General features: G+C 40.8%; 3 protein-coding genes across 4 annotated transcripts in view; all 3 read left to right on the top strand.

Annotated features, from left to right (window-relative positions):
* arhgap5 (Rho GTPase activating protein 5) overlaps positions 1-50,517 on the top strand; it is a 68,873-nt gene extending 18,356 nt beyond the window's left edge. The window contains exons 4-7 of the mRNA XM_033643597.2: positions 34,928-35,005; positions 40,503-40,634; positions 45,440-45,545; positions 49,361-50,517. Coding sequence (XP_033499488.1) covers positions 34,928-35,005; positions 40,503-40,634; positions 45,440-45,545; positions 49,361-49,679 — 635 coding nt within the window. The 3' untranslated portion in view covers positions 49,680-50,517. The remainder of the gene's footprint in view (positions 1-34,927; positions 35,006-40,502; positions 40,635-45,439; positions 45,546-49,360) is intronic.
* Positions 50,518-61,990: 11,473 nt separating this feature from the next.
* Positions 61,991-96,444, top strand: LOC117266597 (transmembrane protein 87A-like). The gene is made up of 20 exons (XM_078175265.1): positions 61,991-62,148; positions 64,462-64,519; positions 68,219-68,316; positions 70,204-70,320; positions 70,532-70,579; positions 70,739-70,780; positions 71,992-72,118; positions 72,268-72,329; positions 73,047-73,230; positions 73,336-73,435; positions 73,532-73,625; positions 78,037-78,110; positions 78,238-78,344; positions 79,854-79,912; positions 80,079-80,182; positions 87,526-87,602; positions 90,917-90,981; positions 91,082-91,134; positions 93,995-94,025; positions 94,180-96,444. Exons 1-20 carry the CDS (start codon positions 62,038-62,040, stop codon positions 94,219-94,221), a joined length of 1,653 nt encoding a protein of 550 aa, XP_078031391.1. The 5' UTR covers positions 61,991-62,037; the 3' UTR covers positions 94,222-96,444.
* Positions 96,445-99,626: 3,182 nt separating this feature from the next.
* Positions 99,627-142,202, top strand: vps39 (VPS39 subunit of HOPS complex). 2 transcript variants are annotated; one of them, XM_033643519.2, is made up of 24 exons: positions 99,627-99,847; positions 99,978-100,043; positions 100,151-100,215; positions 101,850-101,892; positions 102,065-102,159; positions 104,153-104,251; positions 104,374-104,466; positions 106,482-106,665; positions 110,643-110,763; positions 112,883-113,003; positions 113,314-113,440; positions 115,513-115,655; positions 115,841-115,981; positions 118,015-118,156; positions 123,623-123,709; positions 125,235-125,308; positions 125,514-125,730; positions 129,235-129,363; positions 129,777-129,879; positions 130,990-131,035; positions 133,293-133,442; positions 137,904-138,038; positions 141,497-141,588; positions 141,975-142,202. In XM_033643519.2, exons 1-24 carry the CDS (start codon positions 99,775-99,777, stop codon positions 142,054-142,056), a joined length of 2,628 nt encoding a protein of 875 aa, XP_033499410.1. In that variant the 5' UTR covers positions 99,627-99,774; the 3' UTR covers positions 142,057-142,202. The 2 variants fall into 2 exon arrangements, with proteins under 2 accessions (XP_033499410.1, XP_033499409.1); XM_033643518.2 differs by having other exon boundaries at positions 113,311-113,440.
* The last annotated feature ends 1,977 nt before the right edge of the window (positions 142,203-144,179 follow it).

Genomic DNA, 144,179 nt, shown 5'->3' with positions numbered 1-144,179 from the left:
GTGTGTGTGTGTGTGTGTGTGTGTGTGTGTGTGAGGCAGAGCGAGACTGTAAATGCGACTGAAAGTGTTGAGATGTGAAGCTGTGATTGTGTGTGTGACCTTTATTTGGTGGGTTTGTGAAAGTGATAAGACTGTGCCTTGTGGCTGGTGCGTCAGCTTCTTCCAACCTGCTGGATTTAATGCAGATCTTATATTTTTCTAAGGTTTTATGGGGAGAACGCAACATGACATTTTCCAGGAACGAGCTAATTAAGTGTACGTCTGTGTCAAGAGTTTTGTTTTAAGTGTGCAGCGTCAAAGAAGTGCTAAAGAACTCTGAGATAAAATGCCGCCATTAAATAAGGATGATGTTTGTTCTGAGCTCACTGCCTCTCTGTTTCCTGTTGGGAGAGATCTGCTTGTTATCATTTTTAGTGCGTTCCAGTCACCACATTCTAATTATAATACAACTAACAGGCTTCCCAAGGGCCGTACAAACCCTTAAAGTTTGTGGATTTTAAGAAAAAAGGAACCAAAGCCTTGAAGGTTTCTGAAAAAGAACGGGTGGCCTTGAAAACACTGTTTGAAATTAAAACTGAGCACCCAGATTTGTAAACACGCCTAAGCTGTGTGTCTGAGTGAGATAGGGATGCATTAACTGGGATACAAATCCATATTGTGTTATTGTCTTACCTCAGAAAATGCCAAACATATGCCTGCTTTGAATATCCGTATCCGATTCTTCTTCAGCTGACAGATAAGCTTTAAGGATCTTTTTATCCCTCCACATGTACTTGCCTTCCTCTTGTTATACTCATGGATAGGTGGTTAGATATAGAGGACACGGGAGCGTACAGGAACGCTGTAAGCACAAGCTCGGCTTATAACACATCCTTAAGTGTAAGCTGATGGAAGCAAACAAGTAACACCTAAGCTGAGGAAAGGCTGCTGAAGTAAAGTAAGGAAACATTATCTGGGCAGAAAAGGTGAATAGTCTTTAATCATTTCTAATTTCTTTCATCGTCACGTAGGCACAGATGTGTTTGGATGTTCCTGAACTTATCCAGGCATTTTTGTGATTAATTGATGCCATTTGGGCCTGGACGGTATGGCTTAAAAATAGTGGTCTGGATGGGCAGAGGGGTGTGTGTGAGAGGGACAAAACCAAAATGCAGAAGTGAGTCTAATGCTGCTGGCTAAAAAATCTACATATATTTATACTCGATGTTCGTGATATAGTCAATTTATACATTCGACAATTAACAAGCCATGATGAATCTGGTATGAGAAAATCAAGCCCGCCCCTAGTACCAGTAGTGTAAAGCCTGATCCATTCCAGATCCTTTGTTTGATCCAAGTACACAATCAATCATTTATTTGTCACGTGAAATCATTCAAGGTACAACTCCAGGGAAATGTAATCCTGCCAGCCTGTTTAACTGGTGCATTGTATTCAGTAGTTTTTTGCCTCCTCTGACATTTGTATGCTGCCACTTTATATTTATCCATGGCATTTGTCCATGTCTCAAGATGGTTCTGGTAATCCATGGTTTCTGGTTGTAAAATGATTTAACTGTAGTTTTGAATACAGTTGCTCCTGTACAGACAATAAGTTCACTGATGTCATTGCTGACGTCGACAGTGGTGTCTTGGGACGTGCTCCAGACTTTGATTAACTCTTTCTCTCGCGTCAAGGTGGGCATGTATCATGTAGTTTGTTTATATATCTTGACCTCAACTAGGTGGCCACTTGGTTGGCCTCCTGAACGTGGACAGCGACTGTGCTCTGCAGTTGCCTCTGAACGGTGTATAGCAGAATGTTTATTCCCCTTGTGGCACAGGGAGCAAGTCAGCACTTCACTTTCCCACTTTCACACCAGTTCCTCTTCACCATAAAGCACACTTCTCTTGCTAGAGTCTTCTGCTCTGTCAGATCAACATATAGAAAAAGGGTCACATGGTTGAATGGGGCAAAGTTTTAGTTTAAGAAAGGATATTACAGTTTCTGATATCCTGTTGAAAACTTGTGCACACATGGTGGTCGTCCAGTTTATTATCCAATGCTTGTGCAATATGGGGTTGGAAATTAGCACTAGCTACCAGCCAAATGCTGATAAAATATGCAAGTGGCTGCTAGCTTTGCTTCACTTACCAGCCAAAAAACAATGGTTTTCTATTACAAAACCCAAAACCAGTGAAGTTGGCACGTTGTGTAAACCGTAAATAAAAACAGAATACAATGATTTGCAAATCCTTTTCAACCTATATTCAATTGAATACACTGCAAAGACAAGATGTTTAATGTTCAAACAGGTAAACTTTGTAATTTTTTGCAAATATTAGCTCATTTGGAATTTGATGCCTGCAACATGTTTCAAAAAAGCTGGCACAAGTGGCAAAAAAGACTGAGAAAGTTGAGGAATGCTCATCAAACACTTATTTGGAACATCCCACAGGTGAACGGGCTAATTGGGAACAGGTGGGTGCCATGATTGGGTATAAAAGCAGCTTCCCTGAAATGCTCAGTCATTCACAAACAAGGATGGGGCGAGGGTCACCACTTAGTGAACAAATGCGTGAGCTGATTGTCGAACAGTTTAAGAACAACATTCCTCAACGAGCTATTGCAAGAAATTTAGGGATTTCATCATCTACGGTCCGTAATATCGTCTAAAGGTTCAGAGAATCTGGAGAAATCACTGCACGTAAGTGACAAGGCCGAAAACCAACATTGAATGCCCGTGACCTTCGATCTCTCAGGCGGTACTGCATCAAAAACCGACATCAGTGTGTAATGGACATCACCACATGGGCTCAGGAACACTTCAGAAAACCACTGTCAGTAACTACAGTTCGTCGCTACATCTGCAAGTGCAAGTTAAAACTCTACAATGCAAAGCGAAAGCCATTCATCAACAGCACCCAGAAACGCCGCCGGCTTCACTGGGCCCAAGCTCATCTAAGATGGACTGATGCAAAGTGGAAAAGTGTTCTGTGGTCTGACGAGTCCACATTTCAAATTGTTTTTGGAAACTGTGGATGTCGTGTCCTCCGGACCAAAGAGGAAAAGAACCATCCGGACTGTTATAGGCGCAAAGTTCAAAAGCCAGCATCTGTGATGGTATGGGGGTGTATTAGTGCCCAAGGCATGGGCAACTTACACATATGTGAAGGCACCATTAATGCTGAAAGGTACATACAGGTTTTGGAGCAACATATGTTGCCATCCAAGCAACGTCTTTTTCATGGACGCCCCTGCTTATTTCAGCAAGACAATGCCAAGCCACATTCTGCATGTGTTACAACAGCATGGCTCCATAGTAAAAGAGTGCGGGTACTAGACTGGCCTGCCTGTAGTCCAGACCTGTCTCCCATTGAAAATGTGTGGCGCATTATGAAGCGTAAAATACGACAACGGAGACCCCGGACTGTTGAACAACTTAAGCTGTACATCAAGCAAGAATGGGAAAGAGTTCCACCTGAAAAGCTTCAAAAATTTGTCTCCTCAGTTCCCAAACGTTTACTGAGTGTCGTTAAAAGGAAAGGCGATGTAACACAGTGGTAAAAAGGCCCCTGTGCCAACTTTTTTGCAATGTGTTGCTGCCTTTAAATTCTAAGTTAATGATTATTTGCAAAAAAAAAAAAAAAGTTTCTCAGTTTGAACATTAAACATCTTGTCTTTGCAGTGTATTCAATTGAATATAAGTTGAAAAGGATTTGCAAATCATTGTATTCTGTTTTTATCTACGATTTACATAACGTGCCAACTTCACTGGTTTTGGGTTTTGTAAATGGCTGGTATGTTTTGGAATCCACCGGCCACAGTGGCAGGTGTGCAGAGTTAATTTCCAACCTTGAATGGCTCGCAGGATGCTAGTTCAGCTGGTGCCCTTCTTCTCCATCTTTTTCTCAGTGTTTACTGAAGTTTACATTTAAAAACCTTGGCCTGGTTAGCTAGCAGAAGTTAGCAGGAAGAGAGTTTACAGACTGGGGAGTGGATTTCGTCATCTTGAAAAGTGACTTGTAGCCACATGCCACCGCTGTCCAACACCAACCATAAAAAAAAAGTACCTGAGCTGACAGAGAGTTGACTGGAAATTTCCACACCCTACATTTTAGGGAGAGCTGTCAGCTTTAGATTGGGATTCAATCAGGATGTTGCTCAGGAAAGTGTTGATGAGACAGTTAACTTGAACCACCTAAACTGACTTCCAAACATTTAAGTTGCTGTTGCATAATTTCAAGGTCAAGGTCTCTCTGCTGTCAAATGAACTAGGAAGTACAAAATCTGGAACTTTTACAGGTACATGCGTCAACTCAAATATCCAGACATTTTTGATAGATTGGTATGTAAAGCGCAATCTGTTCCCAATCCTTTGTCAGTTTTTTACAAGTACACCAGCTGTCAAAAACACCCCTTCGGATAGAGATGCAGTCAGGGGTAAAACACGATGAATAATCAGGATGTATCAAAGAGTTGAGTGACTAAAAATCATCAGCACACTGTCAGCCTCACATGCACACAAACATGCAATTACATTTGGTTTTCTCAGGGAAACATGAATGTTTGCGAGTGTAAATGACTATGTATGAGAGTCAAATTGATTGTATCTAATGGAGAATTTGTTTACTGGTCTCTAAAGGACTAAGTGTGCCTCTGCCTCGGATATCTCTTTGTGTGGCCTTTTCAGTGCAATGATAGGTCCTGACCTTACATTTCTGCAAAATGCAGCAGCCACGGGATCAGGCTTTTAGACGGCCACGGTTTTACCCGTCTATACAAGGTCAGGAGCGCAAATCTCTACTCTATATTTTCAGCATTAAGCCCTCGCTGTTATCCGGAGCGACGTACAGAGAGCTCAACGGCAGGAAAAACTTCAATTTCTACTAGCATCCAATATGAAGGAGGCAAAGGGTCAGAGCCGCAGAGACCTGATAATACTCCTGAGAGAGAAGTGCTGTGGAAAAGAAATGAAAGCTAAAGAAGAAGATTTTTACTCAAAGAGAGATGAGAATGAATAGTAAGTGTAGAGAAGGTGACACAAGGTACTTCTGAAAAGTTTCCTGCCCACGCACTCAGCAACCTCTCTCTGTGTGAAGAGTGAACTCTCAGCTATTCAGACAGCAGTTGTAGCTTTTGAAAAATGACTGCTTTAGTGGGGGGCAGGCGGGGTGTTGTTAGGTGTCCTCCGGCAGAGTCTCAGGTGGCGGAGCGGCTTAGTGGTTACAGGAGACGACCGTGTTAACAAAAAGTCACACCGTCCAACTGTCCTAGAGGGAGACACAGGGGACATCCTGCTTCGTCAAGTATTCGGTGAACTGCTCTCTTCAAGGGCTGTTAACCATAACATCATTTCAGCAGTCGGGTTTGAAAGGAGAGTTAAAGTATCTCCTGATGTTTCAGAGGCTGATGAGGGTAAAATGTAGGCAGAAAGACTGATTATCTTTAATTTTTTGGCATTAAAATGAGGTATAAAGATAGTTCCACCATTTAAACCTTTGATTTGAATAGTCGTCCCCAAACTATTTAATTAATATACAGCACAGGAGTGAATAATTAACTTTGAGTGCTCACCGATGCCGGGTGCTGATGCAAATTCTTCACATTTTATATGCCAGCCACGTTGCCTTTTTAACAGCACAGTAGCAGTGTTAAGTAACCACATCACTGCACAAGCCAGCTCTTTAAAAAACACTCTTTTTTTAAAGAAACAAATAAAACAACGTCTCATCGAATGGAAACAGTTATTCTCTTGCTCCATTTGTCATGATGGTAAAATGCTCCGTAAAATAGGTGAAAGGGGTTATGCAAAGCAGTGCAAGTGAGGCTCACTTGTTTTCTTCCAAAATGCTCTTTGTTCACCCAAAATTGCTGACAGCCTGGTATTTTAAAATGGCTAAAGCACACACGCCCCAGGCTCCAGTCTGCACCGGTTCAGGCTGCATATATTTTAATCTAGCATAAGTGAACCCCTGCTGAAATTTCACATTTATTATAACTTCCAGTGAATAAAATATCAGTAAAATGTAACTACCCAGCCCTCTGTGGATCCCCAGCAGTCTCTGAAACTTCATTTTTGGCTACCTCTGGGCCCGAAGCCAAAAGGTAAACAGCACAATAGGGTCGGCTTTTGTCAGGTCTGCTTACATAAAAGCTCTCGCAACATCAAGTCTGGTGTCTGAGAATAAAACCTTTTGACAAACCGGGGTCTCGGAGAAGAAGTAGAGTCTTTCAGATGACGAGCAGACGGCTGCGACTGCGCGAGCGAGGCCACACAGCTCCCTGCTGCCAAACTCGATTAGAGAAGTTTTATTAAATGTTTCCTCCTCCCCAGAGACATGAAATGGTATTTGGCACGAAGACTGGAGAAAGGAGAGGGAGAGAGAGGCAGAGCAATGATTAAATGGCTTTTTGATGTTGATGCATTTGGAAGTCCCATTGGTTGTTATCTTCCCCAGCACTTAGTATAATGTGAGGAGGGATGGATGGAGGGAGGAGAGCAGCGTTTCAAACGAACTTCCATCGGCTATTTGACTGGATAAAACTTGTCTTAAACAAAGTTTGCTTCTGGAAGATTCTTGTTTTATCATTTGGAATGCACTTTAATGTCAGTTTTTGTAATTCATCATTGCAGTTTTTAATTTTCTCAGCTTTTCTGGTTGTGTAATCATGTCTTATTCAAAAACTGCTGATAACAGAATTAAAACACACGGTAATCATACCAGCACAAAGCAAGTGTTTTACTTTAGAGATGCTTAACTGGCATTAAATGCTAAGCGAAAGACAGATTGATATGGATTAGACAGAAATGGTCCAATCAATTTCACATCCAAGATTTATGACCAATATTAATGTCTTTTTATAACGGATTTTTAGATGTTTTACTGCCAAAGAACAGATTGCTGAAACAAAGCAACAGCAGATTGAGAGACAGTTAGTAAAATGGTTCAATACATAACACATTTGCCAATGTAAGCCACGATTTGCATATTATCCATTTTTCTTTTTTAGTGCAATAATAGAATCTTAGTGCCCTTGTTAGGCCTAATGATATAAAGTGACATGTAGAGAATATGATTTAATATATTTCTTTGAAAAAATGACTTCCTTTAGTTTTAATGCTCAGTTCCTCGATCCAAAGTTAACACCTGCCATGCACCAAATGCAGATTTTCCTTTATACAGTAGAAGGCTATTTGTTGCCTACCAAAACAGTCATGTATTAAAATTCTATGCTGAGAGTCCTCACCACTTGTTGGTGATAGTTGCAGGCGTGCTACTTCTGTCCTGTGTAGGGATGTCAGTGTTGGTTAATTTTGCTTTCAAAAGGACGACACTCATTGATCAGTAACACATTGGTTAATAAAAAAGAAAAGAAAAGGATGTGAAATACAAGAAGCCTTTCCTTTTAGTTCAGCGCTCCACTGACTCGGTGAGCTTTACACCACATTTCAAAGCACTATCGATTTTGAGGTGGTAAAATGTTAATGTTTTGTGATGTCAATGTTTCGCCTTTTATTTTATTTTCTGTTGGCTATAACATAATGCCCACTGCCCAATCTCTGGTCTCCACTGGCTACTGCTGCCCTGCACTGCACACCACCTGGGTCAGGTGGGAGCTAGCTAGCAGCGCCACTCATTTTGCAGTTACCAGTGGTAACGCTGTCCCATTAGAGGCATGTTATTACTTTGAAAACACGGTGGCTAATTTCCAGTCTCCTTCTAGGCAGCCCCGGGGAGTGAAGCCTGATTTATAGTCCTGTGTTAAATCAATGACGTACCTATGTCGTAGGGTACGTGGCTACGCAGGAGGCCTCGCCGTAGCCCCTGGCGTAGCCTGACGTGCACCTCCCAAAGAATGTAACTACACGTCGAGGCGACGCAGACCCTGCGCAGACCGAGAGGGCTGTGATTGGTTTGCTTGGTAGCAACGCATTTCCGGTTCCGTATTTCCAGATTGCGCCATCCCTGCCATCTTTAAACATCTTCTGTTGCGATGTAGATGTTGCAGTATTAACATACTTTCTTCGACATCCAACAACTCCAACTCCAGCAAGATTCTCTCTCTCTCGGTTGCCATTGTTCACTGTGACCGGAAAAGCCGGAAGCTATACAAAGAATCAACTAGAGACGACGATAACCATTCAGGAAAGGAACACAGCCCCCTACCGCTCTGGCGGTGAAATGCACCGCACCGAAATGGAGTGACGGAGAAGTTCGAAGGGTTCACGACGGCGTCACGGCAACGACGTAGATACGTCGTAGGTACGCCGCAGGACCATAAATCAGGCTTAACATGCTTAATTTTGAGCAGCGAAACGTCTTTAGCATTGCTAAGTATGTTAGCGCAACTAGCCGTGCTGACACTGCTAACAGTGATAATATAGTTAACGATGCTAAGGGAAGGTTGTGGTTCAAGATGAGCAGTGTGGACATCAGCTACTCCGCTAACACATTACTTGCTGCTGGTCTGCTGCTAGCTATCATGTGGCTAATTAGCTATCATGTGGCTAATTAGCTAGTATGCAGCGATATTTACAGCCAAGGCTAAAATGAAAATTAATAGCACGAGGTCAGACTTAATGGACTGGTGCAAAGAAGAGGGTGATTGTGGTAGAGACCGAGGACTCTGATGAGGATGTTTAAGTTATAATTAAAATGATTTAATTTAATTTACTTAGATCCTGAAGTACATTTTAAAGCAAATACTTTAGTAGATCAAGACTTCTGGAGTTGTATTCAGGCTTGAATCGATTAACCGTTGATCAACATATTGAAAAGTCATTTTGTTTCAGCCTCTTCTTTAAGTTTGTGTTCAATATAATACACTACCGTCTCAATGAAATGTACTATAACAAATGTATGTGTGGCACAAAAAGACAATTTATAACTCTTTTTTTTTTCATCTTCCAGTCCTCTTGGCTGGTGAGTCAAAAAGTTAATTTTGGACACTAGTCAGTACTCACAGACACATTACTATCAGCCTGAATATCTAATTTCTTATGCCATGTGCTACGCTCACTCTGTTGTATCAGTGCCAGTTGCTGCCGATGCCCTGCTGGTGTGGCTCAGGGAAACCCCAGCGGACTGGTTTTTAACTTTCACTCTGAGCTCTGCTGGAGAATTATTCAGCAGCCATGTCAACCAGGCCTCATACAAAGCTGATTATTGGCTATTTTCAGCCTGCTTTGAAGTCAGATCACCACTCCTGACTTTGTAGAGGAATAGAGGGATTTTCACTGGAGTGAAATAGATTTTATAAAAATAATTCATAGGTTTTTGAGTATGTACTTGAAGGATATAGTCATTCAGTGGGCCCAGAGGTTGGACAGAGAGCTTTCAGAATGACATAAGGGCTATAAAAACACAACTGACAGGAGATAAGAAATAATCTTAATATACTGTGTTCTTCTACTCTTCCCTGTCAATCATCCTCTCCTCTTCTCTTTAATAGATCTCTGCCTCGAGCACTGTGCTCCAGTAGAAGAGAGTAGAAATCAGCCAAAGTGAAAGTTCAAGTTGGAAATTGATTGGCTGCTGGCGCGCTTCCCGTTCTCTCTGCACTCCCGTTTCTTTGAATGTGTGTTGTGATGTGATCGTGTGTGTGTGTGTGTTTGTTGTTTTCCTGCTGGCAGCTGCACTGACGTTATGTCCAATGGAAACACTCTAACTGAGCTTCCTGTTCAATGGTCGGAGCAGCCAGTGCTCCCAGCAGCCTGATGGGACTGGTCTGTCTGACCTGTGACCTTCTGGTTTTACTGCCTGTCTGGGAAGAAAAACAAGTCCCATTATTATCACTTTTTGTTCATGGACTTTGTAAGACAAACAATCCACTACAGTTGGGTTGATTTCCTGTTTTTCTGGTCCGGTCTGGTGTACGAGCTGAAACCGGTTTGATTTCATGCAAACCAGCTGAACCAGCATTTGTCATTATGACATGCTTTGGCAAATTAAAAAGTGGCCTACATCAGCAACCTGTGCTGATAGTGTCACAACCTTAAATCCAACTCAAATGGCATTAGTAATGAGTGATATGACAACGTGTTTTAATAATATTTTCTTTCTTTTTTTATGGAGCCACTAGTGTCTGACAGGCCTTGTGCAGTTTAGCACAGCAAGGAGATCAAATTTCAGTAGAATTGGGAAAGGGGGATGAGCAGTGCATGTTGTGTTTGTTTACTTTAAAGTTCATGTGTTTTTTGGGGTGACGAGAGGAGACATGGCAGAGTTATGCAGGCTTTATCCTTCTGCGTCAAATCGACGCCGTACCTAAGGCTAAGGCTCCGCGTCAATGTAGGGCCTACACCGTAGCCTGACGCACCTCCCCAGAAATGTAACTACACGTCGCAGCCACGCAGACCTCCTGTCTATTTTTGTAAGCTGAAACCATTTCCCTCAGTGGAAACAAAGCTTTTATTTATTTTAATTTCACAGAGAAGAAACAATAAATTATGAAGACAATAAAGCCTCCACAAAAATAGCATTTTAAGTCTTGTGTGTGATTTATCCTGGTTTCATATGAGCAGAGGAAAAGTCTGCTCGTTGCTAGGCTAATGCATACAATGTAAAATGCCATAGGCTGGCGCTAATAACGTTAGCATGTTGTATTTGTTTGGAAAACTTGTTTAGTATAAGACAGTTGTTTTGTCAGTGAACCTTGTGAGCTGTAATGGAGTCGAATTTTGTAACGTTACCTTTGTTAAATGTTGCTGTTGTCCCTGGCTTCATATGAGTAGAGGAAAAGTCAGCTAGCCACTAGGCTAATTTCTACAATGTAAAATGCCAGAGGCTCGTGCTAATAACATTAGCATGTTGTATTTGTGGGGAAAATGTGTCCAGATAAAGACAAGTGTTTGTCTGTGAGTTTAATGTGAGTTTAATGTGTGTTTTGGGTGTTATTGGAATCAACTAAACTTTACAGCACTTCACAGAAACCCCGCCGCAAACTAGTGTCATGGAGGTGTAACAGACAGACCACCGTACAAGTATAAATGCTCACAACGGCGTAGGCCATGTGTGTAGGCTAAGGCTATGGCATAGGGTCTGCCGCACAAGTATAAATCCCCCTTTAGTCTCTCAAGGAAACTAGAACTGCGCCAATATGGCAACATTTATTTAGATTTGAAGCCGACAAAAGAGGTGTCCTAACTGGCCACTAGTGACAGCTTGCGCTGTTTTGAGCAGAAATTTTGTCAGACGCCCTGTTTCTATTTCCCATCGCTCGCTTTGAAAACACTGCAATGGACAAGAAACAGCTGATTCGTGAAGTTAAAATGAGGAATTATCAATTTTACTACAAAAAACAAATAAGGTGGCAGCGGGCTGAAGGGAGATTGCTGAGAGCAGACCTTTGCTTCTAACAATCTACTTCCTGCTGCTAATTTTTTAGTATATATCACAATAAACGCGTTTTTAGTTTAAAAAGTACAAATATAGTAAGATAGCAAGTGCTCACCTATCTTTATGTGGTTATGTCTACAGTAGGATCTTGAGCTCACAGCTGATAGCTACGTGGTTTGTTCACATGACGTAACAGAAGTGCATATTTAACGGATTCAGTGTAGTGCTAGAGCCACAATGTTACGGGATGCGACAGGATAGTCGGACGCACGTTCTTATGTTCCACTCAGGAGCTGCTGAGTCAAGTGGGACACCTGGCAAAACACGCTTTACCGGTTTGGTCCGGTGTTTGGCCTGATATCAAACCTTAATATTTACTCTGGCCCAATCCTACAACCCACAACGAGTTTCAATCAGGCAAAAAACCAACAGACTACATTCTGACTCAGTCATTTGTATAATTTGTTTAGTAAAATTTCCAGCTGTATTTACACACTGATCATGGGCAAGTCAAACACTTTATTTCACCCATAAGTTATTTTTGTTGTGAAATTTCCGTCTTTACTTTCACACACACAAATTTCTCCACTGACCCAGGAAGTCACTGAGTATAAATCTTGACCTTCTACGATTACTTCCGGGTCAGTGGTGAATCTCATTCTCTCACATGACTGCGCTGAGTGAGACTCTGGGGGTTTGAGATATTTCAGCCCCAGCAGGTGTTTTCTACTGAACTGTTTATATGACACAAGCCTGTCCTCATTAACTGATTACCTTCCTCTGCTCGGCGGGGAAATAGCTCTTCTGATGAACCAGACTCTGAACATTTGACCTTTTTTACAGTAGTGGTGTAGTAACTTAAGCTGAGTCACAGCTGTAGCTGCGTTTCCTAAGACTTCCAGGTATCTATGAATCATCGGCTGGTGGTTGATTTTTCCCAGTTAGAGTGACGAACTGGAGGCTGTGGGGCTGCCGGTCGCTTGAGTCTTAACAACATGTGATAAACCACCAGCTGAGAGGTGACGGGAGCTACTTGTGCTGCCTGTGGTTTCTGAGCAGAGTCTATGAACGTATGTGTGATAGGATATGTTTGTGGTACGTGTGGTCTCGCAGAGGTGAGGCTGTATCTGGGTTGTTGCTAGCGGTTACAGAAGATGGTAGGGCTTAGACACATACACTGTGTATGCGTGTTTGTGTGTGACAACGTAAGTGCCTAATTTTAGGCTCTTGAGTGTCTCAGCTTGGTTAAGTTTTCAGTTCGGTTTTTGCTGCAAAATTTAAGCACGTACGCAGTTTTTAATTCACATTTCTTTTCCCTTTACACACACACACACACACACACACACGCACGTACACACATATTCAGCATTACATCCTGCTCCCTAGCCTGTAGTCTTAATCTCTTCCCTGTGGATTTCCTGGTCACCCGATTCAGACACCAAGAGATAGAAAAATGCGTGCATGTGTGTGTGTGGTGCCTGTGGCTGAATATTTGAGCTCCTCCATTACCCTCCTCCCCCCTCTCCCTCCCTCCCTCTCTCTGTCTCCCTCTCTTTTCCTGTGAATAGGTGAAGCAGGGACTCTAACCTCTTTCATCCCGCTGCCCCCCTCCCTACTTCTGGGCAAACTCTGCTCTTTCTGCCTCCCTCGCTGGCTCCCTCTGTATTTCTTTTGGTTTGTTTGTTCTCTCTGTGTGCTGATCATCCCCAGAGAGTGGAAAGTGGCCATGGTGCTGCCTTTGTAGTTTAGTTAATTGAATGTGATTGCCTGTTTTTTTGGCTTCAGCAATATCCTAACCACGACCTTTCCTCCGTGACTGTGTCCACAATAAGTCAGCACAGAGCCTCTGTCCACATGGTGGTTTTTTTATGAGCACAAGCATCTTTTTTCAGTTGTTTTACCAAGAAGGAAGGAGCATATGTGGCTGCCTAGGGAGAAAGCGTGAAAGCGTGGCACCCAACATCTTTTTTCAGAGAGCTTCAGCTTTTTTGTGCGTCTGTTTCAAGCTCTTGTAGCTGAATTTTTTTCAGAAAAGCACTGGTGTTATCACTGATGCTACTGTCTGAGCTGTAGGATAAGTTACTCAGAAACTATCACAACACAGACAGAGAAGCCTATTTGTGGGAGCAGATTGGCCAGACATTGAATGTTTCTGGTGAGTGTTGTGCTTTTATCACCATATATGTTGGAAGCGTATTGTAAATTATGTAGTCAAGTCTTTGTCAACATCACATTAGCTACATAGCTAATGCTACGTGGACACACACCATCTTTTTCTGTTCGATCTAAGCTTCTGTATTCCTCACCTAGAGGCTGAGCTTTTTGAAGATGGTCTATAGAATGGATGAATGTGAAAATGCTAGCCTCTTTTTGTGAGAAAATAGAGCTTAAAGGTTGACAGCTTTTTTCGTTAACCCATGTTAATGTTAAATTTGTCAGGCTAGGTCGTGACTATTAAAAAAAGATAGACTTATTGGATGTCACTATGCTGCAGCAAGAGTTTCCCATCGCCTGGTAGATGAGTGGAATCTTTGAGGCACGGTTCAGTCATTGTTTTATACTTGTTTAGTTGTCTGATGATGACAGAAGCAAAAAAAATAGTAACTTAAGTTGTATTTCGAATTAACCGACTCAGCGAGAAGTTGATCTACAGAAAATTAATCCACAAATGTTTTTGAAAATTATTTTAGAAAATAGTTAGTTAAACAAAAATGGCTGGAATTTTTGGTGGTTTTAGTTTCTTTGGGAAGAAATGCTCCTGATCGTTATATTTGATGAAAAATTCCCCCCTTTTTTGGGGTTTTGTCCTGTGCATGTCATTGTGATGGGCATTTTTCACTGCTGATAACTGTCACTTGCAGCTCTAGCTTAATTTGTGGTGTATCCACTCTCTACCATTTCCTCAAATGGGCATATTCTTGAAACTGTGAAGTTTAGTACATCTCCTGGTCAGTATTTTGCACATTCCTGCACAAAACAATACTGCTCACCACTTTAAAAATGTTTCTTTAAATGTATTTCTTATATTTTCACATATTTACTATCGTAAATTTTTATTAAATCTATTGTTTTTTTGCCGTGTTTACCGTTACGCTCCAAAACTTCAAGACAATCTCCTAAACCTAGTTAGCAAAGAAACTGTTCCTGTCTGTGTGGATGCACGACGTTTTCACATGTAGCTGGTATATTAGAGACATATATTAAGGTCTCTCTCTCCTTCCTCTCCTCTCTTTATATTGCTTAAAGTGAGAGGGCCAATGCAAGGATTAGGTTAGGGCGATTGGTTATGGCCCCTAGCGTGCGTTTGTGCAGCAGAGTATTAGGGGAGGACAGACGAGGCCAGTTTGAGCTGGGCCGGCGGCTACATCAGGCTCAGGATGGAGAGTGTGTGTGTGTGTGTGTGTGTGTGTGTGTGTGTGTGTGTGTGTGTGTGTGTGTGTGTGTGTGGTGTTAAGATGAGCTAGCATGCTACAAAATGTGTGTGTGTGTCTTGGGGGCAGGCTGTGCAGAGAGAAAAAGGAAAAAAGGGCGAGATAGAGGCTAGTGCTTTGCCACCTGGCTCCAAGGCAGTCATCTGGTCTAATGGGGCTTGTGTGTAAATGTGTGTGTGACAGGGAGAGTGTGTCCTGTGGCTGTATTTGAGCAGTCCAGTCGTCCATTAGTTTGCCTTGAAAAGCCCTTATGTTGCCCTTCTCCCTCTCTTTTTTTATCTCTCGCTCTCATGTTTTCTGCCATGATGCCGCCAGCAAACATGTGAGCGTGCGCTGAAAACAAACCAGCAGCAATGTGAATATCAAGCAGGCGACAGAGACAGTGACCACGTTTGCTTGCCTGGACTTCAATGTGAGCAATAAGAAGATAATATGTGAAGTGGAGCGTACAACAAAGCAGAGTGTCCTTCACTCTGCCAACCCCATTATTTCTTTTTAATTGGGACACCTTGGATTACATCATTGGCCATTTACCAAAGACAGCAAAAAATAAAAACTCATAATCTTGGCTGAGAGAATCTCACAGACAAACAAAAACAAATATGTTTTCAAAACTTAGCTCTAGTGGTGTCTTCTTTTGGGAATAGTTCTTATTTATAGAGATATTTATCTCTTAAGATTTCTATCTCCACTGCAGTACAAGGGGTGGAGTTTCTTGAACTGTTGATAGTACATATCTATCTCTATAAATGTCTATATGTGTAGATGTATGTATGTTTGTACAGTAGGTTGAAATGTGCGCATCAATAAAGAAAACCTACAAATTTAACTTTGCAGGCAACCTCTTGTTTTCAATTAAGAACCGAGCCTTCACCCATCAGTCAGCTGAAGGAACCGTACACATGCCGCATTTGTTGCGCCCTCGTAATCTATTGTTTTCAATGTCGTAAAGTGGCAGGCGTGCTAGAATGTCAGTGCGACGTCAGATGCGTAAGCGTCTATCTATCTATCTATCTATCTATCTAGTGACAATGAACAATCAGTCACAGCTGGCAGGTAACTTTCCCTTCTTCCATAAATATCACAAGGAAAATATAATTTATATTTTCCTTGAGATATCAGTCTGTGATAAACCTTAGCAACCTCAGACGCAACCTGCCTCCGTTCTCTCTCGGGGTTTTCCAGGCGGTTAAAGACGCAACATGTGTACAGCCCCTAAATCTTTAACATATTCCTAACGTAAAGTTTAGTGTTTCTGTGGTTAGTATCCATCTAATTTACACTCAGCTGGGCTACTGTGAGCACTGAGTTTGTGCATGTTTGTGGTGCTAGAGTGGAAAATTTGAAGGGTTACCTACCAGCCAAACAAAAACAAGTATTTTCCATAGCTTTTGAATAATTACAACATTTATCTAGATTCTAACATTCAGAACTCCGAATAAAAGATTACGATGGTGCTCTTAACCCAACTTTAGTAAATTATATTAATTTAAGAGAAGTATTTAATGTTCCAGTAATTCAAATGTGACTGCTAGTTAGATATTTGGTGTCATTTTGAACCAGTCAATCAGCCCGTCCAGGATGTTGCGACATTGCGATCACAATTAACACAATTCAGCCAATCCAGGGGAATTCTGCGCAACCTTGCAAGTTTGTCCAAGCATCTTAACTTAACCACAAATCTAAGTATTTAAAATGGATAAAATATAATTGCATTGTAAAGTTGCACATACCATATTGATTTGCACAGCTCATCCTTGCCCTGCTTTTCCTCTCTTTATCATGAGACTACTGCTGCAGAAGTGTATACTCTGCGAATGAGACAGAGTCACCCACACAGCGACAGGGCTAACGTTACCCAGCAGTCATTAACAGGTTTAATGATGGAGTGAAGTCAATTCAGCATTAAAGGCACAGTGTCGATGTTAACCGTTGCTGTGGGGCTCCTGCCCAAGCCGTGAAATATTACAAGTAGGAATGAGATCACATTGTGCTTAGTTAGCTCATGTTAACTGGGCAAAGAGAGCAAGAGGAGAGAAGGCCATGCAGATGGTTGTTCAGCTTGCGTCGAATGGCAATTAGCTGTTGCTGCCATCCCCCACCCACCCACTTTCCCATCATCACAAATAGATTCTAATTCTCATAAAAAGAGGCTCTTTTACTTTTTCTCTGTTACTATTTTTCTTGCCCCCGCAATTTTGAAATGTAAAAAAAGCCTACAACATTGCAGCCTGCATTGCAATTCTTCAAATAAGCTGCCTTGAAATCAGGCATTTCAAGCTGCGACAGTCTCAAAAACAGCCTGTGAAAGAGCAACCAACACATGCGTTACCATCTGAATACACCCCAGTTAATTTAATTGAATGACCCCAAACATAGTGCTCTGATGAGGGCAACATAAATGATTACCTGAAGCGACAGACCAGGTTTCAGAATGATGCTGTGACGCTGCAACATAAAGTTTAGGGCACAACTTTACATCACGTAAACACCAGTAAAACTTATTCAGTAAGTAAGAGTAAGAGCTGATATAATCTGATTTATAGTGAACCTTGTGACATGTTCAGTCCAGTCAGTGGAGTCTGTTTTGACAAAGTCAGAAAGTTTTTGGACAGGTAGATCTGCAGTCAAATTGATCCCTTTTCTGACATTCAGCTGAAATTGAAATATTAAAATAAACTGACAGCCTTTAACCCCGCACTTCCTCCGCTTCTCGCTGTTAACAAGACAGCAGTAAAAAATGTCCCGGCTCACTGGTATTGTCATCTTTGTCAGAGCCAATCAGGAGTGAAATGTCACCTTGTTTTCAGCTGGGACTGCACTTCTGGCTCATCAGTGTCATTTCAAATGCTTTGAATGAGCATTTTCCCCAAAAGTTTGGTCCAAATGGGATCAGCAGTGGGTGTTATCCTGTCTGGTGAATACGTCTTTATTTTTAGCTTTTTTACCTCAGCGTGACTGCAGTTTCTGCTCATTTACAGTTTTCTGTTGAGTGTTTCTAGCTTTTGTCGCATTGGGACACATGTGCTTTTTGTTTCACATGTTTGTAAATGGTTAGAGATAAACAATGTGTATGGCTTGTGGCTACAGCTGGCATCGTTTTTAACTGGGTTGTGATTTGGGCCTTACGTAACCACAGAAACATCCATAATTGGATGAATTTAAGAAATGTGATTGTCAGCTTTTTAGGCACAGTCACGGACTACTTCCAGAGCTAAATGAGACTGAGAGGAAAATACTGATTTAAAAACAGTCAGATTTGCCACGAAAGGGGCTCGAAATGTAAAAAAAAAAAAAAGTGGAATAGTCCTTTAACAGCTGGAGAGGAGCTGTAAATGGAAAAGTGTTGAGGGGATTTTTGAAGTCCTGCTGTTGCAGACATGTCAGTCTGTCGCCCTTCTGAGAGCCACTGACCTCACAGAGCACCTTGCTGCAGGCTGAACACGCACACACACACACACACTCAGCAGCAGCAGTTGTGTGTGTTTCTGATGATGCAGAGACTTTGATGAAGGTCTCAGGAGGGCGTTTAGTCGGCCATGTTGTTCAACACGAGGCACTGACTCTCTCTCCTGCCTCTCCTTCTCTTTGTCTCCTTTTTAATCTTTCCTCCTTTCTTTTTATCTTCCCCTTTCTTTCCTCCTCTTCCTCCTCCTCTCATCTTCTTCCTGTTATCCTCTCCGAGTCCTCTCTCCACTTAACTCTCCCTCCATCCTCTCCATCTTGTTATTATCTCCTCTCTCCATCCTCCTCTCCCACTTGCCATCACTTAGCCTTACCAAAAATAAATGCTCCGTGTGTGTGTGTGTGTGTGTGTGTGTGTGTGTGTGCGCACACACATAAGTCAGTGAAAAGTGCAGAGTGTTTAGTTTTCTGTGTTTATAACAGAATGTGACAGCGAAGAAGTGACTCATTAATGCTGGCATTGTTGAAACGTCTTGGCCCACCAGTGTAGTAGATTTTTGTGCTTGTAGTAAATCTGAGGTTTTTGTCGCTCTCCCCCTCATTACACCAAACTGTAAAGGAATATTCCACCATGTTGTATTGCTAAACATTCAGTTTGCTGTCATATCACAATTAAACACCATGCTTTTTCCACCATATATTTTCTAACCAAAGCAGCTGAGGTGGTTTCTGGCTTACCTGTGTCTAGAGATCTTTGATCATTAATTCATTGTCTATGACTTCTAGATCAAAAATACAAAGTATACAGAAAAACTGACACTTTTTTTTTTACAAAACACTATATTGGCTACATCAATTAACAAGGGAAAATGCAGCCATAAATACAAAAATGTAACATTACAACCCACTATTAGAGGATTATTTAACAAATACAATCTTTGATCTCGGCCCATTAGTATGTAAAACGGTTGAATCTCCATTTTTCAACACAAAGCAGCAAATTCTGCATCTTATTTTTCAAAGCAAAGTATACTCAAACATCTTTCATCTCTTAACATGCTGGTAATATTTCAGTTTGTGTCGTGGCTGGACAGACAAAGTGAATGATGCCATCTGTGGTCAAACCATAAACAATGGTCAGTATTTCCCCTAACATTATGATCTATTGGACCCCCTGCCCCGCCTGACAGATATACTTTCATATCAAACAAATATAGAGATATTCAGAAATAAGTTTGACATTAAAGCTTGAGATAATGTCCCTTAATCATATATAGTTCAAGTGTTGAGCGTCCAAGTTTTCATACATGTTTATCTTTCAAAAATAGCAGATTATTTGCTTCAGTTTTAGCGTGTAAAGTTGCTGCAAGACACACTTTTTTAAAGTTCTTTGAAATCAACAAACACCATCACCTTGATGGCTGAGGCAATGCAGAGACATCAGACGCTGCCTTTGCCGTTAAACCAGACATCACTTACATCTCTGTGATCAAACCAGTTGCTGATAAAGTTGGAGTGTCCCCGTATTCTGACCATTGTAGTAAATGCACTGAAACAGCCCAGGGTACATGTGACCATGAACACTTTTCAAACTGAAGTGATCACACAGAGTAAAATACATATATAGGATAAGATTGGTTATATTCACAGGAAGTATAAAACATGTTACCAGTGTTCCTTATAAATTACAAATAAGAAATGTCACTAAATGATGGGGGATATTACTTTATTCTTTGATTTTGAGTTGCTGGGAAAACATCTTGATGATGAAAGACATCTCTAACTTTGTACAGATTCAATATTAAGCATGATTTATCATTTGTGAGAAGTGTCAGAAATAAAGTCCCACATTTGTACCATGAAATAGCAACATTTATATAAACTTCAGATGTTGTTAACATTGCTAACTTCAGCTATATTCAAGGTAACACCAGCAACAGTAAAACAGCAAACAGAGAACAGGTTTTTACAGCTATGTAGCTAAGACGTAACTTTAGTCAAAAAACATCTTAATTTTTATCATTTTTATTTCCTAATATTAAATTAAAATATGTACTCCATCCATCGCAAGCCCCCTTCCAAGTCCCCACATCTCCCAAGGCAATTTATCTAGGTGAAACACTGATGGTAGTTTGTATCACGTCCTTGCAGAGGTGTGTGTTTGTGTTAAGATAAAATTTTTTAGGCCTCATTATCATTCATCACATTGTGCAGCAGGTTTGGAGAAATAATCAGAGAAAATGCTGAAATGAAAAAAGGACGAAACAGAAAGTGAACAAGTGTGTGTGACTGTGTGTGTGAGTAAATAGAGCAGTAGCTAGGTAGCTGCAGCTTGACGGCTCTATTTATAATACTGGCCCATCTGTCTCTGTTACATTAGAAATTAGTGTGTGTGACTGTGTGGGTGCGTTGTCGGCTGCTCCTGTCGCTTCCTGAAAGCTGGACATCTGTCCTACTGTCAACACACACACACACACTGAGATCACGTTGGCTCAGGTCAGTCAGTGTGTGCGGCTTGTTGTTGGTAGTTTTTTTATATTGTGACGTCTTCACAGCGGTAATTATTGAAAGTTTTGTTTTGTTTGTTTGGTAAAACACGAGGAGGAAACAGCTGTCTGAGATTAATACAGACTGTGTGTGTACAATAATAGATGTAAATTACAGGTGACGACAGACTGTCACACACTTCAAAGCATATGTGGATTGTTGTTTTTATCAGTCTGTTGTGTTTACATTTGTGTGTCGTGATGGTGGAGAAAAAGGTGGTGCACCAAAATAGGATTTGATATATTGTCTTAACTCTTGTATGTACTTAGGAGACGTTTATCCAACATTGTAGTCGCTGTAGTGATTTATCACCTTTTCAGATTTTAAAAAATTCTTTATCATGTAAGATAAGATAAGATAATCCTTTATTGTTCCCACAGCTGGGAGATTTGCAACATTACAGCAGCAGAGGGATAGTGCAAACAGGAAGCATCAGTAGAAAACAATACAAACCGAAAGAGCGGTATAAGAAGCAAACAGAATAAAAACACAAAGCAATATAAGGAAGTATCAGAAAGAAGCAGAATATAATAAAGAGACAGACTGAATGGCTGATCTCACGATATTGACCGATGGAAATATAGATGTTGCACAGTTTAACAATACTGATATTGCACCTGAGTGATTGATTGTAGACAGTAAAAAATAGAAGTATAACAGTAGTGGAGCGTTTATAGTTCAGATCATCAATCCAACTTCTTCTCTGTCAGCACAGGCTGTTCTCACGCACAGTTTTTCTACGAATTGTAATGCACCAAAATGCGTAGAAATCCTCAAAATCATGAGTCAGTAATTTGTGTATAATGCATCAATTTCGGAAGGCTGCGATCACATGACCAATGCATTGAAGGTTGTAATGAATATAGAAGGAAGCTGTCTGTAAGGAGGGAAGTTGGGGTGATGGATGACTCACAAAACATAGGTCTTATGCTCAGGACTTTATCCAGTAGACTAGTATTCAGAAATGTGTGAACTCTGAGTGAATTTGAGTTATGTAGGGTACATCGTCACCGTGTTTCTTTTCCTAAACCTAACCACAGTAACTTTACATTAAGTACGTGACTTAATGTTAAGTATGTAACGTCATTTGTGGGGCGCTAATTCATGGGATATGATGTGAATCACTGTGTGTGCATCCTCTGGTAGGAGGCCCCAGGGCAGACCCAGAACACACTGGAGGGATTACATATCTCATCTGGCCTGGGAACACCTTGGGGTTTTGATGACATACTGTACTTTGACCAACCCTCCCCTATGGTCATGAGCTCTGGGTAGTGTCTGAAAGAATGAGATCGCAGATACAAGCGGCTGAAATGAGTTTCCTCCGTGGGGTGGTTGGGCCTTCGAGACAGGGTAAGGAGCTCGAACATCCGGACGGAGCTTGGAGAAGAGCTGCTGCTCCCTAGCATCAAAATGGGTCAGTCGAGGTGCTTTGGGCATCTGATCAGGAGGCCCCGGAGCAGACCCAGAACACGCAGGAGGGATTATATATCTCATCTGGCTTGGGTTTGCCTTAGGATCCCCCAGGAGGAGCTGGAAAGTGTTGCTGGATAGAGGGATGTCTGGGGTGCTTTGCTCGGCCTGCTGCCCCCTCGACCTGGCCCTGGATAAGCAGATGAAGATGGATGGATGGATGTGTGTGCATTTTGTAGGATATAATATGAACTGTTGCATGAGGATATGTTGCCCAACACTATTTCCAGTACCTCACTTTGGAGGATTTGCTATGGTCTGATACCAGAGCTAGCTTTTTCGCCAAATTAAAAATCTGTATTCCAAACTGTATCAGAATTATTCTTAACAAAAGCACTAAATTAATGTCATGAGAACAAAATACTTGGCAGTGGTGGATTGGCAGGGTGAGAACAGAACTCGGCAAAAAGCTTTTAAATATGCTGCTCCTTTGTCCTGGAGTAATCTACAGAAGGATCTGAAACTGGCAGAGCTGATCACTGTGGGGGAATTCAAGTCGATTTTAAAGAATCGAGAAATAAGCTCTTTCAGTCAATGTGATTGTTCCTAAATCCTTTTAGAAAATGTACCCACATCAAATTTGTTCTTGTCCCGGACCTTGTATTTCATGTTTATCCTACATTTTAAATCTTACTCAAGTAAAAGTACATGAAGTATTAGTACTGAAATATGCAGAGTGGCCCATTTCAGAATAATGAATATATCACTGATACACTTGTGTTCAGAGAGGCACAGATATCCTGACTTTAAATCCCTTGTAATGGGCCAAGCTTCACAAATGCTGGATCCCACAATTCCCACAGTGCAACCCGATAGCTCCTCTTTCCTAGACCCACCCTGCCAGGTAAATATCTTTTAAACTCCCAGCTTTTAACACAGGCTCTCTGTTGTAATTTTGTCATCTCAGAGCCAAAATAACCCTAAAGACTCAACTCAGACTTGACAAGGCTCCTCCAGAGACACACGGGACATCATACAACTGTTTTCACATGCTGAGTGGTACTCTGTAGTACTCCTCACGACTAGTAAACTGATCTTGACGCGTACACTCGGGGGAGTTTCCCTTTCAGTTGCTCTTCCAACCTTGTCTCTGATGTCCTGAGGGTTGGTTGATATTTCCACTGCTGGTCTAAACGTCGAAGTGTTTGAGTTTGAGATGTCGTCTGCTGAAACTCCCCTCAGTAGCTGTGCTTGTCATGTTTTTAGATTTTTGTTTAGTTTACATGGAGACGACTGCAGAGAAACAAACAGTTGATGGAATTGTGATTTTGCAGTGGCGACCTCCGTACTGTAAAGATCTCAGCCTGAGAGCAGACTGCAGCTGCGGGCCCGTTGTCTGCTGAGAGTCAGTGCATGTATGTGTGTGGGTATGGATCTTGTTACCCAAGGTGCCCAGATATTAAATCATTCTTGCGCGCGCACACACACACACATACACACACTCTCATTGCAGTCTTTGTATTGATTTATATTGACCCGTGGTTGTGTGGAGGGCCAGTCATTAAATTAACACACCAACGGAGAAACTGATGACTCCACCAGACCACAACCCTGTGTATATATGTGTGTGTGTGTGAGGGGAAAAAACACAAAGAAAGTGCTCACCTTAGGTCATTAGTTCCGTACACATAAACCTGTACTCCTTCTCAGACACACACACACACACACACACACACACACACATGCACACACTGACTCTCTTGAGGAGAGTATCAGCAGCAGAATGACTTCCAGACCAGAAAGCTCAGCTCATTTCTCAGGCCGGGGATTGTGGGAAAAGCTGTGTTTGGTCTCCTCTGGGGAGACGCCAGTACTTCTACCTGCACATTCATCTTCCTCGTAGGAGTGAGTGCATGTTAGCATGTCATACCACATTTATAATGAGCGCAGGATAAGACCTTAATGTCCTGGATATGATGAAACTGGAACATGCGGGCTGGGATCTGCTGATACGAGGTGGAAGCCAGCAGATCCTGTTTACTGTCGGGTTTCACCAATACTGGTTTGTGTGTGTGTGTCTGTGCGTGTGTATGTGTGTGTGTTTCTGTGGGTTCAGGATAAACAAGCTAGCACGTTCGTAACAAACACAGAAACAGCAGACTGTCGCCATATGTACAGGTAGATAAAAAGCCTTTAAATTCAAATTTAGATTCAGATCCAAAACCTAGTCCAGGTTAAAATTTATGTTCAGAAAATTAAAGGGACAGTTCACTCAAAAGTTCAGAGACACAGTTGTTGCATGTAGTGAGCACGACCTCTCCTTTTAGATCTACAAATATAACTGCTGTTGTGCTGCTACTCAGTTCAGGACTTGAGTAGCAGCACAATTAACAGACAGTATTTACTGACAGTGAGCCTGCATATAGCTTTAACATGTTCTCTATCTGAGCCCAAGTTGTAATAGTCTGTGTCAACCACACAAAATACTGGCCCACTCAAATTCTGCCTACTCTTCAACTGATCAATTGGTCAGTGGGGAGAAAAAAATCTGCATGTTATTTCTAGATTAACTAAATCGGCCACACTGAGAACGCTCTACCTATGGGCGTTGTGTGTCCACCAAAGCAAATCTTTGGCATAGTGCTGCAGGGAGGATGTTTTTTTTGTAGGCCAACATAGAAGTTAGCTTGACCCTGGCGCCCTCAACTAAAAGCCATGTTGTATTTACCGACGTATTTAATGTTGTAGAACAAAACATGAAAGTCTCCTAAGCTTGTGTTAACCACAGGCCTTATATCAGTCATCTAACCAAAAACCCATTCAAAAAGAACTATTGACTTCAAGATGAGGGAACCAGGAGTGCTAAAATGCTAACTCATTTTCAAGTTTTAGGAATCATTCCTGCACCACTTTATGGGAGTGCCGCATATTTACACTATGCTACAAACACCAGCAGCGTGAGGAGGCGATTAGCACGGCACGTTGGGTTTTTTCTGGTTGCTGAGAGATGAAAACATAATTTGGGTAACATTAAAACATTAATTGTGGGTAAAATGCTGCGCTTGTCACTGTCACTTTTTATCCAGCTGTCTAATCACAGTGTAGAAGGAGTGTAACAAATACTATAAAGACCAACAGTCACATCCAACAAGTGCTAAACAACAGCAACAGTGGAGGAGAAATTAATACTGCTGGCTGCATAGACTGACAGGTCTGTCACCTCTCCCTACATGCTTCAGCCTTCCCTTCATTCAGAAGAAGTACTTTTACTGACATTTTTACTTCCGCTGATGGCGGTGAAGATTCTCAGTCATCCAGGTCATGCTTATCATAAGTGCTTTATTGTAGGCAGCTGGACTTCCTTGAGTTTCTTGAAGACGTTTCGCCTACAATTACAGTGCAGTCTGTGGATCCCTTCCCAGACGACTTAACACCCATTCCCACCTGGACCCATCTAACCCTATAGACACACAAGATGGCTGGGTGGGTCAGCAACTCAAATGTGACCTCAACGACTCTGTAAGGGTCGAAACACACCCACACAGAGTTTAAAGCCCGCGACTCCATACCAGTCCATTAGAATCGAAGTAGTCTTTTGGATGAGAGGCGAAACGTCTTCAGGAAACTCATGCAAGTCCAGTTACAAACACTCCAACCTGGGCGTTTTCAGAAGAACATCTGGCATTTTCAGCAAGGGAAAAACTTTGGTGGACACACGGCCTCTTGAATGTAACACCAGCAATTGTCCGACCAGTGAGAATTTGGTCAGACAACAGCCTATTGACCAACCAATCAAGCAGAGAGAGTTATCCCTACCGAGTTTTGGTTTCATGGCAATACTTTCTCCATGCGATAATGCTGATAATACATACTGTTTTGACCCTCTTTTCCACTTACGAAAAGACAGTTTTAGTCCGTCAACACCTCGTGACTTCCCTACTTTCTCAATCTTACTGGTTCCTGCTAATAATATCTCTAAAAACACCTCACAGGTATATAGTTTTATTTTTAAAAGGTCTCAGTAATTTCCTTTTATTCCTTTTTTCCTTTAATTTTTATCAAAGAAGAGGAAATAGTGCATTTGTAGGGAACCATTTTCAGCAGTGGATAAAGTGAGTGTTTCTGGCAGCAGGGTGGTGTCTGTGGGATTGATTCAAAATAAACTACAGTGTGTGTGTGTGTGTGTGTGTTTATAATGAAAGAACATGTCACCCAGTGGAACAGTGTGGCTCACTGATTTGTTTTTAATAGTTTTTGGACAACACTTGAGCCCTGTGGCACAGAGCAACAAGATATATCAGGCTTTGTATTAGTCAATACATTCATTGTTGGTTTTAGTGTTTCCACAAGTCGGTCTGGTTGTATTCAAAGAATACATTTTTGATACCCAACCCTAAATGTCACAATAGAAAATCCAGCACAAAACATCAAAGACTCAACACCACCACAATGTGGCCTCACAGAACAAGGACTAAATACAATGGCAGGTTAACATGTGATGTAGTGAATAAAATGTTCTTAGATCTCGTTGTGAATGGTTTCCTGTTCCTGTGTGGAGGTAGACGATTTGTTCCCAACAAAGACGCTGTGTTTACACGTTCAGCTACTTTATCTTTAATCTGATTATCTCAGCGGAGTCGAGCCTGTCATGTCAACACCTGACACTCATTATCTTAATGGGAATAACCTGTTTAACATTTTGTGCCCAGTTTGTCTGTTTACAGAGACACGTAAACACTTAGACAGGTCATTGTCTAATAGCTCAGGTCAGAGGTCACTATACACAGTAACACAAATGTTTCTTTGACAGTAAACAGACCTCTTTAAATGAATCCTTAAACAACAGCAGGGATTGTTAGGCTTTTTACAGAGTGTGTGTTTGGATCTCTTCCTCAGGGCGAGTTATCACACAGGCAGCCTCTGTGTTGAGCAATGTCAGAGTTATTTATTCCCCTTTTTGTTCCATTATTGAACGCATCAACTTTGCCACAGACAGAAAGTGTTGCTATTGATTTTACAGCACAGGGAAATAAATGTGATCACAACTCTTGTTAAAATACTCTAAATCATTGTGCATTTTGTAAAGTTAAGGCAGCTTTTATCTGCAGGTCGAGTTTAATATTGATGAGTTGTTTAATTTATCAGTGTCAGTGTTGACTTTCAAAAGAAGGGGATGAAAGAGAATAACACACACTCATGTTTGTGTGTGTGTGTCCCTGCCTGGTGAAGTAAGAGTTAAAAATAGACAATGATTGACTTTTGCTTATTGAACTGGCTTCCTGTCTCCTCCCACAGCAGATGGTTGTCACGGCAATAAAATAACGGTGGCAAGTGGCCAATGGGCAGACAGACAGACAGGTAGAGGGAGAGACAGTTAAACAGCTTCGAGATAAGATAGAGATAGAAAGATACGAGATGGAGAGTGATGAGAGAAACTGTGATACAGTGTGTGTGTGTGTGTGTGTGTGTGTGTGTGTATCAGGATATTAGATCATATCACAGCAGGACGAGTCTTATCAGATCCCAACATGCAAACATGAGCTCCACTGTTAGCTTCCTTCCCCTCAGGTCTGCTTTGTGTGTGCCTGTGTGAGTGTGTGTGTGTACTTTGTGTGCACATCCTGTTGAGAATCAAATGTCCTCACAAGCACTGAGAGATGTACAGGGTGGTGACATTTTATCAGGGGGCGTTGGCAGGTCATTGTAAGGTCAGAGGTACATGAGTGGTGCTGCATTCAGGGCAGGTGGTAGAATAGTAAAAATGAACTGCCTGTTTAAAGTTACTGTTAATCAACTGTACAGGAAATAGGATTAAATTGGTAAATAGAGAAAAATGATTGTGTAAATATATAAATAGTTTACTGATAGTTATCAGCTGCTGATATTCATCAATCAGTTAAGCTAAGTAAATGTTTTTACAGTAAGATTACTTCCTTAATTTGATGTATTTCCTATTGAAACAGGTCAGTAAGGGGGCAGTTTTGAACCTCGAACAATGGGAATTTAATTTGTTACAACAGGTGGAAATATACATTTGAAATGACTTCGACTTTTTAGTTAAGCCTACCAGTGCAGCGTGACATCACCGCTGGAAATGAGCCATTTTCCAAGAAGTAGAAATTTGGCAAGAAGCTGTGATCTTAGATAAAAGTCACATAAAAGATTTTTTTCCCAAGAATTCTTCATTAGACTAGATTAGATTGCTCTTCTTCTGTTTTCTGATACAAAGAAAACACAAGTACCACCCAGTATTACAGAGTTGCATTTCATTTCGTTTGACATTGACCTTCAGTGTCTGACACTCACGCACACTCAGACACACTGCCTTACAAAATATCTGATATTAGATGGTAACTGTAATCTTTAGCGTCTGTACTGCTGGTATAATGTGTGTCTGCACATACATTGTATTGATTATTTTAGTTTTAGGTTAGTATAAATAGAAATTCTGCTCCAGCCTTAGTAACAATTAAACCCTACCCACTGTATTGCATATATTGCACATATGCACCTACTCAATATTTATTTTTTTTGTACTTACTATATTGTTTTCAACTCACAGAAAAAACTTGACTTGCATATTGATTTTTTTTATGCTGTTGGTCATTGGTGCTTTATTCTTTACTTTCATTTGTCCAGCTTTGTAGCCCTTGTTCTTGTGTCTATTTCTGTTTCTATTTTAGAGTCAGATTCCTTGTATGTGTGCACTTGCTTGGTCAGTGATAGAGATGCACTGATCCAGCTTTTTTGGTTTCGATACCGATGCTGTGGCTTTGAGTATCAGCCGATACCCGATACTGATCCGATACCATCTTCGACCTAAAAAGCTATATACCTTTACATGTAGAACAGAAAAGACTAGAGGCATCAGGCATTGATGAATACACAATTCTTTCCTAAGATAAAATGAAACAAGATGAAACAGATTAATGCAATGATGAACTATTTATTTTTAACAAAAAAAAACCCAATTGTGCAACACCAGTTGAAATAGTGTGAAATACCTCCACACAGCAGATTCTCTCCTTCGCTCCATGACGTATGACATAGTTTGTGTCGCAATAGATTTAAAGGGAAAGGATCGCCTCAGGTATAGGTTGCATTTTCCGATACCCGATCCATCTCTTTTGATGATATTGGGGCCGATATTCGATCCAGATATCGGATCGGTGCATCCCTAGTCATTGAAGTGGATCCTAACTTGTAAATAATACAAAAAAAAATCGGTCCTGCTAAAATTTCAATTTGAGCCATTTTTAGTCAAGTTTTTGCCAACGTATGAAAGGTGTGTCCATCCACCTCTTTTGGTCCACATATTTAATTTGCGCATTAAAAAACATGAGTGGAAACGCCACCAATTAGAAAAGAAAAAACCTCGAAATATTGGAAAAAAAAGTTTTTAATGCTTCGGGGAAGTGGAAAAGTTAGTGTATCAATAAAACGTAAATGCAGATAAGTGCAATGGAAAGAGATTCAGCAAATAAATGATGACGTACAGTCATTGCATAAGCCACTCTTGGTAAATGGACTGCACTTGTGTAGCACCTCTCTAGTCTTCCAAACACTCAAAGTGTTTTTACACTACATGTCACATTCACCCATTCACAGACACATTCGACACATTCACACACTGGTGGCCGAGGCTACCATACAGGGTGCCATCTACTACTCAGTAACCATTCATATGCACTCACACACTGATGGAACAGCCATCGGGAGCAATTTGGGGTTCAGTATCTTGCCCAAGGATACTTTGACGGGGACTGGAGGAGCCAGGGATTGAACCACTAACCACCCGCTCTACCTCTGAGCCATGGCTGCCAGTTTTTGTATACCCACTGGGCTGTTACCAGAACTCTTCCTTGAGCACATAGCGGTAGTATTAAAAACTCTTAATTTCCACTGTCCAGCGTGCTCTCCGTTTTTATACATCTATTACTTTCCTCCGTTTGAGGGTTGAGTGGCGCTCTTGATTACATAATCTCTTTGAGCCCTCCTCTGCAGCGGCACCTGACTGAAGAATTAGCCCCACCTACTGCTCATCTCGATAAACACACTTCCAATATTCGCTCAACAGCATTGAATGGAAAAGCACATCAATTCGCATTTTGTGGTGGTGATGGTGAAAATTTCTCCTACGTTTGGATGGAAACTCAACTGGAGTGTTCAGTGTTTCTGTGAACATTAAAGTCTCTTTGCCAGGGGAATGTGTGAAGGAACAGATTAGGAACAACCAGAATCTGCAGAAAAGTTACATGTTGATGACTCGGAGGCTTTGAAAGATTCAAACGTTTGAACAAGGAGTTGCTCCAACATGTAATTATTCTGATATCAGTGTGTCACCAGGCTGAAGGTCGAAGCTTTGGGTTGCAAGTCAGTCCTCACAAATATAGCCATCTGAACACATTGAATGTAAAGCACCAGAACGTATTTAAGGCTTTCCACCCACTCTGATTTCTGAGCTTATGCGCTAACCGTATGAAGCACCGTGAGCACACACACGCACACGTACATACACTAACTGGGTCGAGTGGGTTGCTGATTAGACTAAGGTCATTTACCAGAAACACTGCTTTCCTCAGATTTCTTTTAACTTAAGAGCTTAGCTGCAGTATTCTGTCACACACACACACACACACACACACACACCTGTGTCAACACACACACACACACACACACACATACACACATGCGTTAAAAAAAGCACACAAAGGCACAAAAAGGCTCCGATAAACACCCAGATACCATTGAACACACGCACTCTCCCACACTTGCTCACACTTGACACGATTTACTTGAATCCATTAAAGCTGAATTTACATAATACTGTCTCTGCTTAACTGCCTCTGCAGGGACATGACACACACACACACACACACACACACACACACACAGGCATGTATACTGCAGTGTGGATGACCTTGCAGCAGCGACAGAGTAGAACTCCAACCTGTATGGATTGTGTGTGTATGTGTGGTGTGCTTATCCCCGCAGCCACATTATAGCTCTAATTAAGACACTCTGTCTCCATATGTGCTGGTCTGAGATCAGCTGTCAGGTGCCAGCTGGCTGCGAAACTTGCGATGGAAGACACTAACAAATGCTGCTCTCAGACCAGCTGAAGGCTCACACACACACACACACAAACAAACTAAATGGTTTATTCAGTGTTGATCTGTTGCAATTGTTGTTGCTCTCGACAACTGTTGCCGAATCTGTGGATATGAATGATCTCAACAACATGAATCGTGTGTTTTCTGTCACGGCGGCTCCAGGTTGACATTTCCTCCTGTAAATAAGTAATGATTGATATTGTTTCACGTCTTTTTCATGTTGAATTATAAATAAACCTGACCACACATGCTGGAGAAACATCAGCGCTGTCGAACCACCGCAGCTTCCTTTGACATGTATATCATTTTATGTGGGACAAAAATAATTGCATTCAATTGATTTTTTAATTCAGTACTTGGAAGCTAAAAACAGGAAGTGCCTACACAGACACAAAATTAGTGGATGTTAAAAAAAACACAGATTATAGCAGTGACTGAGAAGGTGTAGGATGAAGCTTAGAGAGTGTATTACGCCTACCTGACTGACAATACCACATTTATTAACAAGCTACAGAGTCCAGACACATAACCACATATAAAGATATAACTGAAAATATTTATAACTGGGTTTAAAATGGTCGCAGAAAGGCAGTACGATAAGTTATGTAAGAAACACAATGCAATATCAAAAGACGGATTTAAAACAAGTCAAATATGAAATAAAGATAACCTAAAATGGAGATAAACTGAAGAATAAAAATTAGTTACAGCACAATTGAGAAATGCGAATAACCCTGAATTGAACTTGATAAAATGCATCAGCAGATAAATGGCTTGAAATGATCAAAAGAGATCCATGAGATGGAAGACTTTAATACTGAGATGGTGAAATGATCCATGCGTTTAAAGATAAGTTCATTTGAATGACAATGGCAGCTGCTTTGTGTCCTCCATCTTTATCAGCTCGCCCAACTACTTTATGTTCTTCTCTTCTTCCTCTGCTGCATGCTTTACCTCTCGTGGGTCATTATGCGCTCATTATTTAGAGTTTCATGATGATTTGCTCCCAGCTTTCCTCACGTATTTAACGATTGTGTTGTTCATGTGTTGGTGCTCTGCAGCTATACTGTCCGTGTTAATCAGTAGCTTGACACACGGCCCAAGGCTAAGACGAGTAAGCATTATTAGTGTAATTTATGTTTGTGTATGAATTTATGTTTTTAATCACTGCTGCACATGGATCAGCTGGTGACCTGGAGCATGTACTACAAAGCAAATTCAACATACCCAAGATATCTTTAAGTTATCTGTCTTCGCTAACCCAAACAATGGTCATTTGGACAACCAGAGCATGTTCATGTGAAAGAGGCTGGATTGTTTAAGATATGCAATGCAGGATAGTCCTAAAAGACAATGTATAGGCTCATACAGAAGTAATCCCTCTCACTTATGATCCACTTAAAGTGTGTTGCAATGTGTTTATCTGCACCAACTCTGCCCTCCGTCTGCATTCTCTTTCTTCTCTTCTTCTCTCAGGATGTTTATGGGCGTGTACCCACACAGTAATCAGGTGAGGTCAGGGCTTTATAAAAAGGTAGACACCAGCTGCCAGACCATAATCAGTAGACATCCAAGAGAGGCAGTGCCGAAAAAATGCAATTGCAGCGAGGCAAAACACCAAATGAAAGTCTGTCTGGGGTTGTTTTTTACTTTCACTTTGGCTGGCGAGTGTGTTTACAAGCAGTAACGACAGTCCTGCGTAGTATACCTTTAATTACTCATCTTGATATGAAATGATATGAGATGAAACAGTGATCCTAATCCCCAGAGGGAATGTTCTGTTTTAGGGACAGTAAAAAGTTATATTTATCTCATTGAAATGTAAATGATAGTCTTTAATCTTACAACAGAGAAGAGTAGAAATAATTTCCAGATATTAACAAAGGGCCAAGGCTCAAAATAAGTTTAGGTATAATTATTATTGTTATATGTGAGAATGTTTTGCCACTCAGTTGGATGATGAAGAAACCACTATATGACTACGTCACATGAAAACACTTGAACGTGATGCCAGACAGTAGTAAACAGTGTAGTAAATAGTAGTAAAGAGTGTAAAAGAAGTTAATGACCGATGAGGTCTATCTGAAATATTGCACTCATAATTACAGGAACTGATTAACAGTGTGTGGATTATGTTTCTGTTAAAAGACTATCTTTCATTTTTATTCCCAGCTCTCATCACACAGGTGTCTCATGTTGTTCTGAGCTGCAGCAATTGAATCAGGGTGTAAAATCAGCCACACTATCAGCTCTCACTCCAGGGATACAATAAATGGTGCACAATTAAAAAGCAGCTAAAAACTTTATCATGTGTAGAAGTTCTGTTTTTAAAACCAGAGTGGAAATAGAAAGACTAATAAAATGGTTCTACTAATCTGTAAGAATAAATACAAGTGACCCAGCTGTGTAGCACTGAAAACCCAAGGTCAGCCCTAAAGTGACCTCACTAACCCCAAATCCTCCTTCGTATTACGGGCAGGGGTGTTGCGCTGCCAGAGTGCACAGTAACGACACTCGGCCACCTGTTTTCTTGGAGTAAGGAAACAAAATATTTGCAGTTCACATCATCTGGTTGAAACTCATGTAATGTTTTTAAGCACTTAACATCTAATCGTTACCAAAGCATATGTCATGCAAGAGAGGCGATGAAAACAAGTGGAATGGTCAAAGTTGACATATGGACATTTAAGGTGTTGTGGTGTGTATTGATTCATGATGTCAAAACATGAATTAAATATCATGCAAGAAAACATTCCACCTTTGCGGGTAGCTGCTGGGAATAGTGTTTGAGTGGCACATTGAATAGATTAAATTATTTGTCCTAATTCTATTTTAAGAACATCAACACGAGAAACACAAACAGCACAGACAAACAAAAACAGCATCATCTCTGCAGTGTTCATAACATACATGATTCTGAAGTCCATCAGCACAGCACCGAGCCTTATAAGAATCATCAGGTGACCTATTCTACACATCAAGTCTGGAAACAAACAAACAAACAAAAAAAGGTCCCTATGATGCGGCCAAAGCAAAACAAACAAAAGCCCACTCCCTTCATTCTAGCTCCTATGACATGTGTTGTCCTTTCATAAAAGACAAAAACTGATTCCAGACTTAACCCACTCTCTATATCCAGGTCTAACCTGACTTTTCCCGGTGTGAAGGATGAAGGATGACCCCAGCAGCTGACTACATAACTTTTACGACAAGCCACAACTTAACCTTGTGCACACATGCACATTCAGAGGTGCACTGCAGCACTTAAATAGCACTGAGTGCACGCCTCTGATCCATGTTCCTCAAAATTAACGTTGATTCAAACACAGCGTGAACATCTTTTAGTCATCCTTTCTCAGACTGCACATGCACAGGAAACTAGAAATTTTCTAGGAATTTAATGAGTAAAAGCCAAAATTAGTCACAATAAACAGTGAATACAATTTCACAGTCTGTTAAAACCTAGGAGGAGAAAGTTTTGAGAAACTTCTTGTGTTTCTGGAATTTATGGCGTAAGTTTTTAGTCTTAATCCAAAACAAATCTCAGCATGTGGTTACAGAAAACCACACTAGATGAAACCTATTCCACGGCTCCTGTTGGTCCATCTGTTTAAATTCAGCACTTTTTGTGCAATGCTGTGTAAATGAATGAAGTCTGTCGGAGCTGTTACTGACGGCGTCTAATGCTTGTGTCTGCAGGTCTGACGACAGAGGGTCTGTATCGCGTCAGTGGGAACAAGACGGACCAGGACAACATCCAGAAACAGTTTGATCAAGGTAAAACACTCACGCACACACCTGCGCAGACACACAGGACCTCGTAAATACATCTTCAGCTACCTAGAAACCCGAAGACGGAGCACATATGAAACCGGAGTTTCAAAGCACGGACGCCGATGGTTCTCATTATATTCACCAATCCTGATTTTAAATTATTTTCCCATGAACTCGGGAGTTCTTTGGAAAGCATGTTACCAATCGAGTAGCGCTTGTGTGATGTGTGCAATAAATCCAACCCGCAGAGAAAACCGATTCCAAACCTGACCACGCAGCAAAAGTGCTTAAGGAGAAACACATGCCCTGTGGAGCAGAGTGGAACCTGCACACGAGGGCTGGTCAGCTGCCAAACCCACTGTTAGAATAAATACAGTCACCACAGGCAGAAATCACCAGCACACTGTCGGCGGCGTCACTCATTTTACAGCCAGGCGGTGAAATATGGAGACTGGACTGAGATGTGGTTGTTTGTGTTGTTTTCATGATTATTGATTGCGTTATTCCATCTTTTTTCTTTTATTATAGTCAATCTGTTTGTGTCATCACTGTGCAAATAGATAGAGTCTCAGTTAGCTTAAACATGAAGAGTTTCCTCCGCGCCCTTTACGTGATATTGATATGTTTAAAATAATGGCAGTTATCACAATGGGTAGATAAGACATTAAAATGGTTTACAGCAGCAGTAAGTTAAGACAATTTGTGTCAAAACAGCAAGCAAACAAACAAAACGACACGACATTGATATTAACTAGGGCTGGGCGATATGGCCCTCAAAATAATATTACGATATTTCAGGGTATTTTTGCGATAATGATATTCTTGACATTATGACAATTTTGTTTATGTATTAATTTAAGAACGCAGAATACTCATTTCCCCTACTGAACGTGCTCAGCTGTAGCCATGCCAAGAGGAGTTAGCCTGATGTCAGATCAACAGTGTCAGCCAGTTTGCTTCCTCCTTTTATCTGTGGTAATGTTAAAGAGACTTGAAAGATCAAGGCTCACGGATCTTTGTTTATATTCACTCTAAGGCTACAAGCTGCCCTGAAGTAACTAACGTCACTTTCTGCAGTAACGAGAAACCAACATCAGGCCAACACCTTGGTCTGTATTCAGTTATAAATACATGAGAGTACTTAACTGATCTCCAGAAAAAGAAAAGGGGACACAAAGGGTCCAAAAGTAAAACCTGCCAAGAGCCGAGTGCAGGTAGATTTTGCATTTAGTGAGTGAATCTCCGAAGGCTGTAGTCATGTTATATGTTAAAACTATGGTGAAAGTCTCTACGGTGTTTTGGTGTCATGTACGGGTGCTCTGCTCTCTTGCTTCTCTGCTGTCAGTATCAGAGATTGACAGGCTCACACACACACACACTGCAGATCTCGTTTTACACAGGTTTAAATAGTGCCACAAAACTGACCGTCTCGAGCACTCCTAGTTTCAGCAGTGCAGGACATCAGCTACTCCACTAAACCATCACATGAAGGCAATAGAATTATAAAACAATGGTCGTGTAGTTTGAACCAAGACCGCAAACTCTTTACTGCCTCCCACTTTGTCAACGTGGCGCATGACAGCTTCACTTCTACCCTTTTTAATCAAGTAGTGGTGACATAAATGAACATTCACTTTATCAGCATGTTCCTTCATTATGGTTCTTATATCCCTCAACACACTCATGTTTATTCACACACAGATATGTGTTTTCATGTGTGCAGATGCTCAATTTCAAATGGGCCTTTTCCCTATAAGACTGCCCCATAATGTGTGTAGAGCCACTAAAATATCAAATTAAAGTACGGTTTTGTCGTGTGATGGTAGGACATGAAGTGAATCTGCGATGTGATGTACTATAAAGAACAAGTTTGTTGTGGGACCATAATGCGTCCTTAATCATAAAGCACATCACAAAGACTATTTATATGAACATGAACGTTTTATTAAAATGTTCTTCGTGATGTGCTGTATGATGATTGAGACCAAGGCCACAAGCCAAAGCACATTAGCCCCACATTCATGTTGTTTATTGCTGCAGTTTTGCCCCTGAAAGACCGTTCCCTTCATCGTGCATGACAGAAGCAGTTGTCTGACTTCTCTTCTTCTGCTGTAGCTCTGCCATATGGCTTTATATGCATGAGAAGAAAATGCCCATTCAGTCATTTAGTGCATTTTTCCTCCTCCTGTGCATCTTCAAATGTAGATAAATAAATATCCCCAAATGGAAAACCGTCCTAAAATACAAAATGCTGCTGTTAACTGTCAGAGATAATAGTTGCAGAGTGGCTTTACTTCACGCTGAGTCTGTGCAGTCGTCGTGTAAACCTACTCCTCTCAAACATCTTAAATAAACTCGACTTTGTCAGGTTGTATATTTCTGTTTGGGCTCTGCACACGCGTCCTGCGATCTGTGTGAAAAGCGCCATTACAGCCAATTAGCTCCTCTGTCAGTAAGAAAGGGTGGTGGTGGTGGTGGGCTGCTGGCCACTGGCTACTTCCTGCGTGTAAACTGGATCTATTTTTATGGAAATAGTTGGAGATTTAAATGATTTACTCTGGGAGCAGTGCTGTTACGATGTGGATTCTTTGGGGGATTCAGAGGTCGCTGTGGTTCGGCTTCATTAACAGTTTGGGCTGAAGCAGTGTTCTGTTGCTTGTTTATTAATGCACTTTTTTTCCTCGTCGTCTTGTCTCCCTTTCCTGCTCCTCTCCTCTTTCTGTCCCTCTTTCATTTAATATCTTCTTTCTTTCCTCATTTTGTCTCCTTCTTTGCTCCTCTGTCCCTTCCCTCCTTTTCTGTCCTCTTTTTATTCTCATGTGCATTTCCTGTTTATATCTCTCTCCTCGCTGCCTCCCCTCCCTCCTATCTTTTTATTTCCTTGAGAGTATTTCTGGTGAACTCAGTGTGTGTGACTGTGCGTGCATGTGTGTTGGCAGCCTTTCAGATTCAGTGTGACAGCTGTCGTGTTACCTCAGGGCTCTGTCCTCCTTCTCGCTCCCTTTCCTCCTCCCTCTTTCTCCTCCTTCCCGTCGTCATTTGGCCGTTGCAGGGTGTCAAAACAAAAAGTGATGTATGTTTCTTTTTCATCCTGTATCTCTGCTCGCAGGGAGATTTTTTCCCTTTCTGTTATAAGCCATCATTACACAGTACTTTTACTCGGGGTTAATGAGAAAGCTGACACCGGTTCGAAGAGATGCCCTGACCTGACAGAAAAACAGAAATATCAACTCAGAGTGATGGAGCTGGAGCTTCCCTCCTCTCTCTCTCTCGACAGGAATAACAGAGCAGTAAAATGGTTGTTTGAACTGGACGTGTATTCTGTCCCAGCCCTGCCGCTCCATCAGAGAGACACTCGGGCCTCTGTGCCTCCAGACAGACTGATGATAACCTCTGTTAGCTGTGATCAGAGAGGAGCTCTGTTCTGCTGCTCAGACACAAAGCTTAGCTGTGAGCCTCACAGCCACTCACCAGCTCTTTGATATCCTTTAAACTGAAGCATCGACCTAGGAAAGTCCTGTTTGACTCATATCTGAATGATTACCAGATCCATGTCTGAGACTAAATATTACATGGTCCTAAAAGGTGAGACGTCTGTGCAGGTTTTGGTCGTCTCCCTTTTTCAGCCAGTGAACACATTGTTCCTCAAGACAAAGATGGTTAAAATAATTGTACAAAATCACTGTACATAAATGAAATTAGATGAAGATATACGATGCAGGACGTGTTAGTTACTCATTATAAACAGTGTCATCAGTGAAGGTGCTTCGTCAGCTTTATGTTTCATCGCTATATTTTCTGGGGGGGGGGGGGGGGGGTGTTTTTAGCTTCCTCCTGGATGCCTGCTGCTTACGGTCTGGCACTTGACTGCTGCCTATTTATAAAGTCCTCACCTGCTCCCAGTAATGTCCCGAATACGTCAAAACACAGGAAAATAAGAAAATGCAGGCAGAGGGCAGAGTCTCTGGAGATAAATACACCACCATACACTTTCAGTGGGTCACAAGTGATGATTGAGAAAGTTTATTATTAAAATAAAGTGTAAAGAGATGCACTAAATGATCATGTCCTCTATGGTAGAGGTTCCCAACATGGGTTTGGTGTAGGGCTGTGACGGTATGAATTTTTTCTTACTGCAGTAAAAAAGCAACATATTGCCCTAGTTTGGCGATCAATTACCAAAAGTTGCAGTCTTAGTTTTTCTTTTATTGGAACCGCTGGCTCTTGGTGCTCTTTGCAAAGAGAGTAATACACATGTCAGTCATGAACTTATCTGTAAAATTCTTAGGTTTATCAGTGATGTGTAAGAACTACATGGTCGGTTGGGTTCTCTTCTCATAGTGACAGAGTGGCAGGATGACGGGTGACTCATATGAACGGTCCATGGTGGGTTGAATGCACATCGACAAGTCCGTGCTATGTACATCTGGTGTATGAAATGTCTGTATTACTATGATGAACTTGTGACATCTCAACCGTGTCCAGGCGCTGTTTTACTCCCTCTCATGCTGTTCTTCTACTTACACAACTGAGGTTTTATCCAAGGTCGTTTCCGCAACTTCAGTGTAGAGATGCTGACGTTTATTACAACTTCAGTCGTTTCTGGTGTCTTAAAATTCAACACACAGTTCTGAGTCAGCTCGCTCACCGGTGCACCTCCAGTCTGCATTCCTCTTTGCCCAGCAGAGGCACAACCATAGACTGTATAAATAATGGATGTTAAAATTACATCAGCCATCGGTTTGTGGACTGCCGTTTTGATGCCTAAAGTTTGGCATTTTGGCTGTTGCCATCTTGGTCTTTCCAAGCCAGAAGTGACCATATTTGGACGAGAGGTTGGTGGATGATGACCTCAGTGCAGTAGCATCATGTGACAGTGGTACTGCACTGATGTGGTCACCATCACAGTGCTAGTTTGGTGGCCCCTCGCTGCTCAACGATCACAAGAACTATCAAAAATTTAAAAAAGAATGAAATGTAATGTGGGCATTGGTGATGCATATTTTAAATCTAAGATGTTTTATTTATTTATTGTGCTGTTAACAACATGTATTGTGAATTGTTATGCAAAATTAGTCTGTTTCTTTGTCATGTGTCGCCTGTGTCTGTGTGCTGACACCTTTCATATTGTTTAAAAGTCATCTTTTTGGACAGAGATGGTTTACTATGCTGAAAAAAAGATGCTGAACGTGATATTCATCAACTTTAGAAACTCCACATCTTGGTTTAGTTTGGTTTGATTAATAAATGAAGACACCTGTGCCATATTTGATCTGATATGAGACAGACCACAGCATCAATCTGAGCATTGTGACAACACTGTAGTGATCACCCATATATTCTGACTGTCGGACTTACATCACTGCCCACCTGTCAACAGCTTATTCATGTCTCCCACAGTTACACTCTCTACTCTACTCACAACCTTCGAAGTTACCCGCACAAGCACCGCTGCATCATTATAGGAAAGACTTCAATTCTTTGTGTTCTCTCTCTGTAGATCACAGTATCGACTTCATGGCGATGGATGTGGCGGTGAACGCTGCAGCTGGAGCACTGAAGGCTTTCTTCGCCGACCTGCCCGACCCGCTGATCCCCTACTCCCTGCACCCGGAGCTGGTGGAGGCTGCAAGTAAGAATACACAGACAAACAAACAAACTGAACATCTGCAGGTCCGAGAAATGACCTGAGACATGATTTATTAAGAAAAAGAAAAATTATCCCGCTTGGAATTTTTACTCGACTGTTTTAAACTCCAAGATGTTAACTTTGTTCCAAACCTGATCATTATAACCGAGAAAAAATAAAAAACAGATACAGATAAATAAACACAGCGATGTACCCTCTTGTCTGTAAGTGCTTTCTCCAGCGCTGCAGAAGTTTAGTCAAGTTTACACTCACACAGCTTTCTGTCATGTCACACAATCTTAAGAGGCTTTTTTCAGCTGCAGGATGTCAGACATCTACACTCTGCTCTGCGTGTGTGTGTGTGGTCGTACATTAGTGATACTGAGTGCTGCTGAAACCACCAGGTTGACGACAGCAGATTAATGAGCCAAAAATATACACACTGCTGCTTCTTCTTCTCTGGAAAATGAGTCAAATATAGAAGAAACACCTCTTCTCCTTTCTTTATTGTCTTTTTCTCTTCAACGCAATGTTCTCGTCTCGCTCTCTGCTCCTCTCTCCACCTCCTCCTCCTCCTCCGCTTCCCTCCGATACCTCTACCTTTCGCTTTCTGACAATCACTTTCTTTTTCATTTTGTTGCCTTGCTTTCACTTTCTATTTCTGATGCATACATCCATCTTGTCTGTCTTTCCTGTCTTCTCCCCCTAATCCCACGGCCACAGTCAGGTTATGGTGACTGTTTGACCCTTGACTTCCTCATTGTCTGTCATTCTGAGCAGGTTTTTTTTTTCATGTAGAACAAGAGAAGGCTGCATTGTATGTAGGCCTGTCAAAATATCTACCTTTGTTGGATGATTTATTGTCCCAGAAATAATTGCAATGAAAGATATTATTCCCATTTTATGTCACCGACATAATGATAATATAACAGCATAACTTTAAAGAGCAATAAACTTTAAATTCTGAAGAATATTCAGACATTCAGAAAACATAAAAAAGTCATTAACACCTGAATTTGTTTGTATATAAAGAAGAAAGAATATATAAAATGATAGTATCTTTATAGGAGTAGCCCAAAATTGCTCAGTTTGAGATTAAACAAACTCATGCAACTTAAAATACGTGCCTAGCAAAGCTCCGGGAAAACTGCAGTAACCTCCATAATCTAGCCACTGTGCTGCAGTCGGCTCCCAGGGGTGGAAGATCTGGGAGCCAGGTGGTTAACTGGTGGATTTACGGAGTTGAGGATGAAGTTGTTGGAAGGTAAAACTACAAACAAGACTTTTTAACTCACTAACAATTATCCGGACTGTGCCTCTTGTTCTCTAAAAGTGCAGCTGAATGCTGCTGATGTGCTAACGTTACGCTGCGTCGTCTTTGAAATATTGTTGTGTTTTTCTTTGGACTCATGCAGGAGGGCAGGGTGGAAAGAAAAAAAAAGGGAGAATCACTGCACCCAAGTATTAAGCCCTTTTCTCCCAGAGATCAAGCTTTAGAGCTGCTAGGAAGTTCCTTCTTTACACCACCTTTGCATTTTTACACAGAACCAGACAATGGCGGTACCATCATGTGATGGGCATGACATGTAACACATGGGCATTGCTTATAAACAACATGGCAATAAAAATCATTTACTGTCCCTGTAGTTTGGCGGCTGATCTTGTCCTCTGCTGGGAGACTAAGGGGCTCCCAACTTTATTGTTCTCCCAATTTGCAGGCAATTTACGGCTTCTGTTCTTCCTCTTTGAGTTAGCCGCTAACTGCTACTAGCCACATTTTAAATCTCCGGCAGTGGGTCGCACACATAACATGCCATCAAAACGTCACACCTGTGCCTCCCATGGTCCCATCCTGCCGGTCATGTCCATATATCATATGATACTCTGTCGACACTGTAATGAGTGTAACGGGTCTAGTCATATGTACAAGAACATCATCAACATCAGTGGACATGCTGCTGAAATCTGCACTCAGATAACAATGATCCACACTCAGCACTGCTGTAACAACAGTCAGTGTGCGTTCATAAAGGAGCCTCAAATAAATAATGGATAAAGTCAAATGTAGTCTTCTCTTCACTCCGTCACATGGATTCTATTCAGTAGATTCTAATGTTGAACTGACTTTTAGTGACATTTGTTTTCCTGTTTTACTCCTAAGCCTCAAACACTGCCCTTTACATCATTCATTCATTTATTTATTCATTCACTCACTCACCCAGTGGTGTGACTGTGTTTCTATCCAGCATGTTTTCACTGAAGTTTTCAGCGGAGGATTGTTTTTATCTATATTTTATTTTCCTCCCTGGAACAAAGCTCACAGCAGCAGCAGCGGCCTCGTTTCCAGACGCAGGGTTCATTAAAGTTTCATGAAATTGTAACTAAAACTCACCATTTTCAGTTTTATCTCCTTACTGAACCCGTTGCATTGTGGGTACACGGTGCGGACATCATTTTTCAGCCCCATCAGACTGGTTCATATATAAATATAATTAAAGGGGATCAAATCGTTATATCCGTCCTATTAGTCCCCGTCTGTGATATTTCTAGGTAATGTTGAAATATAGCAGCGCAGATTGGCAACCTTTGATCTCTTACAGCCATTAGAGGGTCAAAGGCTGCCGTTGGCTCCTCGTTAAGATGATTGATGGTGCGCAGGGTGAATAAATCTGTGTGTTGTTACATGTGTGGTTGTAAATTTGTGTCTAAAAATATATGGAAGGGTTCCCGCTGCTCCTGGAATGTCTGGAATATTCTCCAGGATATTCCAGACACAGGGGGAAAGTCGGGGTTGTGTTAAAGAAGCTTTGTTGTGACAGTCCGAAGGTAAAAGCTCTTATATCACATCTGCTCTTTAAATATTTAATAAGTGAGCAGAGCGTTTCAGCTCCAACGAGCTTTCGCTGGCGGGAAAGTGATGGATTCTCAGGAGAGGATGAGGTGTATCGAGGAACTTCACAGACGGTTGACTCTTCAGGAATAGAGCAGGACAGGATTTCTTTTATGTTTATTTGTTATTGTTTTGTTTTACTGCCTCTCAGACTTCTGTACAGCTTTCCATTTTATTAGATCATATTATCTTTACAATTTTCTTATTTTTCTCAGACTAGATATTCTGTTGCTGTTGTAAAAGACTTTTCACACAGTCCAGAAATCCTTGGGGTGTACTGTCCCTTTAAGATAGATGAAATAAGAGAGAGAGAAGACTGTCTTACAGGATCCTTTTAATCTTATTGACAAGTTGACTTGTCAGTCAGTAAAAAATCAATCGGGCAGTTTTAGAGGGAATAACGTTATTGATGAAGTGATGGCGCCACGGTGGTGCAGTGGTTAGCATTGTCGCCTCACAGCAGAATTTCAGTGCAGAGTTTGCATGTTCGCCCCATGTCAGCATGGGTTTCCTCCAGGTACTCCAGCTTCCTCCCACAGTCCAAAGACACGCAGGTTAATTGGTGACTCTAAATTGTCCGTAGGTGTGAATGTGAGTGTGTACCCTGACTCTCGCCCAAGGTCAGCTGGGACAGGCTCCTCCAGCTCCCCCGCGTATGAATAAATGAATCAATGACAAGTTGAGTCGTCAGTCAGTAGAAAATCAATGTGGCAGTTTTGAGAGGTAATTACGTGATTGACAAAGTAAATTATAAATCCAGTTAAAGTACAGAGCACTTGCTTATTACATCTCTAGGCTCTTGGAGCTCCAAACACCTTTCATCGTCATTGTATCGTTAAAAAACACAATAAAATTAGGGGTGCTACTCCTGTAAGACGCCGACAGTTAAAACTGGAGCCTTCATATGTTCAACCGCATACATACTTAGCTTGACAGAACTCAATGAACAAAAACAGCACACACACAAAAAGGCATCAAACTGGAGAGCAGAGAGTCACTGCTCAAATGTGCTCTGCCATCTTGCTCCTGTCAGATTGGAGATTAAAACAGTAATCGACCAAACATCATCAACATATTTTACATAAAGCCACACATCAAAGCCCCCCGCCTGACTGTAAAGCACTTTGTCTCTCCAGTTTAGAAACATTTAAAACTACAACACTAAAACACATGGGCTCAGCTCAGCTGCAGCAGGGAGGATAAAAACAGCTTCAGTTTTTAGATCATTAACACTCTGTGATCAAGTCCCGCAAAGTACCTGAAAATAAGACACAATGTTTACCCCAAATTACAGATTGATTAGATAGACAGAATTCAGAGCCGCAGCGTCATCAAGTCAAAAAAACAACAGGCTGAGAGCCACTTTGTTGACAGGAGCACACAGACAATAACACCTCACATGTGTCTAATAGTCCTACAGTGCATAAGAATGCAGTTGCATGCTGCATTACAGGAGGAACATTAAAATATTGAACATTACAGACAGGAAAACCCTATAAAACTTTGTATATTAGCCCAAATAGAGGCTCAGTAGAAGTGTTTTATTTCCAGTGTGTAATTTAATAGTAACAGTTTGGTTATTAGTCAGCTGTTTGGTGCCGCTGTGGCTTTATTAAATCTGAACACAAATATGTTTCCTTACTCTGCAAAAACTGACCTGTTTTGTTTTTAACCAGTGCAGAGTCAGACGAGATGCAGGCCAGTATTGTTTCTGCCCACAGGGCTCAGTGCCGGTGTGTTAGTGTGTGTGTGTGTGTTTGTGTATGTGTGTGTGCGCACGGCGTGGGAGTTGCTCTTGGCAGCATCTCAGCCTTTTGTTTTCCAGAGTGTATAATTTCCGTTTCCCAAGAGAGAGTGTGTGTAAAATGTTAAACGCCTTCTGTCCTCTCTCCTGCGTGTGTGTGTGTGTGCTTGTCAGAAATCGTGGACCACATGGAGCGTCTGCAGGTGTTGCGGGAGATCGTGAAGAAGTTTCCCTCTGTCAACTACCAGGTCTTCAAATACATCATCACACACCTCAACAGGTAAGACACACACTCGCAGAAACAACCCCACTCACACACACACACTCTTAGCCCACATACAGGACACATACACACACTCACACACACTGCACAGTCAGTAGGATGTTGTTTATGACGGAGTTAAATCCTCAGTATGAAGCTCCAGCAGCAGCTAAACACCTTGATGCTCAAATGTACGTACATCTGCGATGACAGTGAACACATCACAGCAGGAAACTTCATTAAGACTTAAAATCTGCCGTCTGACACGTGGCACATTGTAAACGATGCAGTTTTGACATTAAGTTGAAACATTCTGAGTATTTGTGCCTTTATTTTTTGTACGTTTGCAGATGCCTCCGTATGCACTGCAGTGGTGATTGGATTTTGGATTATTTTTGAGAAAAATGTGTGTCATGAGGACATTTACGGTAAATTTAAGTTGCTATAAAACATCCAGCAGAAGATTAGATTGCTGACGTTGTGTCAGAGAAGGAGACTGAGCCAGTGGATGAAGGCGAGCTCACTTTATTCTGTCCTGTCTACAGTGATTATTTCTTAAACTGGTTATTTAGTCGTAGTTTCTACCTAAAGAATTGGTGGCCTAAACAGCTGCATTGATTCTGTCAGAGCTTTGAGTCTCATTGGGCCCACTGCAGGAACATTTTCACATTCTTATCTTAACACTTATTTTCTTTTTTGTTTGTGAGGTTTGTTTGTACAAGTGTTTCAGGTTGGATTCACTAAACTCTCCTAACTGGGCGAGTGCTTGTTTCAGCCTGATAAATACCACCTGTTCATGAGGACGAGCATGTCCATGAGATTTCATCATTAGCACAATCAATGCCCAGAAAATTGGCGTATCAAGCTGCCTGTGCTGCTCTGTATGTGTAGGCGGGCTTCATTCACAAAAAATGATACCAAAAAGACTTTCTCACTTCCTGCTGTCAGCAATCAGCTGACAGAAACATAACAAGTGCAGCAGCGTCAGGAGTCTTATTAGTGGACCTGAAAATAATAGCTGCCAACAACATGTCATCAGAGCAGCGCCATACTGTATGAGATGTAACAAGGGAATGCTTTAATGTGTAGTTAGATGCTGTACAACGTCTTTTAAAGCAAAGCGAAGCATGAGTAATACGAGAGGCGGTGAAGGTGGGGTGACATTTACTGACATATTAGACGAGTGAATATCACTTCATCAGCAGGTGATGTAGCTGTTGGTGCAACAGATGATGATACTGGACAGAAAGCTGCATTTAGACCCGGAGGCAGAGTGAGAACAAGTATTGAACTGAATAAGCTTTGAAATGTGCCACTATAAAATCTCTCACTAAATTGACAAAACATGAACATGATTTGATGAACAGAATTTTAATTTTGCATTACGTCTGCTGTTATTAAATATTTTATTTTAGTTGCTTTTGGTGTCATATTTGAACTCAAAATTGATTGATTGAAATTGATTTTCAACTGGATCTGTGTCACCGCACTGTGGAGTGTGTGCAGATGAACAGTGTTTGACTTCCCCCTCTTTTTTAAAAGATATTTTTGGGTCTTTTGAAAGGACAGTTATAGCATGAAGGGGGGATGACATGCAGCAAAGGGCTGTGAGTTAAAATTGAACTGACGGCCACTGCAGCAAGGACACAGCCTTTGTGTATGGGGCACCTGCTCTACCAGATGAGCAAGTGGGCACCCCGAATTCCCCATCTTGTCGCTCCCTGCTCGTGCTGTGAGCAAAAATCTTCCGGATGGCACAAAATGATGTGTTCTGCGTCACCTGGCAAATTGTGGCTGGCAAACTGTTGTGAGGCTCTGGGAGCTGGCAGCACAGGGGGCGCTTTCACATCATTTATCTGCACACACTCCCCACCCAGCACTGACACAGACCTGGTTGAAAATCAGCCAAGTATCCTTTTAAGGCATTACAACCCTTAAACCAAATGTCTGTACATGACTCCTACAGCAAGTCTAGATCACTCATAAATTTAAATAAATTTAATGAAATTTATAAATTCTCTTTAATTACTCTTACATGCCACCTAAAGACCAAACACTTCACCCACAAAATGACCATTTGTACATCGATTAGTCGTCCTGTGTTGAGTTAAATTTATGAAGAAAACGTTTCCTTGGTTCCTCCCTTCCTGGTGAACGAAGAATAAAAAAAATGGGAGAAAATTCTTGATAATTGGGATTAAAAGTGGTCGGCGTTTACAGAAAAACTAGTTTTAAAACATCCATTTACAAACTCTCACACACCTTGTGCAGTATAATCCAAGTCTCATTTACCCAGTTGTATGTTCAGTACTTCCCAGAAGTAGCCTGGAAATCCAGACCCAAATCTAGAAAGATTTACGGTCTGACCATGAGTAATGAAAATGGCCCAACTCGAGGGGCGGCACCAAGCATGCATTTGTAAATATCACTGCATGCAATTGGATAACACTACGACCAATCAGAATAATACACGGGGTGACGTATACACTTAGCTACCAGCGGAGCTAACTGGTAGATTAAACTCTTGCCGTATCCAGTCGGCAAAACAGTAAAAACGTCCTTCTTGCAAAGGAAAGACTCGAGCGCCGTCTTCTGTTCCTCTTTTAGAGAAAAAGCCAAGTCTAACTCGTTCATTGTTGTGGCCAAAGCCGTTTCAAACAACTGGTGTTCATCCGTAGCCATCTTGCAATGTTTACTGACTGATTCCAGACTTCGTCGTCGCAGCACTGTCGTCATCTGTTTAGCGATGTGATTGGTGCAGATCTGCTCCAGGGGCATAGGTAATGAGCATCATTACTGATTGCCAGAGTGACTCGCTGAGCAGTCAAATTGTGCTCTCGTGAGAATTCTGGATTTCCAGGGTATCCCAGACGTGCATTTTTGCTAAAACTTTACAATTTAAAACACTTCTGCACAGATGAGTAGCGTGCCTGGTTAAGCAGATGCCTACCCAGGTGCACTCTTTATACGTGGAAGTGTTTTAAATAGTAAGGTTTTAGTGAAAATGAATGTGTCTGAGAAGTACTGAGCATACGACAGGATAAATGAGACTTGGATTACACTGCACCAGCTGTGTGAGAGTTTGTAAGTGCCTTCAGTTCATCAGGAAATTTCTTAGTTTTTGGATTCTTCGTTCACTGTGGAGACATGCAAGAAAGAGAAGGTTTTCTTAATGAATTCAGCCTAACACCGGATGTGTAACTGATAATTAAATGGTCATGTTTTGGGTGGAATATTCCTTTAACAGTCCTGTCGTCTCCCTGCAGAAAGTTTCCCTTCATCCTGTTCAGCACAGCGGCCAACAGGCTGGACAGTGTTCAGTGACAGAGAAATGACAGCCGTCATTAATCAAATTACTCTTATGAAAATCTAATTACTCACCCCCCTAATCATTATGTCACACTTCATTAATTAATGACTTAATCAAAACATCAGTCCACTGATGCTCCAACAAGACGAAATCAGCTCATTTTCTTGTCGCAGCTGGTGGCTGTTTATTAAACCACATAACTGCACAACTTTAAATTAGCAGTGTGTAAAATTTAGAAAGTTTAGTGGCATTTAGCGGTGAGGACTGCTGATTGCAACCAGCTGAAACTTCTCTGAATTCCTTTTAACATGGGGGTCTACGGGGATTGACTCGTGCTTGGAGACGGCCTCAAGTGGCCATTAGAGGAACTGCAGTTTTAGGCACTTAACATGTTGGCTTTATTTTTCATCCAGAGGTTGAAGCTTTGTTTCAGCATTTTTAGCTGTGATGAAGAGTTTTGTGAATAGGCAGTTTGTGGATGAGTTTTTCGTAACAGTCTCTCTACACCTGTTTCTTCCCACAGGGTGAGCCAGCACAGCAAGACCACCCTGATGACGGCCGACAACCTGTCCATCTGCTTCTGGCCCACGCTGATGCGGCCCGACTTCGAGAACAAAGACACGCTGTCCACCACCAAGCTGAACCAAGCCGTCATCGAGTCCTTCATCCTGCAGAGCGACTACTTCTTCCACGGCGGCGAGGTGGCCGAGAGCTCCAGCAGCGAGGGCACGCCGCCGCCACACTGCCACAACATGGTGGAGGCTCTGCTCCCTCTGCAACTGCCTCCACCCTTGCAGCCACAGCAGATCCAGCACACCCTGCACCCCGACCCGCTCATCTAAACAGCCACCGGAGCATGCTGGGACATAAAGTCTGGGGGTTGTTTGTGTGCAGCTGCCAGCCGCTTTGGGCCATCAAATCGCCTGGAGGTCGTCTTCTGCTCTACAAAACGCTGCTCGGCTGTTAGAATAAAAAATAAAATGAACCCGGTTGGTGCAGCTGCTGTTTGTCATCGACTTTGAGGTGAATGAGCTTCGGGGGTTTTAGAGACACATCGACCGTTTGTTGGATTAAACCTAATCTGTGAGATCGGCTCATCCTGTGAGGTAAATCCTGGATTAGAGAATTACAATCGAACGTCACCTTTTTTGGAACTAATTTTTGGATCTGACTGCCCCTTTTATGATACGGAGACTGAAAACAGTTGATGATTGAACTGATTTGATTTGGCACATAGTGACAACACTAATCGTTTAGCAGGGTCTGACTACTTGGACTTAGGGGCAGACAAAAGATTTACCCTCCTCCTACTTTACCCTGATGAAATAGCACACTGGGGTCCTGAGCAGGTCCCCCTTAAACCCTGTCCCCCTTCTCCTGATCCAAGACAACAGAAAAGGGAATTTAAAACTTAGAGAGTCCCCACGACTGCAAATACAACACCTGATTTATGAGATATTTGACTGACATTTCGGCACAGGAAAACATTTCTTCTTCTTCTTTTGTCGCCCTTTGACCCAAAGTCGGTCGGTAAGAGGAGGCGAGGGGACGTAACCTCATGCAAGAACTTTTCCCTCCGACGCCACACTGCAAGCAAACGGTGGAATAAATTGTGGATTATTTTTAGTCTTGGGGAGTCTGGTTTTAAAAGACAAAATGAAATGATCCCTTCCCCGCCACGTGAACTTTGACCCCCTTAAAGGACAGCACATGCACGGTTTGCGTCAAAGGTCCCACACGCCAATTTCATGTCTGTTTGCGTCGTTTTTATCATTTGAACTCTTTATTTCTTCTTTCTTTTTTTTTAAAGTATGTTTTTGTAGCGTCTGATTTCTACCCAGTTTGTGTGTGATGACGATGATGATGTGTGTGTCTGTGTGAACTGACCTGTGGTCTGTGTTACAGCCAGTTTGAACCTTCTCCGCAGAGGGAAGGGGGGATTCAGGAGGGAATTAAAAAAACGCGGACTGACGGACTTGTAACAATCCGTACGAGAGAATCAGACTTTACGGACTTTACTGCAAACCTTCAGCCCAACTGTCTCGTCTCTTTAGAGCCTCTAACTCTTAATGCAACGACCGACGACCCCCTCGATGACGGCACATGCGCGAGGAAACCACTACGATGCATTCTGGATCTATCCGGTTTTGAGGAGGCGTCTTCCGTGTTCGGTGACTTCCTTCACTTCGTGGAGGACGCTCCTTCATTTCTACTTTTGTTCTCCTGTTCTGTTGGTTTGTTGGAAACTAAAATTTGCATGTCTCTGTTTTTTGCCACTTAGTGAAAAAAAAGAAGTTTAAAAAAATGAAATGAAACACTCTGAAACTCTAAAGGAGCTCTGAAGATCTGCATCGTTTTAACTGAACCTTGTTTTTGGTTAAAGGGGAACATTTCCACAGAAAAACTCTAAGAGGGGTTTAATTTTTTGCATTTGTTTCTTTTCCTTCATGCAAGAAATCAACTCTTAATATCATATTTTTGGTTATATGTCGAATAGTTTTCCCTAAATAGAGGAAAGAAGTATATATAAGTATATATATATATAAATTTATCAGCAGCAGAGGTTGCTGATTTAGTGAAATACCACGGGGTACTGGACTGTATAATCTGTCAGAAGCTATAATCATATTTCTTTGTGTTTCTGATGGTGTAACTGAAACCCATCTTTTTTTTCTGGTGGTGTGTGAGTGTGTGAATGTGTGTGTGTGCAGAGGGGTGGGTGATTGATAACAGATCTGTGGGTTTTAATCCTCTTTGGCTTGTCTGAAAGAGAAGAGAAAATCCCTCGCCACTTTCTTCATCGATGACACTTTGAGGTAGGACGAGGGCGGAGGAAAATCACTAAGGTCCAGATTAATTTAGTAACACCTGAAACTTGTGTTCAGCTGAGCCCTGAGTTTGTCTGTTTCGTTGGGTTGTATCCATGCTGAGTATCATCAGCAGCTGATAGCAAACACGAGATGACATTAAACATTTATCACGGTTTTCCAGGTATTTTCTTAATCTTCAAACACTCGTCTGTCCGTCTGGATAAAAGTATTCCACCTGCTGCATGAGAAAGATTTTTGTTTCCATGTTGGAACAAAGATGATGGTCAGAAACAACCTGGTCTCACTCCCAACTCATCAAATACTGACACTTGGACAGTAGCCCTCGGCATCAGACACAGACACAGACACACCAAGGCACCCTGAGGGGGTCATACACATGGCGTGTTTTTTGCACCCCCAAATTAATTGTTTTCAATGTGGATACATGGAAGGTGCACTCAAAACGCCAGAGTGACACCGTCGTGGTGCACAAGCACTCCCGAGCGCCTACTTTTCAGGGTTCGACGGCTGTGCCCTGAGATAAACCGAGTTCAGCTTTTGGAACGCAGCAGTCTGTGGTAAACACGAAAAAGTTGATCATTTTTGTGCAGAGCTGCCAGAGCTTTACATCTGTCCCACAGACGATCAGCCTAAACAGCGCCTGGAAGAAGATCAGCTCTGCACTCCTGCAGCCTGCCACCGTGCTCTCGAAAGCTGACACGAAAGAGGCATAAAAGTAGCGCCCAGCACCCAACCTCGCATTTTCCAGGAGGTTAAAGATGCAGCATGTATACGGGTCATTTTTTGACACTCCAAGCAACAGCCAAATTATAATGAGCAATGGTGGGCGGTCAAACAAACTGGACTTTCTCTCAGAGATTGCTGTTTGTGTCCCATGTGAAACCAAACGTAATTTTAATGACAATGTAGTGTGCTAGTACGTGTAGCATACTACGCTAGCGACGTATGTGACCTGACATTACATTAGGTTAGTTAGAGTTTTAACTGACATTCTAAGTTTATTTTGAAAAGAGACTATGCATTTAACAAATGGAAAATATACATTTCCGGTGAAACTGAAGTTTATTTTGAAAAGACACAGTGCATGCAATAAGCATAAATTCACAAGCCGTCCCTGTGCATCCAAAACTCAGAGTGTCATAGTTTAACATGACGGGCCATTAACTAAGCGTCGGTATTTGACGAGTTGGGATTCAGAATGTGTTGCCAGAAATGATTTAAAAATCAATTTATTTTACACGTCCGTAATTTCAGTGTCTGAATAATTTCCATTAAATTTCCTGGAAAGAACTTTATTTATTACAGTCGTGGAAAATATTTACTCAAGTACACTTTTTAAGTACTTTACTTCAGCACTACTTTACACTGCACTACATTTCACAGGGAAATACTGAACCTTTTACTACATTACATTTATTCTAACTACTTTTAATTACATATTTTTTTACACTATATTGTTGCCACTTTCACTTGAGTAAAGGATCAGAATATTTATTTCCACTTCTGTTCATTTGGTCCTAATTACAGACAAAGTAGAATTAATATCAGTTAATTGGCAACACCACCCAGAGTCTTTTAATCAGGACACAGCGGGTCAGCTGAACGTGTCCACAGGCAGGTAAACAACTTAACATCCACAGAGAATAAAGTTTTCAATCAGAAATGAGTTATGAATAATAATTATTTGATTTTAATTACAGCTCCTCTTAAAAAGGAGTAACTTTTTTCCTTTAATTAGGACTAAATAACGCAGTTCTCACCAGGAAATGTACGAGGAAATTATTTTTGAAATTATGTAAAAACTTCTATAATCAGTTGTCATGTCTGTATTAATGTTGCCTGGAATTGTTTTGTCAATTTATACACAATAATGTGTTTATATAAGGAGGTACTGTGTCATTCCTGGTAACAAGACGAAACTTTTTTTCTTAAATCTCGTGCACCTGAGGGAATATTATTAGATCCAGATGTACATACAAGTCTTTTAGGAGTTCGAAAGTAACTTTTAAACGAGTGCTGAAGACAACTTGAGATTAAATCTTCAAGGATTCTGTTTATTTTTTTGTAAATTACAGATCAAAAGAGGTTAAGACTCTTTCCAACCTGCATTCTGACTCTATTGTGATGTTTGAGTCGACATGGTGTTAAAAGTTTGGCCGCCAAATTAAAAGCCCTTTTTAAAGCTTATTCATTCACAGTTGAGCGCACTGTTATTAACTTCCTCTCTGCTCCTTCTGCAGCAGTCAAGTGCAGTTCATTCCTTAAACTTAATATCGATCTTATGGTTCCTTCATGTGATGCTTTATACCCAGAATGCATTGCACTGCTAGTTGCTATTTGTGTGACGTATGGTGCTCCTCAGTAGAAAATGTGGACTGAACCAGATTCGTCTTTACAAATGTGATCAGCAAAAAGTGTCTCGATGAATGTCAGCGGCGGGGTATGAATCCAAATATTTGAAAATGTCAAGCGGGGGTGTGTTCCATTTTAGATATGTGTCTCCTGTGTCTTCAAATTAGTCAGCTGTTTCCTGTATGGAGTCTTCAGGCAATTAATTTGAGGTTTAATCTGTTCTTTTTTGTCAAATTCTGCCAGTATTGTTGATTTTATTTCTATTTTAAGAAAACAATCTATCAACAATCTACGTCTCATCTTCACACGAGTGCTGATAGAACCATCATAAACGCAGCAGGAAATAGATATATTATGATCATTTTTATTAATTTATTAAGCAACAGTGCTGGTTCCAGCTCACCTATGTTTGGTTGTTCAGCTTGTTGTTTATTTTTATACTTTTAAATGTAATTTTGGGGGGTTTTCAGATTGTTCGCCAAACAAAACAATATTTGAAGAATTTTTAATTTGCAAAAACATGGTTTTGTAGGCCTCCTTTCTACAACTTCCACCTGAAATTTTAGGATATTGGAATGATAACACGAGGGGACACAAATTTTAAAGGGTAGAAATGAACAAAGCCAACATACAGTAGAATATAATTTTTTATTTTAATTTGAGTAAAAGGTGGCACTGAAGAGAAATGAAATGGAGCCAAAGCTCGTCTGAACATCGCCACAAATCTGATTTAGGGAACTTTAAAGGGCACTGTGAAGGGGACACGTGTCTGGAATGGGACCCACCGCAGACAAATGGGAACTAATTATCCTTTGAGGTGTGAATGAGAGGGTACAGGGTGAGTTAAAGGGGATAAATATTCAGAATGGAACGTAGCCAAAAGCCCATTTTAAGGTTTTATGATGTTGGACTGAAGAGGACGTTGAAGGGCACGTTGAAGGGAGTGAAAGGCGACAGTGGAACAGAGCCGAGAGCGTCCTGATCTACAAGCTCAAGTCTTTTCTGGGGGGAGGGTTTGGTTGGGATGGGAGGGTGAGGGGTGAGAGGGTGAGAAAGTGAGGGGGTGAGGGGGGGGTCAGCAGCTGCTAGATAATAAAAGATTAAGCTGTTCGTCTGTAGTTTTTCATCAACCAATCAACTTGTTATTTTCTATCATTTTGTTGATAAGATCTGCTCATCCAGTCACACCGGTGTACAAACCAACTGACTTTTAACGTCATCCGCTGTATTATAGTAAATAAAAATGATTTTCAGAAATGAAAAACTCTAAAACAAGTTTTTTTCTGTTTTCTCTCCATGTTTCCAAATAAAGTTTCTTTTTTTCCAAAACTGCTGCAAGTCTTTTTTTATTCCTTTAACTGTGTATTTATGGGTTTTATAAATACACCCTAAATTAGTTTTTATTTGATTGTGTTTTAATGGGTTCATAAATACACCTTATAGTACTGTTTATATTTAATCATTGTCAAGGATGACAGATATGTGCCTTTTTTTATATACCTCACCATTATAGGACTGTTAGAAGCTGTCGTACAAGCAGTGAGTGCTGAAAACTGACACATTTTAGGACACACTTTATTAATTCATCTTATTCAGTACAGATAACACAGACCAGTGCACACCAAATAAATTAAAAATACTCCATTACAAGCAAAAACCTTGCATTCAAAATATTATTTAAGTACACTAACTTAATACATTTACTCAATAACTTACTTATGTTCAATTTGTACACATATGCACACATTTCAGAGTGAATGTAGTTTTTATTTTTATGTTTATGTAAAGTTATAGTTTATAAAAGGGATATTTTTTCTGGTGATGCACTGGTGGACATGGAGTGGTGTAGACCAGCGTGGGTGAATAAAAAATGAAAACAATTAACAGTTTCCAGGTGATACGTGACATTGTAAATGTAATAATAGCAACAGAAGTCCTGTTGGTAACGAGTGATATAACTTTGGTCCTGCAAAAACAAATATTACTGTCACCCCCAACATGGTTTGTACACACACTGTTGCATTTAATACCTCCTTCATACTTTTCAGATAGTAATTTAAATTTAAAAAAAAAAAAAAAAAAAAAAGATTTGATGTGCCTATAAGCAGGGTTCACACAGTCATATTTTTTTTTTTTTTTTGGAAAAGTTATGAAATCATAAAAACAGTGTTCCAGGCCTGGAAATGGTTTGGAATTAACAGTATAGTTTGGAGAAGTTTTGAATTAACCTTCTTTCAGACATTGTCTAAATAGAGTCGTGGAAATAAGGTAAAATATTACGGAAAAAGTTAAGGAATAGTTTCAAAAATGTATTGGTGAAAATGTGTGGGAACCCTGATTATAATAAAAACATAAATTAAAGCTGTGATTCCAGACCTTTTTGGCTCGTGGACCTTCACAATAAAACAGTGTCTGGTCGTGGCCTTTTGTCGTGTTTCAGATGCTAATTCATACATTCACGTAGAAATTCCATTCAGACTTTGAAATGTTCCCCATCATCCATACTTGCTGGCCTGTATTCAACTTTCAAATCCCATTCAAACTTTTTTAAATATTCAGATATGTTTGGAGCTTGGTTTTAAAACTAATGCTCTCCTCAGGTTTATAATGGGTTTCTATGGGACGGGATGTTTCAGGGTTAGAGTGGAGGACTCAGCAGTCAGAGTGCAGAGAGCTTCTTAAGCATTTCTCTTTAACTCGCCATCACGCCCACAGTTTTCACTCCACATGCATCATTTGTGGTCAAAATGGAATAAAAGTCGTGCTCTCTCAGTCAGTGTTGCTGTGGAAGCAAACAGACCTACACATTTGGCACAGTGAGCCTGAGAGTGAGAGAAACTTCACCAACTGACACAATTAACTCACTGTAAACTGAGACCAGAGATCTTAAAATATCCCACATCCTTCGTACATTAATGGTTATATTCAACATTTAAAGCCAGCGTTGCAGTGTAGCATTTACACCCACAATATCTTCAGAAATTTCATTCTCTAGTTTCACTTTGATCTTCTCAGATGGTTTCATTCACATTAAGAAATGTCTAATATTTCATGAAAAATTAAGGTAGGATCCAAAAAATGAATGAAAATGTGTGAAGCAGAACTTTACATTTTATTTGTTTATTTATTTCGATCTTTTCCAACGACACTAGCCATTGTACGACTTCCTAGATTAACCTTGTGGCCTTTTAAAAGGGTCCGACCCCAAGGTTTAAGTGCTGTCCTAATATAGTAATAGAAGAAGAAAATATAGTTTATCAATCCCAGAGGCCAAATAAGATGTTTCCACTGTTGTCATATACACACAGGCCTGAAACACACACGCACATGCACAAACAGGATGGATGGAAAGATCTCAGAGGGAGGGAGCTGCACATGGACTGGCCCCCCAAGTAATTTGGGGTTCCTTGCCTTGCTCAAGGGCACCTTGGCAGTGCCCATGAGGCAAACTGGCACCTCTCCAACGACCACTCCATGCTCTACATTTGATCTGGACTGAGACTTGAACCAGCAACCCAACTTTTCAACCCAAGTCCCTGTGGAGTCACAGTGTGGTGTAATGTTTGAGTTATATCAGATTAATTATAGTATGTAGAGGTGGTGTGAACAGTGTTGTGTCTGAACACTAACAGCTCAGTTCTGCTGCAGACACTCAGGTGATGAGAAGGTAAAGTGCAGCATCTAGTGGTCAAAATCTGAACTGCATCTTTATTCTGTAGGAGTTCCACCTGAACATTTGAGTAGAGTTAAACCATCATGAGAGATGATGGATGCTGTGACGTCACAAACTGTGTCGTGTTTGTATCTGAACATCTGTGACCATGATGTGATTCAGTCACTTGTTGCCCTGTATTGAATGCATCGATGCCTACTAACCCTGATGGTGAACCAAAAGTTTTTTTTAAGAGCTTTGTGTATCGTAGTTTATCATAAAGTGAAACAGCTGCTCATCAAACAGAATCTGATGATGGAGGTCAGCTGCAGGAAGTTACAGTCAGTCAGGGCACTCAGGAACAAGAGACCGACTGACCATCAGGTGTCAGCAGAGCAGCAGGACTGCATATTGGAGGAGTTAAAGGAGGCCATAAACAGGCTGTGACACACTGTCAGGTGACTGAGGAGTTTGTCACCGCTGACCTCGACTGTGGTTACTGTTGAGCAACAATAATGTCTGAGTGATGCACCGAAAACCAAAAGTCATGTGCAGTGAGAAACAGGGAAATTCTTAAGTGGTTTTGTTTGGAGTTTAGTTGCCTAAAGTTTAGTTGACATGCCTCCCTCTGCTTGCTCCGAGACTTTTAAAACAATGTCAGATTTGCATTGAAAATGACAAAACTGACCGAATTACACTTAACGACAGCAGTCAAACATTAATAAAGACTGTTATGTTCATGACAAATCTATTTACCTACATAGATATGAAACACAATCTACTGTGATCTACAAGCAGCTGATTAGTGCTCAGACACACAAAAGGTATTCAAGACACCACCACGCACATGATGTGTGAGTCACTTCCAGATCCATCCACACCAGCACTGTGCTCCACATAGTTCTCCACTTCAACATATCTCTCCGTCTTGTCCTTAGAGCTGAAGAGATTTGTTCATATGATGCAACTTTTGCCAGCTCTCTGTGAACCCTTCCTTAAAAGATGCCTCCCCTGGTTTCCTCCATTGTTACACTGATCTGAGTGAAATCACTGTCTCCACGATGAGATGTCATTTGTGGGACACTAAGAACACGGACAGAACTCGAAGTTAGTCTGGTAATGTGGTGGCATGTCATGCACACCTCTTCAAATTAAGTGTTACCATGAATTTTATATTGCCGAACAAAATGTGGAAGTCTCTTCAGTATTCAGAAAACCTACTGACATTTTTGGGGTTTTAGGACTCATTCCTGAGGCGCTCTATCTGCAATCCTCACTGCTGGATACCACTAAAATGCCCTAAGTCTTGCACACTGGACCTTTAAGATCCAGCTGAATATCAGTCTAAAATGATAACCTTTAAAGCTCAACATGGTTTGGACCCCAGTTATATAGCTGAGCTTCTGGCTACCTATGCTCTGAGTCGTGACCTGAGATCCTCAAGCCTATCCTCACAAGTCGTCCCTAGATCGAGGCTGGTAACTAAAGGTGACTGGGCTTTAACCGTCGAGGCCTGAGGCTCTGGAATTTTCAACTTGAGGGGATCAGACTGGCTGGCACATTACTTTGAAGATATTTTTATAGGAAAACTTTACCTTTTAATACCTGATTTGTACTTTTGTGATTTCTAACTTTTATGTTTTATTTCCTTTTGTCCTTTTATTGCCTCTGTACACGCCATTTTTCTCAGCTCTTAACCCTTTCACGCATAGTGGTCACTACAGTGGACAGCAATGTAAAGCCCATTTTCTCTTGAATACATTGGTTTTGATGCTAGAATTGTGTATAAGCCACTACAGTGGACCCCAGTGTGTCATGACACACACTGCCACCCACTGGCCAGGTGTTGTAAGTGCAACACAAGTTTCTCAAATCCTAGATGGCAGACGGGATGTAATGTATGTGCAGCTCAGGAATATCTTGCCAATAATAGGAGACCTTTTCAAGTTAAAAACAAAAGCAACATCAAGTATTGATTTTATGATGGGAGGACATTTTAATTAATCTGTCCACTAATCTGGACATCATCCATAGCTGGCTATATTTCAATTACTATTAATAGTACTAATGCAATATTGTTGTCCCTGTAAAATCCAGAATTGAATTTAAAATCCTACTGTTAACTTATAAAGCTCTAAATGGTCAAGCTCCGTCATATCTTAGAGAGCTCATAGTGCCATATCATCCCACCAGAACACTGCGCTCTGAGAACGCAGGGTTACTCGTGGTCCCTAAAGTCTCCAAAAGTAGATCAGGAGCCAGAGCCTTCAGCTATCAGGCTCCTCTCCTGTGGAATCATCTTCCTGTTACGGTCCGGGAGGCAGACACCGTCTCCACATTTAAGACTAGACTTAAGACTTTCCTCTTTGATAAAGCTTATAGTTAGGGCTGGCTCAGGCTTGCCCTGTACCAGCCCCTAGTTAGGCTGACTTAGGCCTAGTCTGCTGGAGGACCCCCCCATAATACACCGGGCACCTTCTCTCCTTCTCTCTCTCTCTCTCATATTCTATTACTGCATCTTGCTAACTCGGCCATTCTGGATGTCACTAACTTGGCTTCTTCTCCGGAGCCTTTGTGCTCCACTGTCTCTCAGATTAACTCATATCGCAGCGGTGCCTGGACAGCGTGACGTGTGTGGTTGTGCTGCTGCCGTGGTCCTGCCAGATGCCTCCTGCTGCTGCTGCTGCCATCATTAGTCATTAGTCATACTTCTACTGTTATTATACACATATGATTATTGTCACACATGTATACTATCAGATATTAATATATACTTTCAACATATTGTACCACAACAGCCAGAATTATACTTATAATATTATTACTTTCATTAATGTTGTTGTAAGCTATTAACATTACCGTCTGTCCTGCATCTCTCTCTCTCTCTCTCTCTCTCTCTGTCTCATTGTGTCATACGGATTACTGTTAATTTATTATGTTGATCTGTTCTGTACGACATCTATTGCACGTCTGTCCGTCCTGGAAGAGGGATCCCTCCTCAGTTGCTCTTCCTGAGGTTTCTACCGTTTTGTTTTTTGGGGGGAGTTTTTCCTTATCCGCTGCGAGGGTCCTAAGGACAGAGGGATGTCGTATGCTGCAAAGCCCTGTGAGGCAAATTGTGATTTGTGATGTTGGGCTTTATAAGTAAAACTGAATTGAAATTGAAATTGAATTGAAAAAAACCTAACCTGTGGTGACTTTTTGGGCTGTAAATAAATTGATTTTGGGGGAGGAGTGTGTAGGGGCCTGAAGAATCAAGAGCCACCAGGTAAATGAGGGAGAGAGGACATGAAAGTAGACAGGGAAGAGGGGCAGTTAGGAGAAATTTTCCTCGAGACTTTCTCACAAAAAGTGGTCTTTTGGTTAAGGTTTGGGTTCAAATGAGTGGATATCTATCAGAAGGGGTTTTTGGGAGAAAGCCAACAAGGAAAACTTCTCTCATGTGCAACAGAGAGGAGAGGCTGAGCAGTCAGGAGTCATTGACCATTATTAGAATATGATTAATAAGGGAACACACTAGTTGAACAACATTACAAGTATATTTTTATAGTTTCACATAAGTTATTTCATTAGTTTATATTTCTATAGTTGAAAACTGATACACGGGCTGAAAAAAAGCCTCTAAAAATGCACGTGTGAAAAATTAACTTCAAATTCTGTTTTGTTTTGTTTGTTTCATGCGTTAAAAAGAATAAAAACACGTAGCCTAGGGAAAAAACCTTGACTTAGCTGTTTATAATTCATGCATGAAATGGTTGATTTTAAATATTGTATTGTTATTGTCTTATTATCATGCACTTTTTGAGGCACTTTGTAACTTGTGTAAGAGATGTATTTTTGTGAGAACGTATCTAGTAGGTTGTCTTGTTTTTCTCTGTTAGTTATTTGGCAGCTACACAATTAAATGTTCACTACATTCATATCTTATTTTGCTCCTCATATTACATTTGGTGTCAATTTTCTGTTGTCCTACGCTCTTTTTAGGAGATTAGAGTGGATCAAGTCACTCAGAAAAGCTGTTGCCATGCTCTTATTGACCTACAGCCCTTTGATAGATAATTCAGTAACTAGTAACTTTATGGATGAGACATGAGGAAGAAACCTGCCTTTTATTTGTTTAGATAAGTACTATACAAATAAAATTATTATTATTGCTATTATTCTCATTAAAACACTGGTATGTAGCTTGTGTCATGTAGCTTATCCTGGCTACATGACATTAGCATCATGCTAGCTGATGTTTTCCAAACTGGCGGATGTTCCGGTGTTCTGCCGCCATCTTGTGGTGACACTGTGAACTGCAGCCAGAGCGCAACCCGGAACTGACGGCGGATACGAGTCTGACCTGCTGTAGTAGATGCATAGATGAAGATGCTACAGTCGCATCGGTTATGTCTCCTGCTCTCTGCCTTAGTTTTCCGCCTGGGCACAGCGGCAGAGCCAGAGGTGTCAGTATGGGACGTGGAGATCAACTCGGTCAGTGTCACTCCTCCGACATTTATATTTTTATCGTTATTACAGAGTCTGTCGTGCTAAGTCTTGTGTAGCAGCTGTTAGCCGAGGTTGCTAACTAGCTCCCTAGCAACCCGTCAGTCCGGTCCGTGTGTCAAAACCAGTATCACCTTTACTGGCTGAGTGTGTTCACATACTGGGAATATAACTCTGTTTGCTCTCAGTGTACTTGCACAGAAATAGACATATCAGCTAGAAACAAGGACAACAAAGGGGGGCAAGTAAATGTAGACAGGACTCTTATTGACATCTAATAAATAGCTGTATATATTAATATGTATAAAAAGCACCACAGACCAAAAATAAGATAAAAATAAAATGATTCTATTCAAGTCAAGTGTTCTGTAAGTTGTCAACTGTAAAAATAGTGCAATATTAATGGACTGGATAATTATGTACAGTGTGTGTGCATGTACAGGGTGTCTGCAGCTCATTAAAAACATGTATAAATTAGGACTTAAAGTCATTAATTAATCTTAAATTTGAATGTCTAAAGTCTTATTTATCATTTATCCATCTTTAAATTTTTTATTTGTCAAAAAAAAATCCATATTTCTGATTGAATAAATCACCTAATGCTTGCCTTTTGCAATGCTTTATTGATCCCAGAGGGGAAATTAAGATTTGTTACAGTCACTTTAATGTCAATAATAGCGAATTATAAGCAGTAAGAATATGAGTATGATATAGAAGTATGTAAATATAAAGTAATTAAGTGCAATCAGTCAATCAGACTTTATTTATATAGCATTTTTCATACAAAAATAATGCAACCCAGAGTGTTTCACACAATAAAAACAAAAAAATACAGCTTAATTGAGATTAATAAAAAAAATAAACTAGTAAATAAACTAAAATATATATAATTAGTTAATTGAAATAATACTAAAAATAAAATAAAAGAGTTCTTTTAAAAGCCAGGCTTAAACGGTATGTCTTAAGTTTGCTTTTAAAAGCATCAACAGTTAATAAAGTAGAAATAAGAATGTGCATTATACTATAATATTAACTCTAGTACTTAAGATAGTAGGAATGAAATATACATCTTTACTGTGCCGAGTCTGTAAGTGTGTAAATGTGTGCATTATGCTACATTTCACTGTAAACGAGTGTTACATTCAGAAATATATTGTGCTGTAACGGTTACTACAATATGTACATTAGTAGAATAATGACAAGAACAAGAATAAACCAAAGAAGTATGTACAGTTATGTGCAATAGATAATAATGTACATTTAAAAGGTGTTCAAGTGTTAAGAATACTTGTGCATACCTGTTGGCAAAATGTAGAACTCACTCAAACAAACACACAAATGTATTCATGAAGGTGTGGAACCCTGATATGATATTGAAAGCTTGAGAATATGGACGCAGATGTGGAGCAAATTGTATTATAACATGTGTTTACTAGCACGTAGTCTAGATTTAAGGAAAAAAAAAAACATGTATTATTTACGGTACAATAACGGTCTCAGAAAATATTGCAGTTTCATGGTATTACAGAATTTATATTATCAGCCATAATGACCCTTAACGGAATGAAAATTGAAGGGTTATTGATGGTTGAACAAACATTTTATTACTATAATTGAAAATTGAAACCTTTTTGTTAGTGGAAGTTTGTCTCCTCTTTGAAAATAATTAAAATAAAGAGGAGATTTTCTGTCCAGTTGCATTTTTTATTCAATACTATAGATACACAAATGTACACGGTGTGATAACCATCAGCTTTTATATCACCTTATACCTTGAAACAGGTGTATAGCTGCAAATCTAAATATAAGGGCAACACAATCAGCCGAAATGAGCTGCCACTGAAAAAGCAGTAGTGTATTGTCCCTGCCTTGTTACTGGAATTGCACTGCATTTTAATCAGTCAGCTGTCATCTGTAGCGGATGTTACACTGCACTCAATAAAAGAAGTGTTTTTTATCAGTATCATGGTCTTTTCGTCAGAAGCCTGAGGTTCCTCATATGAAAAATACAAAAATGTCCACCCTTTGTAGTTTGCACATATCTCAAGAAGAAGACGATGCTTAATCTGTCAGTGGCTGATTACCATCCTGGCTTCACATGTTCGTGATTCATCTCACAAAATAAAATATTGTTACAGTCCCTTGATATCATCTTCTGCTCCTCTGGAAACTGTCTCCAGATCTATGATGATAGGTTGCGTGGTCTGAAGTGGCTCCAGACAGCAGTGTTGGTGTTAACGTGTCATCTGGCCGAGCTCGAGTAGTTAGATAAGATCTGATTTGTGTTTATTGTGTTTTCAGACAAAGGAGGCTGTGTTTCGAAAGACGCTGTATGCCAACACCACCATCTACATGAAGTGTGAGTAGTTTGATTGCTTCATCATGCACTGTTGGGTTTTCTCTCATAACAGGATTGGGGCATTGAATGAAGGTACCATTGTCCCCAGACTACTTCCTGCATCTGCATCCACCTTATACAGATAGTAAATTAACAGAGAATCCAGAAACTGAGAAGATTCTCAATGAGTTGAAGTCATAGGTGTGCAACTTGTGCAGTATAACCCAAGTCTCATTTATCCAGTCATATGCTCAGTGCTTCCCAAACAGACAGCCTTTTCTAACAGAGGACTGAAAGTGAAACTTACCCATACTCTCTACAAAGCCAGACTCCATTGACAAAAACAGTAATTTTACCTCACTGAACACAGGAACTGTTGGTCTACCGCTGCCTCAATCAGTTAGTTTGTTAGTGTTATTGTTAGACTTTTGTGAATCCAAACTAACTCTTTAAAGCACTAAAGTCACACAATAACAGAAACAAGCAAGCAACTCCTGTGTTCAGTGAGGTAAAACTGCTGTTTTTGTCAATGGAGTCTGGTATAGATAAAGTTTAACTTTCTGTTCTGGAGAGCGCTGTCTGTCTAGGAAGCACTGAGCATAGGCCTGGATAAATGAGACTTGGATTATACTGCACAAGTTGTGTGAGAGTTTGTAAACAGATGTTTTGATAAAGTTTTTCTGTTGTTAACCATGGACTTCTATGACTTCAATTCAGTTAACAGCTTCTTCCTTTTTTGGATTCTTCGTTCACCATGGTGGCATGCAAGAGAAACAAAGTTTTCTTCCTGAAGTCAGTGAACACGGGGTGAATAATTGATATGCAAATTATCATCTGGGAGGGTGAAGTATTCCTGTTACAAAGTACAAAATTAATTTGTCCGACAGGTAGAACATTTACTATAACAAGATGCTCATTTGGTTACTGCCAGACAAGTTGTGAGCCACAGGAATGTAACGCTCAGGGACAGTACATACTTGTTGTTGTTAGACGTGTTGGTGCTTGTTGTCTCTCCAATAGCAAATTCCGCCCATCAGCCACTTAAATTATACACCCAAAATCTGTCAGGTAGCAATACCTGAGTCCAACAGGCAAATAAGTTGCTCTGTGCAGAAAGGCGCTCTGTGTCTCTTTCCTTTCCTTTATGCAGATCCTGGGGGATGATATGGCTTCATGTCTCTTAGTTTTAACCAAATTATTTTACACTTCCTCAGTTTGGTTTTAGAAAAGCCCATATCAGTGTGGGTTTCCTCCAGGTACTCCAGCTTCCTCCCACAGTCCAAAGACATGCCGGTTAATTGGTGACTCTAAATGTCCGTAGGTGTGAATGTGAGTGTGAATGGTTGTCTGTCTCCCTGCCTCTTGCCCTATGACAGCTGGGATAGGCTCCAGATAAAATAAAAAGCAGTAACTCTGCTAACAGTGTTGGGTTTAACGTTTAAATTTCAGCTCAAATGGCTTTGTTGTGCTGACATTCACACCCCACAATGTGTTCACGGCTCTCACTGGATAAACTCCAGACATTTTATATAAGCCGGATGTCCTTCAACCTGCAGGGCAGATTTTCCTGGAACACCTGCACAGGGAGCCCCTGACAAAATGTCAGTGTTTGAAATGATAAAAAATAATGTTGGTAAGTGTCTTATCTGCACCACACAGATGGGTCACACTGCCATGCTCTGCACGGTGCTCTCCTGCATTATGGTGTTTGACCTGTGCTCATTTGGTCTATTATTTTATTAAAGGAAAAGCATATTTCAGTTTCAGGGTCCGGTTGCACAGATTTCCTTAAAATGTTCACTTAAGTATTTATGGTTTTCTCCTTGTCTTGGTTTAATACTTAAGGAGTCCCTAGACCGTTGCACAAAAGACCTTAGCAACCAAGGCAAGGTAAAAAAAACAAACAAACAAAAAAAAGTACCTCCGACACTACCTTAACTGCAACATGACTGAGTTTATGGTGATAAATGAAAAAAATATCACACCCTGAGAAGAACGTTCTGCGACCAGGAGAACCTAGTGGATACGCTTTTGATTTTACACTTTAGATTTGACTGAAACAGAGATGAACAGAGATCTGTGTGGGTACATGAGACCCTAAAAAAGAGGCTGGATCATGGGGAGTACCACCAGTTGGTCCAGGAGCTTCTCCTTCATGATGGCTGTTTCCAGACATATTTTAGGATGACTCAGGGGCAGTTTGACAACCTGCTGTCTGTCGTTGGGCCGTATAGCTCTGGGTATCCAGCAACAGCTACCACCAGTTTCTCCTCCATTGTTTACCGACTGTAAACTTGTTGTTGTGACCACCACAGAAGGCCCGCCCGAGTTCAGAGGAATGGAAACATTTCTCGCCGTAAAACCTCTTTCAGCACAGTAAATGAGTGATTGTTGTCCCTTAACTAAGGCACCCTATTGAGGGATTCTGTGCAACTGTGAAAGTCTTTCAGCTAAGGAGAAATTAAACCATTAGTGTTATATTTAACAACAAAATTGAAGGTGTTTTGTGCAACCGGTCTCTGAATCTAAACATTTTAGAGAAGTTGAAATTCACTCTAAAACTCTTAAACACAATGTAACTGTTATCTCCGGGACAATTTTAGACATCATAACAACCTTTCTTAGGACTGTCTTAAATTATATGATCCTGCAGTAGTAAACTGAAACTTGACCCACTCATATTAATAGGACAATTCAATTTGATAAGAGGCTCTGTTGAATGAAGGTGTGACTGTTTTACATTTGTTTCATACCTATGCTGGAGTAGGCAACCTGAGGCTCAGGAGCCACATGTGGCTCTTTATCTCCTTTACAGTGGTTCCCCATGGGTTTGTCAAAATAAGGAAATAGATAACAGATATTTTTTAACATTTTTATTTTTCATACATCATTGTTTGAGGTCTGATGCAATTTTACATTCTCCAACTGAGAAAACTGGGAGCCTCTATACTGATTAAAACAAGGTTTTAACATTCATGCATCATACGTCTACGACCTGGTGCCTTTTCCTCTAAATTTAGCCAAACCTAAATGGCGGTGGCTCATCTTGAGTCTCTCTAAAAAAACAAAACAGGGAATTTAATAGTGTGCGGACAGATTTGTTTGCTTTCACAGCCAGTGCTGCAAAGTTAAAGTAGCAAATAATCATTAATAGCCTACTGCAGAGGAGCCACCTTGTGGGAAAAGATATAAATGAACACTCATTTTGAGCCATTAGTAATGTTGATAGGCTGACTTAGATCCCGTCATTGTAAGGCTCAGATATTTTGCGGCACCATACTGATACAGTACCAGGTGTAGCCTAGATTAGGATATTTTCAGCATATTTGCACTAGAGCTTGGTTGGAGAAAATACAGTCTATAACATTTGATAGTGAGCGTCAGATTCTTTTTTCAGTCCTTCTGAATCAGAGACTGTTTCTTCTCTCAGGAGATGTCAGTTTGCATCAGCATACACCAGTCATAAAGTGAGAAATCCATAATAACTGTAAATGAGGGAGAGATACTGATACCTACTCCCACTGCAGCAGAAAATAGACCAGGATGCAATGCAGCAACGTGACGCAGGGAGATATCAAAAGTCACTGTGGTCGGGGAAAAGTATGAACACCAAACACACAGAGTAACTCCTGTAACAGCCTCACTAGACGACCAGTAAGACTTTGTAATAATCCAGTGCTCCACCCTTTGAGTAATTTGTTGTCTCTTATCTCTGTGCAGTCCAGGGTGACACAGCGTCATGTGATAGAAACCTGGCCTTCAACATCAGCTGGTACCTGCGCTCCTCTGTGTGCTACAATGAGGTCTTTAACACACCTGTGAGTATTGACTTTTGTCTGTAGGTGTGTCAACTGTTTGTTTTGTCATGAATGTTAATGTCACACACACAAGCACTATAGAGTTGGTAAATAGAAGGTAGGCTTTGTGGATTTTGAAGAGACAAGTTTATTTACATCTTCATGTTTTTAAAGTCCCCTCCACTCAAATTTCTTTTCTTTTTTAATGTTTATATCCCCTAAAATGTCTGATCTTGACCATACTGAATTGTATCTGTTTGAAGTTTGTAAATAGAGAGGTGTTTTCACATCTGTAGTGAAGGGGTGATGTCTGTGTACTTCCCTAAAATGTTCACCAGGCAGCTACATTAGGTTTCTCATTAATGTGAATGCCAATAGCTGTCCAATACCGGAAGCACATATCAACAGGGGAACAGACTTCAACACAACACCGGCAAAGACACGTGAAACCTCCAGCACAGAGCGGCCTTGTCAGTACAGAGAGCAGAGTTAGCATTATCATAGTGAAGGTTTTGACAGCAAACATGGTAGAGTGTGCAGTTTTAGGATGTAACCCAGAGTTTCCTTACATTACCTATTGTCAAAACTCCCATTTTCACACATAATGCTGTACGTTCCACAACCATTTATGCTGTGTTAGCCACTGCCAGTTAGCCTTCAAGCTAACAAGCGAGACAATAGAGAAAGAGTAGATGTACTTCCAGCCTCTTTTTAGAGTGTTTTCTTTTTACTTTCTATGTTGGAAAACCATGTTAAACTAAATATTAGTATAAGTATTCTTAAAACATGTCTCAAGGGGCACTTTATGAACTTCTCACTCTTGGGCAACAACTCATAAAGCTCATAACTTTTGCTACGTTTACACCAAGAGTCCAAACTACCCCTGAAAATGAGGCCTTTGAAAACACTGCTGACCCTGTTTTAGTTTAAAAACTCCAGGGTTACCTTTAGTCTGGATGGGCATCAACAGAGTCAGCTTACATCTACATACATTTGTGATTTCATTCTTCTTGTGTGGCTGCTCCTTTCCCATTGTCATGGTATCCTCCGGCGGTGGATGATGCTCCCTGTAACGCTCTGATATGTCCTCGTATTTGCTTTGTAACAACTCTTAATCTGTCTCTTACCATCTTGACCGCCTTATACTGATGTTACTTTCAGTAACAGTTCAACGTCGTCGTCAGTCCGAGTGGTCTGGCTCTGGTCCTATGTTTCGCCATCTCTGTGGTTTTTCCTGTGACTGAGCAGCCAAATGCAGAATAGATAATCTGCTTCCTGTTTACATTTGTACGTGCATGCCCAGTGTATGTGATTATGTTGAGATTATTTCTAAAAATGATGCAAAAACGCTCGTGTACAGAGATTGTTTTCATTTTAAAAACACTTTTTTAAAAATGTAAGTGTTTAGTGTGGAGGTGACCTCAGAAAGTTCACTTCCCTGACCTCATTATCACATCAGTGGTTTTGGCGTCACATCCAGCATCAGCTGTCAGTCAGTCAGAGCAGCAGGTGCGTCCTTCCACAAAGTGTTTCGATGGCCTCAGGCTCCTCTCCTGTCTTTGTGCCAGCGCTGGCTCTTTGTCCTGTGTTGACTTTGATGTGCTTCACCTTGTCGCTGTCGGTCATAAAGCGAGGATATATTGAGGTCACCTGGAGCCTCAACAGGACATTTTTAGCAGATGTGTTTCGAAAGTGAGTGTCTTCTTCTGTCAGGCTCTAAACAGGTTTCTAAAACAGGTAGAAGAATCTCCCTTGTGAAACTTTACTATCTGTAGAAGTATTCTGCCTCTTTAATCTACAGTCAACACTGTCCTTTATTAATGTGGTGTAATGTTGCAACACCAGTGTAGTTTTAAAGGATTAACTGACTGCATCGTGTGTTTATTTCCTCTCACTGTCCTTTTGTAGGACAACAAAGCGAACAACATGTTTGGTATGGACCACATGTTGAAGGACGGCTGGAGCGGCTTCTACAGTCAGGGCTACATGTACTTTGACAACTGCTCATCGCTCTTCTTACCCAGGGTTTGTGACAAAGACAATCAATACATAGCACATTACACTATGTATGTAAATTTGATCTCAGTGTTTTTAAGTGCAGCAATTATCTTGTTGATGTAGATGTCTTGTCACATCATGAAAATGTTTTTCTTATATTCTTTTTCATCTTCTCAACATTTAAATGATTTGCTGCATACAGTCTAAACATATTTCTTCTCTCCGTCCTCTTACCTAGACGTATTATGCAGACTACAACCCGTATCAGCCGCTCACCAGCCCAAAGGTGAGTCACAGATCGAGCTGATATGCTGTGTTTATAAAAGGGATTAAACATACTGAGCATAATATCTAAAAGCTTTATCTGTGCATGTGTGTGTGAACGCAACCCTGGCTTTATTTCACTCTATGAAACATTGCTGACTATGTTCTTTGTTCTGTTCAGAGCGACCCATCGAATCAGAGCCTCATTTGGCCCGATAAGCCGGTAAGACATTCTGTTACTACTTTTATTGTAATGTCTTTAAATATATGTTTCTATCAGAGGTCATGTCCGAGGGGTGGTCATAGCCTTGAATGAAGTGTTGAATTATGTGTTTTTAACATTGTATGTTGCATTGTAATGGATGATAAAAAGTTTGTCTGCAATATGAGCAGTTTCAGAGATGTTGGTAGCTGCATATTTAGGGTTGGTCCAACTCAATCCGTCCCTGACAAAGTCAAACAGGTGTTAGCGTTACTAAACAAAATACACCTCAACAAATGAACCTGCCACTATCCATCCGCAGCCATTCGGTAAAACCTACACACACATTTGGCAGGAAAAAAAAGCCATCAGCAGTTGTTGTGTGTGACACCGGGAGCCGAAACAGATGTGGGCAGGAGAGAACAGAGCTGCCGCCCACTGCAGGGATGGCTAGCAGCAGCTGGGTAAATTTGGTCTGTTACAAAAGCCTGTGTCCTCTCACAGCTCCTGGCAACACACTATGGCAAGGTTGTTTTTTTGTTTCTTATTTCACGGGGATGAAATTTGATTGACTGTCCATACTACATCAGGATAGACAGAAGGTGAGCGGTGTCATCTCTTGCTCGGACACTGGAGTTTTGCCCTCGGAAATTTGCAAACATCCACCAGATACGTATTTTTTAATTAGATTGTCCAAAACTGGGGCGAGAGCCACGGTGCCAAGGCATTTTTTAGGGATAGGAGCTGCCATCCTGGATGATCTGCCCCTGTGAGAAAGCCTTGCTTCTGTCAGATATGACAGAGGTGTCATCAAACCACTACAGGAGTTTTGGGAGAGCTTCACCCTCTCAGCACAGCCATATCACTTCACTGCACACACACAATCTCTGCATAGATACACCCATTAAAATGTATACATCACAACCTGGGCCTTCTTAGCAATTAAAATGGGGTTCAGTGAACATATTTTATACAAAGTTATCCCAAATTTACAGTAAGGCAACACAAAAGTAGTTAAGGAAAAATTCTACCGTGACCTCTCAGGGCTGATGTTAAACCCTGACCTTGAAACTTTTACTTCTGTCTCATGCTTTTTAGATATTGAAGTCAATTGCAAACGCTGTTGTTGGTGTTAACATTTTTTGATTTATGGTTTAAGTAGGTGTACATATAAAAAACTAAAAATAAAGACATACCTTATGATTTTTTGCTCACAAACATTTGTTTCACAGGACATCAGTGCAGTGGCCAAAGCCTGGGAGGACAGTCCGTATCTCTTCATAGTGAAGGTGCAGCATTTGTTCCGCGGAGTTGAGGATGACGAATTCGGGGCAGAGCAGTTTAACTTTGCTTTCACAAGTGAGAAACACAGTTTTACTCCAAAAGGCTTTACAACCTCTCATAAATAAATTTGTGAAAAAACAGAATTAAAAACAGACAATTGAGAATTTAAAGAGGTGACACTTCTGTGTCAAAAGAAGTGACCTTTTTTATTTTTCTTTCCCCAGTGAAAGTTGAGATGAAGGGACCACATGACTTCTCTTCTCCAGCAGACTGGCCCCTCATGATGGTATGTACCATAAGTTATATAAAGGGAGGTTTTTAAATGTAAAGAAGATCTTCAACACAAATTCTATGACTAAATAGCATAACTGTCCAGGGCAAACAGACTTTAAACAGTATCTTAAGTTGTTCTCAATCTCAACACAAGATCCTGCTTACTCATTGTTTCTGAAGATTTCAACTCCGCTTGCAGCCTTAACAGGATGCAAGTTAGATTTTACTACTGTGCAAACATCAGGTCATACAGGGAAATTATTAATGTGGCTGTTAATGTTTGAGGATATAAAATCCCAAATACCTGCCTTGTGATGTATCTCTGGAACATTAAAGGTGTTGTGATGAGAAAAGATATTTCCTTGACTAAAGTTTTTGCTTGCAGCAGGTAACAAAGCTATCACCAGGCACTGGCTCAAATTAACCCCCCAAAACAGGAACACTGGCTGGAAACTGTCCAGGAAATTTTAGTGATAGAAAGCTGACATAGTAGAGAGAAGACATTTAAAAGAACTGCAAAAAAGGAACATCTATATGTGACATGACACCAACTAAAAGAACGCCTATCTTGAAGATACTACTTACATGTTAGATACTAAAATAATATAAATAAATAACCCTGAGTATGACAGTATTGGTCTTCAGAGATTATATCCCAGCCCTGATATACATGCTTAACTGTAATTTAAAACACAGCTGAACACTTTTCTGTCTCCTCTGTCTGTCACAGTTCTTCATGGTCATGTGCATCGTGTACGTGCTGTTCGGGGCTCTCTGGCTCTTCTGGTGCGCCTGCTATTGGAGGGATCTGCTGCGGATCCAGTTCTGGATCGGCGCTGTCATCATCCTCGGCATGCTGGAGAAAGCTGTGTTTTACTCAGAGTACCAGAGCATCCGTTACAAAGGAGACCACGGTTGGTTGATTTGACGCATTTGCTCGTCTGTTCATTAATGTTTTATTCTCCTGTCTCTTCAGTTTGATATCATCGTCATTTTGTTTGTTTGTTTTCTCTTCACAGTTCAGGGTGCTGTGATTTTTGCTGAGCTTCTCTCTGCACTCAAACGATCTCTGGCCCGAATCCTTGTCCTCATTGTCAGTCTTGGCTACGGCATAGTCAAGTAAGTTTACTAAGTAACTCACCTTTTGCCTCACGTTATGTCTATTTCAGCCATTACTCAGTATAATTAAATCTGTTTTCCTCCTCACTTGTTCAGGCCCAGGTTGGGCACCACAGTACACCGGCTGGTCGCTGTCGGGCTTCTCTACCTGCTCTTCTCCTCTGTGGAAGGTGTGCTAAGAGTGACAGGTGTAAGTACCAACTATTAATAAACTCCACCACCCCACAGCTGTCTCAATGTTCTCAATATTCGTTTTAGCCTAGTTAGCATAACAGATGTGGGACACAGTGACAGTTTCAGATAATTCATAGAAACACATAAACTATTCTCTATTTATCTGAGTTGTCCTGGTTGTAGCCCCACTCATCAGATCATCAGATACTGTCAGCACCAAACTCTGTGACAAATACATCACTGTTTTGTGGCTGCTTCACACAAAAAGCCACTCTGTGTTTTACCAGTTTATTGTGGAGCAGCAGCAGTTGGAAATGTTTGGTTTGTATTAACAGTAACTGTGAACAGTAAATCGTAAAATCAAATTAAAAACAGTAAAATTGGATTTAACATGCTGCTTTGTTTCCTGTGAATCCCTCATGTGTGTAATAATATAATGATTCACATCAACAGCGAGGTTTTATTTTATTTAAGTGGTCTATTGAACAGTGACTAATCAGAGGTTTAGTGGCAGAGGCGAAGGAAGACGAGGACTCGGTGTGGCGAGCGTCACCATAAATCACTACGTTAGCTATCCACCTTCTGGCTCACCATGGTGGAGTGACGCCAGTCTCCATTCTGATCCACGAGGAGACCCACAGTGCCATCACATAAATACATAGAGAATGCTGAGAGGAAGACCGTGACCACTGTGGATGTGGCTCATGCTCCAAAGAGTCGGGAAGCACTCTGTTCAGCTTTGGTGGATAAATAGAGCTTTTGGTAATTAAAATCCTAAAAATCTGGTTTGCATAAGTTAGGTTTATATCTAGGTTGTTTTGGCAACATTTCTTACAGGTCATACATTATTAGACTATTTAATATGCTATTGATTAATTCATTTATTTATTTGGCATATTTCCCACCCGACATTTTGGCCGTTGATATTTTCATCTGCCAGATATCTACACGTGACCACAGCAAAAGCTGAAATATGCTGACCAACTTAAACTCTGGGGGGAACTTTGCAAACACAATGGGTGGGACACAACCACCAGCAATGAAAAACCTGCCCATCCCTTCTTTGCCAACAACAGTGTACATGGCAAAGATAACCAACGACAAAAGGCAAGCTAAAAAGAGTTAAACCAAGCCTGAACTGGCATCGGTTTTGCATCCTTTACTTTAAAACTTCCATTTTAGCGTTCTTGCTTGTTTGTCCTCTGTTTACTTGTCTTTGCTGCGAACACTGTTGTTGGAAGCGCAGTTTGCACGAGCAGTGATTAGCCCCTTTTACTCTTCCTGTCCAAGGCTGGAATGTTGCACCGTTATTACACCTAGCCATTCTGTATTAAAGGTATAAGTGCGGAATCGAGGGAGAGTAGCAATGGAGGTACAGTAGTAACTGCTGAACAATGTCTATGTAAAAAGGACAGCCAGCAGGACAGCACGGATGTGATGTTTTGACGCTGTGTTATGTGTGCAACTCACTACCAAGAGATTTAAAAAGCAGCTAGAAGCAGTTAGCAGCTAACTCAAAGAGGAAAAACAGTAACTGAAAATGTCTGCAAATTAGGAAAACTCTGAGATGTGGGAGCTCTCTGTCGCCCAAGCAAAGGACGAGATCAACCGCCATATAACAGGGACAGTAAATGATTGTTATTGACATGTTAATGTCATTGTTATTGTTCTGAAAGTGCTGCCAGACGTGTTTGTTATAAGTCACACTAGAGACTGATGCTGTTGTGTTGCACAGTGCCCATCCTGCCTCTGTTGCTTCTGCAACTCTGAATCATCCAAACACACACTGTGGTAGCATCGTGCCTGTGTGGTTTGATTCTGCATAACAAAGCAAAGCTGGCGTAATTCAGGGTCCTATAGTAGGATCTCTGTGTGTGCAAAGGCTACGGCTATTGCGTAAGAGGCTCCTCCTGGCTCTGATTGGTTGTTTATGTTCAGGCTATGTGGACTCAGGTCATTAGGAGTACTAGGAGGAGCCAGAGGAACATGATCTTTTCACAGATTATATGTCTCATGTACTACTCTCAGGATATAGTAATGATTTTAGCACATGTAAAAATAATATTCAGTAGCTTTAAAGGAGGCACTCTGCACATTTGCAACTTGTTATTCAGATGGCAGCATGAAGCAACTTTTTTGGAAACAGGGATCCTGTTAAGTGGCATCAACAGACTGCAAAGAACACAGTAGTCTACATCAACCAAACCACCCAGAGAAGATTTACTGTGTCCCAAAATATACCAAATGGATGTGATAGGAAAAATATTAAACACTTAGTCTAGCTTTCTCTGCAAGGCTCACTCCTGCTGCTGCTCAGGAGACCATTCCTACTTTGCTTCTAACCCTTAATTCATCGTTTTCTGTGGCTGTGGATGAATTTCATCCAGGAAAAAATAATGACGCCGCTGCATTTCAACTATTGCAGATGGGACATTAGCTGCTGCAGCCGCCACAGGCTGATTGAAGCTGATAGTGGTGGTGTATTTTTACATAAAAATCTTGCCTGGTACAGTTTTCAAGGCACTCTGTATAAATAAAACTGATTTGAGCAGAGCGAGAAGGTTGTGCAAGGATTCGGTCTCTGGGAGGCAGGCGAGTGATGATAATAGGGAGTGACGTATTTGATCGAGAGTGAAATTCAAAAGCAGCCAAAGACACTGCAGCAAGTTCAGAAAGTCATGGAAACACAACGTTACACAAATAAAGAAAAGACAGTTAGAGGAATGGAGCGAGGCTGTGTAGTTTGGTGAGCAGATGTGTTAGGTGTGGAGGCAGAGGATACTTAAAGGGGACCTATTATGCTTTTCTTTATTATCTATCATACTGTATGTAGAATATTACAACAAAGGATGGTGTAATTGTGGCCTTAGTTTTTAAACGTTTTGGTAAACATATGCATAAGTAATTCCTGTGAGCAAAAACCACACGTCAGCTCTTGATGGATTTCTTCATATGGTCATCTGCTCCAGGCATGCGACTGCAAGTGTTTACGTTAAACAGGGAAACCTGTGATATTAGTCGCTGATGTTGTTAATATCTTCCAGACTGTGGCTCATATTCCTGCTGTAACAGGTCTGGTTGTGTTTAGAAGCTCCTAATGGTGATTTGTCACAGTAGGAAGTGCCACTATTCTCTGTTACACTCATCCCTCGTCTGCAGTGGGGATGCAGGAACGCAAAGATGTGGAAGACCTGGAAACACTGATCAATCAGAGCAGACTGGGCTTTTTTGGGGAGGGGGTATAAGGCCCAGACACACCCAACGGACAGTAAGGAACTAGTGGCAACGAAGATCGACTGTTGCATCACCTCATAGCAGACTCATATTTACAGATGGAGGGAAAGATATCGGTCAGCTGTGATTGATTGTTCCTCGTCACGTGACATGGATGCACGCTGCTGCATTCCAAAAGTCGAACTGTCAACATCGAACAACGCAGCTGTCGCACCCTGAAAAATGGGCGCTCGGGAATGTGTGTGCACTGCAACAGCATCAGTGGTGTTTGAGTGCGCCTGCCGTCTACATTGAAAACAATTACTTTGAGGCAAAAAACGAGGCATGACTGTCATGCCTTGACTGACAAAAAGCCAACAAGGGGCGACAAGGGCTGACTAGTGCCAACGTGGCAGGACACACTGCCAAAACCAGGGTGACAGACGCTCACTGAGGGCCGATGGTTGGCTTAGGGGCCATAAAGATGCTGTTTTTTGCGCCCTCAAATTCATTGTTTTCAATGTAGATGTGCGGCAGGCGCACACATGTTTCCAAGCACCTATTTTTCAGGGCATGACGGCTGCGCCCTGAGATAAACAGAGTTCAGCTTTTGGAACACAGCAGTGCGCACCACATGTCATGTGACGAGGAACAACCAATCACTGCCAACAGATATTCGTCTTCCGTAAATATCAGTCTGTGATAAATACGGAAAAGAAGTTGATCATGTTAGTGCAGGGCTGTCGGAGTTTTACATCTGTCCCACAGACAATAGGCCTTCACACACGCAGGACAGCGCCTGGAAGAAGATCAGCTCTGCAAATAAAAAGGCTATGATAAGGTGCTTGTTGAGGTTGTGTTGCACCTCAGTAGCACCCAGCGCCTGAGCGTGATGTCCAGTTGGTTAAAAACACTATGGCAAAATTAAGTGTTCTTCAGACAGAGGGTTAACACCAGCACAGACAGTGTGAGGAAAATGAAGTATTTTTTAAATACTGAAGCACATAAACATGTTCTAATAGAAACTCAAAATACATTACATTATATGTCATCTTTACATCTTCACCAGATCTTAACTCAGGCTTATCTTATGTTGAAAAGTTATTGTTATGATAAGAATGTAAAAATTCTTCTCTGTGTCATGTTTACACACACTCTGTGCTCTCTGCTGACCTCCGCGCTCATGTTTTGTCTCATTTGTCCTCCAATTGCAGGGTTTCTATGGGACGGTTGCCCTGGTGGCTAATCTCAGCCTCTCCCTCATTGACTCCTGTGTCATGTGGTGGATATCCTTTACTCAACCAGCCAAAATGACTGCTCACAGCTAATCAAGGATTTTCAGAAGCAGATATAAGCTTTTAAATGTGGTTACTTGAATTGATATACAGTGTGTTCTCCTTAATTTCTATCTACATTTTCATCAGTCTGTCTCAAACCACTCGTCTACTGAAGCTCCGCAGAAATGTGGTGAAACTCTCTTTGTATCAGCACTTTACGAACACTCTCATCTTCTCCGTTGTCGGTGAGTAGCAACTGATCTCAGATGGATTGCCTCATAGTCCACCAGTTTTACACTGCTTCTTTTAACAATTTCACATTAAAGTCTGTTTACTGGTGTTGGGAAATATAACTGCTTATGTAAAGCCTTTTATGGCTCTAGAGGGAGCTGTACGAGATAATACTCATTTTAGTTTTTATTTTTCTGTATGAATAAAATTAGGAGATATAACACATTAACCAGTGAGCTTCAGAGGTGCTGGTAGGTGGACTGTTACCTTTCAACAGAGCCAGCTATTGCCTGCTGTTTCCATATGTTATGCTAAGCTAAGCTAACTGACTGCTGGCTCTTACTGTACAGACATAAGAGTGGTCGATGACCTGCAAATACTGATACACTGAATATCTTATAAAACAATTTTATTGTGCTGGCAGAATGACATTGATCACACAAATGTAGATCTCTTGTTTTAAAGCATTTGCAAAATAATTCATTAAATAATTTTATAATCCCCTCTCCCCCTTTTTTAGGTTGGCGAGCTCTTATCTGGTCTCAGGCTATGTTCAATGTTTTCATTGCTGTTTTTATCTTGATGGTGTATACTATTTTATTTGTCTCATAAAACACTAACTTTTTTTAAGTGCTATACAAAAAAGTTTATTATTATTATTCTTAGTTTATAGTTTATTTTGATGAGTGGATTTTACTTCTTAATTAAAATTATTTGCTATTATCAGTATTTGATTTGAAAAATTCACACTTACACGTTTTAGTCTCGGTACAAGACAGCATTCAGGTGCAGGTGCATGGAGCTGCATTTAGAAACACTGACTGCCATTTACAACAGTATTTCTAAAGGCAAGCTGGCGATATAAAATTATATTAAAACATCAACAAACAGCAGGGGAAATGAGTTTTGTTTTCTTGAAACACTTAAACAACAGAAACACTGTTGTGCCTATTTAGTTTAAAAGCACAACACATTTATGGGACGGGCCCAGAAGGCTATTTTCTTCCTGTGGCAGTTTTGGCAGAGCCCTTCCCAGTGCACTGAGCAGATTATGATTTAGTCCCACCACATCAACATAATGCTGCAACTGCAATTACAAAATGACAGAAATCCACCAAGTGCTAGACTTGTTAAAATACAGTGTTTTAAAGGTGCTTGTACCATTGAGGATAAGTCCTTACAGCAGCAGCCAGGGTTTGAATCTGGCCAACGCCCTTTGCTGCATGTCATCCTCTTTGCCTCTCTGAAGTTCAGAAAAGGGATGTGCAGCGGCCGCCTTGTAATTCTCTACACAGAAAAAATCCCTGAACTATTCCTTTAGCTCATATATCTGGCACTGTATTAATATATGCTCTACATGTGTTAAATTATGTAGATGCAGTTGTGTGTTTGCCTGCCCTTTGGCTCGGATAACCTTTTCTAATTTGGTTTCCGCTGGTGGGATGTTTCATGTGTTGTTTTCCATCATTTACATATTGTTTACAGACATCAAAATGAGAGCGGTGTTTACTTTGTGTCCACAGCTTCCATCATATTCATCATCTGGACCACCAAAGTCTTCAAGCTGGTGGACTGCCAGACGGTCAGTTTGTTGTCTGCTAGTGATTGATTATTGTGTTGTGTGCACCAGTCCTGTTCCCTTCATGAGATTTCCGTTTCTTGTTTATACAGAGATGAAAAGTGAACTCGCCTTCCAACCTGATAACATCATCTCTGTGTTCACTTGTCTATTTATATCCCTTCCACAGGGTTGGAGGGACTTGTGGGTTGACGATGCCTTCTGGCGCCTCCTGTTCTCCACCATACTGCTGGTGATCATGGTGCTGCTGCGGCCCTCTGCTAACAACCAGAGGTCAGAGTCAGTCTGCAGCCTAGAACCATTGCTGTCAGATTAAGTTGCCAGATGTTGTATTATTTATTTATTTTTTTTTTCATTTTAATTTTTATTGATTTTCCTCATTTTTACATATACATCAACAAACACAACATACGTGCCTTTAAAGCCAGCAGAACAAACACGTTCATTTTATTTTTTGGTTTGCTCACTCTTCTAAAGTAAACCCCCAAGAAACATTGATATCTGTCTGGACAATGGACTCCCTGGATTCCCTGCGTAAGATTCGCCCTATAGGAAGAAGAAGGAGAACTCCCTCCATATGCGCAAATTGGTGGATGTTTGATGCATTTTCCACATATTTTGCCCAGGGGTGGGGAAAAAAATCGATTTTTAGATGCATCAAGATTCTGTCTTGAACAATGCGAGCATCGATGTGGAAAACTCATTATCGATTTAATTTTATTTTATTTTTATTTTTCAAATTACCATAACTCCTCGACCATTCACACTATCGAAGTAATTCCAATTGATTCTGAAAGCTGAGAAGTGGAGCTTTTTGATATACGGTACATTACGGTAGTGACGTCATTACCTGTGGAGGAGGGGAGGGAAGTGTGCACAGCAGGAGGAGAGTATCAGCTGACGAGGAGAGTGCAAGTTGGAGGGATTTAGCTGTGTTTTAGCGGAGTTTTGGTGGCGTTTTCTTTGTAAATAATATTTAGTGTTGTAAATAATAGTATTTGTGGGGTTTTTTTGAGAGCTTTTGAGTTTCTTTTATGCCGTGTTTTTGTCGTGTTTTCACCATAGTTCGTAGTTTTGCCATCGTTCGTCTTTTTTGCAATAGTTCGTGTTTTTACAGTTCATAGATAGTTATACTTATATAGCCTGAGTGTCAGACTGAAGCTCCCAGAACCTTCAGTCTGACATCATCTCCATTAAAGGCGATTTACAAGGGGGAGGGAATTTGATTTTTCCCTAACCAATCAGTAGAGATCAACGACTCACCCAGAATCTGACGTCATTAGTATCCATGCCTCGGGGGTGCCGAAAACAAGCGAGCATTGCCCGTTTAAAATGTCTCCGTCGTCGTGCACGCCCAGCTGCATCGCCGTTAAATCCAGTTTAGCAGCTTCCTTAATTCGGTCTTCCATTAACCGAGTAGTGGTGGGTGAAATACCTCGATAGCATCGTTAATGTGGTCTGTAGGATTTATAGTGGTCGCCATTGTTGCTATCCTCACCAGTTACCCACCAGCGAACAGCTTGACATCAGCTGGCCTACAGTTTGTATGCACTGGATATGTATTCCCAGGTTTATTACAAAAATATTTTTCAATATCTAGTGTAAATTTTCTTACTGGCTCGTTTTATAATCGAGAATCGTTTTATAATTGAAATTGACGCCCTCGGAATCGGAATGGAATCGAATCATGAGGTGCCTAGAGATTCCCACCCCTAATTTTGCCAATCTTTGTCTGAGATTTTTATGTTGAGCTCCGATTCCCATTTTTCTTTTATACAATTAGTTGAGTTTTTTTTAATTGTCAATTTTTGGTACAGTGAAGATATTCTGATTTTTGTACCCTTATACATGTTGATTATAATTTGAATCACACCATTCACCTCCATGGAGGGATCCATCCTGATTTCCTTCCTGTAGTAATCCCTTATTTGTAGGTAGGCCTACCTAAAGAATTGGTGTTTACCCAGATCATACTTGTCTCTTATATTTTGGAAACTCTCCATCTTTCTCTAGAGTACACCATGCTGTAATTCCCCGCTGAATCCCTTGTCGTATGCAGCCGGCTGAAAGTTGCTATCAAATGCAACCCACTTTAACAGATTATTATCCTTCTTTATACCATAATTTTTAACGATTCTAAACCATAATTCCAAAGTAAACAACAGCTATGTTTCCATCCAAAAGTGATTCGAATCATTGGGAAATGCGCATTAAAAGAAATAAGAATCCTGTGTGTTTCCATTAAATATACAGACTTTTTGGTGAAAACTACAAACTCGCGCAAGTTTTCCGCAGAACTGGAAACAAAACAAGTCTTGCATTCTTCTTCTTCTACGTTTTCTGGCTGTTGGCAACCAGCTTGTAAATGCATTACCGCCTTCCCGACCCAGAGTGTGGATATCACCATGGAGAGAGGTGCGCTACGTCAGACTTAATTCGAACATTACTGTTTCCATCCCCCGTTTTGCGAATCAACATTTTTTCGAATCAACCAAAACCCGGCTAAAGCGAGCCTATATTAGTTTGTGCGAATCAGGGGATTTTAATTAGAATTTTGGCGTTTCCATCATAATTTTCTGATGTGATACTTCTAGATGCGCATCTAAACAGGCTGATGGAAACATGGCTATAGTAATTGAATCTGATTGTTTTTTATTTTGTTGTATACTTCTTTATCTCTATAACATTCTGAATTGGATATCCTCTGAACTCTTTTTCCATTTCTTTCCACTTAGCTGTGTAATCTGGTTTACACCAGCGCACCATATTTTGTTGCTCTCAGAAAATGTGTTCCCAAACAGTTCTGAACTAAATACTCATGAACAGTTAACCTAAAATAAATCAGAAAACAGGAGAGCTTCCAAAGGTGGGGGGTTGTCTCTTCCTCCCCAAATCCCCGTTGGTGGGTGAAGGGGAAATCCTCATCTCTGAGTGAGATCCATCCCTTCCTAGACCCAGAACAAAACCCGACTTGTGGTGTCCTTAGTGTCTACACAAGTCCAACTCAAAATGACCTGACCTCTCCCAGTCGGTTCTTACTAACTTCCACAAAAGAAGTGTGATCAGACGTTCCCACTCTGGCTCCATTTTCCTGAATCAGTCATTTCAATCCAAGCTGTGAACAAAGTCCCATTCAGTGCTCGGAGATAAATACCTATAATGTTTGCTGCATTTAAGTCTTTTTATCAAATCTTCTCCTCTGTCTTATTATATTATTTGTCTTTATTCATACCTGTAGGTGCCAGCTATTGTTATTGTAGTATTTTGTGTTAAGTTTCTTTGCATGCCATATTTGGTCACTTACGAGGATGTGAGTCACGTGGTGTTGGTGGCAGTGCCGTAGAATATAACAGAGTCGCGACAACGGAAGTCCAAAATGCTTGTGTGTCACGTGACTCATGTAGACCTCGGATAGTTCCTGGAAGTTACTGGCGGGCCGTTTAAATACATAATACTGAAAGACAGAACTCCGATTTTTTGTAAGTAGCTGTCAATAACTACATTTATTTATAATATACGTGTAGCACGCCATAAACAGTTACATCTTTATGTTGTTTTTTAAAGTAAAATGTGCTACTATTTGAGGATTAGTGTTAGTTTACTACGGTTAGGTAAGACTCTATTAATCCCAACCTTGGAAATTCACGTTACAGCAGCTCAGAGCAGAGGCAATAGAAAAAGGATAAAATATTTTTTAAATACAAATTAGACATAATGAAAATAATAGAAAATCCATATACACCTTTCACTGAAACAGATACTGTATGCTCATGATTAATAGCTGCACAGGATGAGTGTAATACACATGATGCGTAGTATTTTTACTGTAAAAATATAGGAATGTATAGATATCCCACAGGAAGTGGCAAAATATTGCACACAGGAATATTACACAGTGTGTACACAGTGCAGAGTTTAAATATAAGGGATGTGGATAAGGATATGTATTTATATATGTATACAGGCCAGTATAAGTATATTAATGACATAGCATAATTATATGATAGAAATGTATTATTACACAGTATAACTATGTGTAATGTGCATATAACATATATTATTGTCTGCCTTGTTTAAATATGTTAGTCTTTCCTTACCTTGGTGAAACAGCATGTTGCTTTTATTGCTTTAAATGATGTTTTCAATTCTGTCCTTAGTCTTGTATGGTTGCCAAGAGTAATTACATCCTAACATTTATTGATAATGTAATGGTTGTATTGATTTATACCTAATGTTATCTTAATTACTTTCAGTGGGACAGAAGGAGACCGATGGGTGATTACCAATGACTGTCAAGTGACAGCACAATGGGTCACTGGGCTAGCAGCAGCAGCAGTTTATAGACATATATATAAGTATGACAAGTGGCATCAGTTTTAATTGCATTTGTTTGAAGTTGTCTCATGTATAAAGTGTTCCCGAATACTGTATGCATTCAACCACTATGGGATGTCTGTGGGTAGACAAAAGTGAGTTGTGTGTGGGAAGCCACTGCAGGCACATTTTGGTGCAGACCAGTTTGCCAAGACCAAAAAGGGCAAGACAAGGCTTAGAGCAGATTTAATTCCCACCATCTTTGTGCATCATGCTGTGAGCACCCCTGCACCACAGTGCACCCCTGGACCTGTAACATCATTGTTATTGCCACTCCTGAACTGTAACATTAATGGTCCTCATCCTGCAGCACTCCTGACACGAGGCACGCAGTATCACTGCAGTATAATTCCTTAAAATGTTTACTTATATTTCAGTGTTGGGTGCTGTTGTAACTGATCAGCACACTGGAAACCAGCAGGTGGGTCTACCAGCTCTGGTGTATTAATTTGCACTTGTCATAGTGACTGACTGGCAAGCCAATTTGCTTTTGTTGTGCTAACCTCAGCATTTGCCTACTGTGTTTCATATGACTGGCTCTCAGATATTCATCCCTATCTCGTAAGTTATCAGACTTTGATCCTGTGTCTGGTCGTCCCTGTGTCCACAGTTATCTGTTCATTTGAAAAGGTCTAGGCTATTTAATTGTTTAATATCATCACACTGTTATTTATATAAGCAGGGGATTTTAATACAAAGTTGTAACCACTGCACGTGAATGCGTGAATCGGTCAGATCTGCACTCCAGAGGAGAGCCTTCATCAGACTATACAATATCGCCCACTACTGGATTTGTAAGTTTATGAACTGTAGTTAAAACTCTGTGCTTTAATTAGCCGCTATGAAACAACATGACCCTCTTTTATTTAATAATGCCTACTAATATTATTATATTATAATGACGGTAACTGGTAATATGCAATGTATTACATTTTCTAAGTAACTTGCCCAACACTGTATATCATATATTATATATTCAATATAATTACATATCTAATACTGTGATAGAATATATGTTTAGCATGATCATATGTATAACACAGTAATATATACATACATTTGGTATTTAGAATAATTCCCCATTTAGCCTGGTATGTTTCATTTATCAAAATTACTTAATCTTGTGTTTTAAATCTCATTCAGGTCCTCAAACTTCCCTCTCACTTCGCTATCAATGTAATATCAGCTGAGCTGTAACATATTATAGACAGGTATACTCAACAGAATCACAAAGCCTAAAAACCAGACCATAAGTTACGTTTTTAATTTAATTTCACCTCCTCCACTCAGCAATCACGCAGCAATGTCATATTTAACTGAGCTAATATTCAATAATCGCAAAAAATCAGGACTGGAAGCACTCTAACTTGCCAGTGTTAGATAAAATGGTTTAGGAGAAGACAATTTAAAACTAACAGGCTGTTCATGGTTAGCATTACCTGTATGGTGTGTACAGTATGTACAGTGTCCTAGCCTAATCTGTTATCTTATCTTTTAACATTACATAAATCTACTAATTTAATGGGAGATAATCCACTAACAAGCTTTAATGCACATGTTAATTTAGATAAGTTTTGCTGATAATGTAAAATTTGAGTCTTTGGACATCTTACCCGTTAAAAGTACATCACAGTCGGTCTTTTCTGCTGTACCTCCATTGCGCTGCTAGCATGTGCCGCTTACTTCCGGGAACTATTGAGAGGCTCTGTGAACCGCCATAACCCTAACCCTAACCCAGGGCTCTGGTTGGTGGTACGTCAGCAGTTGTTTTTAAACTTTGGGAAGTTGTTTCACTGTTTGTTTTTATCAGCAATAAATATGTAAAACACAACATCTTTGGAGCGAAGATTTATTGACAAGCCAGCGCGTCTGGCAGGTAAAGTTTTTCCCCTACGTAGCCTCTTGGCGACTATATTTTTGCTTTTTGGATAGTCACTCTACAATGCCTGTATTGTCTCTGGTCCTCAGTGTTACCTCTTTAGGGTTTCCACTGATAGTCGTGTAGTTTCGGTGTCCTCAGCTGGGGTGCAGCTTCTCTGGCGCTCCCTAACATCTTCACGCCGTTGTTCCAGTGAATCCATATTTTTGCGAGCGGTGTCTGGAGACGGATTCCCTTTTCCTTTAACACACTTTTCCTTTATCCTTTAATACCCACATGTCTTCCGTTTCTGGGCGATTTCAGTGGGGTAGTCATGGTCAAAGAACACTTGTTTACTGCCCACCTGTATCTTCTTCTGCCACGCTTTCTTCAAAATCATTTCTTTCATCTCAAACTGTAGAAAATTGGCCACAATTGACCTGGGAGCAGCTCCCAGTGTTTTGGATTTACTCGCGACTATGTTAACTGGCAACTTTCATCCGAATGCGTCTGTGGTTGTCGTAGTGACAACAGCTGTTTTCAACCAGGAAGAGAACACATAGCTTTCCTCGCGAAGGCCTCTTCAATCAATTTTTCAGAAGAATATCAAAACATAGCCGACCTGATCCGTCTTTGGACTCTTGTTTGAGGAACCCAGTCACGGACCAACACTCAGTCGCGGTTTGAATCGCACCTGTTGTGACGGAATGTTGAAAACAGGAAGAGGCCACGTTCATTTTCCTGTAAATTTAACTCCTATCTCGAATACAATTTCTAAATAGGCCTACACAGTTTCGTCTCTGGTGCCTGTCTAAACATGTGCCATATTGAAGAACCATTCAGCCCTTTGAAAGGTAAAAAAGAACATTTCACGGGATTCGTACCCTCTCCATCATGGGAAAATAAATTATAGGCGCACAAGTAACATGGTGCGCCACTATTGCAATGCCATTGCAATGTCTTCAAATTGGGAGGCAGCCAGATCAACTTGTGACCACACTGTCCATGCACTGAGGAACATTTTACAATCTCACTGCTTTCCAATACAAAAAGCAGCGGTTTAAATCCTCTTAATTCATAAACGTAACGTTTATTGTTGTGCTACAGGTCGATAAAGCCAATACATATACTCACGTGGAAATACTTTAAATATTTTAAATTAAGCAATAACTGTTCTCGAGCTTTGTTTAATTTTTTGTTGATTCTCTAGCTTCTTCTCTTGCTTCCTCCACCCATGCCTTGCTTTCGTCTGTCAAGTTACACTTATTTGTGGATTTATTTTAACCAACTTGGGGGAGCAGGGTGACTATGCTGCAACTCACTCCGCCATGTTCCCGGAAGTCGCCAGACGTTGTATTTCATTTTTGGTTGTGTGTTCCCTCAGGTTCTCTCACTCTCCTCTGATTGATGAGGACGATGATGAGGAAGAGGCCAAGGAGCCAATGCTGAATGAAGCTTTTGGTAAGACTTATCATTCTCCTGCTCTCCACTGTGAGACAAGCCAAGAGTTATGTATTAATCGCTGCATCACTCAGTGTTTGGAATACAAATAGATGAAGCAGGCTGTTGCATTATTACAGTTTAGGCACTGACAACTGGAGAAATATTATGGCAGCTAACATCCTCCCTGGCGGCCATATTTGAGATCTTCAACTCATGTAATGCATTTCATTAGTAGTTCAGCCTTCACTCCCTCACTTCCCCTCAGTCTAGGGGTGTCAACAGTCAACCGCCAAGAATATAATATGGCTTATTCTGCCATTCCTCCTATTTATACCACCGTGATTCAACAGCGTTGCTTTGGAAACATTGTGCACACCCTCCGATCTCCCCCAGCTCACACCAGTGAGTAAGCAGCTGAATTCATAGCTGTAAAACCCCTTTAACATTGCTAACCACTATTAGCAGTGTCAGCACAGCTAGTGGTGCTAACATAGTAAACAATGCTAAAAGGGTTTTGCGGTTCAAAATGAAGCCGCTTACTCACTGAGGTGACTTGGGCTGAGACCGGAGATCAGGCACAAGGTTTCCAGCGCAACACGTTCTGCTACCGGTATGGCACTACCAGCTGTAATTGCAGAATGAGCAGCGCAGCTAGTTAGCTAACGTTAGCTCCTCCCATACCCGGGTAGTGCACAATGCAAAGAGGCCAAGAAACCAGTGGAGATGCGAGGCTGGGCAGTGGGCATGTTTCCACCATAGACTGTATGTAAAGATGGTCAACATGTCAGCTTCCCAAAAGTTAAGCCGAAACATCTTGATCGCCCCCTGGTGGCTGGCTGCAGAACAGGTTATAAAGCCAGCCCTCTCCATGTTAGTGGATGGGACATGGGCCAAACTAAAAACTCATAGTTTTAATCACACTGCTGTATGTTCAAGTGTTAGTTTTCCTGACGGTTGGGCAGGTGTTTAGGCGGCAACTTGATATTGGGGAGATTGCTACTGCGCAGACTCTGGCCCCCGAATGACATCACCAGAGCAAGATGGCAGCAGCTGTATCTGGTATATTTTAGCTTTATTCCTGTACAGTGGGGGTAAGGGGAGACGCGTCGTCCAGGTGGTCTCCACATGTTAATGCATCTGACTGGCTGTGTGTCAGCAAAGCCAACAGAAAATAAAATAAAAGCCAAGACACTGACATCGCAAAACATTAAAATGTCACCACCTCCAACTGGAGAGCACTTCTCCAAGCCTATCTTCAAAGACCTCTAAGATATATTAGAAAAGCTGAAACTGAAAAGCATGTCAGATAGTGAATTTAAAGAGTTCCAAGTTCATTTCAGCTTTTCAGACAAATGGAACGACACTTACGATGGCGGTGGGGATTTCTCCCAGAGCAAGTGCTGAGTGGAAGTCAGCGAGGGCATGTTGAACGACTAATGAAACACAGGCATGAGCAACAGTTGCTATGAGCACACGAACACATTATAAGACTGAACTGTACATCTTGGCCTCCTCTATACAGTTCAAACAGACATGCTTCAGTTTTTTTCTTTCTATTTGTTCTTCAATAACCAAGAGTGTAATAGAGACAGGAAATGGGATGAGAGAGGGGGTGTGCTGCATTCATGTGGTTGTATGTTCCTGTATGTTCCCTACCCACTCGGCTAACAGGACGCTGTGCTGTTTTTTGATGGCAGAATGATCCTTTTGTCTGTGATAATTATGATTGATGTAGCATTTTTTAGTGTCATTCATTGCTTATGTTTGCTATGAAGAACACTATCCAGCCAGCTGAGCAGTATTGTCTTCTTATAAACATATCTGACATGCATGCTAGCTAAAGTATCCAGTAAAAGTTAGCAGGGCTATAAGGAGCAGTTTGAAGTTTCGAAGCTGCGTTCATATCATTGACATTCAAAATCTAAATCAATATTTGAATGCTGTGCAGCTTCTTCTTTTTTTGCATATCTATTCATTCTGTTTCAACCTGATATTGCTGCACGGTTACAGATATTATACTATTTGTAGAATTTAATTCCAGGGGTGGCTGCGTAGGATTGTTGATCCAGACATTACCAATAACTCCAGAGTTTTGTGAAGTCCAAAATGTCAGAAAGTTTTGAACAAAGGTAGATGTAATCGTTTGCAAAATTCACAACTTGTTTTTATTTAACAAAATATTCTGCTTGACATGGGGTGGCTGGGCTCAGCCTTAGAGATAGGCTAAGGAGCTCGGACATCTGGAGGTAGCTCGCTGCTGCTTCATGTCTAAAGGAGTCAGTTGAAGTGCTTCGGGCATCTGATCAGGATCCTCCTGGACGCCTCCTGTTAGAGGTGTTCTGGGCATGTCCCACTGGTAGGAGGCACCGAGGCAGACCCAGCACATACTGGAGGGATTACATATCTCATCTGGCCTTGGCACACCTTGGGAGCTGGAAAGCGTTGCTGGGGAGAAGGATGTCTGGGGTGCTTTGCTTGGCCCTGGATAAGCAATTGAGAATTGATGAATGGATGGATTCTGCTTCATTCCATATTTGTGGGCATTGAAAATTTGTTTTGAAAAACTGGTTTGCGCTCCTGCTCACCGCACACAAATGGAGACACACGCCTGTATTATTGGAGTGCTCTAACAGCACCATCAACTCAATTTAATCATTAAAAAAAGTTGATTTAATTAAAGAAAAGACTACCTCGTTTAATGTAGTAATTCACTTAATTCAAACTGAAGATTCCGTTCAAGGATTTTTTTCAGGATGCTGACGTTATGAAATATAATGAAAGACACTCGAAGCTTCTTTCTAAAACTTAGCGCTTCAATAGTGTAGTGTAGATCCCAGAGTCATGAGGGCTGCAGGGATGTTTGTCACATCAACACACTAAATGTGGAAACACTTATTTTCCTATCTTTTCTGCTGGCGTGCTAATTGCTCCATATTTACCCATTATTTTCTGTTCTGTTCTGTTCTGGTGGACCTCTGTGACGGTGCCAGCAATGTTTTTTCCAGCAGATTTGTGTTGCAACTGCAAAGCGTCTATGCATTTTTGTACTCTGTGACAAACCCACTCATCTGCAAATAATCTGGGTCTGCTCAGATCCTTTAAAGACAATCCTGTCAACCGGAGCTTTGTGTTGTATAACCCGATGCTACTGAGGCTGTGATCTAAATCTGTTCAAGCTGATACGTGAAGAACAGATTTGTTTGGTTTTCATCTTATAATCATTTAATGGTTTAAATGGAAAATGTAATAACCCAGCTATGTTATAATTATATAATTGGACAAGGGTTTTGTGTGTGATTTCAGCTGGCTTATTTTTTATTTTATTTCTTTAGAGGGAATGAAGATGAGAGGCTCAAAGCCTGACTCTAATGGCTCCCAGAAACTGTTGAGTAAAGAGGTGGGTTCACTGTCTTCCATCAGCATCTCTCTTCTCCTATCCTTTTACTGTACGTACACATCCTTAATAAATTTGTATTTTTTAACTCTGCTTTTGCCAGGATGAAGACCTAAAATGGGTCGAGGAGAACATCCCTACAACTGTCGCTGATGTGTAAGTAAAATAAATTTAAATCTAAGAGCCTGTTTACACCTGGAATTAACATGCATATTGGTGACGTGATCACAAGTGGACAGCCGAGACACATTGCCTCTCACACCTGTGTCTATCATGTGTCTCCACTGACCACTTGTTTGTTCATTACTGCCTATGTCACTTGCGATAGAAGGTCAAAGGGCCCCGTGTACAGTAATTACATCCACACTCTTGGTAGCTGCTCACTAGCACATCAGTGGTTTTGTTGGTACAGCTGGGGATATCAAATCGATAGACGGTCACCCAACACTTTATGCAGCTCCTCATAAAATGGGCAAGTCATTGAGCGTTAGTCATTGGCGTTACCAATACAACCACCAAGTCCTGCATTGCTGACGTAGTCCTGGATCCTGACCCTACTTGTGAATTTGCAAGTAGGTATAGCTGTGGTTGGAGCAGCTATACCATATACATGACCTGCCCACCATGACTACACGATCAGCCCTCTTTTCTCCTTGGCCCGAAAGCAGAAGCCCTGGAAAAAATAAAGCTAAGTTAGCATTTAGCTCGCTATGAAGTGCCGGGTGGTTTGTCCACATAGTGTTTACCTTAAGCAGAAAAGCTATGGCAGGGTGCTGGGGAGTGCTTCATCCCAGCGCTTTGTTTTTTGATGCGCACTGCATGGGTTTGTTACTATGACAATGATATCTTAACACTAACATTAGCTGGGTAGATACTGTAACGCTCCATTAACAGGGGGTTGACTACGCAGACAACAACAAGCTTACAAAGGGAACACAGCAACATCCAGTGTCCACGAGCCAATATGCTCCCAAAAAATGGGCTTTTCTATTTTTGTTGTCATGGTAGACAGTAGCCTGACATCACCAGCGCCTTTCTGAAAAGTTCAGAGAATTTCAGCTCGAAGCACTCGGAGCAGCTGCACGAAGAAGGCGGAGCACTCTGAGAAAAAGACGTTGGCATGGCACTTTTTCTCTAAGTGGGCATATATGGCCACATATGCTCTGTCCTCGTTGGGAACAATTAAAAAAGGTGCCAGCACTAAGACAAAAACGCCATGTGGACACAGGCCCTTAGGTTAAAAAAGACATGGTTAGGGTTACGGTAAGGTTAAAGATTACATTTCGTTGCATGTAAGGTAAATATTGTCATCTGGGATAATGAATAAAGTGGTGATGTCATTCACTATAAAATGGTGTTGTAGCAGTGTTGAAATAACCGTCAGGTTGGTGGGTTTGTCTTGTACTGGTGGTGGGCGTTGATGTGGGCCTGTAGAATGTAGCTGCACCTATGTATGTCTCCAAATTTGCATTTACAAGGACAGCGAAGGCATGGCCTAGTCTACTCTACCCAACCAACGAAGGCAACGAGAACATGCCAGTCCAAGGGAGAGCAGGGCAGGCCATGCCATCGCCATCCGAGATGGACACGAAAATTCGTGTTGTGGATGCATCAGGACGAACATTTCTTTTCTTTAGTTAACAAAGAAACAAAAGTACAAAAAGTACAGAAAGAGGGACATTGACAGAGTAGAAAACAGGTCAAATATATAGAATAGATAAAATAGAAAGCCTTTATTGTCATTGGAAGAAGCCTGATCCCCTCAGTTATCACAGCCCTTAACAGCAGACCCTATTGAGTGTAACAACTGTCTGTGTGTCGTAGTGTTGTTCTTGCTGTGTCTGTCTATTGTTCAGTTTTATTGTTGGGTTGTCGGGACGTCGTACTCATCACTGTTGTTGCTGTTGTTGTTATGGTTGTTGTTATGTCAAACAAGCACACTGCTGTGAGAAAGCATTTCCCTTTGGGGACAATAAAAGTCAAATTCAAATTGCACAGGAACAATAGGATGATACATATACAACAAAATTGCGGGGGCCGCTTCTAAGGTGCAGACAAGTACAGGTAATTAGCGTTGGTCTTAAGCTGCTGGGAGTGACAGTTTCTCAACATATTCAATAACCCTTCAGAATAAATCGTAGCCTCTCTATTTGAAGTCACATCATGAGGGGGACAGGTAATAAGAATTAACCTTGTGTTAACAGTGACGGGAATGCAGTCGCATTTGATTGGTATGAAGTGATTTCCTGCCTGGTTAGAGGACCACCAAACTATGCTGTAAAAGGTTCAGGATGTATTGTTTTCTGGCAAATATATGAGTATACCTCAAATGTAGAGGTCCAAAAGTTACATGGCTCATTGTCTCCAGAGATTGTTTGCATCTAGGACAACTGTCATCAGAGAGGGAGGACATTTTTGACAGAGGTTGAGAGTTCAAGAGCTTGAACTGCAGCAGGCAGTGGTGGATGCAAATGGACGAGGAATAAAGGTGACGAATGCTGAGATCTCAGATGGTGTCAGGGATAGTCATTATCAGGTCTTGTTCCCAGGCATCTTTGCTCTTGGTCAGTGACGGAGGATTAATGTGAGCATTTACATCATAGAAGATATGTTGTCAAATGCCTCCCAGACCACCATGGCGAGTGGTTTGAGTGATCAGATCACAATGCATCTGTGGTGGTTGCTGACACTTCTACCAGGTCTAAAGAGTCTCTGTAAGCTCAAAGCTGTCTTGAAAGACCTTCGAATGGTTTCACATTACAGTGTTTTGCTAAGAACATCCAGTGTTACGCCACCTGGAATATGTGAGAATAAGGTATCGGCTTATAACAGTAATCCTTCTTAGTGTGTCATATTGTCTCAGTTTATGTAAGTGTATTAATGTAGCTTACAGGTCATGATCAAGGACAGCTCAGACTAGAAACTTATACTGTTAATACTCCAGACGCACAAACTCACATCTTGGCTGTATGAATGCATTCACTGCCTCCTTCTCTGCTTTTTCCTCTCTATACAGAGCTCTCCCTGTGATACTGGATGAAGAAGAGGTAAGGCATCCTTTCACTTTCTCGCTGCTAGTCCCATGATTTCAGATCACATTTCTGTCTGTTTAAAATGCTCCCGGTAATGACCTTCACTGTGCTACCAATACACAATCACATTACTGTGCATACGTTAATCTGTGCTCTCTTATTTTTCCAGGAAATCCTCAAAACCAAGATGGAGAGATCCAAAATGGAGTAGGAGCAAATGCAGGAAGACGGTGTGAGAATGGGAAGAAAGCAATGTCACTGAGGCAGCAATGAATGCGTTCTGAGTGATCTGAGTACCAAAAAAATGTGGGCAAAGCCAACTTGTTCTCTCCAGACACTTTACATTTTTTATTTAATTTCACAGGTATTGTAAGCTCAGTAAGGTAGAAGCACAAATAATGTGTTTGTATCAAGGGAGTACTGTGCAGTCCGTAGCTGCATGCTGGTAATGTTGAGATCAGCACTCTGGGAGGGGGTGAAACTGGAGCGATTACACAGCAGAACACTTGTTTATTTATTTGTTTCAAAGATATTTGTGCAGTGTCACAAACTTGGCCAAAATGAAGCAGAACATGGGCATTTAACATAAAACCCTTGTGGTAGATAGAATATTTATCAAAATTATGCCTTTTAGTTTTAGACTAATACAATATTTAAGATTGGAGTTTCTCTGCCCGCTTTACACTGCAAAAGCGACCCAAGCACCCAAATCTGTTGGACTGTGAGGGCTGATTTCAAATCCGTTAAGGTACGAATTATGATTATTATGTGGCGGTTGTTTCAGCCAAGAAATTAGATGAGTGTATGAATGAAGGGGAAAATAAATGCTCAAGTTATTGTGCATAATAAGATAATATTTAAGCCAACACAGCATCGGACACTTGAACTTGAAGTTATCTTCAGAGATGTTCTTTGCCATAACCTAATGTAAAAAAAAAATGCAGGTGTTTTTATTGCATTACATATTTAATAGGTCACATGATGACGTACATTTAATATTTAAATAAGCAACTGTATGGTATGATTAACCATTTAGCCAGAGAATTAAAAAAGTGAAGATAATTTCTCACAGCTGCACCAACAAATGTTGAGTATTAGTTTTATTGTGAACACATAACTAACACTTTGTTGTCTGGCTAACTGAGTTATCCTAAATATAGAATTAAAAAAGTTACTGTTACTCTATGTAAACACAGCCGCATCAGTGAATATTGATACTTGAAGCATATCACAGTTGTCAGGGTGAAGTGTGCGACATTTGTGTTTTGGGGATTCTAGTGTTAACTGGAACACACTGTTTGTGAGGTGGGAGAATGTAATCATGACCCTGTTGGTCATGAAACTTGTTCAAAGCCAAGTGTATACTACCATAACCACACAGTGTCATCAGAAGTGTTCACGCTCAAGCGTTACACGAGATCACTTCTCTGAGATATCATCTTAACACAGAACAGTTCAAACAACTGAAAGTAAGACTCTTGTATTGCTGATTTTGAAGCTTTTAGTAACGATGAAAAGCTGCTCGGCCCTCAGCGAGGAGGGAAAACGTTTGATTCTTATTATAAAAACAGGCCAGTTTTAAAGGGCCAGTGTGTAAAATGGGTTGAAAACAGTGACATCAGTGGTCAAATTCTAGATTGCAGGGCTCACTCACTCTCACCTCCCGTCGGGTAAATGACGGCGGCCTCGTAGGGACAAAACGCCTTGCGCACGAGTTTTTCAGGAGTAGGTCTATCTAGTGAGGAGGTGAATATTTATTTAGAAATCTAAACCATGTTACGATATTATAATGAATCCCTCACGAGCAGGAGACCAGAGGAGCGTTCGGGAAAAAGGCCAGTTTATTTGAGCACTCCAAAAACTCCAGTAACACTCCAGGGGGTAAAAGACTCCGTCCCAAACTCTGACTCTTCTAGCGTAACACACACACTTCATACACACAGACCTACTCGTTTACCATACCAAGTGGGGACCCCCCTCCCCTCTCTGCTCCACCAAACTCCAGCCCACACACTGACTGACAGCGTAGCAGGTAAACAGAGCTCAGCTGTTTATTTAGCCTAGCGATATCTCCGGACTATAGTAGCTGCAATGGACGACTTTGAACGCGATTTTGAAGAGTTTCTTGTAGCGGACACAGACCCAGAGCCATACCTGTTTGAGCCGGAGCATACAGATGAGGAACTCCATGTGTTTGATGCTGAGCGGGCGAGAAGAGAAGCTGAATGCACAGAATGGGATTCGGTGCTACTGCTACCATCGTTGGGGAGATATATCATCAGGAGGAAAAGCGCCGCAGAGAGTGCATCACAAGGAGTGAAGTTGCGTCTTCTTTTCCTTGCAGATGACGGTTCGGGTTCATTCTCTCCTGTTGCGTGGTAAGTGTGGTCCATTCGCAAACTTTATAACTAAAAAAACCTTTCACTACTCTCCATTGACGAACTACTAAGACTCTCTGCTGTTTCCTCCTCCTTCTTCCTTCCTTCCGCTGTCTTCGTTGGTTCATTTATACACGCGAAATGCGTTCTCTGACTGGCTGGATTGTCCGCTCGGTCTGCCGTACATACATGGCGGCGCAAGATGGCAACCTCTCTAAAGCAAGGCCCTTGCTATATATATATATATAAAAGCATAATTATAAGGCTACGAAAACCAAACGAATTTTATTTTATAGCGATTATACACTTGTATAAACATATTAATGGGTAGAATATTCAGATTCAGATTGACAATAAACCATGCCAAATATTACACACTGGCCCTTTAAAGCAAAAATAGTCATGACTCTACAAGTAAGGATGTTTATTTTCATCTCTATAAACAGTAACATTTTGTAGCTTCTCACATAAGCAGCAGTGATTTAGGTCCACATCACGTTTTAGCTGCTGAACACAGAATCCTTTGATAAGCCTCATGTATGTGGTGTGGGCCTAATTTTAAGAACACGTGATTCACTGTATGTATGTAACCCTCTCTCACTCCCCGTCCACTAACTTGGCCAGAGTTTTGTGTTAAAGTCCTCACCGAAATTCAGTAGCACATGTAGTTTAAAAAATATAATACAATACGGCACACGCTAAATGAAGGATTTTCATGTCACTGCAGTTACAGATTCCTTTGAGCTTATCCCATTCACACTGCAAATAATCTTGCCTCAGGTGGCAGACTATATCCCCGTCCTTGTGCAATCTACTGCAGTATGTGTGGATATTCTAAATTCTTTAATTTATGTTTTTTTTTTTAAATATATATTTGTCCAAGTCTTGTTGAGGATGTTTTATTTTAGAGAGACACGAAGGCCCAATTTCTGGATGTGTATTGTAATGTGAAGCTGATGATATTGTATGGCTTTTTGCGTATGTCCTGCAAATAAAATTTATATTGAAACACGGTTACAATGTCAGTTTTTGTGTGTGTGTATGTATGCAGGACAAATGTTCGTATTATGATGGATTGATTGATTTTTATTTGTGTCATGCACACTTACATGTGTCCAGCCCTCATGGGTTCACAAGACACCATTACAATTACATTGCAGTAGCAATCAAAAATACATGTTATTTAACTACTCAGTCCAAAAACAGAATACTGTGCCTTCTATCTCAGGCCTGGCAAAGAAATCCAGCCACAAAATGGTTCCCCTTCTGAAACAAAACTCAAATTTTTCATCATCATCCAGCCAAGAAAAAATTCACATAGATAGAGGTCATCTTACTGAAAGGTACATACCTTATGTCCTCATATACAGGACAGTAAAACAAGAAGTGAAACTCATTCTCAACTTCACCTAAATGACACAACAAACAAATTCTGTCCTCCTCTGGGGTGGTGTTAAACCCTCCAGTTTCTAAAGCTAATAGTAGTGTTCCTGAGTACAACTGTGCACACAGGGATCTTTGTCTTTTGTTAAGATTATACTTGACGTAAGGTTCCACTCTGTAGCTGTTCTTTATGAGACAATAAGTTCATAGTTTTGGTTTATACCATATGTCAATGGACCATTTTTCTCTAAACATGCAATAGAATATATATTACATTATTTAGGTGCCTATTACTGAGCGTATCGTCTTTTTACAAAAGGAACTGTTGCATAGACCTCTAGTCCTCTACTAATTTAACATAGACATCCTAAATTGGCCTCTTTGTATTTCCTGTTGCAATGTTTGTTAATTAATAATATTAATTTATTTATGTAGCACTATTTAAAGTATACAGTTACAAATTGCTTCACATGTAGGTAGGAAACATAGAAATTCAAGTACACACACACAAATGTACATGCATCCATTACAGGTGACACAGGAAATACACTGACCAAAGGTGTTGCCCTAGCAACAGAATACTAATGAAACTTTTAGACTGCAGTTTTAGTGCTTTAACCCTTTACTGTACAACAGTGTATGTCAGTATATATTATACTATACAACATAACCATCACAAACAAGGAATGGCAACATTAAATTGCTAAAATAATATTATTATTATTATTATTATTATTATTATTATTACGGCCTTTATGCACTTTAGTGCTTTCTGAAAATTAAACCATTTTTAAAAACTGAACAGCAGAAGTGTAATAAATAGATAATAACCTTATATATTTATTGGTGTAAACTCCTTTTTTTTCTTTGATTAAAACTTATAATTTTGTGTTATTATAATTCAAAATAAGCGAATAAAGATATCCTCTAAGATTTCCAATTTTGAAATTATTTTGTAGTATTTTTAACACATAGATGTGAAAAAATAGATGGATGGATGGATGGATGGATGGATAGATCAAGGTGTCTATGGGTCCTTAAAAATGTCTTAAATTATGTTTTTCAAATATGAGGCCTTTAAAGTAATAAAAATAGGCTTAAATTTGAATGTATGAGGTATTAATTGCCACTAACATTTTGTTTATTATATAATTTACCCATCTTTTTATTCTTTTTTGTCAACATGAGTCAAGCTCCTGTGCATAAACATCATCAAAAATATGATTTGTCCAAAAATTTGTAAGAAAAGGTCTTAAAACAGCATTAAATTTAAATGGATAGATAGATAGATAGATAGATAGATAGATAGATAGATATGAAAAAATGCAGAGCAGTTCGTACCCCATCATCCAAATAATAAAAAATAAAGAAAATAGAAAATTAAAGAAATAAAGAATGAGAAAAATAAAGATGTAGCTGTGAGTACAAATTGTGTCACTGCTCCTTTAATACATTCCTCGTGAGTGCGCTGACTCCTGTCACGTGCCTGTCAAACCTCAGTCGCTCGCGCAGCCGTCGTCAACACACAACTGAGGAAGTGACAAGAAGCTAACGAGAACTAACTGCTGCAGCTAACACAGCGCTTCCTAACGGTATTAAGTTAACTAAAGGTTGTGTCGGTTGTTACCGTCAGAGTAACGGACAGCCTCTGTTCGGGTTACAGTCGGTGTGGAGTGAGAGGGGACGATGTTTAGGAGCTGTAGCCGCTGCTTGCTAACTTCTAAGCTAACAGGCTAACGATCAGCTGTTGTTTTGGTCGGAGGGATAGCTGGCTAACAAGTCAAACTGCATTGCATTACAGCGCTTCAAAACATCTTCCCTCACTTCCTGTTCAAGTACTGAACTGCTCCTTCGGTTGATGGCGACCCATAGAGGCGTATCACCCTGACAGACTAATCAGCGGCCGGTCAGTCAGCTGTTGTCCCGGCAGGGCAGGCGTCACCTCCCGTGTGGGATCGATCCATCAGAGCGGTGTGTAATTGAATCAGAAACACAGCTCCAAGATGCATGACGCGTATGAACCAGTGCCTATTTTGGAGAAGCTTCCTCTGCAGATCGACTGTCTCGCGGCCTGGGGTGAGTTGTTGACACTTAATGTATCCTATTACTGCTCTTTTATTGTGTGACATTGAAGTGGTGCCTCTGCAGTCTCAGGTGAAGTGATGGATTGTGTCACCACTGACGACTGAGTTTTGTTTCCCCACAGAGGACTGGCTGCTTGTGGGGACAAAGCCAGGGCACCTTCTGCTCTACAGAATAAAGAAGGATGCGGGTAGGAAGGGTCTAAGAGATTTGTGATGGCCCCTTGTGTATTTGCAGACCATCTCAACATGATGTTGCCTCCTTTAAAATTAAAGTTGATGTCTGTTTTGTCTTTAGGCACCAACCGGTTCGAGGTGACACTGGAAAAGTCCAATAAGAACTTCTCAAAGAAGATACAGCAGGTAAATAAGAGTGCAGGGTGAGATTATGATGATGAGAAATCAAAAATCCTGTTTGGAAGAAGCCTTTGAAGTTTGGTGAGGGAAGTCACAAGTCAAATACTTAGAGATTTTTAGGACCACATGCTGTATTATTACGTGAGTGTTAAAAGTGAACTATGCAGGATTGTCAGTTACTGTTTGTAAACATGCTCACCACCAGCAAAAGAAAAAGTCAAAGCCAACCCGGGACGGCCTCTAGCTCAGCGAGTAGCGTCCACCTCATGAAGGCTGATTTCTTTGCAGCAGTGTGCTAGCTGCACTATAATAAAGGTAATATAAGGCCAAAAATAATCTTAAAAAAAACCCAACAGATTCACTGGTAGTTGGCATTTCGCCTAGCTATATTAGATTTTTTTTTTCAGCGCTGTGTCTCTTGGATGCCTGCCACTTATGGCCTGGCACCTGTTCGCTGTGTTTTTATAAAGCTCTGACCTCACCTGAGCACAGTGAGGGTACCCGCCCATAAACATCCGGTAATAAAATACAGGCAGAAGGCAGTGTCTCTGCAAAACAATACACCGCCACACTCTAAAAGGGGGTCATAAGTGATGGTTCAGACTTCTGTATGAGTCTATACATTGTTTTAGGAAGATCCTGCATAGTATATCTTAATTGGTAGGAAAGTCTGACAGCAAACACATGCCTCACTTCACTTTAAATTTAACTCTCAGCTGCTAATGGATAACTCACTCTTAAGGAATGCATTTGGGAGTTTCAAACACTATTGATGTGACTGAGATGGCTCAGATCAACCTCCAAATTCAAGTCAAGTCAGCTCTATTTATATAGCACATTTCATATGTCAAGCGTAAAGTCAGTGTTCTTAAGATGCATCATAAATTACAAACATAAAATATTATATAAGATAATTAAGTATTACATATATAAAAACAAGCAGGACATGATAAAAACTAACAAAAAAAAGAAGGTATTATTATCATTATTCTTTAAAAAGGGGCGATCATAACAATAGTAATACTTATTCCTAAAACAAATAAAAAATACATTTACAAACCTCAGTAAAAGCTTGTGATGACAAAGAGTTGATGTGGGGGAGAAATCCAGAGAGAAGGACCATAATGACTAAAAGCACCATGAGCTGATTCAGAGTTGATTTTAGGTACAATGAGTTGACCTTTATTTGATGATCTCTCTGGTGTGTACTCTGGGAGACATCTCATGCCTACCAATAGTGACAAGAACCCCAGGAAAAGGAGGGGTGGGGAAAAAAATCTATTCTTAAATTGCATTGCAGTTCTCTCTTGGAAGATTATGTCCGGATGCAGAAAAGTCAGTAATCAGAAATTTAAAACCGAAGTCTCGACATCGTGATCACCTTTAACAATTTTGTAAGACCAGGCTGTGTGTTCATTATGACTGAACCAATTGGATGGTGAAACGTAGCAGATGTAAACGTGCATCTTTTTTACATTCTAACTCACTACTGCTGTATTAATAAAAGATAATGGAAGTAAAATTAGTCACACAGTATGAAAAAAAATAAATCATGTATAGAGATGAAAAATTTTGCTGCATCAAGATGAAGATTTTGCTAAAACCTTATTTGATTTGTGTTTCTTACTCTCTCTCTACAGCTTTATGTCGTCTCACAGTACAAAATTCTTGTCAGTCTTCTTGGTAAGTTTCCCTAATATTTAAATTATTCCAATATAAAACATCTTGCTTGTTAGTCTTCATCTGTTTATTGTTGAACCGTTCCACCTTTGAAACTGCAGTTCTTTTTGTGTCAAAGCACAACATTCATCTTCATTATCTTATCAGACATAGAGTAATCTCTTTTCTCTGGCAGAGAACAACATCCACGTCCATGACCTCCTGACCTTCCAGCAGATCACTGTGGTGTCCAAAGCCAAAGGAGCCACGCTCTTCGCCTGTGACCTGCAGGTCAGTTACAGTCAGACGTGTTTAACTGTATACTGCTGCACTCATACTCATGTATTTGTATTGCTTCCCGTTCTAAATCTTTAAAGTGAGAGCATTTTCACTTGTGCGGTATATACAGTACTACAGTCATTAGGCAGGGCATCATTAAAGAAGTTATGATACCAGTACCCTTAAAGCTGTGTTTCCATCAAAAATGTTCAGTACAGTACCTGTAGAACCAGCGTGTAACCTGTACAGACATGTACCTAAACCCTACATCTTTCATTTTCACTGTACTTCAGAGTACAGATAGTACTCTTAAATGTAGGCGGGGTTGTTGTCAATCACTGCTCTATTCAGCTTTTTCTTTATTTCTTCTTCACGGGCGATACAGAGGAATATCTGCACCTTATTGATCGTCCACAAAACGGGGTTGCACGCCAACATTTTCAGAATAAAACTGTTGGTACAATCCACAACAGACAAGGTGTTCCCAGGCCAGATGAGATATTAATCCCTCCAGTGTGTTCTGGGTCTGCCCCGGGGCCTCCTACCAGAGGGACATGCCCGACCTCCAACGGGAGGCATCCAGGAGGCGTCCTGATCAGATGCCACCTCAACTGACCCCTTTCGACGCGCAGGAGCAGCAGTCCTGATGTCTGATGTCTCTGTACGATGTCTGCGCTCCTTACCCTATCTCTAAGGCTGAGCCCAGCCACGCCACGGAGTCAAAAGTTCATTTCAGCTGCTTGTATCCGCAATCTCATTCTTTCGGTCACTACCCAGAGCTCATGACCATAGGTGAGGGTTGGGACGTAGATGGACTAGTAAATCGAAAGCTTTGCCTTCCAGCTCAGCTCTCTCTTCACCGCGGCACAGTGCCCGCATCACTGCAGACGCCGCACCAAACCGCCAATCCATCTCACGCTCCATTCTACCCTCACTCGCGAACAAGACCTGAGATACTTGAACTCCCTTGCTTGAGGCAGTAACTCTCCATGGCCTCACATTTGGAGGTGCTGACTCTCATCCCGACCACTTCACACTCGGCTGCCACCCGCCCCAGTGCATGCTGGAGGTCACGGTGTGATGAAGCCAACAGAACCACATCACACTGTGAAAACCAGAGTTGCAATTCTGAGGTCATCAAACCGGACCCTTTCTTAACCCTGGCTGCACCTTGTGATCCTGTCCATGAATATCACAAGACGTGCAGTGCAGTCATACTCTGTAACATTTGGTGGCATCTCAACACGTTGACATGCCAACTCTGTCAAATACACCATGCTCGACTTCTCCTCAGCTGCTGCTGTAGGCGGCAAATCACATGCTGTATTAAACTGAAGATCACTTGCTACGATTGGCTGCAAGGAAAACCATATAGATAGTCGTGTTTTTCTAGATCTGGGCACAAGAAGGATCAAATGTGTTTGTTTCACTTTTGCATGTCTAGACAGATTTACTACAGCTTATGTCCAGTATATATTACTTATTACAGTGTTAATAATAATGCAGACTGTTTCCTGGAGCTCACTGTTGTCTTTCAGCCCATTTAATGTACATTTTCTACATTCCATTCAGCCTTTTCTTCATAATTAATTTCAGTGCAGTTAGAAAAAAAGAGACTTAAAGGATTAAGATAGGAAATACATCATGTTGAACATTTTAATAATGCTTTAGTAGCGCTTGAATTAACAAAAGCAAATAAAGAGGAGGCATAAGAGTAGGTACAATCCCATAACATTTAGATTTGCTTTTCCTCAGCTGACTCAGCACACTGCAGAAAGGAAGAGACATTAAGACGTCAATACAGTAGTACGTTTTAAAAATGTTCAGCACTAAAACACCAAAAAAAAAAAAAACTGGTACAGTTCCCACACAATCTTATGGCACAGTCAAAGACAGTCATAACTATGATTTTTTTTCCCGCCTTTTGTGTCTATATTTTTTGTTGTACTCATATTTTCCCTGATTTAAAGTCCTGACTTGTATATTCTGTCTCTTGTGTCCTCAGCAAACCAGCACAGGAGAGGAAAGGCTGAGAATGTGTGTTGCAGTGAAGAAGAAACTCCAGCTGTATTACTGGAAGGACAGAGAGTTCCACGAGCTGCAGGTAAAATAAAGTCTATTTGAGCTCGTGTGACTCACTGCAGTATGATCCAAGTTTAGAGGTTTGTTTTTTTACCCATCCATTGACACATTTAATCATCTTAATGTTTTCTTTTTGTCTGTCAGGGGGACTTTGGTGCACCAGATATTCCAAAGTCCATGGCTTGGTGTGAAAACTCCATATGTGTCGGTTTCAAACGAGACTATTACCTCATTCGGGTATGTGTTACATGAAAGGATAACACCAAGCTTTTTACACTCAGCTTCTCTTATCTGTAGCAACCTGCAACTTAACTCTACCCATAATCCTTTCAATATAAAAAACTCATCCCACAGAGTCTCTCTTAGACATCCAAGAAGGCTGTGAAAGGGTTGTAGTGTGTTCTTTAGTGGTGAGAGTGGGTTTTAAAGTATCAAAACATCCAGAGAAACCACTTAAACCACTCCAGCAGCTTAATTCACTTCTCTACAGCTCATCTGTACGCTCAGTTTGTTCTTAACCATCATATTATTTCCAGAATATTGCTCAAAACAAAAAATAAGTCTTCTGTCGTTCATGTGCAGCCTTTGGGAACAGACTTGACTCTGTCATGACTCTTGCATGAACTGGCTTGAATCTTTTATTCTCTGTGAAGAATGAAATTACAAACATTTTGCAGGGACCATTCAGACAGGTTTTGAAAGTACTATCACTTTAATCTTTGCAAATTGGCAGGATTTCTTTTAAAAACATGTGATGAAGGCAATGAGCAATGAAAGATAACCCCCAAAAGTAAGTTTAAAAAAAAGAGAGAAAGAGAAAGAGAGAAAATTAAAAAACAAGAAAATTAGTAATAATAGGAAAATTAAAAACAAGAAAATTAGTAATAATAGAAAAATTAAAAACAAGAAAATTAGTTAAAAAAAGGGAAATTAAAAACAAGGAAATTAGTAAAAAAAATAAAATAAAATAGGAAAATTAAGAAAATTCATAAAAAGTAGGAAAATTAAAAACAAGAAAATTAGTTAAAAAAACAACAACAACACAGGAAATGACCTGGAGTCAAAGAGTACTTAAAAACAACAATAATTTTCTAACTTAATTTTAAAATGTAACAATACTACTACTACTACTACTAATAATAATAATAATAATAATAGTAATAATTATGAAGTTTTTTCTATTCTTTTTTAAAATAATTTTCTTTTTTTAAGAAATTGCACCATTTTTCGAGGGTTCAAAGGTTTAAATACTTGCGAAAGGCAACTTAAAGCAGCACAAGAAAAGTGATTTCACTTCAGGTTTCAAACGGTTAAAGGAGAACCCAAAAAAGGACCACTTGTATCACAGTTACTAACCACATGTTACCTTTAACTCAAGAGGTAAACTTTGTTTTTCTCACATGCCTCCACGGTGAATGAAGAATCCAAAAAAACGCTAAAAGTAAATTGGGACCTCATTGAACAACAGCAAAACTATATCAAAACATCTGTTCATAAATTCTCAAACAAGCCGTGCCATATAATCCACATCTCATTTATCCAGTCACATGCTCAGTGCTTCCCAAACATATGCCGTTTTGCTAAAACAGATTTTAAACAGCTCACTACGAACGGTCTCATGCATGGCTACTTGGCATGCTGCTCATAGGCAGAAGTCTTTTACATTTCAGTGTTACAGAGAAAGTGTGTGTCTTCTGGGAAGTACTGAGCGTACAGCTGGATAAATTAGACTTAGATTATATTGTATGAGTTGTGTGAGAGTTTGTGAGTGGATGTTTTGATAAAGTTTTGCTGTTGTGGACTCTGATTATTTTAATACATGAAGAACGTTCGCCTTTTTTGGATTCTGTGTTCACCGAGGGGGCAGAGGAGAAAAACAAAATTATCCTCACAATTTCAAGGTAACAGGCGCTGAGTAATTGATATACAAATGATCACTTTGCGGTTGAAGTGCTCTATTAAAATCATCTTTTTATACCACTTCTTAAAAGTTTGGAAGCAGGCTGTTGTATAATTAGTTCCCATCTGTTTTGTTGTCCTTGAATTTGTGTTTATTTTGGGCTTCTCACTTTCTCCTGTTATTTTTATTATGAACTAATGTTTGGTAGTGTTATTGCCAGTCTAATCAGCTTCTCTTTAAAGTTGTTTTATTGTTTGTCTAACGCACTGCATAAATGACCTTGTAGGTGAAGTTTGTAAGATGTTTTTAATAGATTCTTCTGGCTCACTCAAACCGTCTCCCTGTCAATCAGATGGATGGCCGTGGCTCCATCAAGGAGCTTTTCCCCACAGGGAAACAGTTGGAGCCTTTGGTTGCACCGCTGGCTGATGGGAAGGTGGCTGTTGGCCAGGATGACTTAACCGTAGTGCTAAATGAAGAAGGCATTTGCACCCAGAAATGTGCCCTGAACTGGACAGACATCCCTATAGCTATGGGTAAGACAGAGACATTTTCATATTCACTGTTTCTGCTGTTCTATTTCTACTTTTATGTAAAACAAGCAACTATATACCCAGCCCAAGTCGCTGCTTCTATTGTTTTAATGACTCCCGATGTCTCTGCTGGAGTTAACTTGCATTCGATATTGATAGGAACTGACAGCAAAGTCAAAAGGACACACACATGCTGAGATACAAGAGCCAAAAATCCTTCCTCAGCTCTCTAAGTGGGTTGGTCTGCCAGATAATACAAAAGATGTTTTGCCAAAATGTGTCACCCCCTGCCAGTCGATTTCACTCAAGGAAAAACAAAATCATGTTACTTTTTATTTTTCTTGTTTTCTTTTCTTAACACACTTTCTGAATAGTAAAACCTTCACACATTAACAGACATATTTTATTAGAGTTTATCTGTATCTACAGTACGCAGGTATTGAATTGCTGAAGACGATGGGCCTTGTTTAAACGATCTATATCACATGGTCTAAAGTGCATAGTGTCCAACTCCACTTTTGCTGAACGGCGCAAAATCTGGGCGCAAAGTAAGAGTGTTTTTCCCCCATTGCCTTGAAAACCCTGATGCACCTGCAGCTGACATATTGCTGTTTCCATGATCGATGCAGTAAATTGGAGAAGCTGCTGAGAGTTATGCAGTAGGAGCACTGATGTCACAGCAGAAAATATGGTGCGATATTAAAAGCAGCAGAACAAAGAACTGTAGTTATAAACCTGACAGAAGAAACAGAAATAAACTGGCAGGCATTCTCTTTTCCCTCCACTATCTACATGTTACTGTTTCCAGATCCTCTTTGCTACGGGAAACAACAACCTCCGAGCTTACAGCCTAAAGCTAAAACTGGCAAGTTTTGATGGAGACTTGGATAGTGCAGTAAGGCATGCTTTCTTTGTTGTTTCGGTGGAATGTTGTTAAGATCTACAGTGAATAAAACGACTTCTGAATGCACCTCGGAAAAGCCCAGACTCACACAGGATTCTTGTGCCCTCGATGTTGATCCGTTTTCTAACACGGCCAGTCAGAGGTGATTTGCCAACTTCTTTTTGACTCTGGCGGCAGCGTGCGCCAGTGACAGTGACTTCACAAATGTACAGATCTGTTCCACTTCACACGAGGTCCTGTGACATCACTGTAATAATGTTCTGCTGGAACCACACACAGCTAGCAAATCATCTGTGGTTTTAACAGGTCCAGTGAGTTCCTCCAGAGCTTTAGTCAGGCTTCACCTCTAAGATTATTAAATTATCAAAAATAGAAAAATGCCCGTGCACAGCCGAAATCAAGGTGCTGGTACTGTGGCAAAAGTATAAACGTGTAAAGAAAAAAAACACATATGTTGTGGCTACATACCGCACACCAGACAGGACTTTGAAAGAGGATCAAGGATTTAATAGAGCAACGCGTTTCGCTTGCAGCTTCATCATGAGCCTGATGAAGCCGCAACATATGTGTTTTTTTTTTCTTTACACGATTATTAAATTATGTTTGTCTTTTACATCAATTAATGTTGAATTACACAATGATATGCGGCTGTTAATGTTTTTTGTGGCGTTTTCTTTTGCAAGAGCACTGTTGCTGCATCCTGAGTGCGGCCCAACACGACTGTGATTGGTTTAAAGAAACAAAAACAAGCCAGAGTGTTTTTTTCCTCCGATAGCAGAGAGAAAATCAGGGATTCCAGACCTTTCTCTAGCACTCACACAGCACTGTGAAGTAAGGTCTGGCCACGAAACTACTGTGTGTGTACTTTGTGAACACGTCTATATAGGTACATCTTACTGCCTTAATAATGAGCCCTTTAAACAGCAGGAAAACACTGTGCCATTCTGACGTAAAACCAGGTTCCTGTTGGTCAATGTCACAAGCGTTTTCTGCTGCCTCAATATATCAACACACCAACAAGTGCCTGCCCACGCCTCATTGTAAGACCTACACGCCCATTTGCGCACAGATGGGCACAAGCTACTTACACAATGTGGGCGCTGGCCATGAAATGACACCTGCATCAGAATGAAACTAGCAGTGACAGTTGCGCTGCACTGTGTGCCACTTTGCCAGATGCCTATGATAATAACCCTTCTGCACTGGAAAGAGAAAAACCTCAATGATGAAACGAGGAAACACCATAAGGAGAAACAGGTTTTCAGCATTTTGGCACATCAGCATGGAAAACAAGCTGCTGTGGAGAGCTCAGTTATGGTGGTTGATTACAGTGAATGGTGTAAAATGTACCCTTTTCAGGACACATGCTGGTTTTTGTCACAGTCACCGCCTAAAATATCACAATTGAAACTGTTTGAGCACGAGTGTGAGAATAATCTGAGGCGAACCTTCCTCTTTTACCATCATTTGATAGAAGTTTCAGTTCCGTTCTGTTGATCATGTGTCAATCTGTTGAATTATATGAAGCTCACTGTGTCTGTGCGAAGTCTTCATTATACTGCTATTTGATTTAAACGACTTGTGTGTACTGTATGTTGACTCTGCCTGTGCCTGTAATAGTACAGTTTGTTCTCGTCTTGTCACACCAATCGTTTTAATATCCAGTAACTGCAATGTGATCAAACCTGCTCAACACCTGACGAAGCACTTGGCCTAAATATTGCCATTGTCATCTGCTGTCTGTCTCTTCTTTCCTCTTCCTCAAGCTTTCCTTCCCCTCCCCAGACTCTTTCTTTCCACTCCGTCTGAGCTGTGCTGCTGTTTTCCACATGTCAAAAGAGGATATAATTTTAGATATTTTACCCCGTGACTAAGACACAGCAGATCTGGGTTACTAATGAGCTTTGTGACAGAAGCGATGCAGATGAGCTCTCGCGTCGTCTGAAAGGCTCCTCTTTCTGTGCTCATCAGAATGCAGACAGGAACAATATGAAGGGGAAATGAAGCCTCCAAGCGGTGGTTTCATACAGTTTGCAATTTCCTTGTTTTGATATGGTCAACATTGAGGCTTTGGCATGCACCAGCACAGGATGAGTGCTGGTCAGTTTAAAATGCATCTAACTGACCGTCCTAGCTGTTCGTGGCTGGAGCAGAGGACCTTGGCTCTGCCCTGTGGGCGCAGTCCATCCCAAATCTAGAGTCCAACCTCATGCTGGTTTAGATGGCTGTCTCCTGCTGGATTTCCTGCCCCATTAGCCTCAAGGTCTCCTCTCCATAGTCACAACTGAGGCACCTTTTCTCAAGACAGAGAGTTTAGGTTGGAAGGACATCAAACATGCAATTGGTAGTAGAGCTGAAACAATAAAGTCTTTTAACTGATGACTAGATCGACAGAAAAGTAAGGGGCGGGAATTTGTCTTCAGCTCACCAAACACAAAAGACAACACTGAAAAAAAGCAAATAATCAGTAGGACAAGCAAATAAAGTCATTACAAAACACTTAAGCACATTAAATCAGCTCATTGTGTGTAGTCATTTTGTTGAGTGAAGGATACTGATGGCAGTGGGGATGACAGACTTCTTGAATACATTTTTGGTTGCCGCAGGGACTCTATAACAACTCCCCGAATTCAAGAGCTCAGACTGGCTGAAGAGAGGATGGGGGCTATCTGCCAAGATATGCCTCGCTTTCCTCTTTGTCCTTTGGCTTTTGTGGCTTGCCAACAATTTTATTTGACATTGTCACAGTCCTAGAGAGTTTGTTCTTGGATGTACAGTGAAGATGACTCAACCAGGTAGGAAGATGAAAAACTAAAACACTCTCAACCATAGTCTTGTACACTCATTCTAAACCTGCTGACTAACACCAAGGCCACTGAGTTTCCTAAGAAGATAAAGTCGCTGTGAGCATCTCTTGAAATTATAATTAGTATTTCCAGAGAAGCTCACATGGGAGTCCAGAAAACAATTTAAAAACGTCACCTCAGCAATTTGAAGACGTTTATACATGTGGCAGTTTGGTTTTGAACAATGAGCACACAGATTTTAACACTTGTCTTTTTTGAAATGTTCTCAGAACACCAGCCTCCGTACATCATAGCTGTTCTCCCTCGGTACGTGGAGATCCGGACTTTTGAGCCGAGGTTGCTGGTGCAGAGCGTGGAGCTGCAGAGACCTCGCTTCATCACCTCAGCAGGGTAAGATCTCATCAGTAAACTGAAATCCGTATAGGATAGGCAACTTACCCCTTGCAAAGGGACCTATACACACTTTCAAAATGTAGTTAGAATACCTAAATCTGACCAAACTAAAGCACAAACACATTTTGTGGATGTTAGGTGTTTACTTTTATCTATAAGTGCGACCTTTTACATCATGTCGGCTGCATTTTTGTACCTCATAAAGAATGTGAGAATAATGAATTGTGTGTTACCATATAGAAGTGTCATGTTACAGCAACATAACTTATACTACTATCATGACAACTTATCATGTTATAATGACAAACATTTCTTGTTTTTATAATATATCAGACTTCATTTCAGTTATTACAGACTGCTCTTTTGAGTTTGAAATTTACTTTAAATGCTCAGAAAACTAAGTTCATGGTCTTCTCAAAAGCTCCCTCACAGTTTCTTGATGATTTTAGCATCTTCACTTCTGTACTTAGGTATGTGGATAGATGACATGCTTTCATTTAACGTACATATTGCTATTCTAGTTAGGAAGCTTAAAGTGAAGACTGGCTTTTATTTTAGAAATAAGTCCTGCTTTACTTTGAGTGCTAAGAGAAAACTTGTGGAAGCTACTTTTCTGAGAGATTGATTACAGTGACATATTGTATATGTATGCAACCTCCTCCATTTTACGTAGCCTTGATTAGTGTACCATGCATCTCTGCATTTTATAACAAATGCAAAATCACTTACTCATCACTGCATTCTTTATGATTTGGTGACCACTTGCAGACAACAGCACTGGTATATTTTTATCTATAAAGCAGTATTGGGCAAACTTTCAGCCTACCTCTGCACCCTTCTGTGTGTCAGCTCTGGTAGTTACCAGCTACGGTCTAGTCTCGCCACCAGACAATCAGAGATCTCCGCCTTCTGATAGTCTGGGGACACTCCTTTCTAAAGTGTGTTTAACACACCGGAGAAAACGGCCGGCAACAAAGCAACGCCTCTTGCATTTTTGAAAAGTACACCCCTCCTGGAAATGTGCGCTCCCCCTTTTCTCGTCCGCAAGGACACAAACACACAGAGAGCTTGAAAATGGATGCCGAGAGATTTAACTCCGTTTTATCAAACGTGCTCAGTCCACAAGATTGTGGAAATGAAGGACTTACAGCGATTTTGTTTAAAACTTTTAACGCAGTCGGACTATGTTTACGAGCACAAGAGTTCAGCGAGCCACCAAAGGACCGCCCTGCAGATTTGCTATTGGTTCTGCAACATAGGGAGTTTTTGTAAACTCTGAAATTGTATCCACCCATCTAAACACAAAATCAGGGAGAAAGACATCAGTCTTTAGTTAAGCAAAGCGTCTAAAGACTGACTTGTGAGTCTAGCTACGCTCCTCCAGGTGGTTGATTTTTAATGAACCCTGGGTTTTAACAGATCTGGGGAAACCTGCATTCTTCTACTCTGCCCCTTGGACATGGAACAATCCATTGATGAATTTAAGGGCATCATAAAGAATGTGGCGACAGAGACATGTGCTTGTTTTTCCCTGAGAGGCCACTATGTTTGAATATTTGTTGTTTTATTTTGGATTTTTGTATTATGTTTTGATTGGCTGCTACCTCAGCCAGGTCTCTCTTGTAAAATTTCAATCTCAGTGGGACTTCCTGGTTAAGTAAAGGTAAAATAAATAAATAAATAAAAGAAAATGTTCTTGTAAAAATTGGCATGTGATAACAAGAAGCATGCCATAATGAAATAAAAAATGAAAATATCTCATTATAATGTGCAAAAAATCTCATTAAAACAAGAAAACTTTCACAATATTAGAAAGAAATGAGCAGATATCTTTGCTGCAGTATTTTTGAGGTGAAAACAAACCTACAGAAGCTACTGCAAGACTCCAGGCTTCAAGTTACAAATTTAATAATAAATGGTGTCTTATTTGACAGCTACCACTCTGAGTCCTGTGCATAACATCCTTACAAGAGCATCATGCATGATTAATCGTGCCCATCCTGGATTCTGTTTCTCATGATAGTGATACTGATAATGTCCGTTCCTCCTTAGAAAGAAAACACTTTTGTTCCAACCTATTCTCTCTAATCTTGTTTTCTCCTCTTATCTTTCACAGGCAAAATATTGTGTATGTTGCCAGCAATCACTTTGTGTGGCGCCTGGTGCCCGTGTCAATCGCCAGCCAGATACGGCAGCTTCTTCAGGACAAGCAGTTCGAGCTGGCTCTGCAGCTGGCGGTAAGCAGCAGAACCACTCTCTTATTAATTCCTTAAGATTCAATTGATGCTGTAGCTCGGGGGATGGAACACTAAAATCACTTATCTTGATTAGGAGCAGTGCGTTGAAACAGTAAAATTTTCATGGCTCTATTGTCAGCTTATCTGGCTATCTACTGTAGCTTTCCAGGGGCTCTTTGAAGAATAAAAAAGGCCATTCATGTGGGGTTCACATTCTTGGAAAGCGAGCATTCTGAGAATAAACCCAAAGGCATTTTGCTGTATCATAATGAAATTTTTGCTTTTCTATTCTTTTTATTTTTGCCAGAAGATGAAGGATGATTCAGATGGTGATAAGAAGCAGCAGATACATCACATCCAGAATCTCTATGCCTTCAATCTGTTTTGTCAGAAGAGATTTGATGACTCCATGCAGGTGTTTGCCAAGCTTGGCACAGGTAGGTCTCTCCTCCCAACAAGTTCCCAGACGGTTCAGGCCAGATTTGTAAGACAGAGTCAGACTTTGAGCTGTTTGTATGTGATGCAATGTTGTTGTTTTTTTAAGTGGAAACAGACCTTTTTTACCCCCATACCCAAGTGGTATTATTGTTGACACCACTGTTGCAGAGACAACCGGATCAGAGCCCAGCAACTAGCACAGTTTCCACAGTTACTTCGGTCGTTCACCTGTCCGCCATTTGCCCTACTGGGGAAAGTAATGTAGCCAAGGGTTATGAGTTGCATCTATACTTTTGAGGGTAGTTATTTAATAACCAGTGATGTGGACTTGAGTTCAAAGACTAGAGGCTTACTTGTGACTTGCAAAACAATTTCTTGCACCCACGTCTGGTAAAAACAAGGAGCCTCCATAGTCTGCACTAAGACGACAAACTCTTCATTGCTTCCCACATTGTTGATGGCAGCACCTTGCAGCTTCACTCCTTCCTTTCTTACCTTTCACAACAAAAGCTTAAGACATATAAACTGCATCACTGATAACTCGAGGGAACTTTATTTCATTCAGAACATTTTGCTTAACTTATATATTTTGGGTGGGGCAACACAGTGGTTTGAGTAGAAGGTGTGAGAAAGAATAGTATCAGTAACATTGTTAACACTGTGCTACATTACAGAGAAATACAAAACCGTACTAATGAACCTTCATTAATATAGGCCTATATTTTATCTACAAGTGCACATCACACACTGAGCGAGCCGCCTGTTAATGACGCTGTGGGCTAATGGGCATGTAGCTACTTCCATGTTTCAGATGATACGTCATGTTTGTAGTCGACCAATGAAGATGAGTTTACATATCACCTTGGGTTCGTCCTTCACCTTCTCAAAATGATCCCACACTTTGGATTTCCTGCCCGACATGTTATTAACTAGCCTGTGGAATAACCACAGGTACCAGCCCTGGGAATTAACCTGACTCCTGTCTGACTGCTGAGCGTGGACACTTCCTGTGTCTGTCCTTTCAAATTAAATTCACACATGGTCCAGTCATATAGGTTTTGATTTATTTTGACAAGGTGCAGCCCCTAATAGAGTTTCATGTTTGTTTGTTTGTTTGTTTCTCATACGACAAAGTGACCAATGTAATCTTGTCGACTAATGACCTTTCTGGTCGACTAACATTTGGTCAATTATTAGGGGGCAGCCCTAGTAACTGCACAGAACTTACCTGATACTCTTTGGTAACTAGGGATAGCTACTGATAACTCCCAGGGAAAACAAAAGTGCTAACCTCTTCCTGTTTTAGATGTGCAATGGTTGACGCACATCCCTTGTGCCGTAAATCAAGCCTTCATTTATCTGAGGGATGGTACCTGGTGGCAGACACAATTGCACAGTGAGAGTGAGGCTTATAGAGAACCAATCTAAACATAGATGGCATCTTTATTCTATAGCCATCACATTGTTCAATCAACATTTACTTCATAATGATAAGTTAAAGCACAAAACTTGTGTATTTCCACTTTAACCTGTAACACATGGCCGCTATGTACTACATAGGACAACTGCCCGTAGCTTAGACATGTGGAATATATTACAAAATATTTTGTACTGCTGTCAGCTTTGACGAGCAGGTTGGATTTGTCCCCATCTGATCAACCTCCCCCATCTTACTGTCATGAGCTATGTTTATGCTTTGGAGTCCACTTAAGGTGAATCTGGTCATGATTTATTCTGCCTATTTCTTTTCTTTCTGTCTTTTATTGCCCCCATTAGACATCTGGTGCTTATTGTGTATATTTATGGAAATGTTTTTATTCACATGTGATGAGGTCACATCTTGTGTGTGTGAGGATTTATTCCATAATGATGACAGACTTCCTCGCTCTAATGAGCTTTTGATTTCAGGTCTGTTCAGCTAAAAGATTTTTTATGGTATATGTTTTAGTAATGTTTTCTGTTGGTATTACGTCCGTAAATCACTTTTCCCTCCGAATCAAAGGCTACTAAACAAACTCAAGCGTCATATATGGAATACAGTGTGACAAATTTCCCCTCCTGTGCTCTGCAGATCCCACCCATGTGATCGGACTGTACCCAGACCTGCTCCCGTCAGACTACCGCAAGCAGCTGCACTATCCCAACCCTCTGCCTACTCTGTCTGGGGCAGAGCTGGAGAAGGCTCATCTCGCTCTCATCGATTATCTCACCCAGGTGTGTGTGTGTGTGCGCATGTGTGTGTGTGATGTATAAATCTATAGAAGTGATACATTTGGCCAGATCCCACCTTGTAAAGGATTTAAGCTTTGAATGAGGCTCTGTTTTAAGGTATTATATGTAACATTTCGGCATTAAAATGTCTAAAAACAATGCACATTTTTTTCTCCTTTTCCTCACAGAAACGCAGCCATCTTGTGAAACAGCTGAATGACTCTGACCCTTCAACAACATCTCCGCTCATGGAGGGCACGCCTACTATTAAGAGCCGCAAAAAACTGCTGCAGATCATTGACACCACCCTGCTGAAATGTTACCTGCATGTAAGGCCCACGTGATCGTTTCTTTTTTAATGCTTGTTGTAATTTAACGGTTGGAGACACTTCAGGCCAAACATTTAGGGTGAGATAGCAGGTTAGCAGTATATGCCACATAGAAGAAGTATATATCATCTGAAAGCTGGGAGCCTGTAGATTAATTTCAGCACTGTGTCAAGTTTTTCTCGTCATATTTCTGTAATAGGCATTGTGTTTTGGTTAGGCACCTATATAAACCTTTCAAGTTTAGAGTGCATAGGGGCTTAGAACATAATGGAAGTATATGATGACCATTCCCATGCTCAATTATCTCTCGTTAGTTGTTGCAGCTATTTTTTGGCTCATACCATTTTTTCACCGCTTGAGATTTGACAAAAGTGGTCAAAAATCCCTCCATAATACCACATTAAGATACCAAGACCTTTAGGAACACCATAGAAAATTCCATGCTGCGATTCGGCATCAAAAACTTTTGACATTTGGAGATTTAGGAAAGAATTGCATTTTTCGGCAATAGGATGGCAGTCACTTCTGTTCTGGAAACTGTGAAGAACCCCTCATATTGTCAATACACCTATGAAAGCTATCCATCCTCTGAATGCCTGAGGTCTCTTGTTTGTGGCTGTAAAGTTTCAGGAGGCTGTGATTATCCTGGAGGTCCCTGAAGGTCTTATGACAATGAAATGACTTACAATGGGAACTAACATCATCACAAATTAATAAAACTGGGCTCAATAAATCCACAAGATTCTCAGGTTTCCAGTCATACCCAATATATGCAGTTTCAAGACTGTTTAGGGACCCCAGTATGCAAAAAAAAAAAAAAACTGCATGGGATTAGCATAAAGTGTGCAGGTCTGTATAGGGGAGACTCATGGGTGCTCATAAAACCCATTTTCATTCAGACATCTTGAACTGAGGGGTCAAGACTCACCTGTGAAAATGGCCATGCCAGTTTTTTCAGGAGCATTATTTAACCCCCTTCCCAACAAGCTCGCATGACGTGACGTCTTCCTGTTTCATGTGATACCACTAACTTCACTTTAGCTTTAAACCTCAGCCAGCTATAGCCTCTGAAGAACATTAATGACGGTAGAGGACGCCAGCGTCCCCGTAGAGTGGAAGATTAATGCCACTCATGACTCATGTCATATGTTTTGATCAACCTGCAGCTGTCAGTGAACCTATTCCAAATGTTTATATTTCATGAGAATAGTTACATCGGCTCTAATAGATCTGGCAGGGTTCACCGTCCACTTTCAGTAAATTGGTATGTTATCACATGAAAGTTATTCCAAGCACTCACAGAAATTGGCAGCAACACCAGGCAGTTAACTTTGCCTTACACGTAGTCAAATGGGTTCTGTGTTAGGCAGCTCATTGGCAGATTTACTTTGGAGTCACATTAAAAGTAGAGTCATCTAGGTGTAGCAGCTATATGTACGTGGGCCTGGTGTTTGATTCAGGGAAGTAGATGCCTGAGTAACAAAGCCAGACCTTCAGTTTACCAGGCAATCTGTGTGTCAAACCTCATCTATGGTAAAACAAAAGTAATGTGTGTTGGAAGGAGGAATGAGATCACAGATATAAGCAGCCAAAGTGAGTTTCTCCACAGGATTGTTTGGCTGTTTAAGGAGCTAAACAGTCTTCAAAGTCTTTCTGCCACCCCTCTGTGTTACACAAGCCAGTTCATGTGGCATCCAAGAAAAAGCCACCAGGTGCTTCCTTTTGGAGGTGTAATGAGTTTGATTTAATCAGAGGAACTCCAAGGGCAGACCTTGATCACACTGGATGGATAACATAGAAGTGATTGGAGATCCTCAAAGACAATATGAGCTTTGGAGTGCCAACACCTGCACCTGATTATTCAAATGATAAACACACTGTGAAGCAGAGAGGATGAACTAATCAGTGAAATTACCTGCCCTTGATGTCCTGGGTGAAACACAACCTGGGCATTAAAGAGGTGAATTGATTAACGTTTGGAAATGTGTGGTGTGCATGTTTTATAATCTGCTCTCATCCTCTCCCTCGTTCAGACCAACGTGGCCCTGGTGTCCCCCCTCCTTCGCCTAGAAAACAACCACTGCCACATCGAGGAGAGCGAGTATGTGCTGAAGAAAGCCCATAAATACAGCGAGCTCATTATTCTCTATGAGAAGAAGGGTCTGCACCAGAAAGGTAAGACTCTGCTTCCTGGTCATCCACCTGTCCTGCAAGCATGTTGATCATATCACAGTGTTTTATATAGTATTATGTCATAAATTCGGACAAATCCTAAAGTCTCATCTGCAGAAATGAACTGTGTATAGTTATTGGAGTCTGAGTTTAAAGAGTAACTTCTGTATTTTTCAATCTGGTCCCTATTTTTCCATGTTTTTGTGTCTAAGTGACAAATGGAGACAGCTATTTTTGAAATTGATCCAGTGTTTAGCGAGAGCTCTGCAGCCGGCAGCGGCAAAATAGGCTGCAGTGTAACCATTTACAAGCGGACCAGATCAAATGCCTTGTGCGAGACAGCTGCTCTTGATTGGTCAGAATTTCCATGTGGGTAAAATCCAGGAAGTAAACCAAACGTTGAAGAAGAGTACACTTGCAAGATAAATGTGACACTTTCTAATGTCACAGTGGAGGGACAGCTACGCAGGTTGATTTTAGCGCTGCTCATCGTGGACTATATTGCTGTCATTGTTCATTTTAGTCAAACCATACAGTTTGAAAATGAGGCGCGGCTCCAACTAGAAAAAAATGTTTTGACGCATTGGATGTGCTGAATGTGCATATTAAGGCAGTACAGGAGGAGGTGCACATTAATAATCCTCCAGGACTGTAACATGCTCATGTTTAACCCAAACAATGTGTCATGTGACTGCAGTTGGTTCAGATCGACTTCCTCAAGAAGGTCTTGGTCCGGTTCTTTTGGTGCACACTCGAGTACGATTGCTGTGTTCACAGCTGCCCAAACAAAAAGCACTTGGGGGGCAAACCAACTTGAGTTTGATTGAACCAAACCAAACAGGGCAGGTGTGAAAGCACCCTAAGTGTCTGACAACATTATGAAAAGGATCCCTACAGAGATAGACCATTTTTTAAAGAGTAAGTTCCTTTTTGTTTAACTAGAAATAGCCCAGAAATTGCCAAACCCACCAGACTACACTTAAATGAACAGTAATTTTAGCTTTTATAGAGCAACCATATTTTCACTTCTCACAGGGTAAATTAAGAGTTTTTTTCAACCAAACCAGAATTAGTGATTGTTGGAACAGTGAAAAGATGAACCAAGGTGGATTTTCTGAGTTTTATGGCGATTGCGGGGCTGTTTCTTTGTTAAACAAAAAGGATCTTACTCTTTAATAAAAAGGTCTATCTCTGTCAGGATCCTTTCTATAATGTTGTCAGACACTTTGAATAAAAATCTGAGCCCATCAGTGGTAAAAACAAACACTTTTAGCAGCGTACATTGACGGTGCACGATTGCCCATTAACACATTGCAGCCTGTTTCGCCACTGCCAGCTGCAGTGGTCTCCTCAAATCTGGACCAATTTCAAAAACTGTTTCATATTAGTCACTTAGACACAAAACATAGGAAAATAGGGTCAAGGTTAAAAAAAAATACCAAAGTTACCCTTTAATTATACGCACATCAAGTGCAGGGCTATCTATGAAAAGTTACAACTTACAACTTCACAACTGTGACTCAGTGATGAACTGATTAGTTTTTGGTGGTCATATGTGAAAGGTCAAGGTCTCTATGACCTTGTCTGTCTCATTCTCGTGAATGTGATATCTCAAGAACAGCTTGAGAGAATTTCTTCAAATTTGGCACAAATGTCCACATGGACTTGAACACAAAATCTTAACCTTAAGGGAATTTCTTTTAATTTGACACAAACATCCACTTGGTCGGTTTAGATTTCCTGTACTGTTGAGGGGACAATGGTTGTGAAGCATCCATGTTTTCACCAACATGGGTGTAAACTGCAAAAGAAACTTGGCTCGTGCGTGGAGGCATACAACCTTTGGCCGTTAATTCTAGTTAAATATTTGATTTACTCTTCTCTCTGAACTCTTACCCTTTGGGATTCGTGTATTTTAGAGCAAGTATTCATTTTCTGCTGCTTGAATTGTTAATAGTTTTATCACCCTTGGCAAGTTGAAGATGAACCACAGTCTATTAGTAGATATTCATGTGGTTCTGAATACCATTTCTAAACAGTTTGTCCTGACGAAGATCAAACTGGGAATAAAAACATTGTCCATATAGATACATTTGTGGTTCAGAGTCATTGTGTCTCAGTTCACCCCAAATCAAAAACACGTTTTTCCTCTTACCTGTAGTGCTATTTATCATTGTAGAGTGTTTTGGTGTGAGTTGCCAAGTGTTGGAAATGTCTGCCTTCTTTCAAATATGAACTATAAAATAAATTTTGCCTGCCAGCAGTTTAAGATCACGCTATTTTTATTCAATGCTTATCAAGATATTTTGTGCATTTTCGTGACACAAACAAAAGTGATCTGCTTTTCTTAAAGTGGACAGTTTATTTACAAAGTGATTTTTCCTTTTCAACCAGCCCTGTCTCAGAAACAGGATGCTTGATGCCACGTCCCTATTTGTGTATTTGTACTGAGCTGTGCTTCTCTGCAAAAACAGTTTGAATTCCATTTGATTATGTGTGATCTGGAGCGTAATAATTCCTTTGAAATGGTGGGGATTTATACACCTCCTTCAGCTGTCTTTGGCTTTCCTGGAAAACTGGCAGATATTTCGCTCTGTTGAGTTCAAGTGCAAGTTCAAATAGGCTTTTTTTGCATGAATGGGTAACAGTAATTTTTAGCTGCATAAGCAAGTAGAGGGCACAACTTGTATTAAACAAAACATGACGGGGAGAAACGAGAAAATAGATTAAACAGAAGAGGATAAACCTGCAGTATAAGTTAACGTTCAACCACATAGATTTGTCAAATAGAAAATATATCTCAAATTAAAACATGTAAATATATATGAAAAATAATCTCTATAATCTAATAGACATTTTATGAGTCACCTCCAGAAATACATGACCAACCCAACAAACTCCAACAACCCAATAAACCTTATTAATCTGATCTTATTCAGTGTGTAAAGAAAGAAATATCAGCTGTGGTTTTCGATCACACCAGTGAAAAGCCACTGTGATCACTGCCATGTTGCTTGAAATGGGGCGGGTGTTTTTCTGCATCAAAAGTGCCGCAGATTCCTTCCAGCATTTTACCTCATTGTTTAACAAACCTACTCTTCACAGTACTAAAAAAAACAGTTTTATTGTTTGGTTTTCTAGCAAAATCTCAATATTGTTTGAATCAGGAAACAAAGCTTGAACAATGGCTTGTTGTGCATGAAGCGTTGACACTGGCTTGCCAAAGGAATTTCAAATTAGCGTCACGAATGTTTAGTTCATACAAGACAATACTAGATGCAAGGTCTTTTTTCTCTGTGTGACTTTTGCTTGTTCGTCTACACATTTTCAAAATGTTGAATTAGATTTGAGTCATTTCTAGCAAGTCCTATTTTCCTATAATTATGTTTTGTGTCACTTTAATTCACCACCTGACCTGGCATTTGGGAAAGAACAGTGAGTTTATCATATCTCCTGTTATGGCATGTGTTGGCGGCTGTTTTTGAACTTATTTGGAAGCCGCAATAAGTTTAAAAGAAATGGTCTGTGGCGAAAGGTTTATTGTATGACAGCTGCAGATACAAGTTACTTTTTGGATTAAGATTTTTACACATAACATTATCATATTTCATTTATCAAATTTATAAAATTTGTTGCATGGATAGAGATTAAACTACGCAGTGGGGCGCCTCAATAGCTCACCCGGTCGGGCATGAGCCCCATGTAAGGGCTATATCCCTTTCCAACCTGCGGCCCTTTGCTGCCTGTATTCCCCTCTCTCCCTGCTTTCATGTCTTTCATCTCTGCTATCTGATAAAGGAAGAGAAGGCCAAAAAGAGTTATTTAGGAACTACTCCTTAAAAAAGCAACAACTACACAGCAGTGTATTAAGTAGCTAGAGGTAAACACCGACACAATATTGTTTTAATTTAACACTCTCATTTAGTCCTTTTACTTTAATGTTTAAAGTACATTTTGCTGTTGCTTTTATACTTTTACTTAAAGGAATGCTCCACCCTTAAAATAATCATTTGTACATCAATTACTCAGTGTTACCTTGAATTAATGAAGAAAACATTGTTTTTCTAGCATGCCTCCACAACATGCCTTCAGAATACCTCAGCATCAACAGTATCAACAGTATCGCACTCACAGGGAGCACTGTTGTGAAAGTGCGTGCATTTGACCCCTGCTCAAGGGGAGCACAGGCGTACGTGTGTACTCGGGATGCGCTACTCATAGGTGGAGGTGTTTTAAATCGTAACTTTTCAGCAAAAATGCATATGTTTCGGAAGTACTGTGTTTAGGACTGGATAGATGAGACTTGGATAATATTGCACGAGTTCTGTGAGTTTGTGAACAAATGTTTTGATGTGCTGTTGCTAAATGCAGCTTCCATACACTTCAATTCATGATGAGTGTTCACCTTTTTTGGATTCTCCAGTCACTGTGGAGGCATTTGAGAAAAACATATTCCTTCATGAATTCAAGTTAACATGCAGTGAGTAATTGATATACAAATGGTTGGTGGTTCAATTAATCTTTTAAATAGAATTTTAAAAGCAGGACTTTTACTTGTTATGGAGTCTTTTTATAGAGTTGTATTGCTTCAGTCAGAGCTGCATTTCATTGAACCTTTTAAAGGAAACCCTCAATTTGTACTCAATTTGTTAACTTTGCAATGAAGGTTCCCGTTTGATAAAACATTATTGAAGTGGGAAATTACTAGATAACTGGGATAACTGGATAATGACTGATATCAGAGTTCAATTTCATTCATCAAAACGTGGTTTATTTGTTGCAGGCCTCAACATGACAACAGAACACACAACAATAACACACAATGAAACATCTGTTCTCCATCTCACTTTCAAATTGGATATTGAGTTTGGGTTCTAGTATTTAAATGATGAATCACTTGATGCCAGATCTGTGTCAGCCTTTGTCAGTGGCTGCTTCATTACCTCCCACTTCATATAGAAGAGCTATAGGATGCTGAATTGTTTCAGTATGTTTAAATTCAATAGGTACCAGTAATGTGTTTGTAACAAAGCTGTTCTCTGGGCGCAGCGTGGATCGGCTCTGTCAGGCTACACAGTTTATCTCAGAGGAGGTTTCCTGCATGCGGTGGACTCGTCATCCTCGTAGATCAGAGCTGTCTCAATGTTATTTGGTTTCTGGCGGCAGATTCTGGGCTGTTCTCACCGCGAGCGCGGCTGGTTTTAATCACCCGGCTGCAATTTGTGCTTCTGATGTCATGCTGATCGAGCCTGCTCCTCTTTATCTCTGCCAATTCAAACCAGCTGTTCCCGTCCGCCAATTAACACCGTGTACGCGCTCCGTCCAGTTTCTGTTGGTGGTGGAGTTATGTAACAGGCTGCACACCACAGAGTCGATGACATCTTGCCACTTTCCATCACTCACACTAATCTCACATTTGCTCTCACTTGCCTCCCGTCACTTTTCCTCACCCTGTTTGCCCTCTCACAGCTCTGCAGGTGCTGCTGGACCAGTCCACCAAGGCCAACTCTCCACTGAAGGGCCACGAGCGAACTGTGCAGTACCTCCAGAGACTGGGTAAGGATCACCGGCCAACTCAAGTCTGTTTTAACTTAGAGTGTCAAAGCTGTCATCTTGGCTAGATGTGGTGAATTTGTTGGTGTGATTTTGGGAAAGGCTCTGAGAAAACTTTCACCCTGATTGATTGTGGATGTTGGATGAAATGTACAGTCTGTCCAGTGTCATGGTCTGTAGTCTTCACATGTCTGGCACCGGCTAAATGAGGCTTGAGGTCTGTGAATTGTTTAGATCTGTTCCAGTGATGCCAAGGTAAATTACTTAACAGATACTTGGCAGTTAAAGGTGCCATGTGTGAGTTTCTGTTAAAGTTTTAAATTAATTATGACACTGTGGTATAATGATTCTCTAATTACAATGTCTCCTGTAGAGTGAGTCTGTGATTAGATGTCTTGAAGCTTTTTTTAATGCCAGTCGTGTTGTTAGTGCCCACGTTTGGTTAGAGTCGAAACCACTTTAGCTAAACAGCATTGCATTTAGCCTGGAGGAGTTTCTTCATGTTGAAGGTCTTCTCTTAGCTGTAAAAAAAAAAATCATGTTGGGAGTGATTTTTGTTTTTGATTCTTCCCATGCACCTGTTTCCCAAAATGTGTTTGAACTCAAGAAACATCTAGTAAATTGCCTGTGAAATAAAACCCAGTGGAAAAAAATATCAAAAGCTGAGTGGAGGCTTTCAGCCTCCCCGGCGGTGACTCAATTTGTTAATGTTAGCAGTGCATTATACAGCAGTATTTTTCTGCTGTCTAGCAACTAAAAAAAACCCATTATATCTGGAATGATGGTTTTGAAACAGAAGTAGAAACAACCCTTCTGAGCCCTCCTTTAGCAGATGTACTACAAATAAGTTTTGTGGGCAGCACTGGGTCATTCCATCCCAAATCAAATCTTCCCTCTAACCTGTAGAGCTGTTTATCAGTCTAGATTGTTTTGGTGTGAGTTGCCAAGTGTTGGAGATATCAGCTGTGGAGATGTCTGCCTTCTCTCCAGTATAATGAAACTACATGGTACTCGGCTTGTGGTGCTCAAAGCTCCAAAAAAATGACATTTAAAAAACTCAGCAGCAGCAGCTTATGGATGTGTATACTATATATACATGCTACTACACTGAGATACACTGCAATAATAACAAATGTTTCAATTATTATTTAATGTGCTGATTATTCTCACGATTTATCAAGTGATCATTTGGTCTATAAACTGTCAGAAAATTGTCTATGGTGGCATCTTTAAATGTTGTTTTTTTGTCCGACTAACAGTACATAATGTAAAGATTTTTTTGCTGAAAAAATAACTTTAATTATTCATATAATGAAATGCTATTAAAATACTCTAATTGCCAATTCATTATCGGTCGATTAATGGGCTGATAACTCTCAAAAGGGGTTCGGTAAAGTGTTGCATGTCACTTTGAAAGACGGTTTTCTGAAGGTGATTGCTGATTATGAGCTTGATCATCTGCTGTTTCTCCATCTTTACTTCCTGTTGAAGGGACATTTATTTATCTCTTGTCATCCCCCTCACACAGGAGTGGAGAATTTGGGAATAATCTTTGAGTTTTCTCCCTGGGTGTTGAAGATCTGCCCTGAGGATGGCCTGAAGGTGGGACACTGAGATGTACACAAAATGTTGAACAAAGGTTTAATTATTTGTTTTGCTCTACATGGATTCTACTTTCTTAAATTGATTTTGTTGTTTAGTTGCATGACAGCAGACATTTCTTTAAAAAAAAGTTTACCTCTACTTTATGTCCACTCACCACGAAGAAAACTCTCCTTTAGGTTTAAAAATCTCTCTTCCTGTCCAGATCTTCACCGAGGACCTGACAGAGGTGGAGACTCTGCCTAGAGACAAGGTGCTGAACTTCCTGAAGGAGGGCTTTAAGGAGCTCGCCATCCCATATTTGGAGCACATCATTTACGTGTGGGATGAAAAAGGCCCGGAGTTTCACAATGTGCTGATCCAGCTCTACCTGGAGAGGGTTCAAGGCCTCATGAAACAGTACCTTAACTCACTGCCAGAAGGTACGAGCAACTCAAAATTAATTTAAGTTAAAGGGATAGTTCTTTTAAAGGGTGGTGTGAGGTACTCATCTATAGTTAGTGGAGGTGGGCAATATGGCCCTAAAATAATATCACAGTATTTCAGGGTATTTATGTGATAATGATATTCTTGACGATATGACAAACAAGTCAAAAAAATGATTTGAGAAAACAGAATTGCAACAAAATAAGTGATAGAGTTTTACAGTTTGCTTCAAATATTCAGTAAAAACAAAAATAATCTCTCATTTCTTTAGTATGTGAACAACAACAGTAATGAGATTCAGATTCTGCTTACAACATTACTAGTTCAACAAAATAAAATCTACCACAAATTACACATTTAAACAGCTCCTAAATACAAATCCTAAATGATGAGTTGTGTTTTTTCCACCTGGACCTTTATGCTCTGCCATTTCTCCTCTAATCATCACGCTGTAACCTGTGACAGGCTGCTATGATACCACAACTATCACACATTCACATATATGCCGTTTTTGTCGAGCTGCAAGCGTCACGTAGGTTTATATCACCAAAGGTTTATGACAAAATCAGGGAGAGACGCTGTGCTGCTGCCAGAGGAGCAGCTGAATGAGTTCCCTCTGAGCAGTAAGTCACTAAAAGAGTCTAAGAAGTCTGGGGCTGTTCATGAAACATTCAGGACGCCACAGTTTATTCCGCACTACTGAAGCTGCTCCTCTTTTTGGAACTACTGCAGAGTCGCTAATAATGTCACTTTCAGCCATGCTTGTTGGAGAAGCCGGCAGGAGTACCACCGCGGAAACTAAGCAATGTCCTGCCGTGGATGGGGGCAGCAGGAATATCAATCTAAGTGTACACTATATTTAGAATATTTTCACAGCTTAACCTTGCTGTCAGACGGCCGTATCTGATGGGGAACTGAAGCCATTATATCCAACTGTGCTGTCTTCAAAGCCACCAGACTCCTTTGACCAAACGGTAATTTTATCTCACAGAACTTGGGAGTTGCTCATCAGCTGCTGCCTCAGTCATTCAGTTTGTTTGTGTGACTGTGTGACTTCGGTGAGTCTAACCCTTTAACAACACCAACGTCACACAATAGCACAAAAACAAACAAACCAATCAAAGTAGCAGCAGACCATCACCTCTCCATCTTCTACAAGGTCAAATTACTGCTTTTGTTAAAGGAGTCGGGTGACTTTGAACAGAAGAGAGCGAACAGCTGCAGTTACCCATCTCAAGGGCTGTCTAATGACAAGGTAAGGCAGTGAAAATATTCTTAATATGGGGTACACTATAACCGATATGGACGTTTTGATGGATAAAATTTGTTCTGCTGCTGCCCTGATCCATAGCAGTACACCGCATAGCTTCCATGGTGGTTCTCCTTCCTGTGTCTTCTGCTAATGCACTGACTATGGATAAAAACCTCATACAACCCCAATTTAAAAAAAAAAAGTCTGAACTATCTGTTTAAGTATCTGCAAGCTCTTAAAAAGTCATGAAAAGTTTAACAGTAACTCATTTTTTCCACCTTAAAAACTATGATTTTAATCTATTATTTTCATCCTGACACATATATGTAATTAAAAGAGCTGAAAGACACTTAACATTCAATAATTTCTACCTGAAGCAAAGCGAGAACATAAAGGGAATGTAACTGATGTGTCTGAGCTGACCCCCGGGCTTTAATATCTATAACAAAATACCTCTACTGCCTTTTTTGGTGATGAAAACTTAATAAGAAAAGAACATATTTCTAATATATGGTGGGATTTTCATGTGATTACATCATTGCATATGGGTTGAATTTGCCTTTTGCATACTCATCCAGATAGTTGTCTCTCATATCTTTGCAGATAAAGCTTGTGTCAGGACTTATTATGAAGTCCATCCGTCTCTCTCTCTGTTTGTGTCTTTTGATGATCATCCAGGGACCGTGTATTAAAATGAACCTGTCAGACAGCTATGTTTGCAGTAATGCTCATTAATGTGCACTCTGTCTGAGAAACAAACTAATAAAAGCAGCTAATTAAGTGAATAAATCTGTTCTTGGGGGCAGGTTATTGCTGCTCATGGTGTTATGAAGAATATTGCAGAACACAGCCGGTGATATTAAGATACTGTTTCTCTGAGATTATTCAGCTTTACATACATTATTTATAATTGCTGTATCAGTAGTATTTTCAGGTTCACCTCAAATGTGCCCTGTTGAGTTTCTTCTGGAGCTTTCTTAAAAAGAGAATAACTGAAAAGTTGTGTTTACATCCAGACTTTTAGATATTTGAAAACATGCATTATTTACAGCCATGTATGCCTGCCAGCAGTCTTCTCCTTCACTGCCTTGGTTGGTGCATCACCTCACGCTAAGGCCGAAGATACACCTGCATTTAACAATGTCTTTGCATGCTCATGATGGCCGCCTCACATACCCTGTGCCCTTTTAGAGGGTAATTGCTAGAATGTACCTGTTGAAGGAAGTGTCTTGCTTCGTCTCGCCCTACTGTGCTCTGATTAAGTGCTGTAATTGGCGTGTCGAGGTTGGAAATGGTGTGGGTCAGGGCAAAGAGGTCGTAGTTGTGGTAAGTACTAGCCAGTCACAGCACAGTAGGGCAGGACAAGGAGAAACACTGTTGTCGGTAGGTACACTCTAGCATCTACCAGTTTGTGATCTAACTGTTTAGTAGACAACCAAGCACATCATGACAATGGCAAGTATGTCTCTATCATCCTGCCAACACTGCCCCTACTGATCATCTGCATATCACACCTGAGGACGTGAACAGCCACTAGTGGTTGTCATGTCATGACATGCTTGATACATACCCTCTATGACAGAGCTGCATTCACTTTTTCTGCCATCATCAACAAAATTGTAACCTCCCCAAGTGTAGTGTCTGGTTGTCTACTAAACAGTTAGATCAAAAGCAAATATATCATCAGCTTAAGGCAGAAAAAGCGAGAGCAGGCCAGGCTCTATAAAAGGCTCCTAAACGCTCCTCTGAAGCGCATCATAACAATGGCAAGTATGTATGTTACACTGCCCCTACTGTTCAAGTGCATATTGCATACGCATGGCCTTAATTTCTGAGGACATGCACAACCAAACAGACACAGGATACGGAAGGCAGCCATTATTCACATGTGAGCGCATAGTTGAAAGCAAGGATATCTCTAGGCTTACTGTCAGTCAGTAGAATCGTGTAAAAGAACTAGTCTATAAAATATCATGACATTGTGAAAAATGCTCCTCGCAGTTACCCAGAGTCAAAGATGATGTCTTCAGACTTATTTTGTCCAACCAACAGTCCAATACCCAAATGAATTCAATGTACTGTCACAGAAGACCAAGAAAATGAGCAGATATTTGCTTTTGGCAGAACCTGTGATTTTTTATTTATTTTTTTGATTGTAGATTCAAGTTCTGTTGATCAACTGACTGATTAATGGACCAATGTTTTCAGCTCTGGACTCTGCATAATTAAAACGTCTGTGCTGTTATAGGAGTTCCAGCTGTTGCTGCTGGGAAGGAGGACGGTGATCTGGGAGAGTTCAGGAACAAGCTGCTGTCTTTCCTGGATATTTCTACCAGCTATGAACCAGCCAGGCTTATCAGTGACTTCCCCTTTGATGGTAAGAGATCTGCGGTGAACAAATAAGACATCTCTTCTGTGTTTAACATATACCGACAAACAAGAATGTGGGTTTCATTTCTGAAGAAGACTGTATTTCATTGTATCATCATTTTGTCATAATATCTTAAGCATTTACATGTAAGGTATGGAGGGAAATGGGTTGTTTCTGAAATAGGAATCTGTAGAAATTCAAAGTGAACCACAGGTTTTAACATCATTATGTCAACCCAATATCACAAAAGGGGCTCAGTGTGATGTTACGTAACATGCACCTAAGGAAAACAAAGTTTTTCATTTCCCATTACCTCATGTGCATATGTTCTCAGTTATAGAGGAAAGTTTCAGCAAAGTTCTATATGTTCAAGCTGAAGGGAAAACTTGCACCTTTTGACCTTGTTTTTACTTTCCAAGGTTTGCTGGAGGAACGGGCTTTGCTTCTGGGTCGAATGGGTAAACACGAGCAGGCGCTCTTCATCTATGTGCACATCCTGAAAGACACCCGCATGGCTGAAGAGTGAGTAATTCTGCAAACACCACAGAGTCCTGCAGAATAACTGGGTGGGGAATTAATACCAAACACCAGCCAAATGTTTGCTAACTCCAGCAGCTAACTTGACTAATGATGAGGAAGCAATATCTGACTGTAAAGTAGTCCGAAACAGAAAATTGGGAAAGTAGTGAGTTGATGTGGAATCAAATTTACTGTTAAGCTTGTTTCTGTGAAGTGGCAAAATACATTTTAAAGGTCACATCTGAAATGGATCAAATGCTTTAAAGTGACAGTTCACCCCAGAATCAAAAATACAAATTTTTCCTCGTACCTGTAGTGCTGTTTATCAGTCCAGATTGTTTTAGTGTGAGTTGCAGAGTGTTGGAGATATCAGCTGTAGAGATGTCTTCCTTCTCTCTAATATAATGGAACTAGATGGCACTCAGCTTGTGGTGCTCAAAGTGCCAAAACAATCAATTTGAAAAACTCAACATCAATGTCTCAGTCCAGAAATCATGACCCAGTTACTCAAGATAATCCACAGACCTTGTTTTCTGCTGTTGTAAGTAGGAACTGTTTTCTTCAACCGGGGTATACCCACCAACTCTATCACCATGCAAAAGGAAGCGTTCATCTACTCACGGACAAGAGGCTCGTACTCATGACAGTGCGAGATTTAAACATTAATGGTGTCCTCCTCAGCTGAACTGTAATGTTAGCTAGCTCAGTGGTGCTAGGTGAGCTAGCAGTAGATGCACACTTCCTTCTGCGCAGTGATATAGCTAGCAGGTGTAGTTCGCTGGACAGAAAATAGTTCCTACATGAAACTGCTCACAACAAGGTCTGTGGATTATTTTGAGTAACCAGGTCATGATTTCTGGAAAGAGACATTGATGTTGAGGTTTTCAAATGTAATTTTGATTTTAATGCAGAGAAGGCAGACATCCCTACAGCTGATAGCGCCAACACTCACTAACTCACACCAAAACAATCTAGACTGATACATAGCACTACAGGTAAGAGGGAAAATGTATTTTTGACTTTGGGGTAAACTGTCCCTTTACCTGTGCCATTATCTTGTGTTCAGCACATTGGTCAAATAAGGTGAACTGATACTCTTTGTGTATTTTGCAGATATTGTCACAGTCATTACAACAGTGTGGTTGAAGGGAGTAAGGATGTAAGTAGCTTTCTGTGTTTTCCTCCTGTTTTTTTGTTTGTTTGTTTGTTTCAGAAAATTAATTGTTACTTTGCCTTGTCCTCTCGGATTTTGTTGTGTTTGTTATTTTATGACCACTTCTTTCATGGCGTATGCTCTGCTGCCTTCTGCTAAGTGCCTTTGTGTTTGCAGAAAGTGCAACATAAATATAATGGATTATTTATGGCTCAAGCTCCCAATGAGAGGTGCATTGCCAGTTCTATACGAAAACAGAAATGACAGCTGACATTGTCTGTTATGTGTATAAAATGTCGCTCGACTCTGCGACCAAACAACACCAGTATGAAAGTAGAATTAATCACCAACCCATTATTATAGGCTGATTTCAAAAGAATAGGTTGTCATTTTCTAGAATGGGCTTATCTGCTTTCTTACTGAGATAGATGAGAAGAGTGATACCACTCTGATATCTGCATATTAAATATGAAGCTACAGCCAGCAGCTGTTGAGCTTAACATAACATAACATAAATATTGGAAACAGGAAACAGCTAGCGTGGCTCTGCCTGGAGGCAAGAACATCCACCTGCCAGCGTAGCTGAAGTTTAATAATTACAGGCTACATGTCCTTAAAAAGTCTTAAATTCAGTTCCATAAGTGATAGGCCTTAAAAGTCATTGAATAATCTTAATTTTGAATTTGTGAGGTCTCAAATACCACAAACATTTTTGTCTTGTTTTGTTTATCCATCTTTTAATTTCCTTTTTTTCACATGAGTCAAGCCCTTCTGTGTAAAAGTCCATATTTCAGATACAAATCGTTAGACCTACAATTGAACCCAATGCTGTCTTTTTACTTAAAAACCTCCACTTACCTGTTGGCAAAATGTAGCGTACAGGGCTACATACACTTACTGGCCACTTTATTAGGTACACCTTTTCAACTGCTTGTTAGCGCAAATAGCTAATCAGCCAATCATGTGGCAGCAACACAATGCATTTAGACATGTAGACATGGTGAAGACGACCTGCTGAAGTTCAAACTGAGCATCAGAATGGGTAAGAAAGGTGATTTAAGTGACTTTGAACGTGGCATGATTGCTAGTGCCAGACGGGCTGGTCTGAGTATTTACTGGGATTTTCACACACAACCATCTCTAGGGTTTACAGAGGATGGTCCCAAAAAGAGAAAATATCCAGTGAGCCAAAATGCCTTGTTGATGCCAGAGATCAGAGGAGAATGGCCAGACTGGTTCAAGATGATAGAAAGGCAATAGGAAGTCAAATAACCACTGGTTCCAACCAAGGTCTGCAGAAGACCATCTCTGAACCAACAACACGTCCAACCTTGAAGCAGATGGGCTACAGCAGCAGAAGACCACACCAGGTGCCACTCCTGTCAGCTGACAACAGGAAACTGAGGCTACAGTTCACACAGACTCACCAAAACTGGACAATAGAAGATTGGAAAAACATTGCCTGGTCTGATGAGTCTGGATTTCTGCTGCAACATTCAAATGGTAGGGTCAGAATTTGGCGTCATGGATCCATCCTGCCTTGTATCAACGGTTCAGGCTGCTGGTGGTGGTGTAATGGTGTGGGGGAGATTTTCTTAGTACCAACTGAGCATGGTTTAAACACCACAGCCTACCTGAGTATTGTTGCTGACCGTGTCCATCCCTTTATGACCACAGTGTACCCATCTTCTGATGGCTACTTCCAGCAGGATAACGCACCATGTCACAAAGCTCACATCATCTCAAACATGACAATGAGTTCACTGTACTCCAATGGCCTCCACAGTCACCAGATCTCAGTCCAATAGAGCACCTTTGGGATGTGCTGGAACGGGAGATTCTCATCATGGATGTGCAGCTGACAAATCTGCAGCAACTGTGTGATGTCATCATGTCAATATGGACCAAAATCTCTGAGGAATGTTTCCAGCACCTTGTTGAATCTATGACACAGAAAATTAAGGCGGTTCTTAAGGCAAAAGGGAGTCGGACCCAGTACTTGAAAGGTATACCTAATTAAGTGGCCAGTTTGTGTACATATTACTTACCTTTTTACTTACCTGCAATTCTTGGATAAGTAAAAGATGATTTTCCCCAAAAGTCAGCCTGAAATTTGAAAGGCATTTAATTTAAGCGTAAACATGTTTTTATTGTGTGAAGGTCCTGTCATTTGTTATTTGCCTTTTATTGTTGTCTCACATGACATATTGCAGATTCTGATTCAGGTAAATTAAGTATTAACAGCTGTATTTCTTCCCTTCAGGTTTATTTGTCTTTGCTGCGGATGTACCTGTCACCTCCTGATGTTCACTGCCTGGGGCCCATCAAGATGGAGCTGTCGGAGCCTCAGGCCAACCTGCAGGCGGCTCTGCAAGTCCTGGAGCTGCACCACAGCAAACTCAACACCACCAAGGTAAACAACAACAGAGTGGTACTCATGTTCCTCCCCTGGGGGACTTGAGAACAAACTTCAGTCTGGTAATACTCAAAAGTAATTCCGATTTTATCCCCTCGTATTACAACATATGTTTACTGCATTAAGACTGTGTCAATGTCAAGAGAAGTGCTTTTGTGAGGCTGCTAAAGTCTTGTGACACGTGTACACAATTGTTGCACTTGAATTCAACTTTCCTGCTCAGCAAACTCCATCTGGTACTTCAAGCTGCTCATCAAATAAGAAGGCATGAATTAGTTTCTAATTCAGGCCAGGGATTTTATTATTATGAGCTGACTCTTTGCCTTCGTTCAGATTTAGTAATCATTGCTAATTCAGACAAGACGTGAAAGTGGAGCTGATAAGAGCGGGCTTGTTTCGGCTGGATTAAGATGAGATGGAATAACATGATTAACGATGACACACTGAATTAGTCATTTGGCATTTGCTGTGAAATTAAAACAGCGACTGAACGGAGCACAACTCATTTAAAGATTTGATTCAGTTTGTTTTTGGAGTGAGACGAGAGGGGTTCGCACAGTTGGGGGTAATCAGGCTGCTGCCTTTGTGATAGAGAAGATCCAGCAAACCAAAAAAAAAAAAAGATTTCCACCAGGTTGCGGATCTCCCTCGAGAGGGCGTCTGCGTTGCCATGTGAATACCTTTGATGAATTTCCTTTCATATACCTGTTTTGTACCTGAACCCAGAACCAAAATAGCAAAGAGTTAATTGAACAAAAGCTGTTTTGTTCAAGAGTAGCTCATGACCTATTTTGCCCGTCAAACCGTCACGTCACAATCCAGTGAATGCTGTCTAGTAAAGAAGATTTATGGAGTTATTCGGTTTTGTTTTTCAATACAGTTCAACCACACAGTCCTCATCGAGAAGGAAACACTCAGCTGATTGTGTAATTGTTGTTTCCATATTTTATCACGAAGAAACAGAGACACAGTATTTGACACTCCTCCACTGTGTCACTGTAAATATTTAAATTCATAAAAAGAGAAAGTTTATCTGTCATGAGTTATATCCTCGTTGTAAAATGCACCGCAACAGACTGTGTTGTATCCGTGATTTAGAGCAGATGCGATTGTGTGTGAAAGGCACCACTGATCTGTACTCAGCCACAGACATGTCAAATTAAGAGCCCCTCAAGGGGAACAAACACTGCAGGTTTATATGAATGTTTAGGTTCAGAGCCCGCAGCCGGGAAGCTCTCCATCTTGTCTCTCTGTGCCACTCTGCCTCCCTGCGCTCCCTTATTGACTTTAATGGCACCCTGCTTTCATTTCCCCTGGCCTCACTCCCAGACTCTGCCTCGCCAAAAAAAGAGCACGAGGGCGACAAGACGAGACTGTACAAAACATCAGGAAATACTTCCAACATGAAGCATATTTGTGTGTTTGTTGGTCAGTCTTTAGTTCTGTTTGTATAATTTCTTGGCTGAAGCTGCAACTAAAGATTTATTTCATAGTCAAATAGTCTGTCAGTACATTCTTTTAAATATTCAGTCTGTCTGAAAATGTCTGAAAATACAGAAAAACAGAAGCTTCCAGAGCCCAAGGTGACATCGTGCTGGGAGGAGAGCTGGCAGCAGCTCTTGAGACGGACCTTCGGTTGGCAGCTGTAGCAGCTCGAATTCGACCAGCACAAGCCCCTGAGCGCCGGGAGTCACAGCAGGCTGGTGGCCAGTGGCAGCACCAGGTGTAATCTGTGTAACAGTAGCGACAGAAAGTTTATTGATCCAGCAGGGACTCGGGGCTGTCTGGTTCCCTGAAGCTGGGATTTGCACTGGCTGGATTTGGGTTGCTGCAGCTGCTGTTTAAGGGTCAGTTTCCGGAGCTGCTGCACATTCTCCTCTCAGCAAAGTAGTCCACAGCGGCGATGAGTGAGGTGCTGGACACAATGTGATTCAAGACTCTAGCTAACGTTAGCTACAGAAACATGAACTGTTAGCCACAGAAGGCTAAACTATTAGCAGGATATTCTCTTCATCTCTGGGGGGCCTCCCTAGTGTAGTGGTTAGAGCACTCGTCCTCCATGCGGAAGGTCCAGGGTCTGAATCCTGTTGGAGTCAACGTCAGTAAAGGTATGCGGTCGCAAGAGGTTCCCACCGCCAAATCAAACGGGATCAGATCAGATTCCTTAAGGAGGCCTCAGGACAAGAGAGTAACTCCCGAATCTAAGCCAAGTCCTCATTGAGGGTGCGTCTCAAGCCCATTGTAGACGGGAGGTTCCAGATGTAAAAGCGGATTCAGTTCATTCCCTTCATCTCTGAAACGCTTTGTTTTATTTCATACTTTGTAAGACTACCTTTCAGACTCTCTTTTTGATAAGTCCGACTTCCTTTTTGGGTTGCTTTGCAGTGTAGACCATTGTTGCCGATGCTGGAATAGCAACTTTCTCTGCAGGATTCACTGCTATTGAATCAGACTTTCGCCGGAAAGATCTCCAGGCACGTCTGCATTTATGTTACAGCCATTAAGAAAGCCCTCTCTCTGAAATGTCCTGTGATTTGCCAAAGTGTCCTGTCACGGGCTAGATTTTCTAAAGCTTGAAACAGAGCCAGGAGGAGGTGCAGAGGTCAAGTGTTCTCTCAGACTTGAATTACAATATGCTCAAAGTTTATTATCGTATTTTTACCCAGTGACGCCAAAATAAAACTGCCTACCTCAGCTCTAAATTTGAGAACCTGGAGTCGGCAAATGTCAGAAGTTTTTACTTGCTAAATTTGCAGATTAATTTTCTGTCAGTGTACCTATCCTTTAAGTACAAATTCTTGTCTCAAAACACAGTAAAGTTTGTTAGTTTACAAGTGGTTGGGAGCAAGTGGGACCTCCCATGTAAGTAGGAGCTACTCAGAGCTACCTCAGTCTTTTTCTGTTGCCGACTGAGGGGACCCACATGAACTGCAGGGCCAGTCTCCTTGTTCAGTGGCACTTGAGCACAAAAGATGTTAAAGAAGAGGAATTTTCATTAATGTTCTGCAGCTTTTCAGGAACAAACCTGCATTCTGAACTTTGCTGCAGCCAGGTCCTGCTCATTGTTCTACTGAACATCCACAAAGAGTGACTGAAGGCTTACAGGTTTTTCTATCGTCAAGTTGACTGCTTGGAAAAATAGTTACTGCAAGTTGGCATGTCGTATTAAATAATCAAAATACAATGCATATTATCTGGCGTATGGTAGTGGTGTAATTACATAATTATTTATTCGCTTACTGTTGAATTAATCAAAAAAACAAAAAAAAAGACAAAATACAGAACCGAAATTGAATTATACACAAATGTCAGTTCTGTTTCCCAGTTGTTTCTCAACAGGAAACTCTCACTCTGAGCTGCCTGAGTGTAACAAGGCCATTTGTGCTAATGTAATTTAATTATATTGAACAAGAGGACAACAAGACAACTGGCCTTGATTGTGTTTAGTCTCCCTGAGCATTCACACAGAAGCACACAGCCGGGTTATTTTTTATTTCTTAAGGTAAGAGGAGATGCTGTTGGGAAGTCATGTAACAGCAGATTACTGCTCCCACGAGGGAGTAATTGAATATCATTACTTTAAGATGATTAATGAGTTATGTTAGCTTGTTGTATTGTGCTTCTAATGATCGTGGCGATTACTCAATTCAAAGTCTTTATCACTGGTTCCTCCAACTTCAGTTCAGAGGTTATACTTTTAAAAACCAGTGTAATTTGCTTTTGATGTCCTCCATTTAATCCTCAAAGTTCCTCCTCATACTGACAGAGCTGTAATATTTTTTAAAAAAACTAATTATGTCTGGTCAACAGTGTTTAAAGGTACACTGTACCATGCAGGTTTTTCCCTAAAAGACAACGTAAGGACTCATAGAAGAAGTGTGTTGCGGTGTATTTATTTGCAGAGACTCTGCCCTCTGCCTGCATTTTCCTATTTACTTCTTATTTTGCCGTGTTCGGGATGTTATTGGGCTGCAACCTTTGGGCAGGGGTGTGTCGCTCCCAGCCAGTAACAGCGCGCAGTACATAATAAAAAGGTAGCAACCTGGGCCAGACTGTAAGCAGCACGCATCCAAGTGGAAGCTGCGAAAATCATGGACACAGTGCTGAAAAACGCTAATATAGTGAGGCGAAACGCTAAGCGGAAGAGTTTGTTCCTAAACGAGATTGAATCTGAGGTCGGCTTTCATTTTCATTGGGGGCATTGAAGGAGATGATGAAGAGTGACCCGGAGTTTGCCTCTTTCCTGTTGGACAGGTTGGTGTCGGTTAGCTCAGTTAGCTTGCATCATCTTTTCCATTCCAACAAATGTAAAGCTCCTACAATAGGACGGTAGCTTGCAGTGTATGTTCAAGCGGTGTAGGGAGGAGAGGCCAAGATTGAAGGTAGTGTTTACAAACAGTAGCCGGCACTTCCTGCATTAACAAGCCAGCGTTTCTTTGTTGTTGTTTGTTTTTCCAGGCCATCAATCTGCTCCCAGCAAACACCCAGATCCGAGAGATCCGGGTCTTCCTGGAGAGCGTCCTGGAGGAGAAGGCACAGAGGAAGCGCTGCAACCAGGTGCTGAAAAGTCTGCTGCAGGCCGAGTTCCTCAGGGTGAGTCCTGGAGAATTTGTTTGCACAGTGGTTCATGTAAATTAGAGTAAAATTTCAGGTGTAACATCTTATGTACTCGGCCAATCACGTGGCTGATGGTTGAGTTAAGTCAAAGACAACCCTTCCTTAAGAAAAGTGGACTCAGGAATCAGAGCTTCTGTCACATAGACTGTGTCAAAGAAGCGGACGTAGCCTCTAGGTCTGAAAAAGTGAAGCCTAAAACCTGCATTCTTGCTAATGGCCAGAGGGGGGCGACTTCACCAGTGTCCCATTGTACAGTAGTCTATGAGAAAATGACCCAACTTCTCACTTGATTTATGACCTATATAAACTTTTTCCTATCAAGTTTATGGGTTTAATACCTACTTTAAAGTCTTCTTAAATGCAGCATGATGTTCATTTTGCAAATTACGTTCACATTTACAGTGAAATAGACACTAAAGTAGGGCATGTTCAGGGTCTGGCTACCTTGTGATCAACAAGTCACTAACGCTCTGTATCCATGAACTTGTTTGTCATCTTAGAACTCTAATCCTTTAAGTGTGTTTTCAGTTCAGTGCAGAGTTAATTGAAACATTTTGGTCACCTAAATATGTTTTGATTAGCGTTCAGCTGTACAAAAAGACATTTTAAGGAGTTAGCTGTTCATCTTTTGCCTTTAATGAATTTTGTTTTCAGCCTGTTCTTCGCTAGCCAATTAATATCACAGTTAATTATTAAATACAGATGCACCTTCCTAACAAAGCTAGCTGGCGAGAGTTAGCTGATAACTTAGCGTTTGATATGCTAACACTACCTGGCCCGACCAGGCTGGTAACCCAATAGACAGATCCATCCCTTGCATCTTCACAGGTCGACCCTGTCGTCCAAATGTGGTGACTTGTGGCTCCAGAAATCCAAGATGGTGAGGGACAAAATGCTAAAATTAAAGCTTTAAAAAAGGTGGTCCACAAACCAATGGGTGACTTCTTGTTGGCTAGGTCCACTTCTTTTTATACAGTCGATGCTCTTATAACTTCCCTTCATCTGAGACGTTCAGTTAATTTTAAGGACACTTGAACATGGCAGATGTTTGCATATGTGACACCACAGTCCTCGGGTTGAAGGACAAATTGTCAGGCCCATGTGACCTTTCAAATGTAAACGATTAGAGTGGAATTTAAACATTTAAACCCTGAACAATGTGGATAAATTTAGCAGAGAAGTAGAGCAGTTTGTAACTCCTGTCTTATACACACTGTATTGTGTTATATTTCCAGGTGATGTGACACAGAAACCTTACAGTAGTTGGTTTTATGGGGAGAAAGTCTCCAACACACAGGATGTGGTGTGTACAATCATAAGCAGTGACAACCACCTGTGTGAAACAGATAAAAGAGCACCATTATATAAACCTGTTTACAGAATATCAGAGATGATGTTGTAGTTGTGTCGTGCAGGGGCTCCTGTCATTAACACACAGCAGGGTCTAATTACTGCCCCTGGTCACAACTTGCATGTCTGTTAGCTGAGCGCAATTCTATGAAAGATTGATTTTTCCTTTTCAGATTGATGTGCAGCCCCAATTAATTTGCATTTATTTATTTTGTACTACAGCGTACACATCTGCTCTGCGCATCACATGATGTCCTCTGTTGTCCTTTGAGAAAAAAAACACACTGTTAGTTCTTTGTCTACATGAAGAACTTGTTTCCATACAGTAGATCAAACATTTGCATTGGCTGTTTGCAGGAACGTGTGTGCCCTGTCACAGTGACCTACAGACAGAACAACGTCCCACATTAGCTGTGTTGCTAAAGTCTTCTTTTTATCTAACACGCAAACACACTTCAAGTCCTGCACCACAATTTGTTGAGTGAGCAACTGAACAACATTCACACAGGAAAAGTGCTAATGTCTTTTTTCAGGCTAGATAGACAAGTAATGATCTGCTCAGCTAAAGCAAGTTAAACAGCGTGTAAATGGACCTGCAAATGTCACATTGGTCTGTTTAACTCTTCAGCACGACTAATAACACACTGTCTGTCTGTGGCTTATGGCTACAGCACAAGTTTGTTCACTCTTTCTTTATGAGTATATCTGGTATTTCACCAAAGATCCTTTTTTATTTTAACAAAACAAAACTGTTAAGTTTGATAAAACACATTTTTTTATTCACTTTTAGTTTGACTTTATTTAAATATACAGGATTTCATTAGGAAAAAGAAATATTGGTGGAAATTCCCAAGAATTAACATGAAGTTTGTGTTGCAACATGAGTTTTTCTTATTGTCAACCCCTTTAGTGTCATTTTGAGACTCCACCACCTCCACCTCCTCCTCCCAGGACAGGAAGTACTGCTCTACAGTCCACAGTCGAGGCTTTTCCACTGACACTTTTGGCCAAACCATGCTGCTTTGATTTGTGTTTCCATTACCCGTTTAACATACTAAGTTGTGCCAAGCTGCACCCGAGATAAACCATCTCCAGAGTCACGTTAAAGCGCACCTGACTGCCTCCAAGCAGGTAGAGGGTGCATGCACCAGACAGGAATGTGGCAACAGCTGACTCCACACGCCTTCCTCTGATGATTTTGGCAGGGAATTGTTCATAAATTCAAAAAAATATTCAGCACTCTGCCGGTGCTACGCTAAGTGAGTGCTCTGATTAATAAATGTATTTTTAATTTTGAAACAACCAGCTTGGGGCAGGTAAACTCTGAATATGAACTGTGTGTTGTTGAAGCAGAATTTTTCCAGCCAAGGTGTGTGCTTCAGTCTAACTACCAAGTTTTGAACAGTACTGTTGAGTAAAATCTGACATGCAGGACAACACACAAGTCAACTCTGTGGTCGACTAACAATAAGGGTGCGTTCCGAATCACATACTTTTTCTTTTTACTTTTAGTAGGTACTGCAGTTGCCCTTAAAAAGAATGAACTGTTGCATGCACACAATGAACTCGTTGAAAATGTTGGTATTGCCACAGCACTACGGTAGATGACAGGCCAAATAATAACAGCTTGAAAATCCATGATGATAAGTAGCTGGTGACCAACAACCGCTGCACAGTGCAGTAATAAACACCACTAAAGAGCACGCTGGTTGGAAACATCATCGACTCAGACAAGCGAATCATCAGCTGCCCTTTTGTGTGGAAATGCAAATGGCCGACACGCTGAGTCAAAGTGAGTCAAGCCAAGCCAGCACATGAGTACAGAACAGGGTCAAGTGTCTGATTAACACAAGGAGAAACAGTGACAGCTTTGAACTAATGATGCGCCGCAACTAAGAGGAGGGATAAGGATGACGGGGAGTCCTTCCACATGACACTTCCTGCTCAGCCTGTCATGATGTGTTTTTGAATGTTTGTTTTGACGTGACAAAGGGTTTGTTCTTTGTCATCGAGCTAAACAAGATGTTAAAGCTGATTTCCTGCGCTGTCTGTCTCTGCTCACCTGGCGTGTTCTGTGTTTCCAGGTGCAGGAGGAGCGGATCTTCCATCAGCAGGTTAAATGCGTCATTACAGAGGAAAAGACCTGCAGAGTCTGCAAGAAGAAAATAGGGAACAGGTATTGATTTTAATCTTATTATAATTATTACTGCATGTGACAAATCTGTGAATCTTACATCTCTAAAAAGTGGACAGGTTTTTGAGCACCTTTGATTTTATTATGGAAGAGTCATCATGTAAATCCTGATTATTTTGGATGTTACGGCAGCATCTCTCATTTACATCTTTTATCTCTGTTAATCAGATTCCTCTGTGTGTGCAGTTTCAGTTTTATTAACCTGAGCATGCTTTCATGCCCCGAGCTGCTGTTAATTTCATACCCTGTTCATTTTTCAGACCACTCTTATAAATTTCAATTAAAGGCTTGTTTATGTGCCGTGATGCAGTGAGTAATAATCCTACCGACAGTAAAACATCCTCTGCTGCTTCATCTGTCTCTTTCAGTGCGTTCGCCAGGTATCCCAACGGCGTGGTGGTGCATTACTTCTGCTGCAAAGACCGCACCGTGTGTCCCACTGAGCAGTAACAGCTCCACCTGACAACGACTGTTTACTAATAAATAACCCCCCTCTCCCTGACCCTCTCTGTGGATCTCTACGCTTTGACATCTTTGAACTAGCATCGGAAGGTTGGAGGTGCTCGAGTTAATGGCCAGGCTGTGGAATTGGACGCTTGTATGGAAAGCGCCAAACAGGACTACGAGCTCTCTAACCTGAGTTAACCTCGGACACGGTTGTTGTCATGCGCGACTCACTGAGCAGAAAAAGACCTCCTTCTGGAATCAAAGGCTGAGACTTTCTTTATCTCTGTGCATGAAGTAACAGGAGGAATGTCCGGGTTCGCTCAGCAGGAGGGGAGGAATAAAGACAAGGAGCGAGGTAGAGTCTGACATTTTAAAAGCATGTGTCACTGTAACGCTAGAAGGGATCCACTTCCCTTCACGTCGCCTCGGGAGAAAATGGGCGCTATTGAAAGGCGCCCAGAGGAAGAGGAGCTTTAACAGCAGAAGTTAGCGCTCGTTCTCAGCAGGAGATAGTTACAAGCTTTGGTCAGCAGTTTTATTTTCTGTCTCACTGTCTCCCAGCCCTCCTGTAACACTGTGTGCGGCCTCAAACACTGCTTGATATGCCATAATACGCTCTGCAGGAGTACAGCTAAATGCCTTTTGTGACTCTGAAGATTGTACTTACAGTGAAGTCAGACGTCTGTCAGGATTTCTTTTGTTAGCATGTGCCGGTACTGACTAAGCAAAACAGCAATCGTCTTACAGTGTGTTTGACTCTTTTGTATTTTTATTTAAACATTCGAGGCGGCTTCTCCAGCTAACATTTTTCATAGAGACGTTTTTTCTTTATTTACTGTTTTTACAGTGTGTGAAGGATTTCTACCAGACTACATCCTCTTTATTGCTTTTTTTTAAGCTCTCATCTGTGTTTGTTTAAATGTTTTGCTTTTCCCCTCCCAGACATTAAAAGTTTATGAAGTAGAACTTATTATAAGTGGAAACAGACAACTTTTAACCTTTTCACCCGCCCTAGCGTTTTCAAGTGGTATTATTGTTATCGTTATTGTCCCAAAGACAACCGGTTCGCTTTCTGTTTCATCAGAGCCTCGCAACTACCAACAACACAGGACACACTGCATGTAGCGACTTTGGTTTTTCCACCGTCCACCATTTCCGCCACTGAGCATAATAACGGCACAGAACTTACGCTGATACTCAGTGGTTATTGGGGATTGGCACTAATGGATGTATAAAGAGAACTGGATACAGTGTTGGAAGCAGAGTCCCGTTCATTCGTATAAAAGTTGCTCAGAGGCGTATGAGGCCAAAAAAGTTCAACTTCCTGGGTTTAAAATTACCCAGATCTTTCACGGCATGCCGCCCACGGAGTGTGCACACTAGAGAGTTAATCGGCCAAGCTAACACATTCTCACTCTGACCTCGTTGCATATCAACATTTGGTCATGGACTTTGAACGTCCACATACGGCGTGCAAGGTACCCTGGGTGTGTTGACGTTCCGGGACCATGTCACGTTCTGCCTGTTACATACATTGTCTTCTTTCAAAATACACTTCTGTTTTCACAGGAAATTTAACGTTTACATACAGTCTCAAAATAAACGCATTACGTCGGTACAACACCACGAATTGATGTTTTTTCCCTCAACAACACACGCACGTGGTTGGGTTTAGGAAAAAAGAACAGGGTTTGGCTTTATAATCTTACAGGACGCGAACACCACTCTCTTGGGTGAAAGTCAGTGTTTGTTGGACCCATTGTCAGACTTTTACTGCCTTAACTTTCGTTCTTGTCCCGCCACGTTTCCCTCTGACCCCTCGGCCGCCATTAAACTATAATGGCAACTGGCCGTGAATTCTGGCCAACCTTAAAGGAAAAATTTTTACTTGCTTTCTGACGCTGCAAGTTACCGCCCAAGCGCTGGATTGCGACGACTTCGGAGCGAGACCGGGCTTGCCAAGCAGCTAACCCTCCAGTTTAGCGCACTGCTAACTTAACTAGAAATAAAATTATTTAATTAATTAATCATGTGACTCTTTGAGACTTTCAAATATTATCACACCAAATGGGTCAAATCCCTGTGGTAAAAAGAGCCATTTCGCAGGAGTTGTAATGCTAAAAACA

Source organism: Epinephelus lanceolatus, chromosome 15 (assembly GCF_041903045.1).
Source record: "Epinephelus lanceolatus isolate andai-2023 chromosome 15, ASM4190304v1, whole genome shotgun sequence".
Lineage (NCBI taxonomy): Eukaryota > Metazoa > Chordata > Actinopteri > Perciformes > Serranidae > Epinephelus > Epinephelus lanceolatus.
This window is presented reverse-complemented; position numbering and strand designations above follow the sequence as displayed.

Excerpts from the sequence above, each read along its gene's own strand:
- vps39 (XM_033643518.2), top strand. The coding sequence starts at position 99,775 with ATGCATGACGCGTATGAACCAGTGCCTATTTTGGAGAAGCTTCCTCTG. Across the intron at positions 99,848-99,977 it reads CGACTGTCTCGCGGCCTGGG|AGGACTGGCTGCTTGTGGGG; the intron begins GTGAGTTGTTGA and ends GTTTCCCCACAG. Across the intron at positions 115,656-115,840 it reads TCATCGATTATCTCACCCAG|AAACGCAGCCATCTTGTGAA; the intron begins GTGTGTGTGTGT and ends TTTTCCTCACAG.
- LOC117266597 (XM_078175265.1), top strand. The coding sequence starts at position 62,038 with ATGAAGATGCTACAGTCGCATCGGTTATGTCTCCTGCTCTCTGCCTTA. Across the intron at positions 72,330-73,046 it reads CAGACTGGCCCCTCATGATG|TTCTTCATGGTCATGTGCAT; the intron begins GTATGTACCATA and ends TGTCTGTCACAG. Across the intron at positions 94,026-94,179 it reads TGATACTGGATGAAGAAGAG|GAAATCCTCAAAACCAAGAT; the intron begins GTAAGGCATCCT and ends TTATTTTTCCAG.